The sequence below is a fragment of the Lemur catta genome, chromosome 6 (genome assembly GCF_020740605.2).
Source record: "Lemur catta isolate mLemCat1 chromosome 6, mLemCat1.pri, whole genome shotgun sequence".
Classification (NCBI taxonomy): Eukaryota; Metazoa; Chordata; class Mammalia; order Primates; family Lemuridae; genus Lemur; species Lemur catta.
Window position 1 is genome coordinate 5920171 of NC_059133.1, and position 138557 is coordinate 6058727.

The window sequence follows — 138557 nt, forward strand, 5'->3', positions numbered from 1 at the left end:
CACAGGTTGCTCAGGCTTTCACAGCAAAGTACCACAGACTGAGGCTTAAACAACAGACATTTACTTCCTCACAGTTCCGGCGGCTGAAAGTCTGCCCAGGTCGAGGCGTTGGCAGGGGTGGTTTCTTCTGAGTCCTCACTCCTTGGCTTATAGCTGCCACCTTCTCCCTGTGTCCTTGCATAGTCGTCCCTCTCTCCTGTTTCTGTGTCCTCATCGCCTCTTTTTATGAGGACGTCAGTCGTATTAGATCAGTCCCCACGCATGTGACTTTATTTACCTTCATTACCTCTTTAATCTCTAGTCGCCCAATCTCCAAATGTAGTCACATGCCGAGGTCCTGGGAGTTCGGACTTTTGGGAGTGATGCAATTCCCATAAGAGATGGTAAAACCAACAAACTCCCCAAAGGTCCTGTAGCCCAGAAAATTTAAACAGTACTTGGGGGGAAAACGAAATCGAAATCCAAATCACATGTCAGAGCCTACGGAATAAGAGATAAAGCAGCACTTTTGTTTTCTTTATTGAGGAGAAGGAAAGATAAATTTATTAACTTGCCAGCAAATGAGGAGGATGGAGACTCCTGTCTGAAAAATACCATCATCTTACTAAAAAGCAGAAATACAGACCTTTTAAAGGGTGCCGTGTAGCTTCAGGCAACTGCTGTTCAGTTGTAAAGCGGCGCTCTTTACACATTAAAGGACCAACCTTGTACATTCCAGCAAAAAGAAGAATAAAAATAAACCAAGGCAAAACAAACAACAAAACACCCATTCAAGTGCTTTGGTGCTCACCTGAGGTCCCAGATACTTGGGAGGCTTAGGTGGGAGGATTGCTTGGGCCCAGGAGTTGGAGGCCAGCCTGGACAATATAGCAAGACCCTATCTCTAAAAAAAAAAAAAAATCACAGCACAGAAATGTTAAGTCACATGCCTAAGATCACACAGCAGGTAAATAGCAGAACTAGGTGCTGGACCAATTTGTCTTAATATGTGCAAATATTGTCATTGCAGCACTGTTTGCAACGACCACACACATACCCAAAAAGGGAAAAAAAGATGTCCAAAAATAGAGGACCATTTAAATAAGCATGAAATAGCCATGCCATGAGATATCGTGCAGCGACACATAGGAGCCTTCCTGCCCAGCTCCATAGGAGAACTAAGATAATGAATTAGCTTCTCTTTTACATACCTTAAAAGGCATCAGCTATGTGGCATCATTGGGAAAATTGACAGCCCTGGTCTGAGGATGAGGAGGTGCCAACCGTAAGACTTGGCGGTTGATGGGTAGGTGGGGCTGGGGACAGGGCTGACGCGGACGTTTTGAGAGGTCAAGCAGGCAGTGGCAGCTCTGGGCTCCTGCAGCTCCTCTGTGGGCTGGGCTGGGGCTCAGCTTTGGAGGGAGGCCAGGGCAGGATGGGGCCCCGGCCACATGTGCAGGAGACCACCAGGCAACACACAAGGCAAGGGGACAGGGGACTCCAGCCCGGGAGGGATGAATAAAGAGGGGTCCTCCAGGGGGACCACTCAGAGGGGCAGGAGGCCAAGGGCACAGAGCTCATGATCAACTGTCAAATGCACTAGGAAGCCAGAGAGGCAGCCTGTAAACCACCACTGCCTTTGCCGATGGAGCTGTTGCTATCAGGAGCTCTCAGGCCTGTGGGGGACAGTCGCAGCTGCACGAATTCTGCTTGAGGTTCCATATGTTAAGCTCTTTTATCTCAAAAACAGAACTTTTTTTTTTTTTTTTTTTTGAGACAATCTCACTCTGTTGCCCAGGCTAGAGTCAGCCTAGCTCACAGCAACCTCAAACTCCTGGGCTCAGGCAATCCTCCTGCCTCAGGCTCCCGAGTAGCTGGGACTGCAGGCATGTGTCACCATGCCCGGCTAATTTTTTCTACATATTTTAAGTTGTCCAGCTAAATTCTTTCTATTTTTTTAGTAGAGACAGGGTCTCGCTCTTGCTCAGGCTGGTCTAGAACTCCTGAGCTCAAATGATCCTCCTGCCTCGGCCTCCCAGAGTGCTAGGATTACAGGCGTGAGCCACCGCGCCCGGCCTGGAGGGGATTTTTTTTGAGAAATCTGGCTGAAGGGAGAGAAAGTGGAGGTCACAGGGTGGAGGGAGGGGTTTTTACTTTGCTTTTTGTTTTCTTGTACTTTTTCTTGGGATGGGAAAGGCTCAAGATTGCTTATGGGTGGAGCGGAAAGTGCCAGTAGCAATAAGGGTGTATCAATCAGAATTTTTTGTTGCTTTTTGTTTTTGTTTTTTTTGGAGACAGAGTTTCACTCTGTCTGCCCTGGGTAGAGCGCAGTGGCATCATCACAGCTCACTGCAACCTCCAACTCCTGGGCTCCAGCGACCCTCCTGCCTCAGCCTCCCGAGTAGCTGGAACTGCGGGCACTCGTCACCATGCCTGGCTAATTTCTTTCTATTTTTGGTAGAGACGAGGTCTCACTCTTGCTCAGGCTGGTCTGGAACTCCTGAGCTTAAGGGATCCTCCCTCCTCAGCCTCCCAGAGTGCCAGGGTTGCAGGTGTGAGCCACCGCGCCCGGCCTATCCATCCTTTAATGTAGGTGAACCAGGCATAGCCAAGGGCTGTACATTCGACATTCACAACCAGGTTGGGCGAGGATGACACCACTGCACTCCGGCACTGCATGCTCTGTCTCTAAAAAGAAAGAAAGAAAACCTGCCCCAGGCACGCCTCCCCTTCCTCTCGAACCCTCAGTGAGCTCACACTTAGGAGAGGGAGCCCATGGGCGCTGGGAAGGAGGAAAGGGGGGAGGGGCTGGGCAGGAACAGGTGCTCTGGGTGACAGGAGAATTCAGGGCAGCATGGGCCAAGGCTGTGCTTCCTGTGGTAAACTGAGGCCAGAGCAGGGCAGGCAGGTGGGCTGCTGCATCCCCACCCTCTCCCTCCATGCCCCCCTCCTGAGCTCCCCAAGCAGCCAGGCCAGGTTAGCTTGGAAGGAATTTGGCCTCAGGGGTTGTGGTGAGGGGCATGGTCAGGCAAACCCAAATTCCAAGCTCTGCTCACCCTTGACATGCTCTGGGATGTTGGGCAGGTTCCCATCTTGGCCTCAGTTTTTTCTTCTGTAAAATGGGGATGATAAAAGTATGACCTAAGAGGGCTGTTGTAAGATTAAAACAAGCTCCGAGGAGGCATTTTCCCGGGACTAGCCAGGAAGAGCGAGCGGGTCTGGGCACAGCTCTAGAGGAAGCCATCCCTTCTCAGTCCTCTTTTAATCCTTCTGCTGAGGTCCAGGGGCAAGTCTTTGCTGAGGGCTACCCTGTCTTCAATACCCCTCTCCACCTTGTTAGCCTCTGTTTTAACAAGGAGAGGGCAGGAGGGGCTCAGCCCTTAGGCAATAGAACTCACTTGAGCTTTAGAACATTGTTTTAGTTTTATTTTTACTGTTGCCTTCCAATCTACATTGGAGATAGTGGTGTTCTTCTTAGGGTAGTAATATAAAGTTTCCTTCTAAAATACATGTATTGGAACCAGAAAGCCAGTACAAAGAAAAAGTATTAAGAATATTACATACAAGTGGTGAAAGGGTCAAAGTTCATTCATGCCATTTGCTGAGTGACTGGCTGTGATTTCACACTGTTCCAGGAAAGGGACACAACTGTGAACAAGGCAGCCAGGAAGCCCTGCTCTGGGGGCTCACAGTCTAGTGAAGGGGACTGCAATGCAAGAAATACAAGCAAGTGACACAGAAAGCATGTCACATGGTGACAAGTGTATGGGGGTGTGTGCTGGGGGAGAATGAGGAATGGGTGCGTCCGTTTGGAACAGGGAGGGCAGAGAAGCCTCACTAAGAAGCTGACATTCAAGCACAAACCTGCAGGAAGTGAGGGCGGGAGCCACACAGACATCGGGAGGGGTGAGGACCAACATGGAGGCCACGTGGCTGGGCAGAGTCAGGCTGGGGAGGCAGGTCTGGGCTTTTCGCTGATTCTGTGAGGAACCACTGGAGGGTCTGGGGCAGAGCAGGGAGGTGATGGACTTAGGTCCTAACATCACCCCTCCCGCTGCTGTCTGGAGAACCCACACGGGCGGGGTAGGGCACCAGTGAGAGGAGGTCACTGCACTCGGCCAAGGGACATGCTGGTGGCTTGGACAGGGCCATAGGGTAAGAATCGTCTGATTCAACATATTTTTAAGGTGGAGCTGATGGGATTTGCTGTTGGGGTGGATGCGGACAGAGAGAGGAATCAAGGTCTGGCTGGGGCACCAGGAGGGAAACAGTTTCCGTTAACGGAGGTGGGGAAGCCCCATGAGGTCAGCCTTGGGGGGGAAGGAGGGAGGGATGTGAAGCGAGGTCTGCAGCGGGTCACATTGGGATCATCAGCAGATAGATGGTGTTTTAGTTCATGTTTCTGTAATAAAAGACACCAAGGTGTCTGGTGAGGGGCCAATTTCTCCTCGATGGCACCTGCTAGCTGTGCCCTCACGTGGCAGAAGGAGGAAGGGGACTCTAAGGCATCTTTCGTAAGGGCTCTAATCCATCAGGAGGGCTTCACCCTCATGGCCTAGTCACCTCCCAATACCGTCACCTTGAAGGTTGGGATTTCAACGTATGAGTTTTTGGGGAACACAACCATTCAGAGTGTAGCAGAGGGTCTCCTAAGCAAGGGGACAGGCTGACAGCATCTGGGTAAAGAGCATGGAAAGGACAGAAGATCAAAGGCAGAGCCCAGGCCCTGCAGGAGAGGATGAAGAGGGAGGGAGACCGCAAAGGCACCAGGGGCGGCCAGGGAGGTCGCCGGAGAACCAGGCAAGCAGGTGTCCGGGAAGCCAAGGGAGGAAGGTGCTTCCCAGTGACATGATGAATACTGCTGGAGGGTCCGGAAACACAAAGGCTGAGACTTGGGCACTGGCCCTAGTACCATGGACACAAGGGGATGGAGACGGAGGATCAGTGAGGGGCAAGAGCCTGCCTGGAGGGGATTTCAGGGAGAGCTGGAGGAGACAGACTGGAGCCAGCCGGTGTGGACAGCTCTGAGGACTTCGGCCATACAGGGAAGGAGAAAAGTGAGGCAGTGGCAGCTGGAGGGGCACAGGGTCGTGAGAGGGATTTTCGTTTCCTTGCTTTAGTTGTAAGATGGGAAAAGTCACAGTGTTTGAGGGAATGATCCTGGGAGAGGGGAGACAGGGCGGAATTGCAGGCTGGGCAGATGTTGGCTTGAGGGATGAGGAGCTGTGGACAGTGGAGGGGGTGGTCCCAGGAGGAGGAGGGGCCGGGAGCCACGTCAGAAGGTGGGTGGGGGGCGCTGGTGGGAATATTCTACGGATTCCTTCATTCAAAGCGTATTTATTGGGCACCTACTACGTGCCAGGCAGAATGGAGTGTTTCCATATTCTCAGTGGCGTGGGCACCAGGTCGGCAGAGGCGTGAGAGGCTGGGCAAGGGGCAGGTGAAGACAAGGAAGAGGAGAGGGAGCGGGGAAAGGACCAGTGGCATTAGGGACACCTGGAAATTGTAAAGGTTCTGGATCTTTGAGTGCGGCCTTTTGGTCTTTTGACTGAGTCCAAATTTTACAGAACAAATCCTTCTAATAAAGGGATTTGTTCTGTGAGGTTTGGATTCGGTCGAGGGGCCGTGCTTGGGGATCTGGAGGGCCACGTGTGGCCTTGAGGCCGCAGGTTCCCCACCCCTGGTTCAAGCAAATAGCTGAAATTCAGTAAATTGCTGGGATGACGAGAACCAAGCACTTAGCTGGGTCCCAGCCTGCGGCGGTGGCATCCGGCAGACCCGGGTTCAAAGGGCGATAAAGTTCCTGCTCAACTGCAGGACATTCAGGGTACTTAACCGCTCTGCGCCTCAGTTTTCTCATCTGGGAAATGGGGAAATGGGATGATAAACTCCTAGTGTCAGCGTAGGGAGTCACCGGGAGCGCTCCAAACCTGTGGGCGCGTGGGCAGGTGACCGCCCGGGCCGCGGGGGGGACGCGCGGCGCCGCCGGGGACCCGGGCCCGTGGGGCCGGGCGTGGCGCGCGGGGCGGGGCGGGGCGGTGCTGACCCCGCCCCGGGCAGGAGGGCGGACGCCGCTCCGGCCCGCGGGCTCCCGGGCACTGCCCTGCGGCCGCCGCGGGAGCCGGAGGTACTGGGGGCCGCGCCGGGGCCGGGTGGGGAGGAGGCGCTCTGCGAGGGAAGGGGCGGGTGGGCTTGGCAGCCGCCCCAGCCCGGCCACCTGTTCCGGAGGCGACATTTGTGCGCGCACGAACCCCGCGCGGCGGTCCGGCCGCCGGCTGCGCCCCGAGGTTGAGCGCGGCGGCCGCCCGGAGCCCCGGCCCCGAGGGGAGCGCGCGCCCTGCCGGGGGCCCGAGTGCCGCTCCGCCCGCGCTGCGACCTTGGGCGAGCCGCGCCGCTCGGTCCCGGGGCCCGGAGTCGCCAGGGGGGGCCTGGGCGCCCGGGGAGGGGACGGGGCAGCGGCAGGAGGGGCGCTGCGCCTGTGGGGATGCTGAGGACCCGGACGTGCCGGGAAGGGGGAGGCGTCCAGGTGGGGGTGAGGGCCAGGAGGTGGGCAGAGCCGGCTGCAGCCCCGGGCCCAAGCGCTCCCTCTCGGATCCCGCCGCCCTTTTCTCCCGCCGGCGGAGGTTCGGGTCCGAGCGGGAGCTGTGCTGAGCTTGGGCAGGCTCCGGTGGGGAGATCTGGCCCAGAGTCCACTCGCTTCACTGCTAGGGCCAGTCCCCTTGCCTCAGTTTCCTCATCTGTCACCTGGAGGCAGACGTGCCCACCTCCTCCACAGACTCAGCCGAGCCCCTGGCTCTGAGAGAGTTAAAGAGCTGTGTGCCCTGCGTCCCACCCCTCTCTCGGGACACCCTTTCTGCCTCTGTCTTCCCCTCCCCCCAGCGCTCAGTGTTTCCCGCAGGCCCCTTGGGGTCACCGAGCGCCATTCAGCAAATGTGCCAGGAGCACCTGGGTGTATCCGGCAAGTTCTGGCCTTCTCTTCTCCAGCCGCCCACGGACTTCCCCTTTGTCACCTACGGGGGAGCCACCCTGCCCAGGCTCACAGAGCAGGGCCAGACTGGGCCCCGACTATCCCCCACCCCCCACCCCCCCGACAGCCCTTCCCAGCTTCAAACCTTCTCCAGGCCCCCAAAGCCGGCTACTCTGTTTGCACAGCTGAAATCCCTAAAGGGGGTCCCCAGATCCAAAATACAGCAGAAAAGCAAGGGAGTGGAAAGATGGCATCCTCTCCCTCCTTAGCTCTTCTCCCAAACTTTTTCTAATGCTTCTGGTGCCTGCTTGTCTGCTAGGACACCTCAGTGTTAGAGGACAAACTCCAAAATGGAGAGTCTTCTAAAAATGTGTTCTGTCTCCTTGTACCAATTGAAGCCCTACAGCTGCCTGAGTTAGTGGGTGGTTCCGGTGTGTGTGATGGGCCCCAGGGCAGGGTAGGGTGGGGAGGGCAGAATCTCTACGGGTGGCTTGTGTGGAACATTAGGAGGTTTGTGACCCACCACGTCAGCCCCAGCAACTCCCAAACGCCTGGGCGTGGGGTCCTGGGTCCAGGCCTCCAAAGACCCAGGGCAGCGGGGCATGCAGGTCCCCAAAGGTGATGGCAGGCAGATGGCTCCACCACCAACCCTGCCATGCAAGCTCTGGAGTGAGCACGTCCACCCTCCCCAGCTGCCTTCCAGTGTGCCCAGGTGTGCTCACACGCCTGCACTTTCACAGGCTCAGCCATCCTCCCCTCCGGATTGGAAGCCCCTGGAGGGAAGAAAGCTCCTCTGAATCCCAGTGCCTACCTGACACCTGTAGGCGCTTCCTAAATGTTGCTTGACTGAATTAAGTGAAAGAAGTAGGAAAAAGAATTCTATATTTGCATACTGGGAGATGACTATTATTAAAATTTGGCTTTTTTGCCAGGCTTTTTAGAAACATTTTTTATATATTTGAATATTTTGTCTATATCATTTTTTCCATTAGCATAATTCATGAATATTCTTCACCCCTCAAACATTTTTTATTTTTCTCCATGCTTACATCTTGTATATTTAGTTAATGGATCTCCTTTGACATTAAGGGCTTTTAAAAAGTATTTGGGTCTTTTAGATAATGTTACATTGAATTTATGCATGAATTTATACATTGCCAGATGTTTTCTAGAAAGGAATTAACCTGACAGTGTGTATGAACTTCTAGAATGGCTGTACCTAGGACCCAGCTAGCTCTCCGAGGGACTGTGCCATTGCATGCTTAGGCTGCCGGTGTGCATTTATTTCCTAGAAATGAAATTCCTAGCTCAAAGAGTAGGATCTAGGATCTTTGTATGTTGCTTATTGATTTGTTTGAGGTCATCAATGAGGTTTTTGCCCCTTGTTTGGTCTCTTTGTGGCAAAGATCTTTTCCCAGGCTATCAGTTGGCTTTTATTTTTGCTTCTGCCTCTGTGTGTGTGTGGCAAGTTTTTTATTTTTACTTTACTTTATCTGTGTATGTGCTTTCCGATGAGGGAGACGTGGCTGCATTTATGAGCTCATGGAAAGAGCCAGAAGGCAGCAAAGCTGAGGCTTGGAGGAGGGGCAGGTCAGGAGACTGAGGTCCCCAGGGGAGGAGGTGGGAGGGAGTTAGTGCTGCTCCAGAGGGACCTTCTGAGCTAGGGAGGACACTAGGCATTGGCTTTGACACTCTAGGGAGATGAGGAGTGAGTGGAGAGGAGGGCCGTGCCAGCCTGGTCCCCTCCTCCCTGGAGGTAACAGGTGTTAACACTCCCACTGACAGACTGGAGGGAAGGGCAGGGCCTCGTTCAGGGTCAGGCCTCCCATGAGCTGCAGGGCTGGGTTAGGAGTAGACTCTCCCCCTCCCCGAACCATCCACAGGCACTTGGTGAGCGGCTGCCTCTCCAGCCTCCATTTCTAGTAGCTATGGGGAAGCGGCTCCTTCGTGTGGTTCTTAGGGAGCAGGTGGCCCTTCCTCTCCTGTCTGCCGCCTCTGTCTTCCCTGTGGGGCAGGAGCTTCCAGCCGCGCAGAGTTGGCCGCAGAACTAGTGGAGCCCTCTTCCCGCCCAGGCCGGTGCCCGCACACCCTCCCACCACGGCCCCCGGGTCACACCTGTGTCTGAGCTGGCAAAGGAGGTTAGGACGCGAAATGGGGGGAGTGGTCTGTCTGCACATTCTCTGGAAAGGCTTGATTTGAAAGGGCACAAGTCATTGTCCTAGACTCAGGACGCAGCCACGCAGCCCAGAGAGGGCCTCCGGCCTCCAGTTGCCTGTGGCCTGCGTTCGCTTCTCCCCACGGGTCTCCACGGCAGCCCCTTGAGTGGGAGGTGGGCTTTCAGCTGAGCTCCCACCAGGTGCCCGACGCCATGTTACCTCATCTTGTTGGATCCTCTCAGCCATCCTGTGCTGGTTTCCCATTTTACAGATAAACAACTGAGACTCAGCATCAAGCGCCTCTTCTTGATTGAGATTGAGCCGCAGCCCCAGTGCAGTTCCAGGTGAACTGGCTGGGCCACAGCAGATCCCTTTCACCTGGCAAAGGGTGTCTGAACCCCAGCTCTGCCACTTCCCAGCTGTGCCTCGGTTTCCTCAGCTCTTAAACCGTAGTTAATGATGAGGCCCCACCGCCCAGGGATGTTGCGAGGATTAAACAAATGACTGAATGAAAAGCACTTTGACCAGTGGCTGTGTACGGTCAGGCCTGGGAAATACCCACCATTGTTGTCATTAAGCCACATGGCTTCAGCCTGACAGCTTTTAATAAATGTTACCTCAACAGGGGGCAGGACTTCGCACCTTGTCAGCAGTGCAAGCAGCACAAACAGAAACAACACTCACCGGATTAGGGGCTGGACTGGTGCCTCACGCCTGTAATTCTAGAGCTCTGGAGGCCGAGGTGGGAGAATCACTTGAGCCCAGGAGTTTGAGGCTGCAGTGAGCTATGATGCTGCTGCACTCTAGCCAGGGCCACAGAGCAAGACCCTGTCTCAGAAAAAACAAAAACAAAAACCACTCACCAGATTAGTAGAGAGGACAGTCATGAGCCCCACCCCACCCCGTGCCCACCGGGGCGAGAGTGTGGGGAGGAGGGTGGTGGGAGGGAACAGGTCAGGGCTGTGTATCTAAATCCTTAAATTACCTTTCCTTTGACCCAGGGGGTCACTTGTAGAAACCAGTCCTATAGACGTAATTAAGGACATGCTCTAAGACGTAAGCGATGTTCACCATGGTGGTGGTTATAAAAGCCAAACGATGGAAACCACATTTCCAGTGGTCAGGATGGGATATAGGGGAAATGAAGGCAGGACTGCCCTAAGAAGGGATACCGGGTGGCCCTGGAAATTGGGGTGTGGAGCTGTGACAGAATGTGAAGGGCCTGGCATGTATTTCCACACAGCTTTAGTGAGGTATGATTCACACGTCACTGCGTGCATGCAGTTCCTTGAGTTTTAGGAAATGTATACGGTTGTATCACCATTGAGTCATGGAGCACAATGGTTGTACCACCATTGAGTCATGGAGCACAAGGGCCCAGCATATTTTTAACTGAAAAACAAGACTCGGTATAGAACAGTATGTGTAATAGGATCTCCTTTTGTGCGTCTGCCTGTCTGTAAACGTTGCCCCATGAGAACAGAGGCTTCGGGAAAGGACAGGAAAGAACAATGAGTGAAAGTGCCAGCAGGAGCACTGTGCGTGCAGGTCACAGGAACACTGGCCATTCATGTGCCCCTGCCTAAAATCTTTAAATAAAGAGCAAAGTAGGAAGTGTCACTGCAGGGTGGTGACTAGTAAGCCCCGAAACACACCCCGCTCCACACATATGACCCTCCCATTAACGCTGGACCCACGGGATCCTGCCTCCGGCCCCAGGTTCCTGTACAGCCACTGTGAAAATAACACAGACGGTGCTCAAAGCCACAGACAGAACTGAAGTCACTCACAGTTCTTGCAACCAGAAACAGAACCCTGATAGCATTATGGTAAATTCTTGGCAAATGGCCACTCTTACGTATTATGGTTAGGAGCTTCCTGGGGAGGGAGTGGGGGACATTTTGGAGGACGGAAGAGCATGTTGTAGAAGCTTGGTGCTCCCCGAGCATGGTGGGTTGGGGCAACAGGGAACAGGTCAGTTTTCCTTTCCAGTTTTTATCATTTTCAAAGGCATCGAGAGTGGGAGGGTGGTTCTGCTTCACCTGCCACACGTCTGTGGCGTGCTCGCTGTGGCCAGGTCCTCCCTAATTTTGATGTCATTTGCGATCTGAGGTGGGGTGGGCGGCTCCCGCTCTTCTCCGCTCCCAGTATGCTCAAGGTCAAATTCGTCAGTCATTCCCAACGGCTCCCCCCACCTCCTGCCGGGGGCCGTCTGTGGATGAGGCTTACATTCCCACCTGTGCGGAAGGTGACCACAAGCTCTACCCTGTGCCAGCGTGCACAGCGCTGGGACCCAGCCCACAGCCACCCCGAAGGTGCCCTGCTCTGCTCACCTGAGCAGGGTAGACCCAGGAGGAAGCGGGTATCTGAGACTTGGAGGCAGACACACCTGGGTTCAGATCCCACCTCCAAAGTCACCTTTCCTCTCTGTGGCTCAGTTTTTTCATCCAAGAAATGGGGCCATCGTGGTGACCATGAAGGCTAACGGAGGTAACGAAGGAACAGTGCTTGGCTGGGTGGCTGGTGCAGATTGCATTCCGGGCAAGGGGACACTCTTCTTACTATGGTTGGGAGGTTCCTGGAGGGCTTGGTGGAGGGACATTTTGGGAAGAGGGGAGAGCATGTTGTAAAATTCTGCAACTCCCAGAGCCTAAGGGGCTTGAGCCAAGGGGAGGTGGTCAGCGTGGCTGGTCTAGAAGGTGTAATGGCGGGGAGAGGGATGGGGAAGTGCCCACGGGGCCTCAGCATGTGGGGGGGGGCTGCCACAGTTGTCTCCAGTGGTTTAGTGGTTGAGTCCCCCAAAGCAGACAGATCCTAAAGATCTCTAAGTCACACTGTCACACTCCCTGCTCAAAATCATTCCAATCAAAAAGGCAAGTCCTCAGGAGTTCGAGACCAGCCTGAGCAAGAGCGAGACCCCATCTCTACTGAAAATAGAAAGAAATTAGCTGGACAGCTAAAAATATATATAGAAAAAAAAATTAGCCGGGCATGGTGGCACATGCCTGTAGTCCCAGCTACTCGGGAGGCTGAGGCAGGAGGATCGCTTGAGCCCAGGAGTTTGAGGTTGCTGTGAGCAAGGCTGAGACCACGGCACTCTAGCCTGGGCAACAGAGTGAGACTCTGTCTCGGAAAAAAAAAAAGGCAAGTCCCACAGTGGCCCTCAAGGCCCCCCATGGCCTGAACTCCCCATATGTCTCCGGCCTCCTCTTTTGGTGCCGTCTGCATACCCTGCTGTTCTGTCAGTACTCAGGTGCACTCGCCCCGGGGCCTTTGCACCCCTGGTCTCCCTCCTTCCTGAGCCGCACCTCCCCAGGTGGCCCCACCGCTTTCCTGCTTCCTTCCAGTCTCGGCACAAACATCCGCTTTCCAGCGGGGCCCTCCCCAACCCATCATTACAAAGTAGCCCCTGCCCCCCAGCCCTCTCCCCTGCCCCCCAGCCCTCTCCCCTGCTGCATTTTTCTCCATAGCACATATTACTACCTGACGTATTTCTTTATTTACAAAAAATTTTTTTTAGATGCAGGGTCTTGGCCTGTTGCCCAGGCTGGAGTGCAGTGGCACCGTCATAGTTCACTGTAACCTCAAACTCCTGGCCTCAAGCAATCCTCCTGCCCCAGTCTCCACAGTAGCTGGGACTACAGGTATTGCCACCACACCCAGCCTGTGTATTTCTTTGCTTGTCAATTTTCTCCCTCTAGGATGTCAGCCCCATGAAGCCAGTGACAGTCTGTCTCTTCACCGCTGTGTGTACTCCCAGGCCTTGGAGCGGGGCCTGCCACCACCCAGGTGCCCAGGCATGTGGCGAGTGAGGATCCAGGTGCCAGGAGCTTGCCCCATTTCTTCCCAAGCTGGCTTCTTGCATCCAGTTGAGCAGGAACTCTCTTATGCACAAATTGTCCTCCCTCCTGACCTCATTGTCTGTGCCCTTGGCCTCGACACCAGGGGGCAGGGGACACTCGTAAGAGGTCAGTGATGTCTACTCCTGACGGAATGGACAGAACCAGTGCCAGGAGACCAGATTAGGAAGGTCTTTTGAGAAGGGTCCTAAGAGATTGTCTTTTCCAAGCTCTTTATTTTACAGATGAAGAAATTGAGGCTCAGAGTTGGGAGGGAGGTCATACTCCAAGGTCACAGAGCAAGTGTGTGGAAGGCAGACACCAGGTCCCTTGCTGAGACAATATCCAGTTAGCAAATATTATCGATATTGAGAATAAGAACACCCAGTACTAGTGAAGCTGGGAAGGCGGGGTAGGCACTCTCTTGCTGCCCGTTATATTTAACCTTTAGTACAATAAAAAGGGAGAAAGTGAAGTAACATGGGGACTTCCTTTCAAGTAGAATGAACTCAGAACTCTTCTAATTCAGGCTGAAATTTCTAGATGCCCTTTCTATGGGCATTTCATTTGCTAGGCATAATTTTATCTGATGAGGAGCTTTGCCTGCTACTTGCATGTCTGTGGTCTCTGGGTAGCAAGTGACGAAGACAGACAGCTCATCCACACCCAGCCACCTCGGCACTGCGGGGTATCCCGTGTGTGCCTGTGCACGTGCCTAGAGTGAATGTGTGGGAGCCTGGATTCATGGTGACTTATTGCTCCTTTAACTGAGCATAAAACCCAGGGAGGGGCTGCACACAGTGGTATGTGCCTGTAGTCTCAGGGCTTTGGGAGGCCGAGGCGAAGGATCACTTGAGCCCAGGAGTTGGAGGCTGCAGTGAGGCTGTGATCCTGCCACTGAACTTCAGCCTGGGCAACAGAGAAAGATCCTGTCTCTAAAAAAAAAAAAAACAGAGAAGGGATTTCAGGATTTCACCCTGCCCCTGAGAAGCCAGCACCAGCCAACCAGATCTTCAGTCCCGCCTCCAAAACAGCAGGAGTGACCCTGGGAGGGTGGGATGGCCTCAGGGAAGGAAGAAAGGAGCTCTTGGGACTGGTACATACTCAGGTACTTTACTGTGAAGAGTCAAAGGCATGTGACTTTATTATGTATCCTCAGATGGTGAGATATTAATTACATTTTCTAACAGTTATAATTTGCATCTGCAAATGGTTTGTAGTTTGCAAACAGCATTCTCCTGGATTAGTTACCATATTTGATCTTGGCTTTGTGGGCAGAACAGGGATCATTTACTCATTGCTTTAAAAAAAAATGTGCATTGAGCACCTACTATGTGCTGGGCCCTGGGGATGTAATCATGAGTAAAAGCAGCTTTGGACTCTGTCCTCCTTCCATGGTATCCCCGTGTCATTGTTTAATCAGCCTCCTTGAGAAAGACCTTGGGTTGTTTCTAATCTTTTGCAATTGCAAACAAACCTGTGACATTGTACAAATGTCACTTATCTGTAGGATAGATCCTCAGAGTGGGATTGCATGTTGAAAGGATAAATGCCTGTGTAATTTTGATAGATGTTAAATGGCACTGCAGTACTGAGCAGCACTGCTTGGCATTCCTGCTGGCAGCATAAGAGCATGCCCATTTCCCACAGCCTTGCAGAAATATGGTCAGTGTTTGGAATTTTGCCAATCTGATAGCTGACAGATGCTATCTTCGTGTTTCAATTTGGATTTCTCTCACTTATAAAAAGATCCAATCTTGGCTCACACCTGTAATCCTAGCACTCTGGGAGGCTGAGGCAGGAGGATTGCTTGAGCTCAGGAGTTCGAGACCAGCCTGAGCAAGAGCGAGACCCCATCTCTACTAAAAATAGAAAGAAATTAGCCAAACAACTAAAAATAGAAAAAATTAGTCGGGCATGGTGGCGTGTGCCTGTAGTCCCAGCTACCCAGGGAGGCTGAGGCAGTAGGATCGTTCAAGCCCAGGAGTTTGAGGTTGCTGTGAGCTAGGCTGATGCCACAGCACTCTAGCCCAGGCAAGAAAGTGAGACTCTGTCTCAAAAAAAAAAAAAAAAGATTCAATCTTGCTTGTTTAGGGGTCATATTCTGCATGTGTGTGAACTGTCCTTTGCTCATTTTCTTTGGGACGTTGGTCTTTTTCTCTGATTTCTGGGCACTCTTTATATATCAGGAAAATTAGCCGTTTGTGATATGAGGCACTCATAAGTTGTTGCAGGTTGTCACTTGTGTTTTGACTTTCTTGTTGGTATTTTGGGGGAGGATATGGGAAAGGTTTTGGGGGGGGGTTGTTGTTTTTGAGTAGTCACATTTATTTATCTTCTCTTTTATGGCTTCTGGATTATACATATAATTAGGAAAACCTTCCCTACAACAAAGTTACAAATGAATCCACGCATGTTGTGTTGTATACTTTTCTGGGTTTTATTATTTGCATTTGGAGTTTATCCTGGGGCGTGTCATTTCCCCCCATGGCTACCCCCTCATCGCCCAGCGTCTTACGTTAAAAGGCCCATTTACCCTCCTGATTTGAGATGCTACCTTCCTTCATTGTATGTGAAAGTACCATATTATCTCTGTGTTTCCTTTCCTTCGTTAGTCTGTTTGTTCGTATGCTGAGACTACGTTGTTTTAATTATGGACGCTTTATAGGATATTTAATAGCTAAAGGGCCAGCCAGTCCTTTCTTTGTTGTTCTGCCTATCAGTTCTTGCTTGTTTATTTTTCTATGTGGACTTTAGGATCAAATTGTCTAATTCCATAATCACATGCAATTTATGAATTGGCTTAGAGAAAATGGACATCTTCGTGAAGCTGAGTCTTCTAGCCAGAAGCAGCGTGTATCTTTTCCATTTGTTCAAGGTTACTTTGCGTTTTGTGGGGACTTTAAAATTTTGCTAACATGGATTTTGAAAAACTTTTGTTAAGTTTAACTCCAAGTATTGTGGCTGTCATTGTAAGTGGAGTCTTCTCTTTCCTTGTATCTTCTAACTGCCTGTTGTTTGTACGTGAGTGTGTGCGTGCATGTGCTTTTAATATTTGCAGTTTTTCAGTAGTTTCTCTTGACTTTTCCAGGTATACCATAACGTATGAAAATAGCAAAGCTTTAACTATTTCTATTCAATTTTTATACCTCCAGTTTCTTTTTTTTGTCAGGTAGCTTCGATGAGTACACCCAGTATAATAATAGTAGTGACGATGGTGACGTTTTTGTCTTTTCCCTGACCCATGTGTGAAACTGAGTACTCAAGCTCTCTCCTGAGTATGAAGTCAGCTCCTGGCTTTTGAGTTGATCTATGTAATTTTGTTAAATGTTTTTTTTTTTTTTTTTGAGACAGAGTGTCACTTTGTTGCCCTGGCTAGAGTGAGTGCCGTGGCGTCAGCCTAGCTCACAGCAACCTCAAACTCCTGGGCTTAAGCGATCCTACTGCCTCAGCCTCCCGAGTAGCTGGGACTACAGGCATGCGCCACCATGCCCAGCTAATTTTTTCTATATTTATTTTAGTTGGCCAGCTAATTTGTTTCTACTTTTAGTGGAGACGGGGTCTCGCTCTTGCTCAGGCTGGTCTGTAACTCCTGACCTCGAGCAATCCACCCGCCTCAGCCTCCCAGAGTGCTAGGATTACAGGCGTGAGCCACCGCGCCTGGCCTGTTAAGTGTTTTGTAATGTCATTAGGGCTAACCATACAATTTTTCTCCTTAGATCTATTAATGTAATGAATTATATTCATGATTTCCTAATATTGAATCATCCTTGCATTCCTGGAGTAAACCCCACTTGGTTTGGATATTTTAATATATTTCTGAATTCTCTTTGCTTTTTTTTTTTTTTTTGAGACCAAGTCTCACTCTGCTGCCCAGGCCAGAGTACCATGGCGTCAGCCTAGCTCATAGCAACCTCCAACTCCTAGACTCCAGTGATCCTCCTGCCTCAGCCTCCTGGGTAGCTGGGACTACAGGCATGCGCCACCACACCTGGCTAAAACAGTTTAAAACTTACCTGTTATTTAAGAGTTTGCTAGAGTCCCCTGTAAAAATGTCTCACCCTGGTGCTTCTGTTTCGTGACGGTGGCCGGCTTATAGTAGGCGGCAGTCGGCCTGTGTAAACTCTCTATCTCCTCTGGGATCAGTTTTGATTTATTATATTTGTCCAGAAATTATTTTATTCAGGTTTCAAATTTTATTGGCAAAGTACAATCTTATCATTTAAAAATGATGTTTCTGTGGTTATTTTCCCATTAGGCTTTTTTTTCTCAGTTTGTATGGGGAGCTTTCTCCCCATTCTCCTACCCTGTGTTCTTGATTAGGTTAGTTAGTGGTTTGTATATTTCATTGGCTTTTTTGATAAAGAGCCGGCTTTTTACTTTATTTCTTATTTCAACTGCTTATCTGTTTCCTAATTTATTTCTGCTTTAGTCTTTCTTAATACTTTCCATATTCTTCCTGTTTATTTTGTGGTTCTTTAACATTTTTAGACTGGTACTTTATTTGTACCCTTTCTGTTTTACTTGTTACATGTATTGGAGGCTACAAATACTCTTCTGATTGTTTTGCTGTAGCTGTATCCTATAGATGTAGATATATGGGGTTTTAATTATTTTTCTTTGCTATTAATAGAAATCCTGCAGATTCAGTTTGTATTTCCTTTTTGATCTAAGAGTTGCTGAAGAGAGATTTTTAACATTTGCTGATTTTTAAATTCATTTCTAGTCATATTGCCTTGTAATCATAATGTTTTTTTGTTTTTTTTTTTTCGAGACAGAGTTTCGCTCTGTTGCCAGGGCTAGAGTGCCGTGGCGTCAGCCTAGCTCACAGCAACCTCAAAGTCAGCCTAGCTCACAGCAACCTCAAACTCCTGGGCTCAAGGGATCCTCCTGCCTCAGCCTCCCGAGTAGCTGGGACTACAGGCGTGTGCCACCACACCTGCCTAATTTTTCTATTTTTAGTAGAGGTGGGGTCTCAAATGCCTGAGCTCAAGCAATTCTCCCACCTCGGCCTCCCAGAGTGCTAGGATTATAGGCGTGACCCACTGCACCCAGCCAAATTTTTTTTTTTTTTTTTTTACATATTTGGATGTTATTGAGATTTTCTTTGTAGACTGAATGTGGTCAGCTTTCATGACTGTTCCATCATCTCAGCTCTGTAAAAGAAAGTATATTACCTATTGTTAGGATAGAGAATTTGAAATATTGTAGTACCTTACTATTTTATTTCAGGTTTTCTGAATTCGTATTTCTGTTTTGTCTACTTAAATGATTCTTGGACTGTGAGAGGTGAATTAAAATCTCTTATTCATGTGTTTTGATCTATTTATCTTCGTATCCCTGTAATTTCTTCCTGGAAACTGCTGCGATGTTATTGGGAGCATTATGAATTACACCCTTAGCATTATAAATTGCCCTTGTTTGGCTCATGTAGTGTGTCAGTCATGAATTTTCAGTGTCTGGTATGAAGATTACGGCCCCAGCTTTGCTTTTGTGTGTATTTCCTTTAAACCTTTGCTTGTTCTTCTGCCCATTCTACATCACTTTGCTTGAGGTGTGTCTCTTGAATGCAGCTGAGTTGGGTTTCTAATCTCGGGACCTAATCTAAAAATCCTTTCATTTTAAAGATCAGTAAGTTAAACCTATTTACATTTATCGTATGGCAGATTTCTTTTCTCTCTTGTGTGCATGCATGTGTGGGGAGGCATGTTCTTTCACAGTGCCGCCTATTTTAGGAAGTGTATCAGAAGTGCAGTCCTTTGGGTATGTAGGGAGGCTTGTATTTTTGTTCGGGTGGTTACATTTGTATTTATACCTTCTTATAATGCTCCCAGTTCCTTCATTTTTTAGACAGTTTCTATTATGAACGACAGTAAATTTAATTTGTTTCTCTTCCTCCTTCCTCCTCTTTCTCTTCTCACTACCCCATTTTAGCTGAGGCCGTGTTGAATGACTCTGAGGCGTAGTGTTTCCATTCTCACGGCTCTGGGAGCTCTGGCAAGTGTCTGTGACAGTGACCATTGCCTACTCTTGCAATGACAGGACAACCCGGAGAAGGCCGGGAGCGGTGGCTCAAGCCTATAATCCCAGCACTCTGGGAGGCTGAGGTGGGAAGATTGCTTGAGGTCAGGAGTTCGAGACCAGCCTGAGCAAGAGCTGTCTCTACTAAAAATAGAAAAAATTAGCCGGGCATGGTGGCGCATGCCTGTAGTCCCAGCTACTCGGGAGGCTGAGGCAGGAGGATCACTTGAGCCCAGGAGTTTGAGGTTGCTGTGAGTCAGGCTGACGCCATGGCATTCTAGCCCGGGCAACAGAGTGACACTCTGTCTCAAAAAAAAAAAAAAAAAAAATAGTAAAGCACTCTTTTAAGAAATGCTACAGCACCCACACTCTTTTTCTTTTCTTTTCTTTTTTCAAGACAGAGTCTCACTCTGTGGCCCGGGCTAGAGTGTAGTAGCACCATCATAGCTCACAGCAACCTCAAACTCCTGGGCTCAAGCGATCCTCCTGCCTCAGCCTCCCAAACATCTGGGACTACAGGCACCCGCCACCACATCCAGCTAATTTTTTGTTTCTATTTTTAGTTGCCCAGCTAATTTTTTCTATTTTTAGTAGAGATGGAGTCTCACTCTTGCTCAGACTGGTCTGGAACTCCTGACCTCAAGCGATCCTCCCACATTGGCCTCTCAGTGCTAGGATTATAAGCGTGAACCACTGCACCTGGCCCCACACACTTGTTTTTTATTCCTTTCAGTTTTTTTCCATATTGAAATTACTTGAATTTTCCTGGAGTAGCAGTTAATAGGAGTTTTGGTGGAAATTGGGAGAGAGGCCAGGATAGTTCTAGATTTCTCTGCTGAAAAGTTCCCTCCTTTGTTGCTATGGTAATGGGTTGTGCCTTTAAACTGCGGCCCTTCTCTGTGTCCGCTCCTCTTTTGCCTCTCAGAGCCTAACCTGGTTCAAGAGACCACCTGCCTCCAGCCACGAGCCCTCCTTGTTCATTCCCGCCACAGCTTCTGCCTTGTACCCCCTTTCTTTTAGGAAGTGGTGCTTTCTGGGGTCTTCCACTGCTGAGCACCCCTGCACCCATTCTCCCCCACCTCACGCCCACATCTGCTGCCAACGACCTGCATGTAGTTGGAGGTTTGTGGGTTTTCTCTGCCCCAGTTTCCCTAAAGCTGTAGCTGTTTATTTGTTTTTTCTTCTCTTTGTTCCTCTGTATGATTCAGGAGAGGAGGGAAGATTCAGAACTATGCTGCTGCCTTATTCCTATTGGAAAAGAGGTCGTCACCTCCCTAATTTTTCTATTTGTCATATTCTCCCAAAGAGCAAGCACCTGCCTGCTTAAGAACACCTTAAAGGCTTTGGAGGAAGAACATTTTGTAACCTCTGCTCTGAAAACAGTCCTTCCTTTGATGATCACTTTTTTCTAATAACCGTCCCTCTTACTTCTAGGTACAAATAATATATTTATTTGTGCCCTGAAAGATTGTGGGGAAGTAAGGGGTGGGTTGGGACAGTGGACCCTCCAAGCAGGGTTTGGAAGCTCTGGGTATTGATTTTCCACACCATGGAGGGTCTGAGTTTCTAAGATCTGAACGCACCCCTCCGTCATTTTTATAGACAAGCAGTTAAGGCACAGGGAGGGACGGAGATGAGTTCCAGGTCACAATCGCCAATTCGTGGCAGGTCCAGAGCTATGAGCAGGGACCTGGATTTGAATTCTGTACTCTATGCTATTTCCTGGCACTGGGACCTCCTTCCCCAGATACCTCAAAGTTCTTTGAGGCTTGGTGTCTGCTCAGGTGAACTTACCAAGTGCAGCTGGGCAGCACATGCCCAAGGTTAGAACATTGGTTAGTCCTGCTCTCCCCATTGTGCGGAAAGGAATCTGAAGCCCAGAAAGGGAAAGTGACTTGCCTAAGGTCACACAACAAGGTGGGCTTCCCAGACTTGCTACTGAGCCTGGGCCAAGGACAGCTGCATGGTTCAGGTTCAGCACTTTCCGAGTCTGGTTCTGTGGGGTTTTTTGCCTCCTGATTAGTTGATGGCAGAGGTTTCAAAACACTTTCTCGTTACTTATTCAACACACAGTGCCTGAGCCCCTAGGCTGGGCTGGACTCTGCCCTCGAGGTGTTCACGGTCTGGAGGGGACACCACGCACACACACGGAGCAGGGCAGCACACTCGAGTCAGCACCGTCACATGGCGGAGCAGGGACGCTGTGGCCAACAGACCCACTGTGGACACACACTCCAGCCCAGTGCCACTGCAGCCCCTCGGAAGAGTCACTTAACTTTTCTGAAAGTTAAACAGGGGAGCAGGGGCTGGGACTGGCTGAGTAATAGCGTCAGCCCTCACTGAGGGGTCAGGCCGAACCCCAGACAGGGTGCTGACCCCAGCTGTTTGGGCCAGGACCTCCTGGCTCCACTAGGGGTGTCCTCACCACGAGAAAGAATGCAGCAGGCTCGCCTGCCTCCACTGTCTGCGTGAAGCCTCCTGACCCTGTGTCACCTACCGTGTCCCCAGCCCTGAGCCTCCCAGTCCCAGTGAGTCCAGGTTTCCTTCCTGGCATTAGGGGGTGAGGAGTTGGATCCTTGGGGTGGGGGCCCAAGTCCTTGACAGCAGCTGCCCATCCGGGTCCCTTTGGTCTTGCCAGCCTGACCCCTGGCCCCGTCTCTCTGTGTCTCCTTCCCTTGCAGCCTGCCCTGGTGTGATGTCGAGGGGTCAGGGACTAAGAGCAGCATCCCCGTGTCTGCTAGTGGGGAGGCGGAAGGAGAGAGACCCCAACCTGCAGGGGCAGGAGAGAGAGAGGTAGGCAGGGGCAGGGGCCCTGGGGGAAGTAAGTAGGAAGAAGACACCAGGAGAGGGTGAGATATTTATTGATGGATTGATTGAAGTCATCAGAAGTTTCAGTCGTTAACTTTCAGGCTCTCCTTTCTCTCAGCTTGGGGTATGCCTTCGGATTCGGAGAGGGGGCCCCCTCTGCTGCTGTCCCCGACATCTGGTCATCCATGTGCTGGTTAAGTCCTGCCTTTGCTGCTGATTCTCTGTGTGGTTTAGAGCCCCACTCCCCTCTCTGAGCCTCAGTTTCCCCGCTCTAGAGTGAGAGGTTAGACCAGGTTGTCTCCAGCTGGGGATGTTCTGTGACTCCTGAACAGACACAGCTCCTGGCTGTCCCCGAGTTATCCCTCATCAGCGGTGTTTGCGGGGCTCTTACTGACTGCGGCCGTGCAAGCCCCGCAGGGAGGATGAGGGAGACAGAGCAGCGCCTGCCCCTTAGGACTCGGAGACTGAAAAACAGACCACCGTTCCCAGAGGGACGAGGGCTGTGCTGGACACGCTGGTTCCATCTGACCCCCCCATGGAGCGCGGGAGCCCCCGCTCCCTAAGGAGGCAAGGTCGCGCCCCCTGCCCAGGAGCGGCCCGTGTCCAGTTACCCATGTGGGTCGGTGTTGGTAAAGGTCTCTGTGTCAGAGGAACAGAATCGGTAGATGAGAAGGTGAGAGATGTCCCAGCCCCACAGCCAGGCAGAGGGGGGCGAGCTCATCCGTCCCCCGCCTGTTGTTCTACTCAGGCCCCCACGTTGGGGGAGGACCCAGCTGCTTAACTGGATTCACCCTCCCATTCACGCCCAGGAATAATGTGTAGTCCCGGCGCCCCTGTGGCCCAGTCAGGCTGACACGTAAAATTAACCATCACAGCCCCACGTCCCGATTTGGAACAAGCGTCTCTGAAGGCCCCCCAGCTCCAGAGCTCCTGTGGGATGGGCTGAGGCCTTGGTTGCGGCTGCCTTGTAGCCCAGCCTCCCTCTGCCTGGCCCTGCATCCCTCGCCCCCACGGGGACCCAGCGTGGCTCTCCGTGTCTCACCAGGCTGCCGAAGGAAACTCCGGGTGATGTGACCAAGAGTGATGGGGAGGGGAGGCCACTATGCCAAGTGGCCAGGGAAGGCCCTTCTGAGGAGGGGACCCCTGAAGCCGAGACTGCAAGACATCTGTGCACAGGGCGTGAGACCCGGTTCTAATCCCAGCTGTTTCTGACCTTCTTTGTGACTTTGGCTTAGTCACTCCACTCCCCTGAACCTTGGTTTCCTCCTCTGTGACTTGAGAACCGAGCTCCCTTCTTCACAAGGTGCCCTGAGGCTCCAAGGCAGAAACATAGAAAGGGAAGGGAATTGTAGTGGGGTGAACGGTGGCCTCAAAAAATGATAACGTAGCCTGAGTAACATGGCGAAACCCCTATCGCCACAAAAAATGAAAAAATTAGCCGAGCGTGGTCGGGTGCGCCTGCAATCCCAGCTGATCGGGAGGCTGAGGCAGGAGGATTGCTTGAGCCCATGCGTCTGAGGTTGCTGTGAGCGAGGCTGACACCACTGCCCTCCAGCCTGGACAACAGAGTGAGACCCTGTCTCAAAAAAAAAAAAAAAAAGAGGAAGAACATAACGTCCCTGTCCTAACCCTGGAACCTATGACTGTGACCTCATTTGGCTAGAGTCTTTGTAGATGTTCGTGGGGTTTTTTGGTGGGTTTTTTGTTTTTGGTAGATGTTATTAAGTTAAGGATCTGAGATGAGCAAATCATCCCAGATTACCTGTAAATCCAATGACAAGCGTCCTCAGAAGAGACGGAAGAGAAGACCCGTGTAGAAGGCCACACAAAGATGGAGGCAGAGATTGGGGTGATGTGGCCACAGCCCAGCAGTGCCTGGAGCCACCAGGCGCTAGAAGAGGCATGGAACGATCTTCCTCTAGAGGCTGAGCGGCAGTGTGGACCTACCGACACCTTGATTGTGGGCTTCTGCCCTCCAGAACTGCGAGACAATAAACGTCTGTGTTGAGACACTGGGTTTGTGGTTATCTGTTTGGCAGCTGCAGGAAGCTAATGCGGGAGCTTGAGCAAGGTCTGGTCCCCTCTGCGTCTGCTCTGTTCTGGGAGGAAGCTGTTGAGGTTTGTGCATCCTGCCGGGAGGCCTCCAAGGTGCAGGCCCTGCCTGCAGAGGGGCGGGAGGCCTGGGGTCCTGCCCTGACTCCACCCTGGCACTTCTGTGAGACCTTGCCTGCGTCCCTTGGCCTCTTGGGCCCTCTGTGTGTCCCCATCAGAACATCTGAATCTGCAAGAGCCCAGCTCGGGCCTCTGGGAGCCGCTCAGTCAGCACCCAGCCTGGAGGTGGGCTCAGTGGGGACCCGGGCTGACCACTCCCATGACTCTGTTTTGTTGAGTCATGGTCGGCCAGTGCTGAACTCGGGAACCCAGAGAGAGCCAGAGGGGCCTCTCCCCAGTGTGGGGGCAGCTGGGGCTACAGGCCACGACCAGGTGACGGGCAGCAGGTTGGGAGCCTTTTCTAGGCACAAGGGCCTGGCCAGCAGGGGTCTGGTCCAGCCTTGGGCCCTCTGTCTCCACTGCCATGAACTTGTCTTCAGCCCTCACTTCCATTCTGGCAACGGGCTGGAGCAGCAGAGCGACCGCTAACTGGGAATGTCCCCCGCTACAGGGCGGGAAGGGGCGAGCTGCAGGCAGGAGAAAGCAGCAGAGACGTGCCAGGCTCAGCTGACAGCCCCGGACTTGGGCTGCAGCTGCGAGGCCCACCCAGGGGCCCAGGAGCATGCTTTGGGCCTGAGGTCACACGGGTATTGGGCTCTGGCCAGCTTGGCCCCAGACACAGTTTCTATTCCTGGTTCTTGGGCTCCAACACCAAATATGGCGCGGCCCGAGTCTGGCACCCCCACCTGTGGTCTGGCGTGGTTTGGGTGGCACATCCTGCCCCTCACTGGGCCCAGACCCCACCCCACCCCACCCCACGGCAGCTCACCCCAGCGCTACGGGCCCCTGAAGCAGCCAGGGGCTCGCCCCACAGCTGACCAGCCGTCCAACTGTCCACGCGTCAGTGTGGTCCACATTGGGTTAAAGATACTCAGGACCAAAATAGCCCCTGTCCCTGCAGGAGAAAGACAGGGCAGGGGACACAGACTCTTGGTTACATCACAGCTCTGTGCTGCGGACCCTGCTGCAGATCCCAGGCAGCCTCCAGCTGTGACCCCAGCTTCTCTCTGGCTCAGTGACCTGCTCGTTCATCGACTCCCCTCACGGGTCACTTCCTGACTCGCTCACTTGTGGACTCGTTCCTGCCTCGCGGATCATTCGCTGGCTCACTCGGTCACTACGTATCCACCACGTACCGAGAGCCGGGCGCTGTTCTGCGGTTCCAGATGCTGAACAAAACAAAACTCACAAAACATACCTATCCTTACGGGATTTTCCAAGCAGATAACCCAAACGATGGGTAAAATGTGCAGTAAGAATTGGTGCTGGGGAGAGGACCCTGGAGAGGGGCAAGAAGGGATGGAGGGGTTGAAAATCTGTGGGGACCGGGGAAGGCCCCAGTGGGAAGGTGATTTTGAGTGAAGACCTGAGGGAGGGACATGCCCAGGGGCAGCGTGAGGTCCGGGAAAGAGCCAGGAGGCAGGTGTGGCCGGGACAGAGGCAGCGGGGAGAGGTGTGGGACACAGGGTCAGGGTGTGCGGGACACTCCAGGCCTGGGACCTGGGCCTCCACCATCACTCAGTGTCTGAGCAGAGGAGTGATGTGGGTGACTTGTGTTTTTAAAGTGTCCCCCTGGCTGCGGAGCGGGCAGCCAGCGCGTGGGCTGGCCGTGGACGGTTGCTGTGTTCCCGCTGGGTGTGCTCCGCTGGGCACCGGAGAGACGGTGCAGACCCGCACGGGACACTTGCGCCCGCAGTGCTTGCGGAGGTCCAGAGCTGCCGCCGCCTCCATCTGACTCTCTCTCCTCTTACCCCTGGCACTAGACCAAGTGCCACTTCCCCCAGGAAGCCACCGGGGAGTCCTCGTGGATGGTATTGTCCTTGTCTGCTTCCAGATGGCCCCCACCAGCCTGAGCGTTCCTCCCCTGGCCGGTGCAGGGCCCACCGTTCCTGAGGGTTCCCTGAGGGGCCGAGTGAGTGAATGAGTCAGTGAACAAGTGAGCCCAGGCCCGGCCAGCCTGTGTGGCCAGAGGGACGAGGCCCCTGAGAGCCAGCGGCCCGCCTCACTCTTTCTTCTCGCCGTCTTTTGCAGATGGATCTGCCGGCGCTGCCAGCGGGGGGACGGGCCGTGTTCACGCTGGCGGAGAAGTCTGGCTGCTGAGCCAGCACGTGTCTCCAGGAGGCCTGCGGTCCCTGCCTGTCTCCAGGGGGTCCCATCCTGTCCGCGATGGGCGGCCCGGGCTGGTCGGTTGCTGTCTTCAGTGTTCCCTGCCCTTGCCCCAGGGAGGGGCCCGGCCCCATTGCTGGAGCCCCAGGCTCCTGGCACCGCCCTCGGGCTGTGGATGAGACTGCGAGGGGGTTGACCCCTGCTCCCCTTAGCCGCACCCAGGCCCTCAACCTTTCTGTCCAAGTTTCCAGGCCCCTAAAATAGAAATGATGCAGCTGCCCCTGGGAGAGCTGAGGGCGGAGTGGGTGTGACATGTAGAAGGCACTGAGTGAGTGGCGGCAGGATCACTATTAATAGCTCAGGTCAAGGTGCCCTGAGATCCTCCCGCCCACCAGGTGCATTGGCAGTGCCCTTGCTCCAGGCAGGGTGGCGCGGTGGTGAGAGCAGAGACCCGAGCCGGGTGGCCTGAGTTCTCACCCCTGCCTTGACACTTGCTGTGGGACTCTGCACGAGGCACGGAACTTCTCTGGGCCTGCGTTTGCTTGTTGGTAGGGCGGGGCATGGTGATCGCCACCCCACAGAGGGGGGGGGTTAACAAGTTCACGTGTGTGAAATTCTTAGAGAGTCACCTGGCACGTACAGGATGGACGGCCAGTGCTTACTGCACCTGTGAAACTGTAACCCCTGGTGGGTTCCAGTGTTCCTGTCCTGCAGGCGGGAAGGCTGAGGCGCAGAGAGCTTTGTGGCCTGCCCCAGGTCACACAGCCCCACACCCAGGAGCACGGCCCACGCCTCTCCTGTTCCCCCAGCCACTCGGGGGTGGGGGGCACCTGGGTGTGTTCCTGGTTACTGGCCAAGTGGACATCGCCGGGCGAGAGTGAGGGTCCGGGGGCAATAGTACTGGTCAGGTCATGCACTGCAGCATAACCTCCCTGTCCCTTTTCCACTCCAGACCTGTGTCTACACAGCCCAGAGCCCAGGCTGGGGCCGCCGGGGGGCCAAGCAACCCTGTCACCTCTGGGGAAAGGGCTTTGGGATGCAGCCACATCCCACATGCCTGGAGCGAGCATCCTGTTATGCATGGCTATCTGTGCCAGCCCTAGCGAGCCAGCGCCCAGGCCTGCCAGAGCCCTGGGCTTCAAGCTGGCAGTCATCAAGGCTGCTTAGCAGTCTGCCTTCGGATGAACCCAGGCCTGGTTCGTGGAGCTGAGGGGTGCATGAGCTGGGCCTCAAATCCCAGGCTGCCAGCCCCAACAGGTGGAGGGGCCGGGCCTCGCCAGGGAGAATGCCCTATGTACCACGTGGCAAAGCCTTCGCTTCTGACAGTCCTTTGGGAGCTCACAGGTGTGCTTCAGAGGGCAAGAGTGTCCCTGCTCAGACCTCAGTCCATGGCCATTGTGCCCCCGTTTTACAGGTGAGCAGCTGGCGGGCCGGGATTCAAGCCCAGGCCCATCTGGCCCTGGAGCCTGTGGGCTCCAGCTGATTTCAGGGGAAGCATTTTTCTTGTGGGTTGGGAATGCCACCAGCCTGCCTAAATGGTGATGCCCCTCTCTTGCAGACCAGCCAGTTCCCGCTGGAGGCTCCTGGTGAGATCTGGAAGACCATGTTCAAGGCCCCCGATCTCCTGCTGTGGCTGCTGCAGGGCGCCCCGAGGCAGCGGGTCTGCACCCTGTTCATCATCGGCTTCAAGTTCACGTTTTTTGTCTCCATCATGATCTACTGGCACATTGTGGGAGAGCCCAAGGACCAAGGGCAACTCTATAACCTGCCTGTAGACATCCCCTGCCCCGCCTTGGCACCCCCCACCCCACCCTCCAGCACGTCCGCTCCAGGCAACATCTTTTTCCTAGAGACTTCGGACCGGACCAACCCCAACTTTCTGTTCATGTGCTCAGTGGAGTCGGCCGCCAGGACTCACCCTGAGTCCCAGGTGACAGTCCTCATGAAGGGGCTGCCCGGCGGCAACGCCTCCCTGCCCCGGCACCTGGGCCTCTCACTTCTGGGCTGCTTCCCTAACGTCCAGATGCTCCCGCTGGACCTGGAGGAGCTGTTCTGGGACACACCGCTGGCGGCCTGGTACGCGGCCGCACGGGCGCGGTGGGAGCCCTACCTGCTGCCTGTGCTCTCGGACGCCTGCCGGATCGCACTCATGTGGAAGTTCGGGGGCATCTACCTGGACACTGACTTCATCGTCCTCAAGAGCCTGAGGAACCTGACCAACGTGCTGGGCACCCAGTCCCGCTATGTCCTCAACGGTGCCTTCCTGGCCTTCGAGCGCCGGCACGCATTCATGGCGCTGTGCATGCGGGACTTCGTGGCCCGCTACAACGGCTGGATCTGGGGCCACCAGGGCCCGCAGCTGCTCACACGCGTCTTCAAGAAGTGGTGCTCGGTCCGCAGCCTGAGTGAGAGCCGCTCCTGCCGCGGCGTCACCACCCTGCCCCCCGAGGCCTTCTACCCCATCCCCTGGCAGAACTGGAAGAAGTACTTTGAGGACATCAGCCCCGAGGAGCTGGCCCGGCTGCTCAACGCCACCTACGCCGTGCACGTGTGGAACAAGAAGAGCCAGGGCACGCGCTTCGAGGCCACGTCCAGGGTGCTGCTGGCCCAGCTCCACGCCCGCTACTGCCCCACGACCCACGAGGCCATGAAGATGTACCTGTGAGGGGCTCACCAGGCCCCCGCCCCATGCACTCCTGATGGAAAGGGGTGCTCGGCCTCCTTCCCTTTGGGGCGAGGTGGCAGGGCCTGGGACAGGGAGGTGTGAGCTGGGGCCGCTGGCCCGGCCAGGCTGTTGAGTTGCTGCTGGAGCACCACAGCAGGCCCTGGGGACAGCCCTTTCAAGCCGGGGAGGCTGTGGAACACCCGTGGGCCAGTGCCCTGTCTCGGGCCAGTGCCCACAAGTAGCTCCAGAGCCAGCTGGAGTGAGCTCGGTGAGTGTCCCAGGCCTTCTAGATGACAGGCAAGAGTGGACCCAGAGCACCTCCCCATGGTGCACCAGGTGAAGCCAGGCCCTGGGGCGGAGGTGCCACTGAGGGGAGCTTGGAGCAGCCCGTGCAAAGGAGACAGGAGGGAGGGGAGGAGGCAGCTGGTGGGAGGGCGGCACAAACCCAGCCCCAGGGCCCAGGGGTAGGCAGGTTTTCGGAGGGGGTGGGCAGGGGCAGAGGCGGCCAGAGCTGGCTGGGAGCTCTTTGCAGGGAGTCCCCTCCTGCCCCGCCCCCCGTCCTTTCTGCTTTCCAGAGATGCTGCAAGAGGGACACGGGTCGGCTGCCCACCCCCGTGGGCGTGGGGACATGGAGGCTCTTTTGGCTCAGGAGAAGCATTTTAAAGACCTCACCCATTATAAACATATGAGAATAATAAATATGATAAAAGTGACCCGCTGACAGCTAGTGCTTTGTGGTTGGTGCCTCACATTCATGCACACAGCCTTTGTCAGCTCTGCTCTGATGGGGAAGCAGCTGGGACGGGCTGGTGGGGACTTCGCCAAGGTCATGCAACCTGCCTGCAATGGAAGGGCTCAGGACCTGGTCGCAGCCCCACGTGTCCTGGGGACGGGACAGGACTGGCTGCCACTGTGGTGGGGGCGGGAGGAGCTGCTTTTCCCACCTCATTTTCCACGGCTCACAAACACCTAGGTTGGGTCACAGCAGCACTCTCACCCCCACCCCATAATAAGCCTGAATGTTTTAACCTAAATGGGGCCAAACGAGGACACCAAGGAGCCCACCGCCAGGGCAGGGGCAAGCTGCCGCCAGTCCTCGGAGGGGTCCCCGTGAGGGAGGCATGAGGTCCTGTGGGGTCCCTCCGGCCTCACCCGGGATGCCTGGCCAAGATCCCAGGAGAGGCCTCAGCCGGTTGGCATCGTAGAAGCTGCCACAGGCTGGAGAAGCCCTCCCCCCAGAGACACTGGGGCTCAGCAGGCTGCTCTTTGGCGCCCTCTGAATTCTGCCCGCAAAACCCTCTCGGGCAGCCTGGTGAGGAGGTGAGCTCCCTGGCTCTACGGGTATTCAAGAACAGTGATGTTTTTGTGAAAACAATGGATTGCAAGTCAATTATTTCTCCAACCACAACATCATTTCACCTCTTTAAAATTTTTTTTTAGAATGAGCAGGCTTTACTTTAATAATAAGTATAATATTAATATCTGTAACTATATTTACACAAGCGAGATGCCCTTTAGAGTCGAGCGTTGTTTAATTAGTCACACGCTGTGACATTGTAGAGTGAGTGCCTACTATGTGCCGGCTACAGAGATGAAACACACACTTGGCCCCCTTCACCCTAAGCTCTTCTCTGGCTCCCTGTTGCCTATGGAACAAAGTCTGGGCCCAGCATTCAAGGCCTTCCATGATCTGGCTCCACTTCCCTCTATAGCCTTGAACATCCACACTAAACTGCATACTCTCGGCTCCCCTCCCCATGCGCACAGCAGTGTGTTGTTAGTCCTTATGTTTTTGCCAAGCTGCCTGCACTGCCCTTCCCACCCGTCTTCAACACCTTCCCCCTGTTCCCTCCCACAGGGCCGATGCCCCCTCCAGGAAGCCTTCGCTGACTGCCCCTCCAGCCCCACGGCTCCCAGGCATCCATGATCGTTGGACTGTTGGCCTGTCCCCTCAAAGGTCAAGTCCCTCTCAGGTCATTCCTGGGGTTGGGCTCAGCCTCCCACAGGGGCATCCAGGTGGCTCTGTGGGGGGCTCAAGAATTTCCTTTTGGTCCATGCAGAGCTAAGGGCCCAGAAGGGACCAGCTCTAGTAAAGCAACATAAAAGATTAGTTTTCCAAAGAGCATTGAGGTACTGTGAGAGGTATATTCAGTTTCAATGTAGAATAAAACTCGTGTCTCTACAAAAATGCTCCACCGTTCACATCATCATGAAACATTTCATAAGGTCTGATTGTGCCGGTCTTAGAATTGAGAAGGACTCGTCCCAGGACTGACTTCCACTGGGGTGGAACCGCAGCTCTGCCCAGGTTGTGGCTGTGTGACCTTAGGCAAGTCCCCTGATCTCGCTGAGTCTCAGTTTCCTCATCTGTAAGATGCAGATGGCCTTGACCTCTCAGGGACGGGATGAATGAAATCGTGTGCATAAATGTCTGCAGCTTGGCTTGGGGCGGAGCAGGTAGGCAGGAAGTGCCAGGAGGACGCTGTTGACTTGATACCAATAGCCAGAGGAACCCCAGTTTTGTTCAGCTCTCAGGTAGCCTTGGGCTGTAGAGGAAGTGGGGCCCTCCCCAGGCCCTGGGGGTGAATCTCAATTGCTCTAAGCCAGTGCAGTCCGCTCCCTTTGCTAGTAATCAGAGTGGAAAGGGGCATGTTTGTCATTCTGGCCAATGAGAGTTAGGGGAATCAGCTGGCAAGGCGGGGTTCTGAGAGCATTTTCATAGACACAAGGGAGGAACGTTTCTTCTCTGCCTTTTGCATGAGGGTGTGATGCTTGGAACAATGGTAGCATCTTGAGGTCATGAGGGGACAAACCTGAGACCAAAAGTCAATGCTCTGGATCCTTGAAGACAGGAAAATGCTAACCAGCTGCTGAATTAACCAACCCTGCTGGCACCAGACTCCTTGCGGTGTGTGGCAGCTGCCGTTGACTGTCTCTAGTGTCCAGTCTTCTGTTGATCCTCTTAGAACATACTGAGTTCTAGCAGGACACACAGCCTCGAGCGGCCGTGTGACTAAGCCCAGGCCAGGGGGATGTGAGCAGAGTGATGTGTACAACTTCTGGCCTATCTCTGTACAGGCATTTGCCTTGGGCACACTCTTCCCTGCCTTCCCCTGGCTGGAACATTGCAGCAACTGCAGCACTTTTTAGAGCACACTTTGTGGATGGCAGGGTGGCCCCATTGGCCCTGGGGCACTTACCTTGGGACTGTGATGTGAGACAGAAACAATCTCCTGCCTATTTCAGCCACTCTATTCTGGGGTCCTTTTGTTACAACAGCCTACGGGGTTCCTTAACCAACATATCACGTGAGAGAGTGAGTCCCCTCATAGTTTCAGCCACTCTCAGTCGTTTCTGGCAGCCGGCAGCCTCCTCTCTGATCCTGTTTCTCTCCTGGAAGCTGGTGGGAGCTGGGCCTGGGTTCCAGCATCAGGTGATGGACTCCGGCTGTGGGGACCGTCTTCCCTCTGAGCTCACGTCTCTCCCACCACCTTGGCCTCCTCCGGCTGCTGTGATCCCCCCACCCCCGGGAAGTGGCTGCGCCTCCCCGCCCGCCCGCCCGCAGTAGCGCAGCCCACACCTGCGTGCGGGCCTGTGGTCGGTGCCGAGCCTGGGCCCGCCCAGACCCCAGCCTCACAGCGGAATTCCCAGCATGCCTCGCACTGGGGGGGGTCCAAGTTAGGACAAGCAGAGACATAGGAACAAGTGAACCACGAAACCAGACTTCCAGGAACAAAGCCCCAAATTGCCCCCCTACCCTCAGTCCCAGGCCCACTGACGGAGGACGTTACGATTTAATATTTGAACAAGAAGTTGGATGTTGATACACCAGCAAGGGGGAATTATTAACAGATCCCCTACCCACGAGTGGCTGGGAAGGCGACTCCCCCGCTTGCCTGTGCCTGGACAGCCTGCCTGCCTGGGGCCCCTGCCAGGCCACCCGCACCCGCTGCCCCCCAGCACATACACTGTATCCTCTGAGACAGACCCCATCTTTTCAGCGATTTGCCTCCCGGCTGGAGTCGTCCCACCTGAGTTCCAGGAGGTCATGCCACCCTATTGGACCTGCTCTCTCTGGGTAGCGAGGTGTCTGAGAGGACAAGAGCGTGATGATGGCCTGCTCTGCCCGGGGAGATTCCTGCTGGGTTGTGGGTGAAACCCACGCAACCGTCCTCTCCTGTGCTGCTGAGCAGGGGGCAGCCTCAGCCTGGCCCCAGCGTGACCTAAAGTCCCCAGATGTGATCCGCCCCAGGCTGAAATATTCAGAGGCTGCTCATTCCACTTGACTCCCGGAGGAAACACCAGGGGTTGATGATGGTGGAGCCTTAGTGAGAAATGACAAATTTGTATCCCCAAGATCCTACAAGATAACATTCAAAATATAAATGGTGATGTCCTGCAACAATGTGAATGTACTTAACACGCCTAAACTGTACACTTAAACATGGCTAAGAGGATACATTTTATGTTGTGTATATTTTACCACAATTAAATTAACAGAATAAAATAATAATGAGATGGGAAGCATGAGGTCAGGGGGCACCATGGCAAAGTCAGTGGCTGAACTTGAAACCCATCTGACATATATGTGTCAATGTTAACTGTGCTTCAAAGACAAATCACAAACCTAAAGTTCCTCAGATTTCAGGGAAATTGAAGAGCCTTCCTTCTTTGCCTTTAGCAAGCCACTATTTTACTAGCAGCATGAAACTTTCTCATGACAAAACCTTTCTTGAGCAAGAAAAACCCATGACTCCATGGATAATTGCCTACTCACTGGGGGGAAATGATGATGACAATGATGACATCTTAGTTTATCTGGGTTGCTGTAACAGAATACCTTAGGCTGGGAATTTATAAACAACCGAAATTTATAGTTTGCAGTCCTGGAGGCTGGGGTGCCCAAGGTCAAGGCCCCAGCAGATTCGGAGTCTGGTGAGGGGTACCTCATAGATGGTGACTCCTGGCTGTGTCCTCACATGGTGGAAGGGACAAACAAGCTCCCTTGGGCTTCTTTTATAAGGGCACTAATCCCTTCGTAAAGGTGGAGCCCTCATGACCTGATCACCTTCCCAAAGCCCCACCCCTTCATACTGTTACCGAAAACTCGGCACTTGTCCATGAGGCTGAATCAGAAGAATGAAGACAAGTAGTTTTGGGGAGGAGGAAGGAGAAGTCAAAGGAGGAAAAATGGTAGGCCTTCTTGTCTCAAAATTCCAAATTTCCTGAACATTCATAGAAATACAGAGCTTTTAAAGGATGGGTTCTCAGCTTCAGGCAATTGCTAGTCAGCTACAGCTAATAATTCTGATCATCCCATCTCTGCTGCAGACAATCTCCTGACCTCCGCCCAGGAACTCCCTTTACCAGGTCAGGCTGGGCCATCTCCTGCTGCACAAATAAACAAAAGACTTGCCCGGCCCTGCTCCCCCAGCCACTGGCCTGGGGCAGGGATGCAGGCTCTAGTCCTCAAAAAGGAGAGGAGGATGTTTTAAAGAGACAGAAAATACTTTTCCCTGGAGAGAAGCACCCCATCTGAAAGGGGCCCCAGCCTTAGGTGCCCCTTGAACCAGCTACCCAGCTTCCCTGTGCTCAGACCCCTGTCCTTGGCTGATGCTGTCCTGTCACCTCCTCCCCCATTTCTGCCCTGCCTGAGCCTCCTCATTCTGCTTCCTGTCCCAGGGAAGTCCCCGCCTGCCCGAAAAGCCAAATAAGCCTAAATATTTCTTCACCAGAAAATGCAACAGCCCAGCCATGCTGGGAAAACAAGTCTTTTTTTTTTTTTTTTTTTTTGAGACAGAGTGTCGCTTTGTTGCCCTGGCTAGAGTGAGTGCTGTGGCATCAGCCTAGCTCACAGCAACCTCAAACTCCTGGGCTTAAGCGATCCTACTGCCTCAGCCTCCCGAGTAGCTGGGACTACAGGCATGCGCCACCACGCCCGGCTAATTTTTTCTATATATATTTTTAGTTGGCCAGATAATTTCTTTCTATTTTTAGTAGAGACGGGGTCTTGCTCTTGCTCAGGCTGGTCTCGAACTCCTGACCTTGAGCGATCCACCCGCCTCGGCCTCCCAGAGTGCTAGGATTACAGGCGTGAGCCACCTCGCCCGGCCAGGAAAACAAGTCTTTAAAAAAAAATTCAGAATCAAAAAACCCCCATATGACTCTGTGATGTTTTGATAAAAGGGAAAACAATAGTATTTCATAAGCTGGATTTCTGACCATTGTAAAATAGTCATAAATGCTCCCAACTTTCCAGAGACTGAAAGGAAAATTCAAGAGCTTCTTACTTTCCATAAATGTAGTCTAACCTTAGTTCGATTACAGGAGGTCAGAACTGAGGTTGAGGGAAAACAGTTCACATGAAGAAAAGGAAAGAAAAGATCAGCCCCCAGTCCAGAGCCTAGAAGCTGACGAGGCCTCAGCCCAAACCAACCGTCTCATGCTGTAACAACAGGACCTCAGGACTGCGAGTGCTGTCGGTCTCCTGATCTAGCTACTACATCCCTGGACGAGCACACATCCTCCCATCTGAAAACAGCCTGCAAGTTAACATACAGTATCAGATGTGGAAACAAACACTTGCAATTCACAATGACCGAAAAAGGTAGAGTTGTGTTTCCCTCTGAGGCCACAGGTGGGCATCAGGGCTCAAAGGTTGATCTGCTTCCCAAAGTCATCCAAACACCCCAGGCTCCTGCAACCCTGCTCTGCCCCTTTAACACTCAGCTTTCATCTCATGGTCCAAAGCAGCTGCCCCAGTCCTGCCATTGCACCCACACTCAGCCAACATACCTTTCCCAGAGAACGCCCTCACTCCCATCACTTCTGCTCTTATCCAGTAAGCTAGACCTTTCTTCCCTCAGTTGCCAGGGGAGCTGGGAAAAACAGTCGCTAGATGGGGAGCAGGTGTCAAGCTAAAAAGTCTGCTGCTGTATATGACAGAAGAATGGGTACTGGGGAGAAGCTAACCATGTCTGCTCAGAGCTTTCCTGTGGGAAGGTGCCGGCCATGGCATGGCGTGGTTTCCCAGATGCAACGTGCAAAAACATGAAGAATGTTGCATTTTGTTTTATTTGGAACTAACTAGCATCTTGGGCACAATTCCACTTTGTTGTTAATGCCAAAACCACATCCCAACACAAAAATGTAACAGTTTTTGGATTTTGCTGCTGGTTTGGATGGTGGGCTCTGGGCCCTCTTTCTATGAGCCATGTGGCTGCAGGCAAGTTACCTACCGGCTTGTGCCTTGGTTTCCTCATCTGTACAATAGGAATAATAATTGTTCCTGCCTCATTTGATTGTTGTGAGAGTGCATGTGGTGGCAGTCAGCATAGTCCTGGACACGTAGGAGAGGCTCCATAAACACTGTCATTTCTGTTATTCCTCTGCCACCTGAGCCACCAGTCCCATCTCTGAGTCTCAGCTTCCTCATAGGTGCAATCAGGGGTCCGGTAGCAAATCTCCAAAGATGGCTCCTAACAATTCCTCTCCTCTGCACATACATGCCACTTCCTTCTATCAGGATGTGGAACTTGGCCAGGCGCGGTGGCTCAGGCCTGTAATCCTAGCACTCTGGGAGGCCAAGGTGGGAGGATTGTTTGAGCTCAGGAGTTCAAGACCAGCCTGAGCAAAATTGAGACCTCCATCTCTACTAAAAACAGAAAAAAGATTACCAGGGTAACTAAAAAAAAAAGAAAGAAAGAAAGAAAGAAAAAATTAGCTGGGTGTGGTATCATGTGCCTGTAGTTCCAGCTACTCCAGAGACTGAGGCAGGAGGGTCGCTGGAGCCCAGGAGTTTGAGATTGCTGTGAGCTAGGTTGATGCCACGGCACTCTACCCATTGAGAGTCTGTCTCCAAAAAAAGAAAGATGTGAAACTTACATCTAACCCCCCATGTCTGGCCTGGGCATGGGGCGGTGGCAGAGTGATGGTGTGCTACTTCTGATCTGATCTTTAAGAGAACAGGAAGTTCCCACTTTCTTTCTCAGAACTCAAAGGTCACACTGTGAAGAAGCCCACACAGCTGCATGCACAGAAAGGCCCATGAGGAAGGTAAAAGAGGCCCCCAGCCAGCCAGCTGTCCCTGCTGAGCTTCCCAACTCGGAAGGGGACTTTCCAGCCCAGCCAAGTTATCCCAGCTGATGTCGGATGGAGCTGAGAGATGATCTTGCCCAGCCCACAAAATTGCAATATTGGAATGATCTTTGTTTTAAGCCACTAAATTTGGGGGTGGTTTTTTATGCAGCTGTAGATGACCAGAAGACAGTTTGGCATGTGGAGGTAGAATGCTGCAGAAACAAAAAATCCATGGTTTGAGGACCGGACAGTAGGAAGGGCTTCAAAGAAACTGTGAGTGAAAGCTTAGAGAACAGTGAGGAAATTACTACTAGGTGCTGAAGAAAATAGGTCCCAGCTGGCCAGGCGAGGTGGCTCACGCCTGTAATCCCACACTCTGGAGGGCTGAGGCGGGAGGATCCCTTGAGCTCAGGAGTTCAAGACCAGCCTGAGCAAGAGCAAGACCCCGTCTCTACTAAAAATAGAAAAATTACCCAGGCATGGTGGCACATGCCTGTAGTCCCAGCTACTCGGGAGGCTGAGGCAGGAGGATCGCTTGAGCCCAGGACTTTGAGGTTGCAGTGAGCTAGGCTGACACCACAGCATGCTAGCCCAGGTGACAGTGTGAGACTCCATCTCAAACAAAACAAAGAAAATAGGACCCAGTTATGTAACCTGAGTTAGATAAACCAGAACACCTCTATCCACCTCACCAGTGAGGGAAGGATTCCTGCTATAGGGTTACAGCAACAGCTGAACACAAGACACCTGACTCTGGACAGAAGCGATCCACAACAGTCTATGAGCCACATATAGTTTAGGGGAGGAGGACACTGTATGCCACACACGGCCACACAGGGCTTGTGCTCGGGAACAGAGTGAATAAGAGGGGCTGTGGGAGGCAGGCTTTGTAGTACCAAGAGGCTGAGCTGCCCCCCGGGTCCACATGTGATTGGCTTGTTTGTAGAAGTCCATGGTTTGGCAGGAACTGAAACTCACTAAGGTAATCAGAAGCTACCAAGAAGGTACTTTCCAGGCAAGTTCGTTGTTTTGTTCTGGTACTGCCCCCGCAGCCACAGCAGTGCGCGCTAGAGAAGAGGGTCTATGACATGAAACAGGGGATGCCAAGGGCTCAGGAGCTGGGATCCCCTTCCAGGGTGTCTCAGAGCTTGTAGAAAATGAGCAGGTCAATTCAGGCCACCTCTGGTCTCTCTGAGGATAAAATTCATACTCTATCCATCACACCAGGGGGTTTCAAGCTTTCACCCAAAGCCCCGCCCTGTGAATACCCGGGAGACCCATAAAAGTCGCAGACCTCAGATAAGGATGAAAATACTTGCCATCATTTTCATGCTACTGTGTAAAAACCTGCAACATTCATCGCTTCAATGAGCAGGGTAAGGTGTGGATGCCTCCAGAGCCCTGTCTGTCCTGACCTGGGTAGTCAGAGCCGCTGGGCTGGACCCCCTCTGTGCAGGGCACTTTTGCCATGTTATTTATTCAATCACTATTTACTGAGGGCTACTCCACACCAGTCCCTGGCACAGGGAGGTAGCCCATGGGGCCATGCTGCCTGGGTCTGAATCAAGTTCAGCTGTGTGATGCTGAGTGCGTAGGTCACTGGCCTCAGTTTCGTCTTCTGTGGAACGGCAGTAATACAGACTTTCACCTTCCAGAGTGGTCAGGAGGGATAGATGAATTAAGGCGTGTGTACAGTGCCCGGCATGTAGCAAGCACTATCATTTCTTTATTACTATTATTTGATCAATGGATGGATGACAAAATTGTAAGGTAGATAGGAAAGGCCATGATTAAGCCCATTGTACAGATGAGAAAAATTGAGGCTTGGAGACATTAAAAAGGTTGCCAGGAACAGAATAGGTATAATGATTCCCATTTTACAGACAAATAAGCTCAGGGAGTTAAGTAACCAGCTCAAGGTCAATGTCAGTGTAAAAGCCAAGCCAAGATCCCTCTGGCCCAGGCCCCACCTCTGCTCTCAGTAACAGTCCCCTCTTTGGAATTCTGCACTAATGGGGCAGTATTTCACAGAAGGCACAGATGGCCCCAGTGACAGATGGCACCAGTGACAGGAAAGGCCCTGGTCACCATTGCCCAGGAGGACAGGTGGCCTGAGATAGCACAGGTCATGCAACAGCTTGTACTCCTCCAGCAGGATCCACCTGGGCCTCACCTGCTCAAGTCTCACCTGCTCGGGCTCTGCAGGAAGTCCCCTGGGAAATGCTGGCTCACCCCACAGTTTGTGCTTGGGAACACCATTCCTCCCACCCCCACTGGGCTGGATGCAAGGTGGGGTTGGACCTGCAGACCCCCAGCACCCCACCCTCACCTGGCAGCTCCCTGGCTGGAATAGAAGGGCCTGGCTCTGTGCCTGAAACGAGCGCTTCCTTTGGGGTTAAGGTAGTTAGCAGGCCAGGTGCGGCAGCTCACCCTGTAATCCTAGCACTCTGGGAGGCCCAGGTGGGAGGGTCCCTTGAGATCAGGAGTTTGAGACCAGCAAGAGCAAGATCCCATATCCACTAATAATAGAAAAAAGTAGCCGGGCCTGGTGGTGAGGGCCTGTAGACCCAGCCACTCGGGAGGCTGAGGGAGGAGGATCATTTGAACCCAGAAGTTTGAGGTTGCTGTGAGCTAGGCTGATGCCATGGCACTCTAGCCCTGGTGACAGAGCGACAGCGCGAGACTCTGTCTCAAAAAAAAAAAAAAAGTAGGTAGCTGCTGGAACTTTCTCAGGAATAGAAATGTCACCCTGAGGGGAAACTATTAATATAAAAGAAGTTAACAGGTAGAATACAGAAGGGAAGGGGCTGGGTGTGTTTCTTGATTTTCATAAAAGGAAGCAGTGTGTTTGGAAGGGAAGGAGGAGGAAGGGGAAGGAAGAAAGCTCCAGAGTGGGCCACCTTCCTTGTGCCCGGCCCTGTCCTCAGCACTGACCAGCACGCCCTCACTGAACCTGGGGATGCGCCCCCAAGGCACTTGGCGTCCCCTGCGGGGTGGGCACCAACTTGGCCTCCATTCAGGTGCGCTGTCCCCAGCATCAGGTTCCCTGGGGCGCTGGAGAGCCCGTGTGACCCTCCGATGCTGAAGGCACAGACTCAGGGGCCGCAGCTCAGCGAGGAGAGGGGACTCGGTGGTGAGCGCCCCAGGCTGCTGCCCCCGCCCAGGGCCCTCCGTGTCCCCAGCCCTGCCCGCCCGCGGGCCTCGGGTCTCCTTAGCCCTCGCCCGGACACCCTTCTGCACCCATCAACTCTTCCTCCCAGGCCTCCCGGGAGCCTCCGCTGCCTGTCCAGCCCACCCTGGGCGGGGTCCCCGCTCTCTCCTCGGGTTTCCGTGCAGCCCCGCGGCCCAGGTGCTGCACCGACCGCGGGGTCTGAGGCCTCTTCCCCACCAGGCGAGCAGCCGGGTGACCCCAACAGCTCCCGGAGCAGCGCGAGCCCCACGGACACACGCCCCTCCCAGAGAGGCCCGAGGTGGGCACGGGAAGGGGTAGACGGAGCCGAATTTGGGGCTGAGAGCTGGGGCGGGGGCGGGTTGGGGTGAGAGTACAGACTGGGTGGAGGGGCGGCAGGACCCAGGCCCTGGGAGCCTTTTCCTGGCTCGGGGGCGCCCCCTGGGGGCCGAAGCCTCCCTTCAAGAGCGCCCCCACTCCCGATCTCTGGGCGAGGGACGCCACCCTAGCCCGGGTCTCCCCTGCCCCGCCGTCCCCCATCTCTCCCCAGAGCCGTCGCGGTCGAGGGGTACCGGCTGGGGATCCGTGGCGACCGTGCGCCTCCCAGGGACAAAGGGAGGGGGAGGTCAGAGGGGTTGACACCCGGCCGACCCAAATCCTCTACAGACCACGGCTTTCCGTCCTGGACTTCTCTCCCCACGCTGGATGGACACATGCACACCGTGGGCGCACACACACGTGCAGCGTGCACACACCCGATGCACGGCCCACTACAGGCATGCAAACATGCGTGCACATGTGCACACAGACCCGCACCCGCAGGCTCACACACCTACACGCGCACGCATGTGCGCACACACGCAGACACACTGGCTTCTGCCCGCCTCACCTCACCTGGTTCACCCCCGGGCTGGTCGGTACCCCTGCCCCTCGCAGACTGGGGTGTGTCCCCCCAGGCCCTGGCTTAAGGCTTCTGGGCTGCTCAGGTCAGCAGCAGTAGGTCCTTGTTAGTATTCCCAGGGGAGAATGGGGTCGATAGTGGGCTTCTGTGGCCTTACCTTAACCCAGAGTGAGTGGCTCTGATGGTGGCATCTTAGGTCCAGTGACAGGCAGTGAGGCTCTCATGAGTCTCTCTCTCCCCAACCGTATTTATTGAGTAATTCACTTCCCCTCCTCCCCAATTTGAAATGCCATCTTTATATTTAGGTCAATTTCTGGACTCTCAAGTGATCCGTTTGATGCCATTCTGCATTGATTGACAGAACCAATTTTTTTTTTCATAAAGGAATAAAGTAAAACTTTCTGTAGGGTTTCTGCCCTTCTTCACTCCGCTGTTCTGTTTTCCTGGAAATGATTTTCATCAACACTTAGATCTCAGGCCCCAGAGGAAGGAGACAGTCTCACCTGATTGGTGAGTTGGGAGGAGGAATTGGGCACAGGGCCCGTCTCTCCCTCCTGCTACCAGAGAGCCCCTGTCACTCCTGCCTAATGACATTCACAGCTGTGGCAGGGTGGGGAAAGTCTGTCCATCTCTGGGATTTTTTTAATAGACTTAAATTTTTTAGAGCAATCTTAGATTTACAGAAAAATGAGTAGATACTACAGAGTTCCCACATACCCTGTGTTCCTCACTCATAATTTCCCCTGTTATTAACATTAGAGTGGTGCATTTGTTATAATTGCTGGAATAATATTGATATACCATTATTAACTCAAGGCCATAATTTACATTAGAGTGCACTGTTTGTGTTGTACAATGCGTGATGTCATGCATCCACCATTACATCACTCAGAATCATAGGGAATAGTTTCTCTGCTCGCTCTAAAATTCCACCATGCTCCACCCAGTCATCCCTCTCTCCCTCCCCTGGGACCTTTGGCAACCACTGATCTCTGTACTATCTCTATAGGTTTGCCTTTTCCAGAATGTCTTATGGTTGGAATCATGTAGTATATAGCCTTTTCACACTGGCCTTCTTTGACTAAGTGATATATATTTAAAGTTCTTCCATGTTTTTTTGTGGTTTGATAGCTCATTTCTTTTTAGCACCAAATAATAATCCATTGTCTGGGCTGGTAGGGGACTGTAGCGGTATTTACAGCTAATTGATCACAACCAGTTTCAGATTCCTTTGTTCCTTCTCCACTCCCACCGCTTCACTTGACTATCCTTTAAATAAAGGAAAAAGAAAAAATATTTATAAAATTTTTTAAAAAAGAAAAAGAAAAAATATATTCCATTGTCTGGATATACATCATTTCATTATCAGTTCACCTATTGAAGGACATCTTGGTTGCTTTCAGTTTGGGGCAACTACGAATAAAGATGCTATAAACATTAATATGCAGGTTTTTGTACAGACACAAGTTTCCCAATCAGTTGGGTAAATAACTAAGAGTGTGATTTCTAGGTCACATGGTATGACTATGCTTAGCTTTGTAAGAAACTGCGGAGCTGTCTTCCAAAGCAGCTGCACTGTTTTGCATTCCCCCAGCAGTGAGTGGCAGTTCCTGTTGCTCCGTGTCCTCACCATATTTTGTACTGTTAGTCTTTTGGATTTTAGCCATTTTCATAGATGTATGTGGTACTTGTTTTCATTTGCAATGCCCTACTGTATATGATGTTGGCCATCTTTTCATGTTTATTTGCCATCTGTATATCTTCTTTGGTGAGGTATCTCTTCAGATCTTTTTTTCATTGTTTATTGGGTTGTTGGTTTTCTTGCTGAGGTTTGTTTTGTTTGAGAAGGGGTCTTGCTGCTGCGTTGTCCAGGCTGGACTGGAACTCTTGGGCTCATGTGATCCTTGTGCCTCAACATCCCAGTAGCTCGTGTTCTTGTTGAGTTCTTCGTATATTTTGGATACAAGTCCTTTATCAGATACATGTTTTACAAATATTTTCTCCCAGTCTGTAGCTTGTCTTTTCATGCCCTTAATTGAGTTCTGTTTGAAGAAGGCCACTGCTGCCACCGCCTAAGCCTCACCCTGGAATCCAGCTTCCAGCAGTAACAGAAAGATATGCCCCTCTCACCTCCCTAAGACCTGGTCCTCTCAGCTGTTTTAAGCTTGGGCAGGGGGAAAGGGTCATCGTATTGAGCTCCTGAAACCCTAATATTTACTACCTCAAGTGTTGTTACGCAGACCAAATGATTTCGTTCTTATAAAGCCCTTGGAACATAGGCTGGAGCATATTAAGGGCTGAAGTCCTTAGATAACAATATTCATCATAATAACTCTAACATTACATCTGTTAATAGCTAATGAGTCAGTCCTTCCTCATTACTCTTCCTCTTCAGAATTTTCCTAGCTATTTTCACACATTTACTCATCTAGATGAATCATTTGATTAACTTTTAAAATATCCTGTTGAGATTTTATTAAATGCATAATTAATTTAGAGAAAAGTTGAACTTTTTGATATTGGGCTTCTCATACCAGAATAAAGCCTGGATTTTTTTTTTTTTACTCAGATCTTCCTTTATGCCCCTTTTCTTCATATAGAACTTACACAATCCTTGCTAAATTTATTTGTTGGCATTTTACTTTTTAAAAAATGCTATTATGAATGAGATCCTTTATTTATAGACACATTCTAATCAGTTATTATACATCTATTTCTCTATTGTCAAAAGATAAAATTAGGCTGGGCGTTAGGTGGCTCCCGCTTGTAATCCTAGCACTCTGGGAGGTGGAGGAGGGAGGATTACTTGAGCTCAGGAGTTGGAAACCAGCCTGAGCAAGAGCGAGATCTCATCTCTAAGATCGAGACCCCATGTCTACTAAAAATAGAAATTAGCCGGGCATGGTGGTGCACGTCTGTAGTCCCAGCTACTTGGGAGGCTGAGGCAGGAGGATTGCTTGAGCCCAGGATTTCGAGGTTGCTGTAAGCTAGGCTGACACGACAGTACTCTATCCCAGGCAACAGAGCAAGACTCTGTCTCAAAAAATAAATAAATAAATAAATAAAAAACAGACACTGCTGAAGAAAGCAGAAACAGAGGACAAAAAGCAGATTATTTTAAAGTTACTTTTCTTGTAAAGGTTAAGGCAGGGGGAGCTCCCAGCTAAAACTGGCTTGTCTGGGGATTTGACTCTTGTCTGTCACTCTCCTGATTTCCACAAATGTCAGATAAACAACTTAGTTTCCTCTTGTTGATGAGAAACTTTAGCATTAGTGACTCCTTTTTGGTTTAGCCTGTTGAGCCTAGGGCAGGAGCTCAGTCCAAACCAATGGCCTTCCATATATTTTATTTAACACCTTAAAGTGTAAAATTTATCCCTATTTTGATAAAGTCTTTTTTTCTTTTTTTTTTTGAGACCGAGTCTTACTCCATCACCCTGGGTAAGAGGCAGTGGTATCATCACAGCTCACTTCAACCTCTAACTCCAGGGCTCAAGCGATCCTCCTGCCTCAGCCTCCTGAGTAACTGGGACTACAGGCCCATGCCACTACACCCGGCTAATTTTTTCTATTTTTGGTGGAAACTGGGACTCACTCTGGCTCAGGCTGCCTCACACTCCTGAGTTCAAGTGATCCTCCGGCCTCGGCCTCCCAGAGTGCTAGGATTACAGGCCTGAGCCACCTCAACCTGTCTGATAAAATCTTTTGTAAACATTAGGAATGGTGGTTGCATTTTATCAAATATTTCCTTAGCAACTGTTGACATAATCATCTAGTGTTTCTCCTGAGAAAAGAAAAGTAGCTGAGAGCAGTCTGAGCTATGTGAGGTGTGCACAGTTTATCAGGCCCAGAGAGACTGGAGTAGGGGCCTCCTCCAGCCCCCACACCCACACCCAGGCGCAATTGTTTCAAGGCATTTTGTTCCTGTTACCTGCCTTGCCCCTTATCTTCATGTTCCCAGAATTTGTGATAAAAAGAACAATGTACAGTCAATTAATAGCTTATGTTATTTTATCGTAAATTCTTGCTAAACAGTTTAGGAACTGCCTTCGCCCAGCCAGTTAAATCTCTGAGCCTCTGTAACGATATGATCCCTGATACCTGTCACACACTGAAGGTTTTAGATGAGTTCTTTTGTTCGATCCTCACAATAACCCATTGAGGGTTGATGTGTTCCTGAGATATTGTGAAATATATATTGTATTTGATCTTTGTTCCTGTTTCCTGGCACACAGCTCCTAAAATCCTTGGAATTCTTAAGTGATAAGTGCCATTTGTATGCTAATGAGTTGACTAGGTGGGCTCCTAGGCAGCCTTGGATGGGGCTGGTTGCCAGGGGGACCAACCTTGTGATTGGCCATTTGGAACTTTGGGGTCTCCCCCGCACCCAGGAAAGGGCAGGGGCTGAGAGTTGAGTTGATCGCCAATGGCCAATGTCATCAGTCAGGCCTATATATGAAGCCTCCAGAAAAACACAAAAGGATGGGGCTTGGAGAATTAATAGAATGAAAGGTGGGGGTCTTAAGAACCCGGATTTATCGCAGGATGATCAGAAGTACAGGTCACAACTTAGGGCTTGCGTTTGGCATCTGAAGTAGGGGGCAGTCTTGTGGGAATGAACCCTCAACCTGTGGGATCCGGCGCTATCGCCAGGTGGTGGTATAGCCTTACCAGGTGCATGGCCCGCTGCTCAAGAGGAAGCCAATACGCTGAGACAGCAGGACTTGCAGCACAGAAAGAGTTTAGTATCACAGGCGCCATGCAAGGAGAGGGAGAAATTTCTCAAATCTGTCTCTCTGAAAATTTGGGAAAAAGGGTATTTAAAGATAGTTTGGCAGGCAAAGGCCTAGGCAGGTGGGGCTGCTAATTGGTTGGGTTGGGGAGAAACCACAGGGGTGTAGAAGTTGTCTTCTTTGCTGAGTTAGTTCCTGGGTGGGGGTCGCAAGACCAGTTGAGTCAGTTCCTCGGTGTGGGCCACTGGTCCGAGTGGGTCAGCCCTCCCACTGGAATGCGGGGCCCGGAAGGTGTCTCAGAAACCAGCCTTAGGTCTCACAGGGTGATGCTATCTATGGGGCAGTGAAGAAAGCTGAGACTCTTTATGACCATCAGCTGTGACTCCTGAGTGATCAGCAATTACAGGACAGCAAACTGGGGGACGCCGGCTAGTTATGTATATGTTTCCCTACCCCAGTGCCCGCCTTGTGCTCCTTTGTTAATTATATAAAGGGCAGTTTCTATAGTGTCAGAACTGAAACGAGAAGACATCCAGCTGGTGTCTGCTGGAGAATTGCTTGCTTGGTTGATGTGTGATATGAACTAAAATAAAATCTTAAGTCCCCCAGTCAATTAAATGGACCCTCTCTTGGCCAAGGGTGATAAGGATGACCCTCTTCAACCTAATACTGACCAATTACCTGGCTTCTGCAACCACACTCACCTGTTGCATCAGCCACCTGAGACTCCACCCCTCGGACCACCCCAACCTAATAAAAGTGGGAAAAACCCGGTAGAGGGAGCTCAGAATTTGGTGGTGAGACCCTTCTGGGCCCTCCTGCGAATAACCCTTGATTCTCTGACTCTCCGTGTGCTGCTCGGGTTGTCCTTGGGACCACCCACTGTGACAGGGAGTGAGGCAGAGGCAGCAGGACAGGCAGGGGTGGGGCCGGAGGGCTGGCAAGAGGGCTGTATTTGGACAGGTGTGTTCAAAGCTCCCTGTGGACACTTCTGCTTGTAGAAACTGTAGGGGCCAAGGCAAAACTTCCCCTTCACCCTCTGAAGTTTCCATGAAAAATCAACTCACAAAAGGCAGATTCATCGGAGAAAAGGCATACAAATTTATTTAAAGTGCACACGGGGAGAATCACGAAGTGATGGCCCACCCCCTAGGCAGAAGCTTGTAGACCATCCTGGCAAAACAGGTTATTAGGGGGGGATTCTGTTGAGGGACAACAAAGGATTACTGGGGAGAATGAATGGATCCAGAAACAGCAATTAACTTGTAAATAGTGCTCTTTGACCGAAAGGGTCTGTCCTAGTGTGTGGTTACATTCTTGGTCTTAGAGTGGAAGAAAAAACAATTGCTCTTCTTGGGGGGTCTGGGTCTTAGGCAGATAAAGTGCTGTGCTTGGGAGAGACTTGGGGGGAGGAGGTCAGAGAGAACTTGAGGCTTCTTCTTGTGCCATATTTTGGGGTATCAGTTTCTGAGCCCCAAGACCACACAGGAAATAGCTGACATGTCCACTAAATGAGTTACACAAGTGAGGCCCTAACAGTAAAATGGGATGGCAGGTGGCTAAAACAAACAAGGATGGCAGCACCAGTTGTTGCTTGTCTAGAGACGCCCCGAGTGTACTGGGAAGCGAAGGAGCGGAAGGGCTGAAGAAAGCAGAAGAAACAAAAAGCAGACTGCTCACGTCCAGGTTATTGTCCTTATAGCACGAAAACACAGGGGACTTTCGAATCACGCGGGCTCGGGTAACCTGGGCCCGGGTATGCTACCATTCATGGGGTGGAAAATGCACCCATGCTGAGGGAGCTGGAGAGGCTGCTTCCCCTTGTAAACTTTTCTGTTTCAAACCGTCTCTGTAGTACACAGAACTTTTCCCCTCCTGGGAACCACGCGAGTTCAAGTTGCAACCTGATGCTCTGTCAGCCCCCAATGTTCCAGTGTATGTCCCACGGCAAGGATGTTCTTCCCGGAGACAGGATCGGGAGCTAATGTTGACCCATTGATGGCCTGTGGATATTGGCCATCGTTTTGGATTGAGTTCCTGCCCCTGGCCCCAGCAGACCAGACCAACCTGAAGGGAGTCACTCATGCCAAGTGCCACATAATCACACTGCACTTTGAAACAGCAGGTTTTCCAAAATACAAAGATTCACAGCAACCAATCAGAAGAGGCCCAGTTTACCTGAGCTAGCTGATAAAATCACCTGTTTTAAGGATATAAGGAAAGTAACTTGGAAACAACTTTCCGAAGCCCTTTTCTGCCTGTAAAGCCCTCCAGCTGCTCGGCTGGTGGGAACACCTACTCAATTTTACAGAACAAGATTGTACCCCAACTCACGAATTGCCAGGTGCAGTGGTCTGTGCTTGTAGTTCCAGCTGTAACAGAGGAAATGGCCTGAAAAAAAATGGCAAAGAGATTGTCTGTCTCCTTAAAACTTCCCCCACTCTTTTTGGGAACTGCAGCTTGGCCTGCATCCCTGAGGCAGGTTGTCTTTTGTTACACCCCCAGGTGGCGCCAGCCCCCCACATGGGCGCTGGCTGAGTTCACAGGCTTTGTCTTTGGCTGAGGGGACGATTAGAATAGTTAACTACAGTTAATTGCCTGAAGCTGAGAACCCTCCATTTAAAAGCTCTGTATTTCTTCAGGTAATTTGGGATTTTGAGACAAGAAGGTCTACCACATTGCCTCCTTTGTCGACAAAGTAAACTCTCTGTGCTTCCTCCTGCAACCATGTGTCCTCGTTCTTCTGATTTGGCCTCATGGACAAGTGGCTGAGCTTTCGGTAACACAGCTACTAGGGAAGGTGAAAAGGGAGGATCTCTTGAGCCCAGGAGTTCAAGGCTGTAGTGTACTATGATTGCAGGTGTGAATAGCCATTGCACTCCAGCCTGGGCAACAGAGAAAGACTGCATCTTTTTCTAAAAGTGCCAATTAGATCTTTAAACGAAATTTGTTGAAATTTTGCTTTTTGACAATTTTGACCCATCTATGGCTGATGGGTAAAGTTCTGTTGGAACACAGCCAAGTTTATTTGTTTATATTTGGTTCATGGCTGTCTTGTTTTGTTTGGCAGGGAAGAACTGATGAGTTTCAAAAGAAACCATATGGCCCCCAAAATCTAAAATGTTTACTATCTGGCCAGCCGCTGTTGTAGAATATCCTTCAGCTTGAGTTTGGCCTTTCCTCATGATTAGATTCAGGTCATGCACCCTGTCAGAACTATCACAGAAGGACAGTGCATTCCTATTTCATCCTAGCTCATCCTAGCAGGTGGCATGATTTCGGTTTGTCCCACTGCTGGTGACAGCCACTCAGATCACTTGATTAAGGTGGCATCTGGCAGCCTTCTCCACTGTGAAGTTACTTTCTTCTCCCATTAATCAATGAGTATTTTGTGGGCAGTTACTTTGAGACCGAAAGAACTCAGGAATTTTTATCCCAAAATATGACTTCTTGATATAAAGAATATTTTTAATTAAAGGCCCTTCCAGATTAAAAAGCATTGGAAAGAGGGCTTTCCCTTTATCTGCATAAACCGACTGACTGAGAACAAAAGATCAAAGACAATGATGGACTTCCCCTTTTCTCCCTGTTATCTCAACATATTGCAGACCTGGCCCAAATTATTTAAAACATAACACCTGTCTCTGAGGTTAATTTACAAGTCAATCTATTTCCTCCATCCATTCATTCTCCCAAGTATCTATTCATCCTCCCTAGCAACTGTTTATTGTCCCTAAACAGAATAACCTATACTCCTCATTTCCCCCGCTCCCATCTAAAAGGCATGTATAAAAATATCTGAACTTCAGTGGGATATTGGGTCATCATTCTGTGATTCTCCCAATGTGAATGGTAAATAAACTTTCTCTTATTAATCTGCCTTAATTGTGAGTTGATCTTCCAGTGAAGTTTCAGGGAGGGGGAAAGGGGAAGTTTCCCCTCACCCCTGCAAGACTATATAAACATGTCATTCCTCATCAAAATTCCAGTGTATTAATTCATTTATACACATCACAAATGGCTTCCTCCCCATTTTATTCAATGGGTTATAATGTGTCACTATTATTTATTTAGATGCTCAGATGCCCCTTATTTAACCACCTCGAGTCCACTGAAGGTGAAGGGAAAGGGAGAAGAACACAACGCGCCGCCTCTGGACTGCTGGGACTTCCTGCTACTCCAATCTGTTACTCCTTCAAAAGAGAATCTTGGCCGGGCGCGGTGGCTCACGCCTGTAATCCTAGCCCTCTGGGAGGCCGAGGCGGGTGGATCGCTCGAGGTCAGGAGTTCGAGACCAGCCTGAGCGAGACCCCGTCTCTACTAAAAATGGAAAGAAACTATCTGGTCAACTAAAAATCTATATAGAAAAAATTAGCCGGGCATGGTGGCGCATGCCTGTAGTCCCACCTACTCGGGAGGCTAAGGCAGAAGGATTGCTTGAGCCCAGGAGTTTGAGGTTGCTGTGAGCTAGGCTGATGCCACCACACTCACTCTAGCCTGGGCAACAAAGTGAGACTCTGTCTCAAAAAAAAAAAAAAAAAAAAAAGAATCTTACGGCCTCTCTGAAAGTGTCTCGAGTGGAAGGGATATGGTTAATGTTCACCTCTGGGTCCCCAGACCTGTGTATCCAGTGCCTGGGTGTCCTCAGCCATCTCTGACTGCCCCAGGCCACACATTTTGCATAATTGTCTCATTTAATGCAGATTAATTTGTTATAATTAAATCCTCAGAGTCATCCTACGAGGAAGAAGGCAGGGGCTTCCTTGAGCACTTTGCACGCCATCTACTTACCCATTGTGCAGATGAGGAGGCTGAGGCTGAGGGAGGGGAAGTAACTTACTGGGTGCTGCTCAGTGGGTTGGAAAGGCAAGGATGTCAGTCAGAGCCAGGCCCCTGACCTTTGAATGCAGTGTTAATATTTTAACCTTCTGGATTTCCTGAGACCTCTGAGGTCACTTGTGGCTTTGCTATCCTGTCACCAGTTGGCCATGTAAGTGAAAACAAACAGCGGGGGCGATGGGGAGAGACCTTCGATTATCTGAGGGCCTTCTGGGATTGAATCCCATTTTACATATGACAAAAGTGAGAAGTCAGTGACCTGCCTGAGATTCCAGAGCAGGTAAGTGGTGGAGGCCAGATTCAGATGGGGTCACTTGACATTGCTCCAGGAGGTGACTTCATCCCCATCTGGGAAGTGAAGGGCAGCCGGTTTCCTTTCTGTTTGTAATGTTGTCAGTCATTCTCAAGTTATCCACCTGGCGGCGCTGGTGGACTGAGGCTGCTCCTGAAGCAAAGGGCTCAGGGCTGCCCCTGACTAATGAAGCGGTGGCAGGAGCTGAGCCGAGAGTCTCTGGCTCAGCCAGCCTTGATGTGTCCCCTCAGGGCCCCACAGCCCCCTCCTGCCTCCCAGAGCCAAGCTGACAGCCTTTCCCCCACCTGCCTTCCTCCATGTCCACCAGGGGCCTGCTCGGACCCCCTAACCCCAGCTCTAGCCCTGAGTATGGGAGGAGAGGGCCCCCCAGAGCAGGAGTGGGGCCAGGCCTGGGCTGAGCGAGTCCTGGGATCCAAGCTAGCTGGCCTCTCCTCTGGCCAGCCAGGCCCTCGGCCATGCCCCTCTCCCTCCTCCATCTCCAGAACTCCTCCCTGGCCTCCGTCTCCGCCCTGAACCCGGGCTGATGACCTCACGGAGCTGCTCGGAGGCTCACGGGGGGCCTCCACCACCCCTCATCTCTCTCTGTATCACCTGCTTCTGGGCCTGAGCCCGGTCTTAAGCTCCCTGAGGGCAGGCCTCCGAGCAGTGTGTGGTGTGAGTGAACAGCCCGAGGCTCCCGTGGTGGGTACAGGGGTGTGTCCAGGCAGGTCAGGGCCTCTGGGGGACAGGCCCTGGAGGGAGGGGATTGTGGTTGGGTCCTCTGCCCCTTGCATTCCCAGCATGAGTTGACACATGGGACTGGCTTTCTGCTAACCAGACTCCAAAACACTGACCAAGAACCCAGAGTGGCAAGGTCCTAATTTACACAGATGGACACAAGTGTGGGGTGACCCGCCCAGGTGAGCCGCTGAGGGCGGTGGGAGGCCTTAAGCTGCAAGGCAACAGCCTTTGTGCGAGGTGCTTCTGGGCTCACCGAGCCAGGCCTTTCCCACTCCCCAGGTGGGGGAGCATCTCTGTGGGGTGGTCAGCCGGTGCCACATGGACATGGCATTAACTAAGTGGACTCCCATGGAGAGAAGGTTACTGCCTTTCCAGTGTCTTCCCAGACTTCTGACTAGGAAGGAGAAAGCCTCAGTTTGCTGCTAGGACACCTGGCTGCCTCTGGCCAGCCGCAGAATTCTCATCTTAACTACATTGTTTCCATCATACACCTCACTTATCTTTATGGTCACTGCCTATTTTTGGCAGGTGATACTTGTTTACTGCTTGTGATGACTCCCCAACACAGCCCCGTGCAGCGCCCCGTCATGGGAGCTCTCAGCTGAGACCCAGAGATTTGTGTAAATCGTCACCTCCACATTACATGGGGAAAGAGGCGCCAGCCACGTGGTGTGCCCAAGGCCACACAGCTAGAGGGTGGAGGGGGCTGGGATTTGAACCCAGGTCCACCTGACATCAGAACCTGTGTTCTTTCCTTTGCCCCAACTCCTGACAACATTGAGGATCTGAATCCTGGAGGCTGCCTCCTTGGGGACTTGCCCTAGGGCTTTCTCCAGACTCATTTCTTTTTGCCATGTTTATTCCCATCATGTTCCTTGTTGGAGCCTCAGCCAGGACCTTGGGAAGGGCCCCACACTGCAAGTCCATCAGCCAGATGTCGAGGCCACTTATGCCTTCCTCTCAGCTCAGTCACAGCACCTGGGAAATGGGCGGTAGCCCTGCCCTGCCCCCTGCACGTGGCTGCAGTGTGGGTCCAAGGAGGTGCTAGACAAACCCATCAACTCCAGCTTCCCTGCTTTCCCTGGCGCTGGGCCTCTCCCACCTCTCCATCTCCCCTCACGGTACTGGGTGCACGGAGGCTGTTATGTCCTACACACCTGACTCTTGTAGATGTCAATTATTGAAGTCTGCTGAGTGATAGAGCTCCCAGTAGCAAAGCTGGAACACATTGGGCAAAAAATAAACAAGTACTGGATTATAACCCAAAGTAGGACAAAATTTTAAAAATATACTCATGAATCCACCTGATATAAACAAATGATTGAGAAAAGAAAGAAATGCAGGAGAAGAGACCAATCTCCCATGCATAAGAATTCCAAACAACTAACATAGATACTCCAGCCTCAAGAAGGTGAGCATAACTCCCTGCTTCTAGGTATGGGCCACGCGTAGTAGTGTCCTTCCACAGAGGACATCTCACTGGATCCTTTCCAGAACCCCATTAGGAGCCTACAGTATTATTCTCACTTTACAGATGAGGAAACTAAGCCTCCGAGAGGCCAAGCTCTAGGTCAGTTGCTCCGAGTCACACAGCTGGTAAACAGGGAACTTTTCAGCTCCCCTGCGGCAGTCTCATTCTGATCTCTGTCTGGCCAGTTGCCCATTGTATGCCCTAGGATCCAGCGGGGTATGCAGTAAGATTGTGCAATGAGTGAAAGGAGGAGTGAGCAGAGAGGAGAGAAGGGGAGAGAGAGCAAGACTGAGTTAGAGATGGAGTGCTACCTGGTGCGACTGCTGTGAGGCTGTGTGGCTCTGGGCAGGCTTCTTGACCTCTCTGAGTCAGTCTCACTTTCCTCATCTATGAGATTGGGATAGGCTTTCCTACCTCATAGGGTTGATGTGAGAATAAAATGAAGTCACTAGTGTGTACTGGATATGAATTCCATTCCACAGACACAGTTGTCCGAGAAATGTTTTCTGGTTTTCTAAAAGGCAATTTCAGTCTCGATGCCCCCACTGTGCCAGGCTGGCAGGAGACATGACTACTCGCTGAGGAGTGTCAAGGTGAGGGACTGGGTGGGGCCTGGTTCTTGGTCCTTGGTGCTCACAGGTCGCTCAGGGATGCACACCTGCACAAATTGGCATAGGGGGGCTCAAACTGAATAGCTCCCTGTCTCTAACCCCCTGGGTTCTAATAGCCCATATTTACCTGGAAGGCCTACAGTGTGGCCCATTGAAGAAGCAGGTGCAACTAAAACCATCTTGCCTTGTTGCCTAAGAAGGCGAGGTGACTCAGGCCTGTAATCTAACACTTTGGAGGCCAAGGCAGGAGAATTGCTTGAGGCCAGGAGTTCAAACCGAGTCTGAGCAACACAGTGAGACACACCCTGCCTCTACTACTACTAATAAAAAATTAACCAGGCTGGTAGCACAGGCATGTAGTTCCAGCTGCTCACTTAGGAGGCTAAGGAGGGAGGATTGGTGGAGTCCAGGAGTTCGAGGTTACAGTGACCTATGATGTACCACTGCACCCCAGCCTGGGTGACACAGCAAGACCCTGTTTCAAAAAACAAAAACCAGAACACCCCCCTCCCCAGAGGTGGAGGCGTGGAGCTTGAAACACAGTTTGGCCACTCGTCAAGCCCCAGGTTCCCAGTGTGGGTGGAAGGGAGCATTCCCCCAACTGGGGCACCTTTCTCTAATTGCACAAAGGCATCCTACCAGCCAGTACAAGTACTGGAGCGCCCTTCAGCTCCAGGATCTACAGACCTCCCTTAGCCCCTCGCCACTTGCCCCAACCCCAACCCCGGGTCCGTCTCTCTGGACACTCCCCGCTTCCCTGCATCCCCACGGAGCTCCGCCCATGCCGGGGAATCCTCTCCCAGCCCACTCCAGGCAGGCTGCTGGGCTTTCTGCCCTGCCACACCCTTCCTCTGGGGCAGCGAGCACAGGGGAAGGGAAGGGGAAATACAGGGGAAAACGGAGAGAAAGCAGAGGCCAGATTAATATCTCGATCCTATCTCTCTACGGGGCAAAGCGCCTGCACCTGCCAGAGGCACAGGGCGGCTCATCTTGGGTGGATCCCTTCCTCCTTCGTTTGCATAAAATCACACAGGTTTTTAGGTTCTCTGAGCACTTTCCCATCCTCTCCATTGCCAAGCCCACAAAGCGAGTCAGGTACGCGGCCTTTCCCAGCTCGGGGACCCTGCGGCGGCCCGCCCCGGGCGGAGGCCAGCTCACTTCCACGCCCTCTGCGTAGGCCAAGGTTCGCCAGAACCAGCCCTGTGCTTCCGACAGGAAATACCCAACCCCTTGACTCCGCCTCCCTCGCCACCGCGACTGGCTAAGGGGCGTGCACCTGACCCAAACTGAGCCAATTGGAGAGCGCTAACCCTGTGGCAGTACTGATTGGGCCACGGATGGGCATGTGACATAACAGACCAATCAGGGTCCTTCTCGAGGGTTTCTCTACCTGAGACCGGCTCACCTGTCCCTGAGTCGCAGCATCAGTGTGTGAAGAGGCCCATTCGCGAGGGACAGGTGAGGCTCACTGGCAGAGAAAGGTGGGGGGCGTAGACGCCTTGGCTCTGGTCATCCCCAGCCTTTCCCAAGGCCCACCCTTCGATTTGATGAGGCTGCCCGAGGGTCTTTCGAGTAAGTTCCCCCCTCCTTAGCTAGTTTGAATCACGTTTCTGCCCCGGGCGGTAGAGCGAGCATCACGTTGGGAACAGGGACTCCCCTGGCGTGGTGGCGCGCGCCTGTAATCTCAGCTACTGGGGCGGCCGAGGAGGGAGGATCGCTTGAGGCAAGGAGTGGAGACCTCGTCTCTTAAAAAAACAAACAAATAAAAAACATGGACTCCGGAGTCAGCCAGCCTGGCTTCAGGTCCACACCAGCACTCCAACTCACTAGCTGTGTACCTGGGGGAAGTTACTGAGCAGCTTGCTGCCTCAGTTTCCCCAGCTGTAACCTACATTGGGTTACTGGGGATTAAATGAGCTAATAACCGTACTTGGTACACAGAAAGCCTTCCATAAACACCATCCCCTCAAACAGGAGCACGCTGGGTCCTACACCTGGGACCCTTGACTCCTCTCTACATATTGGCATCTCAACTTTGGCCTTATTTGAAAATAAGATTTTGCAGATATAATTAAAGATTTCAAGATGAAATCATCCTGAATTTAGGGTGAGCCCTAAATCCAGTGACTGGTGCCATTGGAAGATACCAATGAGGAGAAGACACATACAAAGAAGAAGGTCATGTGAAAACCAGGGTGTGAGGGCAGAGATTGGGGTTATGCTGCCACACAGAATGCGAAGGGTTGCTGGCAACCACCAGAAGCTATGGGAGAGGCTCGGGAAGTTTTCTCCCTTGGAGCCTCCAAAGAGAATCAGCCTTGATTTGGGGCTTCAGGCCTCCTGAACTGTGAGATAATAAATTTCCGTTTATTGAAGCCAGCCAGTTTGTGGTCATTTGTTAAGGCAGCTCCAGGACACTGACACAAGCTCACACAGGGTGCCTGTTGGGAGTTTGGCTGTATGACCAGGAAACTTTAAAACTTTACTCTCTCTGGGAAGCCAAGGCAAGAGGATTGCTTGAGCTCAGCAGTTTGAGACCAGCCTGAGCAAAAGCTAGACCCTGTCTCTACTTAAAATATTTTAAAAATTAGCCAGACATTCTGGTGTGTGCCTGTAGTCCCTACTCCCTACTCAGGAGCCTGAGGGAAGAGGATCCCTTGAGCCCAGGAGTTTGAGTTGCTGTCGGCTAGGCTGATGCCACAGTGCTCTACTCAGGGCAACAGAGTGAGACTCTGTCTCAAAAATAAATAAATACATAAATAAAACTTTGCTCTCTCTTTGCCCAAGCAATTCCATTTCTAAGCATTTATTTTTAGTAAATAATTGGAACACTGCAAAGTTGTCCATGCAAGAGCGTTCCCCACAGTTGTTCAAAATGGTGAAAAATTAGTAAAGAACTAAATAATCATTGATGCAGCTCGGTCAAATACGCACCTGCATGTGATGGGACATCAGGCAGCTGTTAAACCCCATTGTGTGGACTTCAAAAGAGCTTATGTAAACACGTGAACAAATATATCTTAAAACAGTATGTCTGCACAAACATAGTAACCATAAAAATGATAAATTGGACTTCATTGAAATTAAGAACTTCTATTCATCAATATACAACATAAAGAGGCTAGTTTCTAATGCTAGTTCTCCCACTAACTGGCTGTGAGACCTTGGGTGAACTATTTCAATCCTCTGTGCCTCAGTTTCTCATCTGTGAAATGGGGAGAACCTCATACGGTTTGTTCCAGTTAACTGTTATTATATAACAAGCCACTCTAAAATTCAGTGGTATATAACAACAACAATCATTTCATGGGGTTACACATCTGAAATTTGGGCAGGGCTTGATATGGGGTGGGTGGCTTATCTGTGCTCAAAGGGTGTCAGTGGGGTTGCTCCACTGGTGGCATAAGGCTCTGTTTCCAAGCTGGCATACTCACGTGGCTGGCAAGTTGGGGCCGGCTGTTGCCTGGGAGCTCAGCTGAGCTGAGGATTGGTGGCCTCAGTTCCTCTCTCCTCTAGGGCCTCTCTCTAGGCTGCTCAGACTTCAAAACGGCATGGCGGCTGGGTTTCAAGAGGAAGCATCCCAAGAGTCAGGAAGTACAAGCCACAGATTTCTTGTAGCTGGGCCCAAAAAAATGGCAGAGCATCACTTCTATCTCATTCTATTGATCAAGCAGTCATATAGCTCCAATGAAAGGGGAGGAGACATAGACCCCCATCTCTCACTGGGTGGGGTGTCAAAGAATTTACAATGTTTTAAAACTGCCACAGGGTTGCTGTGAGGATTAAATCATGTACACAGTCTCAAGGGATCATCCTACAGATCAGTTCTTAATACAACGACAGAAGGGAGCTTTGTAGGGAGAAGCCCGGCAGACATGGTTTAGCGTGTGTAGATGCTAGCTCAAAGCTAGCGTTAAAGTAAGAGAACAAACTGACATTGTTGCTGCCAATTAAAGACACCAGGATCCTCCTGCCTCAGGGCCTTTGCGCTTGCTGCCCTCTCTGCCTGGAGTGCTCCTCCCCCAGCTATCCACAGGGCTGCTCCCCTACTGCCTCCAGATCTCTGCCTCGGTGTCACCTGCAGAGGAAGCCACTCCACTACCACCTGCATGCCTGTGACCAGCTCTGCCTTTCCTTTTCTCCTCGACATTACATGTTTTTTTAAAAATTCTTTCTTTTTTATTCTGTTCTCCACTAGAATGTTAGTTTTTCAAAGGCATTTTTATCTGTGTTGCTCACTGCTGTATCCCTAGCACCTAGAACGGTGCCTGGCACATAGTAGGTGCTCAGTCAAGATAGGTAGAATGAATGAATAAACCTGGCAGTGGTAGCTCAAATGCTACCTCCTTTGTGAGGTCTCCCTTGATTTAACCCACAAGGGCAGGGCCTGGGCCTGGGGTTTTCCTCCCCACTGTTTTCAGCTTAGCGTTTGTGCATATCTCTGGAGACAGCCTTGTTCATCTCTGGTTTCCCAATCCAGCCCATGGCACACTGTAGACCCTCAGGGAATGAACAGTACCTCTTAGTCTAATTTCCACCTGTTCACAGAGCGAGCTTTGACAAGTGTGTTTGCATCTGGCATCTCCGTGAGTCTTCACCACAGCCTTCTGAGATGGGTGTGATCATCCCCAGGTGACAGAGGTGGTTCAGAGAGGAACAGTGGCTGGCCCAAAGTCAGACAGCTGGTTGGGTCAGAGCTGAGCCTAGAGCCCCAGTCTCCCACTTCCCAGGAAGGAAGTGCTCGAGAATGACAGGTCCTATGGGGGAGCCAGGGAGGATCTTGGAGATCAAGTCCACAGGGGTTGCAAATCCAGGGCCTGCAGGGCCCACAACCGGGAGCTGGTGCAGCAACAGTCTTGGTGAGTCACAAGAAGCCATTGATTCAAATGAAGCCAAAATCCAAATGGGGAACAGCCAGAACGGGTTCCTCTGTAGGTGGATGCTGTCTTTGGGCCGGCAGTTTGCAACCTTTGCTCTGCACTGTATCTACATCCTAGACTGATCCTCCACTTTATGGCCCAGAGAGAGGAACGATTCACGCAAGGTCACACAGCTAGAGCCATGGGGATCTGGCCTGGGGAAGACAGGATTAGGTGGGTAGTGACTTCCCCAGCCCCAAGTCAATTCCTGGCGTCCACCATAAGGCAGCCCAGGCAAACACCAAAGAGGAAAACCAGATGTAGACGAGTGGGGAGGGCTGAGTTTCAGAAGCAAACAGACCCAAGGTTCGGCCTCCAGCCCCAGCTCTCACCAGCTGTGTGACCTTGGCAAGTTACTCCCCTCTCTGAGCCCCGGCCTTGCCCCGTAAGATGGGAACAGGATGCCCTGGGGAAGGGATGACCTGCCGTCCAGCTTGGCTGGTCAGTGTGAGTTCCTCCACCCCGGGAGGCCTGGCCAGATTCCACTTGCTCAGGTTATGGAACCAACAGGTGGCACTTGCTTTGAACACTTCCTACATGAAGTCCTGCCACAGTTACCACATAGTGCCAGCTCCGTTCGTTGGGAGATTGCATAAGAATGGACTATGTGGCTTCAGGAGAGGCCTCAGGACAGCCCTGGTGACACTGGAGCCAACCTCACCATCCTAGCGCCCCCTCCCTACTGAGCTCCCTCCCAGCTGAGCCAGTGCCTGGATCCTCCCTGACTGCTCACTCTCTGACATTAAGGAGCTTTCCCAGTCCTGTCTTCATTTAAAAAATAAATAAATAAACTCACCCTTCAACTTGCAAAAGCCCTAGGGGATTAATACATTAATACATTAGCTCCACAGAGGCCCAGCTGGGGATGGAGGGGGGCTGGTGATCTGGCTGGTTCTGGCCTCCCCCTCCAAGGCTACGGAGACCCTGCCCTCCCCACCCAGGGCCTTGGAATCCAGCCAGCTGCTTCTGCAACAGGAATGAGGGGATGGGCAGTTTGGGCAGAAACACCTCCCCTCCGGGAGGTCACTGTTCAGCCCACCACCCTGGCCAGCCCCTGCATCTCTCTGTGGGTTGCCCCCTCCTTCCCTGTCCCGGCCACGCTCTCCTCCTTGGGCCCACCCAGCCCCTTCAGAATTCCAGACCTGCCCCACTGCCTCCCAGATGTTCCCTGTCCCTTCCCATGCCAGGCCCACGGCTGGCACCCCACCCAGGCAAGCAGCTCCTCCCCAGCGGTAGCCTCGAGCCCATTGGCCCTGCCTGCTGAATGTTCCTTTCATGCCCTGACCACGGGGCCTGAGCCTCCCAGCATGTCGCCAGCCACCACAGCGGCCCCCACATTGGTCCCAGAGGGAATCAAAATATTTCTCCCCAGAATATGGAGGATTGTTAAATTAAAGACACTGAAAGTGCAGGTACACTCTGCCTCAGCCTGTATTTGCCTGATGGCAGGACATAAATCCTTCCTCACCGGGGACCGCACTTGCTTATTGGCCCAGAGAAGGCACTGCAGGCACCAGAGGAACTCGAAACAGACTTGACTACTTCTCATGTTTTCCCACCTTTTAGAAGCCTGGAGCTGCTCTCTCCTTTGTCTTGTCACTATATAGGATTTATGGCTCTTTGTTAAAATAGTATATAAGCAAGGCCCCTAAACCACTGTGTTTCGAGAGAAGTACTTTTAAACTAAGACCTCTGCTGAATGATGGGTATGGCACATGCTAATACACTTCTGCTTTTTGTTGTTGTTGTTGTTAATCTGTCTTTTGTTTTCAGGGGAGAGTCTCAACTAAGAACCTAAAAAGGGACAGAAAAGAAATTATGTTTTCTCTCTAATTTGTTGTGGGGCAGGCAGGAGGGAGGAGTGTGTGCAAAAATAAAAAAAATTAAAAAAAGAGAGAAATTATGTTTCTCCCTTACAGTTTCTTTTCGTTTCTTTTCTTTTTAAAGAGATGAGGTCTCGCTCTGTTGCCCAGGCTGGAGCGCAGCGGTGTGATGATCTAGCTCACTGCAGCCTTGAACTCCTGGGCTCAACCCATCCTCCTGGCTCAGCCTCCCGAGTAGCTGGGACTACAGATACATATCACCATGCCTGGCTAATTTTTAACATTTTTTTGTAGAGATGATGTCTTGCTATGTTGCCCAGGCGCGTCTCAAATTCCTGGCCACAAGCAATCCTCCTGTCTTGGCCTCCCAAAGTGCTGGGATTATAGGCATGAGCCACCATGCCCAGCCTAGCATAAGTGTTTTAATTTACCACATCTCAGTGAAAAAATTATACATTGTTCGCCTGAAATTCAAATTTAATTGGATGTCCTATATTTTATCTGGCAACTCAAGTCACAGTCCAAACAACCTAGACATTGTGAAGTTCTTTTTTTTTTTTTTTGAAACAGAATCTCTCTCTTTTGCCCTGGGTAGAGTGCAGTGGCGTCATCACAGCTCACTGCAGCCTCAAACTCCTGGGCTCAAGTGGTCCTCCTGCCTCAGCGCCCCCAGTAGCTGGGACTACGGGCCTGCACCAAGATTCCCAGTTACTTTTTCTATTTTTAGTAAAGACGAGGTCTCACTCTTGCTCAGGCTGGTCTCAAATTCCTGAGCCAAAGCAATCCTCCTGCTGTGGCCTTCCAGCGTGCTAGGATTATAGGCGTGAGCCACTGTGCCTAGCCCCATTGTGAAGTTTTAATAGAACTTTTTTAGTATAAGTATGTTCCAAGAAATATTTGGGACATACTTATACCGAAACATGATTCTTTATCTGAAATTCAAATCTGACTGTGCGCCTGTTTTTATCTGCTAAATCTGGCAACCTCGTTCCTATACCCCTAACAGGGACCTGGGAGACCCTTAGGCGTAGGACAGCTTCAACCCAGCCTGGAACTGTCCTTGCATCTGCCTGAAAGCCTCCTTCCCAAACTCCCCTCCAGTCCGCGGAAGGCTAGAGCCCAGTCTCCTGGGGGAGCCGTTCCACTGCTGGCCCAGTTATCTGCTCTCTGGGTCTCAGCCTGCTCCTTTAGGAAATGGCACTGATGATTTCTTGCCCCAGCCTCTCCCAGGAATCAAACTCTGAGCTGGGTCAGGGCTTCTCAGCCAACACGACTGAAGGAAAAGCGTTTGTAGGGAGTTTCTGCTCTTTGGCTCATGGCAGGACTTTGGGAAATTAGGACAAGAGGTTCTTGTTCTCCCCCAAAGCAGTTTGTACACCTGTTAAACCACTTCAATGATAATTGATTCAGGCCAGGATCACCCACAGATGCTGAAACCATTCTATGGAGTTTGTTGGAAATCAGAACATTCACACGGTTACCTTACAATCGTGCTACCCACCACCAACAGTGGGACAAGCTGACATCACGCACTTCCCGACCACATCTGTCTCCAGATTAAAGGAGACTAAAGAGACTCGCCAAATAAATGCAATACTTGACTTGGGATCAGTGCCTGGACCAGCAAAGAATAGCCAGAAAGGACATTATGGGGTAACTGGGACAATTGGAATACGGACTGGAGGTCAGATAATAGTACTGTATCCATGTTAAATTTCCCGAATTGGCTAATTGCACAATGTAGGAGACATGTAGGCAAGTGTTTAGGGGCAAAGGGCCAAACATCTACAGCTAACTCTCATTTGGTTAAGCAAAGCAAATAGAGAGACAGGGAGGGAGGGAGTGTGGGAGGGAGAGAGGTGAAGTGATGACAGTTGGTGAATCCAGTTGTCTGGTGTACTATTCTTGCAACTTCTCTGTACATTAAATGTTTTTCCAAACGAAATGTCTGGGGCAGCACATACTGCAGAATAAACTACCAAAAGCAGAAGGGGCTTTAAAGACCTTGCAGCCTTCACCAGAAAACGGGTTAAAACAAACAAAAAGAACTTGCAGCCTGCCTGCCCTCTCTCAGACAAGCAGACAAGGACTTTGAGAAGGAAAGGCCTTGGCCTGTGGTCACACAGTGGGACACAGCAGAGCTGGCCAGACCCTGCCTTGCTAGATGTAAACACAAGGCCCCAGGCCTGAGCCCCAAGAAAAGTAGGGGAGCACCTAGTCCATGTCCTCCCTGTTTCCTCTCCCTGCTCTCCAAGGCTGTCCCACAGTCAGCACCTTGTGGACTTGAGCAGCCCCCATGGTGTTCAGGGGAGAAATCTACCCCTCCTTTCCAAAGAAACTGGGCCACAACTTCCCACCACCTGTTCTGCCCACCACCCCCGGGGAGACATCCCTACCTCTGGAGGTGCAGGCAGGATGGAGAGGGGGAGCAGAACTGAGAGAAAAAGGGACAGGAATTTTGACAGTGTCCCCTGGGGCCTCACTTGGCCACTACAAGTGGATCCAAACCCCAGGAAGGGAATTTGTTGGGAGTTGAGGCCTAGATCAATAACTGGGCAAAATAAACACCTTTGGGCCAGTACCTTGCCAGGGCTGGGGGCAGTCAGAGGACAGGATTGTTGGCCCTGGGGACCAAGCCAGCTGGAGGAGGTGGACAGTGAGTGATCTCCAGGCTTCACAGCCCAGGAGTCAATAGCAACTGTCCTGGCCACACAAGTACTCCAACCAGACAAATTCTGGCCCCAGTTGTAGCTTCACCTTCAGCCTTTATCCACTTCTGCATCTGGTCTGCCTGGAGGCCACACGCCAGTGGGAGGCCAGGCCTGGCATGGGGTCACTTTCTAGGGGAGCTTCCAGATGGAACCAGGAGTGAAATCTCCTTTTGTGCTTTACACATTGAAATTGTGTCAGTGGGTTGAGATATAAATGCAAACAGGATTTATTACAAGAGCAATATGCTTCAATAATATGTGTTGATTGTGAATGATGTTAATTTTATGTACAGAAACAATTATGAAGAGGTTCAAACAGATTGTCAACCTAAAAGAAACCCAGAGAGATAGGCTCTCGAGAACAAACGATTCTATTAGGGAACAGCAGGAAGACTGCAATCTGGGGTACACAAGCTATGGCAGTATATGGCTTGACACAGGCATGTCCAGGGGGTTGGAGGGAAGGGGAATCTTTTAAAAAAAGACAAAGAGAAGAAGTTCGCTTGTTTCAAAACTAAAGGTTACAAAGACCAAAGGTTACAGGAGTTTGTTGCAGGAGTTGGTGTGAGTTTATCAGCTACGGCTAGGCAAGTGTCCTGGTGTAGGTAGCTTATCTGACTCGATTCCAGTGCTCTAGTGCAGGGATGTCTCATGATAAATTCTGCTCACAAGCATGTTTGTGCGAGGGCTTCTTTGTCAAGGCCTCCCTGACTCCATCTTGCTACTGGCAACTTTCACAAGATAAATAAGGAATGCCACAGAAGGTTACTAAGATCTTAAGAAAGATAGTCACAGCATGATAACTTCAGGAGGAAAGCTATTTCCTCCTTCAGTCTACAAATGTATATAATAATTACATAACCACAAAAGGCAGAAATATAGATAGATTCTATCCCAATTCTGATTTTGTAGGATTGTTTGCTGGACTAGCATTTACAGCCTTAACATCAACTGTATTTACACTTTGTTTAGTTTAAGCTATTAGATGATGAGTCTTTCGAGGAAAAGTCAGGTGTGGGAATTCTTTACAGCTTGTGGAGGGATGATTTTTTTTTTTCCAATTTGAAAGCAGTCACTGTTTATTAACTGACCAGATTGCAAAAATAATCATGGTAGAGACTTAGTTCTTTTTTCTACTAAGCCTGTTGATGTAGTCTTCCCTGTGGCCACCGTCTCCTCCTTCTACACAATGGGTTGTCTTTTTCTTCATTCCACCCCGTGGACATGACAACTTGAAGGGCCACAGGAAGTTATTTGCTTCTTTGAGGTGTTTCCCAACAGTATAGATCTCAAGAATCAGATCCTCCATGCAGATGGTGCCGTATTTACCCAGAGATCCAGCAGTCAAAGTGTTATCTGTCAACACAGTTCGCTTCCTACTGATCTTGCCATAACCATGCTTGTCAATTAGTTCATTTACTGACTTCAGGTTTGGGGCCCCTCCCCCTGCCCCCCGCAATATATGGTTCTACAGTCTGCAAGCGAATTGAAGCCTTGTTGAGCTTAACAAAGGCTGCACTGAAGATCTGGTGAAGGCGAAGAAGCTGCAGCACCTTTCGGACCTTTGGGCTCACACCGATGACAGCTCTGATCCTGATGACAAACGCCAACTTGGGTTGCTCTGCAGGAGCATAGAGGTTGCCAGCTTTTCTTGCCATCCTAGCCGTTCAAACCTCAGTTCCGTACATCTGCCTGTATTCCTGGTGACAGTGCTTACCTTTTCCATAGATAAGCTTCCACCTCACCTTTCAAAGCAGCTTTTGGGCAAACTTCTTTCTCAGGCGTTTGATCTTCAGCTCTGCGAAATCCCTTCACTTTTTCTAAAGGGTTTCTGGCACAGCAGGAACCTTCTTTTTCTTCTCTTGGACACCCTCCATGGTTCCAGCCGGAAAAGAGCTGTGAGGGATGATTAAAAGGAGAAAGCCAACTTCATCACCTCCAAATTTCACAAGATGAAACCCAACATCACATGTACACAAGCCATGATAATCATCATTCATTCAGGTGTAATATAGGAAAGGAAGAACATCCTAAGGTACAGGGGGAAATAGGAGGCTCTGGGTGACTCTCTGCAGCACTGGCCCCCATGGAAGGTGTCTATGGACAAGGGTGCGTGTGTGGTGGGAGGCCTAGAAAGCACCCTAGCAAGGGGGAAGTTACTGGTCCCACATGCTAAAGTCAACGTTTGCGATTTGATGACTTCCTTTGTAATTTTTTTTTTTTTTTTTGAGACGGGCTCACTCTCATGCCCAGGCATGATCATAGCTCACTGTAACCTTGAATTCCTGGGCTCAAGTGATCCTCCTGGCTCAGCCTCCCAAATAGCTAGGACTATAGGGGCGGCACCATGCCCAGCTGGTCTTGAACTCCTGGCTTCAAGCAATCCTCCTGCCTGGGCTTCCCAAAGTGTTGGGATTATAGGTGTGAGCCACCACACCCAGCCTCCTTTGTAATATTAAAATTGTAATCATTAAAATTGAAATAATACTTACCTGATCCTTTGTCAGGTTTATCCATGTATTCAATGGTGGTAGGTCCCTCTTTCCACGCTGCTCCCAGAGTTCTCTTTTTAAAACCAGCAGGTCATTCATTGAAGGTGACTTTGAGAAAAAAATTTAAAAAATAAAACGAGTAGGTCACTCCCTCTCCTGCCTAGATCCTACAGGGCTGCAGCACCGCCCCCCATCTCAGTGCCTTCCACCAGGGTCCCACACTGCCTCTCTCTGACCTCAGGACACCACTGTGCGCCCCGCCCCGCCCCTGCATCTGTTCACCTCCTCTGTCTCCTGGCTCTCCAGATTCCCTCTACGGGCAAGGTGTTTCTCCTCTTCTCTGCCTGGCCAGGGTCACACTGCAGGCCACAGGCCAACTCCTCAAAGTACCAGGAGCTCACATCTGGATGTAAGACCCTTCCAGGAGGGCAAGGCTGGAAAGTGACCCTAGGGCCCAACACGGGGCTACATAGAGGAGGTGCCCACTGTCTGTTGACTCATTCAACAAGTATTTATTGAGCACCTATTATGTGCCAGGCCCTGTGCTAGGCTTCAGGCAAGCAGGGGACTTGAAACCAGCAAGGGTCCTGCCCTCGGAAAGGGGTCGGGGGGGGGGCAGACCCCACCCCCCGTCCCCAGAGAACGCACAGGGTGGCTTCAGATAAGAGCCACAAGGACCCTCCACATGTGGGGTAGTGGGGTGGAGAGAGAGGGTCAGGGCAGGCACCCCAACAACAAAGAGCTGGCCCTGAGCCCGCTGGGGATAGTGTTGCCGAGGGACCCGCAGGCCTGGAGGTGGGACCGCGCTGGGCAGCGGCAGGAACAGGCCTGGCGGGGGTCGCTCCTGCAGGCCTCGGGGAAGGTTCTGGATTTTATTTTCGATCCCAACAAGGGGCGCGCCATATTGTTCCCTTTACGGTGGCGAACGAGGCCCAGAAACGGCCAGCGCCCCGCCCGATGCCGCCGGCGGCCGGAGCTCAGCGCTGCCGGCAGGGCCGGCTCTCGGCGCCGCGCGAGGGGAGCCCGACCCCTCCCCGGCCGCGCGGGCGGGGCGGCCCGGTCTCGGTCCCCGCCCCGGCCGCCCCCGCTGCCGCCCCGCCCCGCCCCCAAGGGTGACGCGCGCCGGGGCGGGCCGGGGCGGGCCCGACTGTCTCGGCGGCGGCGGCGGCGGCGGCGGAGCGAGCACAGCGCGGCGCCACCATGGGGGCCCAGCTGAGCACGGTAGGCGGGGAGGGGCCGCGGGCCGTCGCAGGGGAGCGGCGGCGCCCGGAGCTCGGCCTCGCGCGGCGCCCACGGCGACCGTGCCGCGAGGGGGCGGGGCCGGCCTGCGGGGACGGGCGCGGGACCCCCGCCGCCCCGGCTGCGCCCACCGCCCCGGCCCTGGCCCGGCCCGGGCGTGCGCCGTGGGGACCGTGACTCACGCCTGGCCGTCTGTGGGGGACCCCAACCCTCCCTCCCGAGGGGAGCGGCCGGCACCCGGGGGCGGACGGCGCGGCCCAGGCCGCCGCTGCCCTCAGGCTCCCCCCTGGCCGCCCGGCCGCTGAGTGGAAGCGGTGGCTGTGCGTGTGACTGTGGGTGTGAGTGTATGTGTGCGGGTAGCTGTGGGTGTGAGTGTATGTGTGCGGGTGCGTGTGGCTGTGGGTGTGAAGTGTGAGCACCTGTGAGAGCGAGTGCATGTGAGTGTAAGGGTGTATGCGTGTGAACAAATGTGAACGTGTGTGATGTCACTAGACCAAAGGCTTTTGCACATTTTTATCTTTTTACTTTTTTAAAAAATTTATATTTCAACAGATGTGGGGATACACATGGATTTTGGTTACATGGGTGAACTGCATGGCGGTGACGTCTGGGTTTTTAGTGTACCGGACACCCGAACAGTGTACATTGCACCCGGGCGGTGGTTCTTCCTCCCTCACTGCCCTCCCACCCTGCACATCTTTTAGCTGCAACAAAAAGAAAACCGATGACCCCTGGGCGCCCTCCCAAGTGGTGGGCCGAGATCAGGTCTCCCTGGAACCCCCCTGCTGTGCTGTGGGTGGCATACATTAGGGGGGTCAGTGTGTCAGCCCCATTTCCCTGCTGGGGAGATGCCATCCAGACTTGGCCACCTGAGGGCGCCTGCTCTGGTGGGGCTCCAAAGTCCACCCCCGCGTAGTTGCTTATGGGTTGGCCCAGGGGCCTCCTCTCTCTGATTTCTGAAAAGTGACGTGACCATGTGGACCTGTGGAGGCTGCAGCTGCAGAAGGCACTTCTCGCCCCTGTGACTCGCGGCGCCTGGGCTTGCTGGGCGGGAAGTCTGGCTCTGGAGGGTTCGGCCAGCAACTCTCCACCCCCACCCCCCCAGTCACCTGCCTCCTCCCCTGGCGCTGGAGGCCCCTCCTTGGGGAAGCAGGCAAAAGGCCTCTTGGCCTGGGCATTTGCTGGGGAAAGTGTGGCCCAGCCTGAACTCTGAGGGCATCATCAGCCTCCGTGTAACACCCTGCCGTTTTCCCCAGAAAGCACCCTCTTCTATTATTGTTGAAATGTCCCATGGGCTCTGAGGCCTGCTGGCCCCCGCCCTGGCCCCCTTCCCTGCTATCTGCAGTGTGTTCTTACCTTCCAGCGGGCAGGCAGCAGTGGCCGTGGATTGAGTGCTGCACCCCAGCACCTCGTTGGTCCATGCGGTTCTGTTGAACAGACAAGCAGTCTCCTGTGAGTGGAAGGACCCTGTCTGGGAGTCAAGTAACCTCCACCAGCCCCCTAGCCTCATCTGCCTGAGGGGTGGGTGCACATTGCCCCATGTGGGCCCTGCCGAGATCCCCTCTTGGCCCAGAATGCCTCCAGCACACCCTGAACAAGGCTTCCCGGCACAGGGGCTCCCTGAGGTCTGCAGGTGGCCGGCTGGGGGCCTGGTGCACCAGCCCTCTTATCTGAGATGTGCAGGCCCCATGGGAGGCCTCCTCCCACACTTAGGGGGACCCAGCCCAGGGTTGGCACTGAGTCTGCCAGCACTTGGGGAGAACGCTGAGAGCTTGGCCTGCCATCCCAGACAGTGGCTCCCTGCCTTCCAGCCCAGCTTCGTGTGTGACGCCACAGGTAGAGTCTACTGGGCTTTCCCGCTGCCCTGGCAGCGCCATGCCTAGTTGGTAGCCCAGATCTGCCCCTCCTCCTGGGCTCCCTTCCCCCACAGTTCCCAGCCAGGATGGGAGCCCCCCGCTGTAGAACTTCCTCCACTCCCTCCCACTTCCTCCCACTTGAACTGGACTGGGAGGGAGGTGGACTCTCAGACCCAGGCAGAACAGCTGGTGGGCTGGCGGTGGGCAGGTAAGCAAACCAGCTGACTGGCTTGTCCAAGCCCCAGGACAGGGAGTTGGCACGTGGGGAGGACTGCATCTGTCAGGTTGGGGATCCTGGCAGGCCTCTGCTCACCCGAGACCTCACCTGGGCAGGGTGGCTGTCAGGATCCCCGTGGAGAATTCCAGGGCAAGCAGCTGGGCAGAGTGTTCTGTGGGTGGGGAGCAGAGTTATGCGGCCCCTTAGTTATGGTGGTGAGCTGGGGGCAACCTGGAGATGTCCTGGGACTCTGGTCCCACGTCCTTGTTCCCCTCCATGCTATCAGAGGCAGGTGGTGGGTTCCCTGGTGGGGCAGAGCATGGCCCATGGGGCATTAGGTGAGGGCCTGGGAGGTAGCTGACCCCTAGACCCCCAGGTGGGTGGGGCGAGGTAGTGTGAGTGTGAGTGTGAGTGTGTGTGTGTGTGTGTGTGTGTGTGTGCGTGTGTGTGCAGCACAGCCCAGGAGGAGCTCGGGCAGGGCCTTGGCCTTAGCCATCTGCCTCCTGTTTACTCAGCCCACTGCTGTTGGGGGTAGGGGTGGTGCCGTGAACCAGGATGGGGGCAGAGCCTGTGGCAACCCATGTCGGTGGTCTGCGGGAACAGAGTGCAGCCCCCGCCCCCCTGAGTCTGGCAGGGCCTGTGACTTTCTGGAGAAGAAACTTGTCCCTGCGCTGCTCCTGACCGTGGCATACCATCTGCTCTGCCAGTGTCCGTCTCCCGCACTGGCTTGAGCTCCTCAGGGTGGGGCCTCTTGGCCTGTGTCCCCCAAATTGAGCACGAGTCCTGATACGTGAGTGTCCTGCGGGGTTTGTGGACTGAATGACTGGCAGACGGTGATGGTCTGCCACAGCTGCCTCTCCAGAGAAAAAGTCCATCTCTGCCCTTTCTGTGGCCAGAAGGTGTCCCAGGCTCACATCGTCACCTGGGCCTTGGTTTCCGCACCTGAAATGGGGGAGTGACAGCACCCACCCCATCCCAGGCTTGAGGATGAAATGAGGTGGTGTGAGCCAGGCGGCTCTCTGTTGCTCTGTGTGGCCCCGTTGTTGGGCAGACACTGGAAGGAAGGCCGTGGCATTTGTCAGCCGCCGACAGGGAGCCCATTCCTCCTGCAGCCTGCGGTCACCCCAAGCTGCCTCCGAGGCCCGAGCTCCTGGAGGACAGCAGGCTTTTCAGACAAACAGGATGGGCTGTGCCCCGCCTTCACCCGGGAGGAGTCTGGGCTCTTGCCTTGGTTCTGGAAACTTCCAGAGAAAATAAAAAGAGAGACTGGGAGGACGGGAGCTTGTTGCTGTCCCTTCACTAATTTGTTCCACAAATATTTGCTGAGTGTCTTCTGCGCTGGGTGCCGGGGGTGCAGGGATGGTGAGACCCACACATAGGTGCTGGGCTCGCTCCAGGTTACCTGTGCATGCCGAGGGAGCCGCGCCCGAGGTTGGCGAAGGTCCGTGGGACGGCCGAGGCCAGCGTTCAGGGACTCACTGTCAGAGCCACTGGCATGCAAGTGTCTTTTTCTCGTTTGTGGGCTTAGGGCAAGTGAGGGACAGGGGATGAGCAACAGAAAATCAGAAACCAAAGCCTGGACTCCATCCAGGGCCTCTCTGAGCCTCACTGTCCCCTCACTTGTCCCACGGTGCTGTGCAGCTGTTCCAAGCTCCCACCCCTGCATGAGGGCCCGTGAGGAAACGCAGGGGCGGTGGAGCCAGCTGCAGGCCTGGGGTCTTAAATTTGGTTTTGCTATGCTGAGAAAACAAAACCCCTGGGAGCACCAAACACAACTCCAAGTGGCTCTTGATGTCATTTAAGTTCATTTCCAGGGCTCCCAACAATGGTGGTTTCCTGGGAATGTAACTTCACCCAGCTTTTTCCCTAAACTATATTCCCCATGGATATGGTTTCTTTGAGTGACGTGGGAGAGGGCCATAGCAGAGGAATCATCAAAATAGTCCCCACCCCCAGGGGGTTTACAGAAAGGGCCGGGGCTGTGAAAAGTCCACCAAGGGTCTGGTTAGGGAAGATTTGACATTTGAGCTGGGCTCTGAAGGATGAATAGGAGCTTGCTGGTTGGAAAAGGGCATTTGGAATGGAAAGGAGAGTATATGAAAAGGCCTGAAGCAAGATGGGCTTGACACTGAGGGAGCTGAGAGCCAGGAGGTGTGTCCAGAGTTGGTGCCTTAAAGGTAGGTCGTGGGGAGCCATGATGGGTATTTGAGAAGGAGGTGGGCTGCCCATTGGTTTAGGTACCAGGGCTGGAGGCAGGTGCTCAGGCCTCACTGTGGGAGGCAGGATATCAGATTTGGGCTTTGGGTCCTGTGAGTACAATACAGAGAGGGTGCTTTGTCCTGGGAGTTGGCACAGGAAGAGCAGGTCTTGGGGCTGGAGAGGGCTTTGTCAAATCCTCGTTCCACCCCGATTGGTTGTGTAACCTTGACAAGTCAATCTCTGAAACAGTTAAGAGTATCATGTGGTATCACTAGTGCTACTAGTGGCTTTGGTGTGACTTGGGGCAAGTTACCTACCCTCTCTGGCCCTCACTGCACCTAGGGCCTAGGGCTGAAGTGGGGAACGTCCTGGGGAACTCACGGCACATACTTGGGACAGTGCCAGCTCAGGGTCATCGTTGTTGTCTTGCTCTAAGCATGGCCTTTCACAGCCTCTGCTTTCCTCCCCTCGGTGGGACCTGGGGAGAAGTGACTCTCCTGAGGTCCTGAGGTGGGACTCAAACCCTGGTCTCTGTGACTACAGAGTCCATGGCTGCGAACCAGGGTCTTAAATGAGCCCCAGGATGGGTGAGACACCTGCATGGTGCCTGGGCTGTGGTAGGTGCTGGTTAAATGGGTGCTGGCCAGAGTCCCCTATGGGGTGGCCCTGGGCATGGGTTTGGGGCCAGGCGCCTGCAGCCCTTCCTTTTAGACCCATCAGTTATGTACCCCGGGCTCCATGGAGCAAGGCCTCAGCTGTACCCAGCATGGAGGCCCTGCCCGGGAGAGATGCATTTTGTTCTGAGCCCAGCCAATGGCCTGTAACTGTAGCCAGGCAGCTCGAAGCTGCCCGGCCGGTTTTGGGGGCAGGGGCCAGGCCTGGTGTGAACTCTTAGTGCCTCTGCCTTTCCTTTCTTTACTTGAGTATCCACTTCTCAGTTGGTAGCCACCCCATGAAGGTGGCAGGAAAAGCTCTTGTGTGTGAGCCCAAACTTCCTGGGTTACAGACCCCAGCGTGACCTGGGCCCCCATCTCATATCACAGCTCCCCCAGGAGGCGGGCCAGGCAGTGGCCCTCACCTTCCTTCTAGAGACAGGACATCAGCCAGAGCACCTTCCCTGAGTTGTGGAGAGTGGGGAGTCCCGGCAGGGCATCCAGCAAGGGGAGGGGCATTGGGGCAAGGCCTTCAATGGTGGGGAGCATCTCACCTAGCCCCCAGTAGAGCAGGAGCCACTTCCAGATCTGTGTTCTGCAGAATATGCTGCCTCAAGAGATCCACGGCAGATCCCACAAAGGAAGCAGAGAAGCCATGCAAGCAAGGAACTTGGTTCTGAGCTTCCTGGCAACTGAGGTGAAAAGGAGAACTTGTAGGTTAAGAGAACACACATGGTGGCCGGGCATGGTGGCTCACGCCTGTAATCCTAGCACTCTGGGAGGCCGAGGTGGGAGGATCGCTTGAGCTCAGGAGTTCAAGACCAGCCTGAGCAAGAGCGAGACCCCGTCTCTACTAAAATAGATTTGCCAAGGGACAAACATAGCTAGAAAGGGTGGGAGGCCAGGTTGTCTTTCTTTGCAAGGTGTCCTCTCCAGGGAAGCCTAAGCCATGAGCTATCTGGCCATGGGATTTAGGTTTTCTGTTTTTAAAAACTCCAAAACACCTTTCAGGGTCTTGTGAGGCTGAGGTGTGGGGGGCAGGGTGCAGGCAAGGAACAGCCTCTGAGGCCATGTGGGCGGGTCAGCCCAGGCCTGACGTCTGAGGGCCTGATTTGGAAGGTAGGTGGACTCGGGTTCGAATGGTAGCTCAAACTGCCAGCTGTGTGACAGGGTGAGTCACTTCACCTCTCTGAGCTGGTTTCTCACGTGTAAAGTGGCGGTGCTGACAGTACCTACCTCACAGGGTTTTTGGGAAGGTGATGGGGGTGTGGAGCTCAGCGTGGGGCGTCCAGGAGGCTTGTGGCCTTGGTGATCTGAGCAGTAGAATCTCAGAGCTTTGGGGGACCTTGCAGGTCACCTGGTCCAGTCTAGTGTACTGAGGGGGAAGCACTTGCCCAGGGCCACATGGCCAGTGAGGGCCAGAGCTTCCCAATGCCCAGCTTAGTATCTTAGTTTCTTCCCCTCACACCTGAAGGCATAACCCCAGGACTCAGAGAGACCTGTGGACACCAGTTGTGGGAGTGACTCAGTGTACTCACGCTTCACTGGCTTGTTCGGTGGGCTCTGGGAGGGTGAGGAGGAGAGAGCCTCAACCCCATGGCCCTGAAGGACTGGGTTCAAAGATGCCATAGAGCCATTGGTCAGTGTAGGCCTCTCAGAAAGGTAGATTCTGAGTTGGGCTTACTATTCATTTGTCTGTTTGTCTAAATAGAGCTAGAACTTGACTTATAGGATGAGGAAAATTGACTATAGGGAGGAAGAGAAGGAGGGAGCACAGATGCACAGTACTGAAGATAAATTTTATTCTGAGCTTCCTGGCAGCTAACGTGAAAAGGTATACATGCTCAGATAGGTAGCTTTTTTTGTTCCTGTTCCTCACAGGAAATGGAGCTTTTCAAAGAAGTTTTTCTCATGGTACTGAGCATAGAAGACTGAGTAAGGCAGTGACAGGTGTCATGAGTCCAGCTTTTGTAGCTTTTCCTAGTGCGCCAAAATGAACAATGAGGTTTTCCAGATGAGCATGGTAGGGAGAGTCATTCCCACCAGAGGGGGTGCCTGGGAGTGTGAATGAACTGGCAAGTCTGGGGGAAAGGCAGGTGGCAGGCGCCCCATCCCACCCCTGCACTGACTTTGGGGGTCTGTCCCTGCCTTTCAGTTGGGCCATGTGGTGCTCTCCCCAGTCTGGTTCCTCTACAGCCTGCTCATGAAGTTGTTCCAGCGCTCCTCGCCGGCCATCACCCTCGAGAGCCCGGACATCAAGTACCCGCTGCGGCTCATTGACAAGGAGGTGAGAGCCGGCCACGCCTCCCCCTGACCAGCACCGCAGCGTTTCTCGCACCTGCTCTGCGCTCTGGCCTGGGTCCCTGTGAAGTAGGTCCCGGGATCTGCCTACTTTACAGATGGAGAAAGTGAGGTGATGTCCTTTGCTAAGGCCACCAGGAAGTAGTGGAGAGACTTAAATCCAGGACTTTGACCACAGAACCCGTTCTCTGAGCCACACTGACTGTCCCTTGGAAGGTCAGAGTGGGAGGGACCCCTCAGGACTTTTGGGCCCAAGCCCCCGTTTAGCAGATGGAGGAACAGAGGATGAGAGAGGCTGAGCCCAGTTCCCTCCTCCCTGCCCCTCCAGGGTCATTACTCCCATCACTCACTTGCCAGGCCTGGCTGTCCCCTGAGTGGTCTCAGCCATGCGGTCCCCAGCTGCTCAGCCAAGAGGCTCACTCTGCTGACCTGTGTGACACTTTTGTTTTTCAAACCTCTGATTATGCCTTAAAACCGTCCTCTCCTTCCTTTGCCTCGCCGCCCAGTGAGGCTGCTTCCCTCGGGCACTCACCCTCTTCACAGCCCCCCTTACTCTGTTTCTGGCCACCCCCAGCTGCTGCAGGAGGGACGTGGCAGGGAAAACTGAGTCACAGAGCAGAGAAAGTCATCTGCCCGAGGCGCTGGGCCCTGGTGTCACAGTGGGCTTGTGCCGTGTGTCTGACCAGTGCTCCGTGTGCGTCTCGAGTCTCTGTGGCACGGAGTTTGCAGCTTCCTGTGACCGATGGGCGTGTGTCTAACCGTCCCAGGAGTTCACAGAGAAGTCAAAAACCAGAGAGAAGCAAAAAAAAAAACAAAAACAAAAAGTAAGGCTGGTGACTCGACGCCTATAATCCCAGCACTCTGGCAGGCTGAGGTGGGAGGATCGCTTGAGCTCAGGAGTTCGAGACCAGCCTGAGCAACAGAGAGACCCCGTCCCTACTAAAAATAGAAAGAAATTAGCTGGGCAATTAAAATAGAAAAAATTAGCCAGGTGTGGTGGTGCACACCTGTAGTCCCAGCTACTCGGGAGGCTGAGGCAGGAGGATTACTTGAGCCCAGGAGTTTGAGGTTGCTGTGAGCTAGGCTGACGCCACGGCACTCTAGCCTGGGCAACAAAGTAAGAGTCTGTCTCAAAATAAATAAATAAATAAATAAATAAATAAACAAAATAAAAAGAAAAAGTAAATCACCACCACACTTATCCTTACAATGTGTTTCATGCATATGTGGGCACAAATACATTTTTTTTCCTACCCAAATGAAATTATAATGTTTTGTGGGGGTTTTTTGGTTGTTTTTTATTTTTTTGAAATTGTAATTTTTTTTTTTTATTTTTTTGAGACAGAGTCTCACTCTGTTGCCCAGGCTGGAGTGCCGTGGCGTCAGCCTAGCTCACAGCAACCTCAAACTCCTGGGCTCAAGTAATCCTCCTGCCTCAGCCTCCCAAGTAGCTGGGACTACAGGCATGTGCCACCACACCTGGCTAATTTTTCTATTTTTAGTAGAGACAGGGTCTCACTCTTGCTCAGGCTGGTCTCGAACTCCTGACTTCGAGCAATCCTCCCACCTCAGCCTCCCAGAGTGCTAGGATTACAGGCGTGAGCCCCAGCGCCTGGCCTGAAATTATGTTTTGAAACCTATTTTTTAACATTCTTTTTCTTCGTTATTGTTGCTTCTTATTTATTTATTTTTATTTAGAGACAGAGTCTCACTCTGTTGTCCAGTCTGGAATGCAGTGGTGCAGTCATAGCTCACAGCAACCTCAAACTCCTGAGCTTGAGTGATCCTCCTGCCTCAGCCTCCCCTATTGCTGGGACCACAGGCATGCACCACCATGCTCAGCCTGTAGTTTGCTGATTCCAGAAGTAATGTGTGATGTATATGTGCTCACTATAAAAATGCTTTTGGTGAAGTGTGAGCATTCCTCTCGCCCTCCCCCCATTGGCACACTCCAGGACCCTGTGCAGAGGGCCCAGGTCACGAGTCAGCGTGTACCTGCCAGACCCCTTTCTGGCATGTCATTCATACACAGTGGTGTACAGTGGTGCAGGTGTGTGCATACTTAGTTTATTTTTTTTGATAATCTGAATTTTTTTATCCAGCCATACAACATAGATACCTTTTCACATTTAACCCAGAGCTGCTTCATTTTCTTTTCTTTCTTTTTCTTTTTTCTTTTTTTTGATGACTATGTAGTATTTCATCCTAGGGATGTTATACAAAGGACCCTTCGGTTTCTGACTGAGCATATGGCAAAGGTCCTAGAGTCACATCTCCTTCCCACCCCGTGTAGCTTGGCAGTGGCTTTGCGGGTCAGCGGGTGGGCCCACTTTTGTGCCGTGCTCTGCCAGGCTACCCCGCTACAGGTTGTCCTGCATAGTAATCTTCCAAAAATTGTCTGGCATGTGGGTGTCTAACCTCCCAGGAGGCCTTGGGGCTCCATTTACCCCGAGTGCAAAGGCTTCTGGGAAGGCAGCGTGAGGCCTGGGCTGCTGGGCGGAGTGGCTGGGCCCGTCGTTCCCGAGATTGGCCTCTGCTCACAGACTTGGTGATGAGGTGGCTGCTCCATGCAGGGACACTTATGAGGGTCGAGGAGTTCTTTCTCGGACTGAGCTGAGTTGTGCTTCTGCAATGAGTTCTTCCTGCCACCCCCCGGCCACTGCTTGAGCAAATAGCAGAGGTGGAGTCCTCCTTCCCCCTCCTGGAATTTATGGGCCATCTGGCATACTCCCTTTAGGTGCATTCCCACACTTTATTATGTGTCCTCGGGCGGGTCACTGCCGCTCCTAGGCCAGCAAGAGCAGAGGCACACCCCGCATGTGCTGGACCTCACACAGGCGTGCGGGTGTGTGCAGCCACACGTGGCAACAGCATCACTTCTCGAGAGGGCACTCAGGGACCCTGGGGGAGGGTGGGGGTCCTTGAGGGCGGTGGCCTCTCTTCCCTGGGTGCCGTTCAGCAACTTCAGGCCTCTTTGCAGATCATCAGCCATGATACCCGGCGCTTCCGCTTCGCCCTGCCGACCCCCCAGCACATCCTGGGCCTCCCTGTCGGTGAGTCCTGCCCCGCCCAGCCTAAGCTGAGCCCGGCAGGTGGCTGGGGCACTAGGTCAGAGAGGTGGGAACTTTGGCTTCCACTAGGGAGGGCAGGGAAGCCTTCAAGGAGGAGGTGACAGACACCCTGGGCCTTTGAGTGTGAGTCTGTCAGGATGAGAGTGGGCAGGGCCTCCGGGCCCCTGGCAGTGGCACCACAGCGGCAGTGGTATGGAGGCAGGAAGCTGGGATGTGATGGGAGTCCCTGTGAGGGCGGCAGGCGGCAGTGGAGCCAGGCCAGGCCACTGAATGCCAGGTGGGGCACAGGACAGTGGATTGACAAGACCCTGGGGTCGCCAGCAGGGATGATCCCTGGCCCAGAGTGACCCTTTCCTGTCCTGCAGGCCAACACATCTACCTCTCAGCTCGAATCGATGGAAACCTGGTCATTCGGCCCTACACGCCTGTCTCCAGTGATGACGACAAGGGCTTCGTGGACCTGGTCATCAAGGTGAAGTCTCCAGACCATGATGACAAAGGGTGGGTGAGGGTGGCTGTGGCAGCAGCTCAGGCCTCCCAGGGACCTTCGTGTCCCCACAGCCTCATCTCCAAAGGCCTAGTGCTCCCTTGGGCCTGGTGTCTGAGTAAACAACAAATCATGGTTTGCCCACAAAAGCCAAGTGAAGGGGTCTTGGCAGAGGTCGGGCTGGGGACCTTCAAACAAGGACAAGTATCTGCAGGAGAGGAGCCAGGAAGGCCGAGGAGAGGCTCACACGTGCAGGCAGCGACGCCAAGCCCCTTCCCTGCTGTGACCCTGGACAAGCCTGGGGAGCTGGGGTTGTCTGGGGGCTGGAGGTGGACGTGCGCTGTATGGATGTAGTGTCAGGAGCAGCAGACCAGAGAGACGAAGCACTGGCAGGGATCTTAAACATCCTGAGTAGAAAGAGTGAGAGACGAATGTGCCACCCCATGGGACATTTTTGTGAAAATGAGAGTTACAAGCTTTCCCGTGGCAACCCATGCTCCCTGATAGCACGTCCCTCCGGTGAGAGCCGGCCCAGGCCCGCAGGTGCGTGGTGTCAGAGACCCACCAGTCGAGGCCCTGACCTCCCGCTTAGGGTGGGAGGGGAGATGGGTCTGTCTGTCCTGGCTCTGGCTGGGGTCCTTCCATGCTGGGGTGCCCAGGCCTGGCCTTGGGAGCCTGTCTTTGGCCGGAGGGTGAGCACTGAACAGCTGGTCACACAGGAAGCCAGTGGACAGGGGGCAACTAGACAAGCGCTCACAACGGGCACCAAAGCCAGGCAGGGGTGGGCTGGCAAGAGCGGCTTCCTGAGCAGGTGGCAGTGAGGTGAGGCTGGGGGCCGAGTAGGTGTTGACCAGGGGAAGAGGGAAGAAAAGGACCTTCCATGTGCAAAGGCCCTGAGGTCAGAGGGGACTGCAGGACTAGCTCGGCCACTGGGCAGGCATGAGAGGTGGGAGAGGTCAGTGGGGCCAGGCAGGGGCTTTGTCCAGAAGCAAAGAGAAGGTGGCGAGGGCTTGGGTATCTGTCATGTTGATATGACTCCGGCCAGATGTGGGGAAGATGCTGAGGGGATTCAAGTTGAGGGCAGAGAGTTCACAGGCAGCCGGGCCAGAGGGCAAAGTCCTGGCCTGGCACCCAGGGCCTGGGACAGTGTGCTCTGTCTGCCTCTCCCTGGCCGTCTGTGCTCCTCTGCCTCCTCGCCCCGGCAGTCCCTGTGCTGTAGCCACAGCAAACTTTCCTCCCTCCCCTGAGGCCCTTTGCACACCCTGCCCTCCCCTGGCCGTCTTGCCCGCTGCTCTGCCCAACACACAACCTCTTGGCTTCGAGGCCCAGCTCGAGCACCCCCGCGAAGCCTTCCCAGCCTGGGCAGGGTGAGCTGCCCCTCCTGTGTCTCCCCATTTCTCTGTACCTGGTTGGGTCGTCACACTTCCCTTTCCAAGGCAGTAATCCCAGAGGGTGCAGGCCAGGAAGTTGCTCCAAGAGCCAGGTTTTTATGACAGCACAAAATGGGAAGAACCAGCGTCCACCCAGAGGGGCGAGCGAGGCTGAGCCGCTCCCCAGGGCTGCGCTGACAAACGTTAGCGTCTCAAGACGGAGGGCCGCAGAGACAGTTCTTAGCCGAAGTGTTAACGCGCCGAGTCGTTTGGCCTTGTACACCAGGCTGACGCTTTGCTTCCCAAGGGGGTTTTAGGTGGAGGATGGGACATGGGACAGGTAAGTTTTGATGGGTGGGTGGATGGGGTGCCACAAGAGAGGCCACAGGGGGGCCTGGGAAGAACCGGGAAGAGGAGCTTACTTCCCACCATGGGCAAGAGCTCGCCCGGCGACGTGGGGCCAGGGACTGAGGGCTGCGGGTGTGTCTTGTAGGTTTACTTCAAGGACACCCATCCCAAGTTTCCCGCTGGAGGGAAGATGTCTCAGTACCTGGAAAGCATGCAGATTGGAGACACCATTGAGTTCCGGGGCCCGAACGGGCTGCTGATCTACCAGGGCAAAGGTGATTTGGGTCAGAATCTCCTGGCTGCCAAGCAGGCGCTGACCCTTCTGTATCTGGACGGGTGACTGTCGCTGGGCAAGCTGTCTCCTCCCCGGGGACTCAGCCTCCCTGGCTGTGTAGGGGACAAGTTGGCCAGTGCAGGTCTTGCAGACTGGCTGTTCCTGGGGGCCAAATCTGACAGCAAATCCGTGATAGGACAGAGCTGGAATGATCTGGTGCACTGGCCTCTCCACTGCCCCCCACGCCCTCTGCAGTGAGGACTCCTTGCTGCGTTCTCTCTGGCATTTGGGTGGGGTCCTGGGTCCCCACCTGCCCATGCTCTCCCTCACCTGATGACTGGGGTTACACGGTGTCTGCCCCACCTCAGACTCTCAGAGTGGGGACGGGTCCTGCCGCCTGTCAGCCCCCAGCGTGGCATGTTTGAGAGGTGGGTCTCACCCCTTCCCCTTTCCCCCAGGGAAGTTTGCCATCCGTCCCGACAAGAAATCCGACCCCGTCATCAAGACAGTGAAATCTGTTGGCATGATTGCAGGAGGGACAGGTATGTGGGACCCAGAGCCCCTCAGAGTTGCCAGGCGGCAGAGTTGCGGGTCGGGGTTAGGGCGTTGTCCTGGCACCCCTCCCCCGCTTGAGTGCCTGGCACTCACTCAGCACGGGGCCCGGCTGTTTTGCAGGCATCACCCCAATGCTGCAGGTGATCCGCGCCATCATGAAAAACCCAGACGACCACACTGTGTGCCACCTGCTCTTTGCCAACCAGGTCAGTAGACAGTCCCCACGATATGCAAACTCAGCTTCCTGAGAGGGGACTTAGAGCCCAGCCAGGCATTCAGGGGGTCCACACAGCTCTGTTGAGGTTCTGGGGGTGACTGGGATGTGGGGGTGCCCAGAACGTTCTGTGCCCTTGCAGCCTTTGCAGCAGCAGGTGGGGGTGGGGTTTGCAGTCCAGAGTCTGAGTGTCTGACTCAGGGGGCTGCTTTTCGGGGGAGACTTGCTGAGCACCCCCACTCCTGGCTGCTTCCTCCAAACCTCAGAGCTCCCTTCACCACGAGCAGAGTTTGGAACCCACCAGTGGGCAGGGAAGAACACTAGCTGGGGCTTGGGCCAGCCTGGGGACAGGGGCCTGTTTTATAAATGAGCAGATGACTGCACGAGGCCCCTGAGCTGAAGGGTGTTGGGGCAGCGTTTGAACCTTCTCCTCTCTGGCTCCTGGTTCATACCCTCGTCCCCAGGCCTACTGCCTGCCTGCCTGCCCTGGCCTGCTGTGTGGCCTCGGCCAGGTCAGCCTAGGAGGGCAACGGAGACTCAGATGAGCAGTAGGACGGGTCTTGTTCTTGGACACGAGGACCTGATGGTCTCAAGATGTCAGCTCTTTCCAAAATAATCCGTAGAATCCCAGTGGGCTTTTTCCCCCTTTTAATGCAAAACAATCTGGAAGACAGAGTATACACACATAACCCAGAAAGTTCTGAGAAAAAATAACAAGGAAGAACTTAATACACTAGCTGTTAAAACACACTAAGAAGTGTCACTGATGAAAACACTGTGGTTCTAGAGCCACATATGGACCTGGACTTACTGCATTTCAGGGTAACACAACAGAAAATATAGAATTTCACTGGAATGTGCTAGAACTTGTGGCTATTTGCATTTAAATTAAGATTAATGGAATAAAAAATTCACTTTCCTAGTCTCACTGGCCACATGTCAGGGGCTCCACAGCCACGAGTAGCTGCTGGTTACCACACTGGGCAGCACAGATACAGAACTCCCATCACTGCAGAAAGTTCGCTGAACAGTGCTAGCCTGGAAACAGACCCACGTAGGTGTGCGATGTCGTGTACGGTACAGGGGCGTCTCGAACCTGAGAAGAGAGATGAATCAGGAGCGTTGGGTCAGTTGCTGTTTGGAAAAGACTCAGTAGATCCCCTCCTGTGCCTCATAATAAAATAAGTTTAACAGCCAGGCGAGGTGGCTTAAGCCCATAGTCCCAGGTACATGACAGGCTGAGGCAGGAGGATTCCTTATGCCCAGAGTTCAAGGTCAGCCTGGGCAACATAGCAAGACCCCATCTCTCTCTTTAAAAAAAAGTACTAGGTGAGCTTTTTTATAAGGAGTATTGTTGAATAAATGAACAGGTGAATGAATGAGAGTGGTCAGTCCAAGCAGGACACCAAAAGAGAACCCATAAAGGAAAAGACTGATGAATTCAACTGCTTAAAAATTAAAAGCTTCTCGGGAAGGGGAAAAAAACCCCCACAAAGCACTGTAGATAAGGTAGAAAAACAAATAACTAGGAAACGATGTTCAATGCATCATGAATAAAAAATTAATATCCTTAACATAAAAAGTTTTTACCAACTAATAAGATATGACTAGACGAGGGACATTTTTATTTTTTATTGATAATAAAAAGTGGAAATTAAAACATGAAGCTGGGTGCAGCAGTGCCTGTAGTCCCAGCTACTTGGGAGGCTGAGGCAGGAGGGTCGCTTGAGCCCAGGAGCTGGATTCTAGCCTGGGCAACACAGCCAGACCTCATCTCTTAAAAAAAAAAAATGAAAATTGGTCCGGGCGCGGTGGCTCACGCCTGTAATCCTAGCACTCTGGGAGGCCGAGGCCAGTGGATCGCTCGAGGTCAGGAGTTCGCGACCAGCCTAAGCAAGAGTGAGACCCCGTCTCTACTAAAAATAGAAAGAAATTATCTGGCCAACTAAAAATATATAAAGAAAAAATTAGCCGGGCATGGTGGCACATGTCTGTAGTCCCAGCTACTTGGGAGGCTGAGGCAGTAGGATCGCTTAAGCCCAGGAGTTTGAGGTTGCTGTGAGCTAGGCTGACGCCACGGCACTCACTCTAGCCCGGGCAACAAAGTGAGACTCTGTCTCAAAAAAAAAAAAAAAAAAAAATGAAAATTAAACATGAGATTTCCTTGCCATCACTGCAATTGGCAAAAGTTAAACAAATATTACCCAGTGCTGGCAAAAGTGTAGGAAGATGGATCGTGTGGGTGTGCTGCTGAGCTGTGAATTGGTGGAACTTTCTGGCGCATAAATTGGCACGTGGGTTGAATGTCTTATGGATGCAGAAGTTGCCACCCTGGAACCTACTTGCTCAAATTCAGCGTAAGGCACGGGCAGGGCAGGGCAGTGAGAACGCCCAAAGAGGTGTGGTTTAGAAAGCCGATGTTTGAACGATGCAGAGGTCCTTCAGCTGGGAGCAGGCAGTCCCTTCATGGGACTGGGCAGGGTCCACTGACACACGGACAGTCTGAATAGAAGAAAGTTCTAAAAAATACATGCTGACATCCTAACAGTCACCATCCCTGAGGGTTTCAGATGCTTTTTTTCTCCTACCATATTTTCTACATTTTTTTACCTGGGGCTCATCTAGCCCAAGGCCTGTCCCCATCCTTACCCTGTTAGGGCTGGAGGAGGAGCCCTTAGCCCCCCGCCCTTGGAAATGGGAAAACCTGGTCTCCTGGGGACACAGAGGCAGGGGGGACACTGAGGAGCCGGAGCTGTGGAGCCACAGGACGTGGATGGTTTCATGGTTTCAGTCTGTCCTGCCCTCACCCTTTGTGATTAGTCCCTGCTGCTCCCCCGGTCACATGGTGGGGGTGCTATCCCCTAGCAGAGAAGTCGCATCCCTGGGTGGGGCCGCCCTTCCTGGGGGTTAGTGGGTCACCCTTCTGGTTGGCAGTTCTCTTTGGCCCCAGTTTCTGAGTCCCATGGGGTCAGTGATGCTGCACTCTAGCCTGAGTGGTCCGTCTGTCCCTGAGTGACCTGCAGACACACTGGGCCGCGGCCTGTGGTCAGAAATGGGGCCAAGTCAGTGGGGGGGCCGGGGAGAGATCCCTGCACGCACTGGGGGTCCGGGAAGGGTTCCTGGGGGGGGTGAGGCTGCTGAGTTTGGAAGGGCCGGTGGAGCTGGCCGGGGCAGATGGGGGCAGGGTGGGGGCTGCAGGCCAGGCAAAGGGTGGCAGGGCAGGTGTGGGCAGGGCCTCGGGGGGCAGGTAGAAGCAGAAAGACTTGCCTGAGGGCTGAAGGTGGCAAACCCTCCTCTGAACTGAGCCTTGCATTATTTTAGGTACTATAACCACTCCCTAGGGATAATCTCCCTGAACTTTTTGTGTGTTTCCTTCCTGTTTCCTGTAGTTGAGCTCTGCTATCTTTAGTTTTGTTTTCCATTTTTTCCACTTTCCATATGTTGTGCACATTTCCCCACAACACTAAAGTAGTCTCCAAAGAATACTTTCACCGGCAGCTTGGTGGGCTCCTTAGGCGGGGTCAGGGAAGCAGTGCCCGGGGTGAGTTTTGCCGGACACTTTCTCGGAAGCTCTGCCAAGCGTGTGGCCTGGGGCGGGCACGGTGGTCAGCCACCTGGTGTCTCCGTTGGGTGTCTCCAAGGGCGGTCCCTGCCACCTGTCCCTCCTGACTGCTTGGCCCCGTTCCCCCGCAGACCGAGAAGGACATCCTGCTGCGGCCCGAGCTGGAGGAGCTGAGGAATGAACACTCTGCTCGCTTCAAGCTCTGGTACACGGTGGACAGAGCCCCTGAAGGTGACAGTGGGGCCCTGGGCAGGTGGGGTGGGAGGTGCTGACCCAGGGCTGCACTGTGCGAGCCTCCTTGGGTACGACTGTGGCCCTGCCAGAGGGAGGTGGTGTGACCCCCTCTCACAAGTGAAGCCCACACAGCCAGAAAACACCAGAGCTGGGCCTGGAACTTGGGTCCTGTCCCCCAGAGCGGGAGGGACTCAGGCCCTCTGCACTGTCCCCTGCTGGACAAGAAGGCCCGGCGTTCTCTCCTGGGCAGGGCTCACTCTGCGGCAGGTCTCCAGGGGCAGCGCGGGCTGGGGGGCTGTGGCCTCCACTTGACAGCTTGTGCTCCATGAGGCACTGAACACCCATTTTCTCTCGATCGTCAGCCCTGGGAAGTGGGCTAGGCCGACGGATGGTGACCCTCTTTCTGCCTGTCCAGGCGGTTGAGCTGCTGGCCTTGGTCACAGTGAGGTGCGGGAGAGCCAGGACCACACAGGAGGCAGTGAATACGGGCTGCCCGCAAGTTGGAAATGAGATTGCCCTCTGGGAATTAAACTGTCCTTCCTTTTCCTGCTTTAGGTAGAGATGTGGCTACAAGAAATATCTTAACTCTCTCTTTGCTGTAAGAAAAGCAGCAGCTCAGGCTTCCTCGTGGACGGTTGCCATGATGCTTGGCCTCAGGGTCGGGAGACTCTAGGGAGTGGTGGGGACTGCAGGACATTGGAGGTCATCTGCCTTGTCCAGAGGGGGCAGCCCCCCCAGCTGTGGGCGGTCCTGCTGTGCAGGGACCCAGCGCTGTGTGGCCAGGCCTCTCTGCTTTTCTAGAGAAGTTGGGGCCTGTGTCTTCATGAGCAGATGCGCCCTGCGGCTGGTGCCCACCTGTTGAGCTGGGTCACCTGGGCCCATCCCTGAGGGAGGAGCTGCCCAATTTGGGTTCTAGCCCTGCCAGGCTGAGAGCCAGGCCTGGGGCCGGATGGATCTTTGAACTTGACAGCTGTGTCCTGAGGCCCCTGGCTTGACCGGCCGCCCTGGCCCAGCCCATCTGAGCATGGCAGGTCCTCTCCTGTTCAGACCCTCCACCCTGTGAGTACATGAAGCCAGCCTGGCCCCAGGCTCCTGCAGTCTAGTAGGGGAGGCAGAGGACAGATGGGAACCAGGTTTAGTATTAATAGTAAATTATAGAGCAGAGTAGCCGCTGGTTAGTGTCAAGGGGAGACAAGGTAGAGCCAGGCAGAGTCGGGAGTGGGACGCACTGGCCCTGGGAGTTAAGCTGCTGTTTTTCTTCTAGTAAAGAAAGGAACATTTTCCTTGTACCCATATCTCCATCAAAAGGGAGGAAATGAAAGATGGGTTAGCCCCTCCCTTCTGGTTGCAGTTTCTAATAGTGTGGCCACGATAGGCTCGTGGGCAAGGTGGCACTTGGCCACCATGAGAACGCCCTTGCAGGGGCAGACGCCCCTTTCCCTGGTGCCAGCTTTATCCTGCAGGAGAGGGGCCGATGCTGCCCCCTGGTGGTAGCGTGTGGCAGCACCGAGCCCCGCCTAGGGAGAGCTGCTTGGCAACAGTAACTGGTTCCTGGGCAAGGAGAGGAAGCGTGGGGTGGTCTCCCAGTGTTTTTCACTGGCGTTTATTACCACCCTGACCCTCATTCAAGACTAGTTGAAGGCCGGGCGCAGTGGCTCACGCCTGTAATCCTAGCACTCTGGGAGGCCGAGGCGGGAGGATCGCTTGAGATCAGGAGTTCAAGACCAGCCTGAGTAAGAGCGAGACCCCATCTCTACTAAAAATAGAAAGAAATGATCTGGATGGCTAAAAATATATAGAAAAAGATTAGCTGGGCATGGTGGCGCATGCCTGTAGTCCCAGCTACTCGGGAGGCTGAGGCAGGAGGATTGCTCGAGCCCAGGAGTTTGAGGTTGCTGTGAACTAGGCTGACGCCACGGCACTCTAGCCGGGGCAACAGAATGAGACTCTATCTCAAAAAAAAAAAAGACTAGTTGAAGTACTGCAGTAACATTAGGTATAAGCTGAAATTCTAGATGTTGAGGAAGATGGGAATGGGCCAGTCCCCTGTCTTGTGGAGCTGAGTGAAGGAACAGGGGAGAGCAGCGAGAACACACAAGTGCGCAGACTTCCATTTTCCCCGCAAAGCCTCCTTCAGTGCGTGTATGAAGAAACATACACTGTATACTACCTAAATAAAAGTCCTTAGAAAATGGAGATTTGTCTTAGATACCTGCACATTTCATACCCTAACAAATACAGTCTATTCCCTTGCAGTTTTTTACAAAGTATTTTCAGATCCATTGCCAAGCTATAAAAATGTTTTCTGTGCCCCGCCTGTTCCAGAAGGGATTTTAAGAGGTTTACAGAGACTCATATGGTGAGTCATAGTGGCACAAATGGAAAGTGGGAGTGAAATAAAAACAAGGGCAGGGCCATGAAATGAACAGAATCAGGAATAGGGTTTGTACAAAAGTGGACTGTGATGCACACTTGCCATGGATGGGCTATGTCTATCATTCTCGGCTTCCCAGCAGCCGAGGTGAAAGGGGAAATATATTTAGCTCATGATGTCCATGAGATAAAGAAGACTGCATTGCTCTGCACAGTAGAGACTTCCTGGTCCCAAGACAAGCTGAGACTGTTTTGGCCTCTCCCCCACATAGAGTGGACACAATGTGATACACTGTGTGTTGTCCATCTGGGCAGGGTGGCTCAGGTCAGCCAGTGCCCTCCTCACCACGGGCTTCTGCAGCAGCCTTTCTGTTGGCAGCGAGGGCTGTGGGGGGGCTCTTCTGGTTGGGAAGAACAGAGACGAGCCATGTAACGTTGGGTGTTCAGGACTGGAGGGACTTGAGGGTGCAGGAGACCGTTCCCCAGCCTCAGCCAGGCCTGGTGGAGCACCGGGCCTCTCCGGTAGGAGCCTCCAAGGCAGGCGTCAGTGTCCCAGCATCCTCTGTCTCCTGCCACTTTCCACGTGTCTGCACGGCCTGCTGCCAGCGTCCTGCCCTCTGCCCACCCCACCCCCTGCTGTTTCTGACTGTCCTTGCTGCCCTTCCAGCCAAGCAAGAAGGTCTTCCTGAGTGATGATGCCACCCACTGGGCGGAGCTAGGGGCCGGCCTGGGGTCAGGTGCCCACAGTGGGATCAGGAGGTGGCTGGGGAGGAAGCACGTGGCACACGGCGGGCATTGGCTGGTCTATCTGTCCCTCCTGCTGAGCTGCTTGGCATGGGGTCATTTGAGAGGACCATGGCTGCATGACCAGTATGTGTCCTTACATCCCCAGGTGGTATTTGTCCCACTGGACGTTGAAGAACCATGTGGGATGGTGAGCTTAAGACTAGGGTTCCCCCTGCTCCTCATCCGAGAGCAGTCACATTAAGCAACATGTCTGCAAGAAGGCAGGGACACCCCTCACCTGGGCCTCATGACCCTACAGACATGGAAACTGAGGCACAGAGGGATGCTGGCTGCCCCAGTGGGTTGGAAGCCAGAGCTGGAGCCAGGGTGGGTGGGTGGGCGCCCATTTTCCTGTCATCCCCCTGCCAGCCCGAGTTCACGTTCCTGTTACCCACTGTGCTCCCTGGGCTGAGGGTTGATGTTGGACCGGAGCTGTTCCCAGCCTTGGGTGCTGGGGTTGTCACACTGGCATTGTCAGCTACTTGAAGGAATGAAAAGAAGCCTCCGATCACAGGAGCTTGGAGACACAGTGTGGGTATGCATGCGTGCACCAGGGAGGCAGGCGTGACCTTGCAGCAACAGCTGCGCCGAGAGGGTCTTGGGTCTGGAGCTCCAGCCTGTGTCATGGCCTCGCTGTTTCGGGCACAGGGATTGCTTCTTTGGGACACGTTCCTTCAGTTCATTATTGAGCAACTACTGTGCACCGAGGCACTGGGAACACAGATGTGGGCAAGACCTGCTGCTCATGGGGTGACGTCCTGGCCAGGAGAGGAGTCAGGCAATGGGCCCGCGGTGGGAGAACGGTTCATGAATGTCACCCTAACCAGCCGGTGGCTGGCCCTGGCTTGGAGATGTCTAGGAACCTGGAGTTTACATTTCAGCTTTGTCCCTGCCTCGTGTGACCTTTAACGTCTCGACTCTGGGTCCTCTGGGCATCAATTTCCACATCTGTAAAATGGGATCCATATCTCCTGCCTTGTCTGCCCACAGGGTGGATCTGAGGGCCACAAGAGGCCAAATGGAAGCAAAAGGCTTTGCAAACTGTAAAGTGTGGGGAGGGGAACCACAAAGGGTTTATGTCCCCGTTTCAGCCTGCAGAGCTTGAAGCCACAGGCATGGTCAGGGTTGAGGTGGGGGGCACAGAGCGAGGGTTTGTGGGGATCAACCTCTTCATACTTCAATGTTTGTTGAAAAAGCAAGCAGGGACTCAGGGCTTAGCAGGCCGGCAGGGAGGGGGACCTGGGCAGCTGGGCCCTCGGTTGGTTGGTTGGTCAGTTGCAGGCCACACTTGGGCTCACGTGGTCTCTCGCCCCACAGCCTGGGACTACAGCCAGGGCTTCGTGAATGAGGAGATGATCCGGGACCACCTTCCGCCTCCGGAGGAGGAGCCGCTCGTGCTGATGTGCGGGCCCCCGCCCATGATCCAGTTCGCCTGCCTGCCCAACCTGGAGCGCGTGGGCCACCCCAAGGAGCGCTGCTTCACCTTCTGAGGGCCGGGCGCTCGCTGCACACACGCCCACCTGCCCACACGCACCTCGCCCTGTCCACGCTCGCCCCATTGCCACCCCACTCTGCCCCATCTCACACTGGGGCCCGGCTTCAGCCTGGCCTGCCCGCGCCCTGGTGACCGCCCCGCTGAGCTGGTCCCGAGGGGCCCCTTTGGGAGCAGGGTTCTGTTTCAGGTGGGCCACAGCTGAACCTCCAGGATAGGTTCCTGTCCAGCACTTACCGGTTCTTACCAGAGACGCCCAGCCCCGTCCCTGTCCCCAACCCAGCACCCACACTGCAGAGAGGAGGGCTGCCAGCACCACGCTGCTCTCACCCCTGGGGCGGTGGGCCACAGTCTGGATGTCAGCATGGCGTGCGCACAGTCCAGAGCTGCAGGTGTCAGGGCCTGCGCCCGCCACCGTCCTCGCCAGCCACCCCTCACTGCCTGCCTTGGGCCACAGCCAGGCCTTAGCACCTGACACTACATAAGATGGGTGACACCAAAAAGTCCTCTTGGGGTGGGTTGCTTGGGGCGAAAGGCTTCCCCCCACCCCAGGGCCCAGGCAGGCCCTGGCCAGCTGGGAGCCTGGCTCTCCCCATGGCCAGAGTGGGAAGAGAATGCTGGCCAAGCCCTGGTGCCAGCACGTGGGCCCTCCTGAAACCTCAGTGTCCCCCCAACACATCCCACGTTAAGCAGCGCTGGGAGTTGGGCGCCGCAGCAACCGTGTTTACTTACTGCTCTGTCCTAAGCCTGCCCCTCCTCCGGCCCCTGTCCCCAGCACGGGGGAGATTTTGAGCAGTGCCTCTTGTCCGAGAGACATACCGTGGCCTCCACGTTGCCTTTAGACAACAGCTGTGTTAGCTCTTGCGTATCGGCTTTTTCAGAGTCATTTATGAGCAGGAAAAAAAATTGAAGTAAAACTTTGCTAATACTAAGCCTTCTGCAGCTCCTGGAGGCTCTGTGACTGGCGTGGCGGGGGCGGGGATGGGACATTTGTTTCTAGTGTATGTTTGTGTTTGTTGTAGAAAATTTGGAAAGTGCAAAAAGTATCCACAGGAAAAAATACCCGAGGTCCAGAGGCAGGCGCTTCTCACTTTAACTGAAACCACACGAGCCACCGTGTGGCTGCCGCATCCTCTCAGCGTCAAATGCTAGCTTTTCCCTGTCACCAGACGCTCACCACAAACCCAAGTGGATCATGATTTATTGTTCAGTGAACAGTTAGGCTGTTTCCAGTTTGTGAATTTTGTAAATAACAGTGGCCATTCACCCTGCTCTATGTAACTTCTTTTAGGACAGGTTCCCGGAAGCAGAACCCAGCCCGGGGGCAGGGCCTCTGGGAGTTCAGCTTTCACCCCGGCTCCTCTCTCCCCTGGCCTTATTCAGGTCATCTCAGCGGGGCGCAGGTGCGCCCAGGCCTGTCTTTGGACAACTGTCTGCCTCAGCATTACTCTGTCCCCTTGCTCCTCTGGGCAGCCCTGAGAAATCGGGAGGGAAAATCAGCTCCATTTTTCCGCTGGACAGATTGAGGCTCTGGCAGTGAATGGTTTTCAGGCTGGAGATGGGGCCTGGTGTGAGGCAAGTGTCACTGTCCCAGGTGCTGGGGACTCAGCTGGGGATGCCTCAGGCACGGCCCATCTCTCACTGCTCTGTGGTGCTGCGCTTCCAGTGGGAAAGGCGCTAGACAAGTCACAGGGTGTCATTTGTCAGATGGTAAATCAAAGACAGGTGATGAGACAACGGCATGAGGACTATTCCTAAAATTGAGCAGCAGGAGAGCCCTCTCTGAAGAGATGGCATCTATTCTGGGACGTGAAGAGATAGAGCTGGCACTGCTGGGATAGTTCAAGGTGGTGAGGACAGCAAGTGCAAGGGCCCTGTGGTTGGAACAAGTTCGTGGAATAAACTTCTGGAAATAGCTCAAAGGAGACAGGTGGCTGCAGGGGATGGTGGAGATGAGGCTGGGGAGGGAAGCAGGGCTAGACTGGTGCTCCAGAGGGAGTGACCAGCAAGTGCAAAGGCCCTGGAGCAGAGACTTGCTGGATGGTCCAAGGAACATAGTGAAGGCCAGTGTGCTGGAGTGGAGTAGGGAAGAAGAGAGAATGGGGTGCTCGCTTCAGCAGCACATACACTAAAACCAGAAAGATACGCAGAAGATTAACATGGCCCCTGCACAAGGATGACATGGAAATTTGTGAAGCATTCCATATGAAAATATTTTTTAAAAAACACGATGGGGCAAGTTCAAGGGAAGCAATGCCTGATGCAAGCAAAGGGAGGTCTGGGGGAGCCCCCCTGTCCCATCACCTTCCATCTCTCTCCAGCCCACCACCTGGCCCTCACTACATACTGGGGCGAGAAGAGGCCTCGGCCTGGGAATCAGGCCCAATGGCCCTTCACACTGCACCAGTCACTTGATACATATTAGGTCTCACCCTCATTCCTGCCCTTGTCTGAGGAGGAGAAAATAGGCCCGTCCAAGCCCAGAAGAGGCTGATTCCTGGGGAGAAGTGGGTGAAGTGCGCTTGGCTCCTAAGCTCTCTCTCTTTTTTCTTTTTTTTCCCCTTTTCTCCTCCCCCCTCCTAAGCTCTCTCTTGCTCCGTTTCCCTATTCATAACCCAGGTAATGAACTGGGTCAGTGGTTCTCCATCCTCTCAGGCCCGACACTTTTTATTTTTATTTATTTATTTATTTATTTATTTATTTATTTTAAAGGAGGGCGGGGGGAAGGGGGGGAAGGGGGCGACACCTTTTAAAAATCACAATTGTATTAGTAACAGGTCCTTTACTCTCCTGAAGAGAGTTAACAGATAGTATTACTTACCTACCTACATGTACAATATTATTCTCACTCTGTCACCTGGGCTAGAGTGCAGTGGCATCAGCCTAGCTAACAGCAACCTCAGTGCAGTGGCATCATCATAGCTTGCTGCAACCTCAAACTCCAGGGCTGAAGCGATCCTCCTGCCTCAGCCTCCCGAGTAGCTGGGACTACAGGTGCACACCACGACACCCAGCTAATTTTTCTATTTTAGTAGAGACAGGGTCTCGCTCTTGCTCAGGCTGGTCTCGAACTCCTGAGCTCAAGCAATCCTCCTGCCTCAGCCTCCCAGAGTGCTAGGATTACAGGTGTGAGCCACCGTGCCTGGCCTCTCAAGAGATCTTGAGAAAATGAGCCCTAGGTGGCCAGATTACAGTTCGGTTTTATATATTCATAGAGACAGGAATTAATTACAGTTAAACCATAAATCCATACATGGAAGGTATACGTTGATTTCCCTGAAAAGGTGGGACATCTTGAAGCAGGAGCTTACAGGTCATAGGTGGGTTTTAGAGATTCTTTAGTTGGCAACTAGTTGAAAGAGTTAAGCTTTGTCTAAAGACCTGGAGTTAGTAGAAAAGAATGTTTGACTTTTTAAGATAGGGAGCCAGGCATGGCTGCTCACACCTGTAATCCCAGCACTTTGGGAGGCTGAGGGAGGATCACTCGAAACCAGGAGTTCGAGACAAGCCTCAGCAACATAGCCTGATGCCTCGTCTTTACAAAAAAAAAATACAAAAATTAGCCAGGTGTGGTGGCACGTGCCTGCAGTTCCAGCTACTTGGATCTGATCTCTTGAGCCCAAGAGTTTGAGGCTGCAATGAACTATGATGATGCCACTGTACTCCAGCCTGAGCAACAGAGTGAGACTCTGCAAAAAAAAGTGGTGGCGGGCGGGTGTGTGGGGGATTCTGCTAGGATGCTTAAGATATTAAGATAAAGGGGTCTTCTATCTTTCATGCGATGCTATCCCAGAATCAGGTTGGAAAGTAAACCACATTACATTGGGTTAATAAAATCCATTTAGCGAGATTTTATCCTTTGTAGGCATGACTCAGCAGACCTCTCCGAAAGGAAATTGAGCAAAAGGAAAAAGGTCAGACTCCAACGGTCTAGTTTTACAGGTTGTGAAAGGAGGCCTAGAGAGGGAAGGGCCAGGACCCAGTCACCCCTCCTCTGCTTGGTGCGGATCGCAGCTCCCAGTTTCAGCCCAGAGCTTCTGAGGCCAGATTTTTAATTGCAGTGATGATCTGTCAAGAGCACATGACACCTGTCCTAAGGGCATTGAATGTATCTTTTACGGAGCAGACTCCACAACTATGTGCAAACACCTACCTCATGTCTGCCTTAATGCGGGAGGCTGGGGTTGTATTAGTGACAGCCAATCTATGCATGGAACACATAAATGAATTTGTCCATTTAACTCTCCCAACGACCTATTTTACAGACCAGAAGACAGACACAGGGACGGGGAATCCCTTCATCGTGAACTGGCTAAAGTGGGGCAACTTTAGGATAACCAACCACACAAGAAAAACCGTGGGGCCGCCGAGGGCGCGGTGGCTCACGCCTGTAATCCTAGCACTCTGGGAGGCCGAGGCGGGCGGATTGTTTGAGCTCAGGAGTTCGAGACCAGCCCAGCGTGAGCAAGAGCGAGACCCCGTCTCTACTAAAAATAGGAAGAAATTACATGGACAGCTAAAATATATATATAGAAAAAATTAGCCGGGCATGGTGGCGCATGCCTATAGTCCTACTCGGGAGGCTGAGGCACGAGGATCGCTTGAGCCCAGGAGTCTGAGGTTGCTGTGAGCTAGGCTGACGCCACGACACTCTAGCCCGGGGAACAGAGATTGTCTCAAAAAAAAAAAAAAAAGAAAGAATGAAAGAAAAACCGTGGTTCTGCGAGTCACAACAGTTAAACATTGTGCGCGATTTTGTGTGGTCTGTCTCCCACCCTATTGCCTCGATTCTAATCCCAGAATTTAGTAAAGTAGTAAATCAGGACCAGCACGACAACGACAGGTCTCCCTATAGCACTATGTCTCCACTGTAACTCCTGACCAGTCTGCTTTTTAAGCTAAAAAGGGACGGGCAGATCGCGACTCCCAGGCATCCCGCAAAGTAGGCGGGTCACCTTTGGGGCGACCTTTACCCGCTCAAAAATTCGTCTCACATTAGCAGTGAGGATTCGGGCGTCACCCCGAATCGTTATTTTCCTTACTCATAAGTTTAAGGCATAAACAAATGGTATGCTCACTTCCATGGTAATGAATCTTGACTTCATTAACCATACGGTGAGTAACATAAATGACTGTCGAGATGACAAACCAGACCCTTTGAAGTTTCTTTTACTCAGTTGTTAATTTATTTAGTCGCTTTTCTTTTTACTTTTTTGTTAGGGGAGAATAAATGATCAATAGTGCTCTGACCCACCGTATGCAGATAAGAAGACGGCATCGCGAAGGCTCACGGGGAGCGCCCCCGCCTCTTCCGGTCCCTGCTTGGTTTTTGAGTTGTCGCGAGAGTTGGTCGGCAAAACGCCGGAAGCTCATAGCCGTTCCGTGGAGGCTGAAGGGGCGGGCTCGTGGGTTGGGGGCGTCTGAGCTGCTTTCCGCTGGCTCGGCGGCGCAAGATGGCGGACATTTCCCTGGACGAGCTCATCAGGAAGCGCGGGGCGGCGGCGAAAGGACGGTGAGCGGCCTTTTATTCTTTCGGGGTTCAGGGTCTGCGGCCTAGCAGGGCTTGGGAAAGAGGAGGGAGCGGCCCGGGAGCAACGCGGAGGGGCGTCTGCGCCCGCCCCTTGCCGCCGCCGCGCTCTTCATTGGCCGGGCCGCAAGCTTCGCGGGCCTGGTTGCCCGCCCGCCCACTGGCTGGAGGCGCTGTCCCTCCAGCGGGCCGAGGGAGCTCGGTAGGGCTGTGGCGGGGGACTGGGTGCCCGGCTTGTTGGGGGAAGGGGCTGCCCCCTGCCACCCTGTGGGCCGGGAGTCTCATTGGCGCAGCCTCCTCGCCTGTCTAGGTTGGCATTTGGGCGCCGCTAGATCTCTGCGCTGCCCCATCTCCACCCGTCTTAAGAGTTAAGACAACTGGAGTTTAGCGGGGAAGTGACTTGACCAGACACTGTTAGAGCTGAGATTCAAACCCAAACTCTGCGCGCGTTCACCTCTTCACGCCACCTCTGTTAACATCCGCCTCCTTTTGTGAGGGGTTTTAAGTTTTCTAAGCGCTTTCATGTACATAACGCCTCGTTTGTACTCCTGTCTGCTAGCTACTAATGTTATCCCTGTTTTACAGATGGGAACTCGAGGCTGGGAGAGGTAAAGTGACTTGCCCGAGGCCACGGAGAATGAGCAGCGGGTTGAGTGCCCTTTAATTTCTGGCTGAGTTGGCCTCGGGCATGGGCGAAAAACCGGGGAGACAGGCTGGACGTTGGCCATTTCCTGAGGGGTGTAGCTCCCCAGCTCCCCGAGAAGACAGTTTTGGAGCTGTGGAGGTGATTTGCAATTATGTGTCTGAACTTATCAACCCTTAAATATTATTAGTCCTGTCATCGGGAAAAAGCCAAACTCTGTAAAATAATTTTAAAGAGATTTATTCTGAGCCAAATTTGAGGACCATGACCCGGAGCCACGTCCAAGAGGCCTTGAGCAAGTGGACTCCCTGTGGCTGGGTTACAGTTTGGTTTTATACATTTTAGGGAGACAGGGGTTACAGGTAAAGTCATAAATCAATACGTGGGACTCATACATTGGTTTGGCCCGAAAAGGTGGGCCATCTTGAAGCGGGGGCTTACAGGTTATATATAGGTGGGTTTAAAGATTCTTTGGCTTGTAATTGGTTAAAGACATGAAGCTTTGTCTAAAGGCTTGGAATGTTTTAACATAGTCGCTATTTATCAGAGACAAGCCATGGGACATAGATTTGTTGTGTAAATTGAGGGCCTGTAGGTTTGTCTTGCATACTCTTAGGCTTGTTAATGGATTACGAAGAATGTCCCCAAGAAGGGAGGGGGCATGATGAGGCAAGTCTGACCTCCCTCCTCCTGGCAGGCAATTTAGTTTTAGGATATTCCTTTGGCCAGGAGGGGGTCCATTCCGTCAGCCGGTGTGGGGGTGAGCCTTAAAATTTTATTTTAGTTCACAATCCTTTCTAGCCTTTGTGAGCTGAGTTCAACTGTATGAAATGAGAGCTTGCCCAGCAGTTTTCCAATGCACCTTAAACACATTTTTAAATGTCTTTGTAGGGGCTGGGCGTGGTGGCTCACGCCTGTTGCTAAGAGGCCAAGGTGGGAGGATCCTTTGAGCTGAGGAGTTTGAGGTTGCTGTGAGCTAGGCTGACACCATAGCACTCTAGCCCCAGGCAATAGAGTGAGACTCTGTCTCAAAACAAAAAAAAAAATGTCTTTGTAGGCAGCCAGAACGTACAGGTGTTAGGTATTTTTTTCTAAGACATTCACTTAGAAGATGTTTATTAATACTCCCTCACCTTCATCCCCACCCTTGATACATATCCACCACAGCTGTCACCTCATAATTCACAGCCAGCACTAATGGTTCTGGTTTATAACAGGCATGCAGTTAGTATTTGTTTCCTCAACTGTTATCTGTGAATAGTTCTCTCCTAGGTCTTCCCTCCAGTGACTGGTGTGGAATTGGTCCTGGGTCCTTTGGCCACTTCTGTCTAGGTTTCATAGGTTCCTTTAGTAGTTGCTGAGTGAGCCACTTCCCAGGTCATGCTCTCTGAGCTCACAGCCCTCAGTTCCTGACTGCAGGCAGTCTGTACCAGCTGTGTGGTCTGTACATTTAGTGTTCGGCAGTGGGTGGGCGTGGAAGTGTGGGAGGAGGCAATATGTGTGGATCCAGGGGAAGAGCAGGGACTGTGCAGCCAGGTGGACCTGATCTCTGGCAGGCCACTGTTGGGTGCTCTGCCTCCCTGGCCAGGGGACTTATGAGCTGTGTGAGAATGCATGTTTAAAGTTTGTATCATGGAGTAAGTGTTTAGCAAATGATGCTAATTGTCGAGGACCTTTCCTTGAGTAGAAGTATGAAACACTCCAGGGACATAATAGGGAATCATGGGGCTCTAGAGTCTCTTTGTTGGCTGTGCATGGGAAATAAAAATAGTTTCCACAAGATTTAGCCCAAACATAGTGTGCGCTCCAGTTTCTTCTACGCTAGTCTCTCTGCCAGTACTCTTTGCCCCAATCCAATCCTCATGTAATAGCAAAGCAATATTCTCATACTGAAAATGGATATTGCTTTTTCACTGAAAAAGACTTCAATGAAACATTCTGTGTTTCAGTGTTTCAGCATTTGCCAAGTTTAAAGTCCTTCTCCCACTTTCCATGTGATCTTATGCAAGTTATTTAACCATTCCATGTTTCTCTTTCCTTTCTACAAAACATGGGTAGTATCTACTTCATTAGGTTATTGTCAGGATTGAGTTGATTAATAAACCTAAAGTGCTTTGAAAAGTGGCTGGCAGGTGCTAAATGTTCAGTAGATGTTAGTTTTCTTCATTGTCATCATTGAATTTGTGAAGGGTTTGAACAAATGTCATTTACTACAGTAAATATATTCTGTTTTACATGCTTCCTAGAAGTAGTTTCCGTACTGGGAACTCTGGTTTTAATGTTGCGTGGATGTTCCAGGAAGAACCTGTGGCTATCTCAGAAGGCTTCTTTCCTCTTAGTGGAAATAGCAAAAGATGGAGCATGTGGAACATAGATAACCTTTTTCCCCACCAGTCTTGGTCACTTTGTTTCCTGTGATCCTTGAGGGACTTGTGGAATGTGCTTGTTGTCCAAAGCAGCCATTCTGTTTTGTGTTCTTTACACCTTGTAAGTCAAGAAAAGGTCATTATCATTATTAATACCTGGGCATCCAATGAATCATCGAAAGATTCCTTGATTAATGGGCAATTGTAGAATGAGGAGGGTGTGGTTTTGAGTGATACTTCTTCCAGGCTATGGTGAGCTGCTGTCCTTCCCCACACACAGGACTTCTCTAGTGACTTTAGTTGTGGAGGATCCGTGGATGAGTCTCCAGGACAGCAGTGGGCCCCAGTTTCAGCAGGCCTGCCCCCCATGTTGATTTCCTCCTTGAGGTGTGAGAGCACCACTGATTAAGTTAACCTTGGTGTCCTCTCTTGGTTTGATGATTTAGCTCTCATGTGATAGCTGTCTACTGCCTCCAAGTAGTTGAAGGGGCAGCCTTGAGTGTGCTGGAGTTGAACAGCTCTGGGCCAGGTGGCCTGTCTGGTGAGTCCTTGGGGCCAGGGGTGGGAGGAGGTGGATAGTGAACTTTTCAGATCAGCCCAGGGCTCTGGTCCTGGTACTGATTGCTTGTTTCGTTGTTGAAATAAGGTAAAGGAAATGTAGACCTAAACCCAAAAAGGAAACGAGTTGTTACATAACTTGGATGGGAAGAATTATGTTTTAAAATGAAACATCTGCACAAGACTCTTTGGTAAGGGGATAGTGTCTTAGTGTCATCTTTTTCTTTGTGTCTCTAGAGCACGTAATTTAGAGTTGATCTTCAGTAATAGTTTGAATTAAACTGTTTACTTCCAATAAAAACTAACCTCAACACGCACATACTCTAACTCAGAAACCCCCATGGATTAAAATCCACTTTATAATGATCCAGGGCTCCCCTCTATGGGCCTGAATCCTTTGGACTGGACATCTTTCCAGAGCTGGCTACAGCCCTACCTCCACAGACAGAATCAGGAGGATGAGGCATTCCTATTCCCAGCAGAGCCCCCCTCTTCATCACAGGTATGCCTGGTTGCAGTCGATGGTGTGGGGAAAGAGTTCAGGGCTAGTGGGGCATTTGCCCTCTCACCCACCTGTAGCACTCTTTCTGGAACCTCATGGAATACCTGGTGAGGGCTTGAAAGCAGTTGCAGAGTGCAGTTTCGTCGGTGTGAGGGCCACAGCGCAGTTAAGAGACTTGCTCAAAAAACTTTTTTCCCCCCTCCCAAACATATACTGAGGACAGAAGTACAGGATGTGTTTGGGGAACATCAATAGGCCCTACAGTGGGGAGTGAGGCTGGAGGCAGAAGTTGGGGCCAGACTGGAGGCTCCCCTTGGGGGCTGGGCTTTGTTAGGGAACCCTCAGCAGTTCTTGGAACAGGAGGGTAACATAATTGAGTCTGTTTCAGAGACCTACCTCTAGCAGGAGTGTTTGTTTGAAAAATTCCAGATGACTAATGCCTGCCTTGAACCAGTACTGCTGCCTGCTGGGATGAATAGCAGTCTTTTCATGCAGGAAGGGAGCTGTGATTATAAAAAGCCTGAACACTGAAGCCTCCTAAAGCTGTTCATGAAAGGAGTTGAAAGAACTGGTGTAACGAAGGAACTGGATGCGTCAAATTGAAGGGAAATAGCTTACATGCTCCCGCCGTGAGTAGCTCCTGCATCCACAACTGCCATTACCTCCCTCCCTCAAATGTACCTTTTATGCTGTTCAAATAGATTAAAAAGCCAGTTCAAGGCATCTTGGTAGTTTTTTTTGCCAGACAAACATGGTATGTGGGTCCTCGAGTGAGCACACTGCCAACCAGCCTTGCTGGGTGTGCTCGCCCTCTGGTCACTAGAGAGTGCACTCTTTGTCCCTTGGCATGACTGCAGTCCTACGATTTTTAATTTTTAAGGATTTAATAATATATTGAAACTAAAATACCAGACACTAACAATAGGGGAGATTATTTATTTTTGTTTTCCTTAACTTCAAATTCTGGTCTTTACTTTTGACCCTTGCTTAATTTATTGGTGCTGTAACTGGATATAGTAAGGTTCAAATCCATTCTTAACCAGCTCTGGGATAGTTAATCTCCTTGATTCTTTTTACAAAATGTGGACAGTAATCTAATTCACATGGTAGTTATGAGGTTTAAAAGGAGATCTGTGTCAAAATTTGTCAACCTGTGGGTAATGAGTGCTCAGAAATTTTCATGGATCCCATTGCCTCTTACATGGTGACAGCAGACGTCGCTTATCAACCAGAGACTCTGGTGGAGGCTGGAAATTTCCTCTGAATTCATTCTCAGTATAAAATTTCAAACAGCTTATCAGAGAAGGCAAACTATTGGGAAACTATGAATAAGTCTAGGTTGCAGAAGCCTAACCCCTGTATACCCCTTCATTTTATGGTTTTTTCCTGCAGAATTGGAGGCAGAAAACTAGAATCTGCACCTTTTTGCATTCTCTGTTCAGTGATGTGAAATTTGTTTTCAGGAATCTCATCGTTCCTTTAGTTATTTGAAACAACTGATTAGTTGTCCTTTTTTCCCATTTTTTTTTTATTTGGCAGTGATGTTTTATTGCTTGAATGATTGGTGAAATTGGGAAACTTCTTGAAAGCAAGATTGATGCTGTGGGGGTCTAAATTTTCCTAATCTTATGGTATTGTAGAGTCATGGAGTATCACATGTTAAGATGGTCCCACCTCCTTTTATTATAAAGATAAGGAGCCCTTTGGTAATAAGAAGTGCCCTGGTGATAGGAGGAGATGGAATTTAGAAAAGACAGAAGGCAGGAAATCTTTGGGAAAGGATTGGGTTTGGATTGGGATGTATTTAACTCTGTGGCGGATGACATGTTCCACTTTTGTTGTTTATGCAGCTCAGCTCCATTTGTAATGTTCTGTCTCAGTTGGACACCAGCTCTTTCTTCCAGGAAGCGTTTCCTGAAGCTCCTGTAGGTGGCTCAGGATGTGAGCTCTCCTCTGAGCTGGTGAGACCCTTGTGGGTCCCACTGTGAAGGTGGGACCAGGATGACCCTGTGTCCTGGCTGGATGGCTGCCCCATTTTCAGCTGGGAGGGGCGATGGGAGGCCAGGATCCTAGCAGAGCACGGAGTTAGTGGGTGAGGGCTGGCTTTTCTAGGCCATGATTTCCCCTGTCTTACCTCTCCTGGGGCTTGGAGTTGGAACGCGGGAGCTTAAAGCCTGTTAAAATGTGGGCTCTGGGCTGGGCATGGTGGGTGGCTCATGCCTGTAATCCTAGCACTCTGGGAGGCTGAGGCGGGCAGATCGTTTGAGCTCAGGAGTTCAAGACCAGCCTGAGCAAGAGCGAGACCCTGTCTCTACTAAAAAAAAAAAAAAAAAAAAAAACAAAGAAATTAGCCAGACAACTAAAAGTATATATAGAAAAAATTAGCCAGGCATTGTGGCGCATGCCTGTAGTCCCAGCTACTCGGGAGGCTGAGGCAGGAGGATCGCTTGAGCCCAGGAATTTGAGGTTGCTGTGAGCTAGGCTGATGCCACGACACTCTAGCCGGGGCAACAGAATGAGACTCTGTATCAAAAAAAAAAAAAAAAATTGTGGGCTCTGGAGTCAGGTGGACCCAGGGGTCCAGTCCCAGCCATGCCACTAGCTCTGTGATTTGGTTACTCTTCTGCAAATGGAGGTGATGGAGGTTACCTCCAGGCAATGTGAGCCTGAAAGTAGAGTGTGAGGTAAGAGCCCTGTAGGCTCCCTGCCATTCAGCAGGAGCTCAGCACTCAGGAGCTCTTTGGGTCCGTGTCATTCCCCTGATGGAGGGTTCACATGGTTGAGGAGGTTCAGGGTGTGCCCCCAGAAGCTCTTAGTCCTGTGGGAGATGTAGGCTTGTAAACAAATCATTGTGATGCAGCATCGGAAGTGCCTTAATGGAAGCTTTGTGAGTGCTTTGCCTGCTGTGAGGAGGGAGCCTCCAGCTGAGGACCATGGGAAGCAGCTCTGGGGTGTGTGTGTGTGTTGGGGGTGTTGGTGCAGGAATGCTTCTGCTGAGGGGGAGGGTGGAGGGGGAATGGGGGAGGCTCGGGCCACCTCAGGTGCCTGGCGGAGGTGCAGGAGCAAAGAAGCTGTGGACTGTGGAGGGCTTTCTACCTTCGGTCCCCCTAGACTGCCCTTTGACAACTACTCTGCCCAGGCCACCTCTAAGCATTCCCATGGCCCTTTGGGTGTCCACTTGCTTGTGGTGTCCTCACAGACTTTGTACCTTCTTCTGTCCTAGCCCCTAGACTGCCCTTTGACAACTACTCTGCCCAGGCCACCTCTAAGCATTCCCATGGCCCTTTGGGTGTCCACTTGCTTGTGGTGTCCTCACAGACTTTGTACCTTCTTCTGTCCTAGAGTAAGGGGCGGGGTGATAATTTGGTTATCTATATGCCACCCCTCAATTTGGAGCAGCTGAATGAAGGCCTGTATTTCACATACTTGTTTTGGTACCTTGATTGCCTGGCCTAAAGCCTGTGGCTCTGGAGGGTACACAATTAGTAGTTCCTGATTTCATCTGGGTGGTAAACATTGGTCAGAATCCTTTTCCCCATTTTATAGGTAGGGTTTCTGTAGCAGCTTCTGGTCTGAATTGGTCTGTTTCTTTGATGGGCATCATCAACAGGAGTGAGAGAATTGAAAGCATTTTTTTAAAAGCTGCCTGGGGGCCCAGTTGCCGGTAGGGCTTTGTTATATAGGTCGTGTTGTTCTCTTCATTCCCACCAAGGTCCCCTTATTGTAGCCATATGCCTGGGGTCACCACGAAATATAGCCTCACTGTTGCCCATGGCTTTGCAGGCTGTGGACCACGAAGCCTAGGGTAGCCCAGGAGAGGGTGGTGCCGTCAGCTCCACACAGCCGTTCCTTCTGCTGGGCTCCCTGCGCAGCCATGCCTTTCGCTCTGCTTCCTCTAGCGCCTCCATCTCCCAGTCTTCCCGTGAGAAAATAGGGCAGGGACAGACAAACACGCCTTAAACCTAATCTTACTGGTTCTATAAATGACCCTTCTGCCCTCTCTGCCACCCAGTTCTTCTGTGAACCCACCAAAAAAATATATTTACATCTTGAACTAATTTGCCATTTTCCAAAGAGGAAAAGGGTGCTATGCATTACTGCCTGTGTTAGTCCACGTACGCTGCTGTAGCAAAATACCATAAACTCTGTAGCTTATAAAGAGCAAATTTCTTCTTTCCTTCCTTCCTTCTCTCTTTCTTTCCTTCTTTTTTTGGTAGAGACGGGATTTTGCTGTGTTGTTCAGGCTGATCTCAAGCAATCCTCCCACCTTGGCCTCCCAAAGTGTTGAGATTACAGGCATGAGCCACCGTGCCCAGCCTAGGCCATCTTTTTGTTATGTCCTCAAGTGGTGGAAGGGGATCAGGGAGCTTTCTGGGGCCTCTTTTATATGGGTGCTAATCCCATTTATGAAGGATCTGACCTCATGGCCTAATCATCTCCCAGAGGCCCCCCTTCTAATGTCACATTTGGGGATTGGGTTTCAACATAGGAATTTTGGAGGGACACAAACGTTCTGTGTTACTGCCTTAGGTCTGGCTCTGGCCTATTGGAGGCAGCAGGTGTTTTTCATTATTCAAAGAATAACAAAGATCTAGGTTTGCTTTTATTGGTACCAGGTAGACTCACTTTGGGGTGTACTTCTGCTATTAGTAGCAGAGGGCTGGTGAGCAATCTCCAGCCACTTGAGGATGAGGCAGTGGGAGGGTCCCAGTGACCTGCTTTGTATGAGGGCTGCCTCCTGGGAGCACCGGGCAGTGTAGTGGGAAATAGTACAGGAGCTTGTTTATTCAGCAGCGTTTTACTTTCTAACACCAGGTGAGAGCTTCTCAGCACAGCTCTTCTCCAGAATCGCCTGTGGAGTGTTAAATACAGGTGCCCAGGCCTTCCCACAGATTTGGGATTTAGTGTCTGAGGTGGGATCTGGACAGCTGTATAATTAAGAAGCTCCAGGCCAGGTGGTGGCTCACGCCTGTAATCCTAGCATTCCAGGAGGTGGAGGTGGGAGGATTGCTTGAGGCCAGGAGTTTGAGACCAGCCTGAGCAAGAGCAAGACCCGATCTCTACTAAAAAAATAGAAAGAAAAAAAAATAGCCGGGCAACTAAAAATAGAAAAATTAGCTGGGTGTGGTGGCATGTGCCTGTAGTATTCGGCATGTGCCTGTAGTACTCGGGATGCTGAGGCAGGAGGATCATCGCTTGAGCCCAGGAGTTTGAGGTTGCTGTGAGCTAGGCTGACGCCATGGCACTCTAGCCTGGGTAACAGAGTGAGACTCTGTCTCAAAAAAAGAGCTCCTGTTGCTCAACTGGGGCTTGACACCACTTAGCAGGTACTGGGCCCTGAAAGGGGGTGAAGCTTACTCCATTCCCCAGCCCAGGGTGGGGAAAGAATAAGAAGCAGATATAATAATAGGCACAAAGGAGGGTTGCCCTGGAAGAATCAGGGAGGGTTTCCCAAAGAGGAAACATTGACATAGAAGTCCCCCGGCAGGGCACCTGCTGCAGGGTAGTTATTTATGGGAGCTGGAGTGGAGAGGCCTGGGGGGCGGGCAGGTGGGAGGAGGCAGGAGAAGCCTGCAGACCCCAGGAAAGATCCCCAGCATTGCTCTTAGGAAGGTCTTCTGTTCACCTTTGCGCCACTGAAGGCCAATAGAGGAACCACAGAAAGAGAATAGGGCCTGTTTAATGCAGTTTAATTCACTTCCAATTGTATCAGTTGCTGTATTTGACATTTTTGTTATTGCAGAGCAACTTTATTTTTCTTTTCTACCAATTCTTACATCTTCAGTGTGTTTGTCCTTTAGCTCTAAGCCAGACCTCCATGTTTGCTCTCCTGGTTCTAGCCCAGTAGATGGCGTCTGCTTGCATTAGGGGCACCTGTTAGTCACTGAGCCTGTTCCAGGCTGTTTCTCCCACTGTAAATGGACACAGTAAGTGCTTCTTAGGGTGCTGAGGGAGCTGAGGATGGAGCTGGAAGAGACTTAAACTAAAATTACTCTTCAGATGGGCAGGATTATGGTCTTTGTAGGGTATGTTTATTCTATTTGACTGACATCGTTCAGAGGTTATTATCCATGTTGGAGTCTCAAAACTCTCAGGAGAGCAAAACAGTCTTAACTGGTGATTAAAAATCACCAGGCCCACCTTCTTAATTTTACTTATGTTATGAAGTTAAAAGTTATGAAACCAGGAAAGAAGTTTTTACTGTATGTAGGCTTAGTTGTTTACTCAGGCAGTGGCTGGGAGCTTCTTTCTGGCTTCTCCAGGACTCCCTCTGTTGCTGGTATTACCAGGGCTCTGCTTCCATGGCTGCTGTTGATGTCCAGATCCACTTAATATTGCAATTCGTGTTTGCAGGCTCAATGCCAGACCAGGAGTTGGAGGTGTCCGATCTCGAGTTGGGATCCAACAGGGCCTTCTCAGCCAGCCAACACGCACAGCCACCTTCCAGCAGAGATTTGATGCGCGGCAGAAAATTGGCCTCTCGGATGCCCGGCTCAAACTAGGAGTCAAGGATGCCCGGGAGAAGCTTTTGCAGAAAGATGCTCGGTTTCGGATCAAAGGAAAAGTGCAGGATGCCAGAGAGATGTTGAACTCCCGCAAGCAGCAGACCGCTGTGCCCCAGAAGCCCCGCCAGGTAGCTGATGCCCGAGAAAAGATCAGCTTGAAGAGGAGTTCTCCTGCTGCCTTCATGAGCCCACCCATTGGGACAGTGACCCCTGCTCTGAAGCTCACCAAAACCATCCAGGTAGGTTGTGGCTTTTGTCATAAATTCCCAGGAAGCTAGTAACAAAGGTAGATTTAGGCAGGGGGGCAGGACTGTTTGGACAAAACTACGATTCTTCCGAGTGTTGGTGTAGCACTTTGTTGCTGACGAAGGCTTTTTTAAGTATGTTATAGTCAAGTAATCATAAAAGGATGGCAAGGTTTATTTCACTTTTATTTTAAAAAGGGAGCGGTCTCTAAATAAGTGACTTTCCCAAATGAGACAGTGGTGGAAAGAAGAGAGGGGAAAGGGCAAAACATTGATTGAGCACGTGCTGTGTGGCAGGCACATCATGTATATGATCTTATATCCTCACTCTATCCCTGGGATTGTTACCTCAGTTTTATAAAAGAAGAATCTGAGTCTGAGAGGTGTGAAATACTGTGTCCAGCATTATACAGCCAGGCAGTGGAAAGACCAGGGTAGGAGCCCAGTCTGGTCTGGCTCCTAGTCCGTTGCCCTGGCTGCCCTCCGCAGCTGCCACCCCAGAGGGAAAGGAAGCTGTCATTTAACCTCCACTGCAGCGTGGGTAATGAGAACAGCAGCAGCAGTGGTGAACAGGTATTGAGCCAGGTTCATTAAACCATCTGCGTGCATTGCAACGTGGTCTGTGGGGTGATTTTTCTTCCTGTCACTTTTGCTGTTGGGGATCAGGCACTCTATAGTGCCGTTTACCAAAGACCAAAACTGTGTGCCCACCATATGTATCAGGTTCTGTGACCCCTCCTCAGAGAACGTGTGTAGACCCTGTGGGGTGAATTATGACCACTGAGTGTTTCTAGGTTCCACAGCAGAAGGCCATGGTACCACTTCATGCCCATCCTGCTGGAATGAGGATCAATGTTGTCAATAACCACCAGGCCAAACAGGTAGAGTGAGTGTGTGTGCGCGTGAGTGTGTGTACATACATGAAGGTGTATGCATGCACATGTTTTAATGAGGCCTGCTTCAGTGGTTTGACTGAGGCCTGGCCCTAGGTTTCCCGTTTAAAGTATTGAAGGAGAGGTTACATTTGACTTTTTGTAATTTACAAGTTTTAAGAAGATACTTAATGGGGTAGGGGAGGCATGAGAGGCAAATTAAATTATTAATTTTTTATTATAGAATTTTTTATTCATTATAAAAGTGCTTAATACAGAAAATTTGTAAAATGCCCCTCAAGCTCCTACTCTCCAAACCCAACCACTTTTGAAATTTCGCCGTAGTTCCTTAAGTGTCATTATTTTTTACTTAACGGGTAGTTGTAATTGTGGTTATATTCTTACCCAATTTTATGTCATTATTCTTTCACTTTGCAACTCAAGCATTTTTCTGTGATGTTTTACATTTACTGTAAATATTTTTAGTAACTGCATAATCCATTGAGTTGACATTGCAGTTTATCTAAACCATTTTCCTGTCATTTTCATGTTAGAGATTCTTCTGCTATGGACATCTTTGCAGATAAAGCTCTTTCTAGGGTTTGAATTTACTTTTGTAGGCCAGATTATTCAGGATGGACTTTCAAAGCTAAAGGATATAAACAAACATTTTAGGGACTTTTGATAGGTTTTACCCACTTATAAAAAGAGGCACTTCTGATGTAACTGGAAGTTGCAGCACTTTCACTGGGCCCTTGTGAGCGGGGAGTTAGCCTGTCAGGACTTGAGCCCAGCCTGAGGCCAGTCTCCCAGGCACCTTCATTCTTTTGCCCACTTCTTCCTTGGTCCCTCGCTCACTCCAGCTGTCATCTCCCTGCTGAGTTTGTTCCAGATATCTATTGAGGGCCTTCATGCCACATTAACTAATATTTCTTTATTCTTAGAATTTATATGATCTGGATGAAGATGATGATGCTGTAGCTCCTATTCCTACAAAGCAGATGAAGTTTGCAGCCTCAGGCAGCTTTCTCCATCAGGTAGTATGGCATTTTATGTTTTCCTTACACTCACTGTATGTGTCTGATCAGGTGGATGGGAGAGGTTGTGGAGAATAGGGCCTTTCAATGCAGAAATATTTCTTTATTTGGACCATCAGATTTTTAGAGCTGGAACTAGTGCAACCCTTTGGTTTTACAAGTGCTGAGACTAGGACGCCCTGTAATTTGCTCACCATCCCATAAGCGAGTGCAGTGCAGAGCTTTAGCCCAGTTGGTGTGTTTGAGACACTTCAGGGAAAATTCGAGTAATCCCACAGGAGGGAATCTCATTTTCTTTCCTTTGTGGCAGGACATTCTGCATGCTTGCTGACCCTCTGGTCAGTAGCTCTGGCCCTGCTCTTGGATTCTGGATTCCCTTGATTGGTGTTAGCAAGAATAAACCTCACCTGGCCTAGAAAACAGTATCTAGCAGTGTCAGGGAGATCTGTGCTGCTTGTCTCAATGGATACAGCCAAGTGACGGTCCTGTGGGCTACCCAGCCAAGTCCACGTGGTGGGGACCTCCTCTGTTTTGCCTTCAGAGGCCCAAGGACTCATTTTTGGTCACTACCTTGAGTGCATGGTCACTACCCTGGTTGGTTACTCATTTACTCATCCCACCCTGTGCAATAGGTACTAATATCACCCTAGCTTTACGGGTGAGGCAGCATCACAGAGAGGTTAAATAATCCTGCTCAACACCACCCAGTGGTTGTTTTTTGTTTTTTTTTTTGTTTTTTTTTTTTTTTTTTGAGACAGAGTCTCACTTTCTTGCCCGGGCTAGAGTGAGTGCCGTGGCATCAGCCTAGCTCACAGCAACCTCAAACTCCTGGGCTTAAGGGATCCTACTGCCTCAGCCTCCCGAGTAGCTGGGACTACAGGCATGAGCCACCATGCCCGGCTAATTTTTTTTTTTTGTATATATATTTTTAGTTGGCCAGATAATTTCTTTCTATTTTTAGTAGAGACGGGGTCTCACTCTTGCTCAGGCTGGTCTCGAACTCCTGACCTCGAGCGATCCACCCGCCTCGGCCTCCCAGAGCTAGGATTACAGGCGTGAGCCACCGCGCCCGGCCTACCCAGTGGTTGTTGTAGTGAATTTAGGAGTTGAGCCTAAGCAGTGTGGCTGGCTCTTGGGGCCACATGTGTAACCCATGTGCTGTCCTGACTCTGGAGACTCAGAAGGCGCTTCAGGAGTGTGGAATCCAGCATGGGGGGATGCTTCACCCAGACTTGGAGAAGCTGGTGAGCTTGCTGCACCATGCTCTGATCCTCCTCTCTGGCCACTGCATTACTCCCTCCTGCCTGGGTCAGTGCCTATAGATACTGCCTTCAATTGGCAAGACTTCTGCTTTGTGCATCCTTTTCCTCAGACATGTTAATACAATGGAGTTTATATTTCCAAGGGAGCACATCCTGGGAGGTAGGGTGGTGGCTGTTTTTGATGATCTGCACGTGCTATCTCTGCCAGCAGGTCCCTGGATAGTCTGGGAGCCAGTGAGGCCAGGTTTGTGCATGGTGACTCTGCATGGCCAGAAGAGGGACCAAAAAGCTGGGAGTTCTGGGGCCTTCTTAAAAGTGGGTTTCTATGCTCAGCCATCCTGGAGCTAGTGATCAGCCCATTGTGATAGAAGCATATCTAGGAATTAACTTGACCTCAAAACCTGTGGCTTTCTGACCAGCCCCAAGTTGTTGGGTTTTTAGGAAGTTGAGTGGTGTGGGTGAGCCTGTGGCTCCTGGGTGAGTTTTCAGGTCAGGGCTGTATGGAAGCTTCCTGCCACGAGCTTCCAGCAGTGGAAAGTGGCTTCTGTGAGCACATACTTGGGCTGTTTTTCTCCCCTACCAGCCCTTCCCTGTGGGATGTCCCTGGCAGCTGGCAACCTTTTTGGCTCCAGATTTCTAATGGAATTAGAGAGCTAGGGGGCATTGAGGGTTCGTGCTCTCAGCTAGTTGTCAGCCCCTTGGGGCTGCTTCAGAAGAGTCCAGGTCTCTGGCTTCTCAGATTACTTTCTGTCTTTGTCCAGGCTGGGCTGAGCAGTTCCAAGCTCTCCATGTCCAAGGCCCTCCCTCTCACCAAAGTGGTTCAGAATGATGCATATACAGCTCCTACTCTCCCCTCCTCTGTTCGAACAAAAGCCTTGACCAACATGTCCCGGACACTGGTGAACAAGGAGGAAACACCCAAAGAGCTGCCACCTGCTGAGGTGAGGTGAAGGTGACCACACCACTTAAGAGTCAGCCTGTGCTGGGTGGGTAATGTGCTGTATGTACCCCATTGAGTCCTCACAACATCCTGTGAGGTTGACATTGCCATCCCCGTTTTACAAATGAGCAAACCAAGACGTAGGGACGCCTGCCGTCAAAGAGCTTGCAGGCTCATGGAGACAGCAGAGCTGCAGAGAGATTGCTGTGTCTAGTGATAGGTAGTGGTTCTCCCTGGAGAGAGCTGTTCGGAGCTCTGAGGAAGGAGCACCTCATTCCACTTCGAAGCCTGGGAAGCTTTAAATCTTGAGAAAGTGCCATTTGAGCTGAGTGAGTCTGGGAGCATGAGTACCATTCCAAACAGAGGCTCAGGGCCTGAAGGGCCTGTGTGTTTGGGAAGTGGGGGAGAATCCATGTCTTTAGCATACAATAAGGGGGGCATGATGCGTGTTTAGGTCCAAGGGGCCCAGTTGTGATGACTCTCCATGGAGCTGTCCTCTGGGTCTTCATGATTGTGTGCCTGGGGTAAGTTCTGTCATGTGAGTGCATGCCCATTGGCTTCTGGTAACGCTCTTGTCTGTGTGGCAGCCTGTCCTCAGCCCTTTGGAAGGCACCAAGATGACTGTGAATAATCTACACCCTCGAGTCACTGAGGAAGACATCGTTGTGAGTACTGTGACCGGCCAGAAATTTAAAACTCAAACCGCTTCTGTGGCAAAGGTCCCTGAGACTCCCTCCCCCCCCCCACCTCTGCAGTTGATGACTTGCCAGGGCTCAGCATGTCGTCATACAGGGCCCAGATTTATCAGAGCTAAAGGCTACACATAGCTCATGAGGCAAAGTCTGAGGAAACCAGGCACAAGCTTCCCGAGTCCTCTCTAGTAGTCACACAGGATGCACTTTATTCCCCCAGCAACAAGTTGTGACAACACATGTGAAACCAGGGGAGCTCATTAAACACTCAGTTCCCTGGGCTTTTATTGGGGACTGGTCACTTAGGCATTCTCACCTGGCATCCACCAGAATTCCACACTCCCAGAAGGAAAGCAAGGGTTCAGCATAAGCCATATTGTTTGCACAGTTTAGGTGCAGTGAGCCCCTCTTTAATAGTGGGGTGGTGGGAGCCCTACCAAAGCACAAGTTCCTAGACACCAGCCAAAGGCCACCCTTGGAAGCAGGCCTTTCAAAGGCTAGCGTTCGGGCCATCTGTGTTTACTGTCTTCTGAACAGCTTCCAAACCCGGGCCTGAATCTCAGGGTCAGGGGACATTTGTGCCGTATGGTTCCTAAATGGGATCCTTTAGTCCCACTATGTGATATCCTGTAGTTCATAATTTCTCATGAGTCTTTGGAACTTCCTGCTTCCTTTGGGGTTTTTACATGATAATTCCAAAGTGAAAGGAGTGAGATAGATTGGTGGTGTCTGCCTTCCTAATCCATCCTGTCCTACCTGTGGCAATCATGGGCAAAATCTAAGCCAGGTGCCTGGTGACTAGGGCAGAGATGCAGCTAGGACTTCCTTTTCGACCTCATTTTCACTCTGGCACCTAAAAGAGCCATTTGTTTAGAAATCCACACACCCTTTGAACTGTCGGATCAGAAAATGAATGCACCTAGAGAATCCAGCCTCTCCTTGCAGCTGAGTCCTGGATTCTATAACAGCCCATACTGACCATCACATTTAAATCTTAATTGTGAAACACACAGGTGCTGTGTGGTTGGTGTTAAAATTAAGCAGGCTGGCCGGGCGCGGTGGCTCATGCTTGTAATCTTAGCACTCTGGTAGGCTGAGGCAGGAGGATCACTCGAGGTCAGGAGTTCGAGACCAGCATGAGCAAGAATGAGACCCCGTCTCTACTAAAAATAGAAAGAAATGATTTGGACAGCTAAAAATGTATATATAAAAAAAAAAATTAGCCGGGCATGGTGGCACATGCCTGTAGTCCCAGCTACTCGGGAGGCTGAGGCGGTAGGATTGGTTAAGCCCAGGAGTTTGATGTTGCTGTGAGCCAGGCTGACGCCATGGCACTCTAGCCTGGGCTACAGAGCGAGACTCTGTCTCAAAAAAAAAAATTAAGCAGGCCCACCAGTGTGTTCCTTCTTTTCTAGCAGGCTCAGTGCTGTGAACAGCACACGTGAAAATGGAAATTGCAGTCTACTTTATGTAATACTTGACAAGTTATAACGAAGTAAAACTTTTTTTCTGATTATAAAAGTAATAACATCTGCCATTTACTGAACACTTACGTGTGCCGGACACTTTATGTGGAATATTTGAAAATGTATAATAGTGGAAACTAAACACCCGTTATGATCACCACTCACAGAAAATTGCCGATAATAATCCTTACTTCTATTCTACCCAAATAGGTAATGTCCAGAGGACAACAGTAATTGGGATTATATCTAGTACTTAGGTCAGCCTTTCATATTGCAGATTCCACAACCAACTATGGTTTGAAAAATATTCGAATAAGAAAAAATGCCAGGTGTGGTCACTTATGCCTGTAATCCCAGCATTTTGGGAGGCCAGGGCAGGAGGATCACTTGAGACCAAGAGTTTGAGACCAACCTGGGCAACATACTGAGACCTCAACTCTACCAAAAATAAATAATTTAAAAAGGTAAAGAAAAGATGCCCACTAACAAACAACCATAAAAAGTATTCTTTTAAAGAAAAAGTATTTAAGTACAAAATAACAATTCCACAACAAATAATACAAATTTAAAAGCCAATACAGTATAATAACTATTTAAATAGCATTTACATTGTATTAGAGATGATTTAAAGTATACAGGAGGGACCAGGCATGGTAGTTCATGCCTGTAATCCCAGCACTTTGGAAAGCTAAGGAAGGAGGATCACTTGAGACCAGCCTGGGCAACATAATGTGAGACCCTGTCTCTATAAAAATTTTAAAAAATTTAGTTGGGCATGTACCTGTAATCCTAGCTACTCAGGAGGCTGAGGTGGGAGGGTAGCTTTAGCCCAGCAGTTCAAGGCTACAATGAGCTACGATCGTGCTGCTGTACTCCAGCCTCGGCAGCAGAGCACGGCCCTGTCTCTCCCCCTCCCCCCATCCAAAAAAGAGTATGGGAAGGTGTGTGTAGGTTATATGTAAACACTATGCCATTTTATATTAGAGACTTGAGCATCCATGGATTTTGGTACCTGTGGGGGGCTCCTAGAACTAGACCACTGTGGGTACAAAGGGATGACTGGAGTTCCGTATCTTGGTTTTGATATTTAACATTTTCCCCTTTATCATTAGAAACCATTTCAAGGACCTTTTCATAAGCCTTCTCTTTGGCTTCCCTACAACCTTGTGAAAGGCAATTGTAGGTGAGGAAATGGCTTGAGTGCCAGTTGACCTCTGTTGTCTGCCTCCGTATTACACTCCCTCTCTGGCCTCAGTCTCCTTGTCTGAAAAATGAGGAGGGGATTGGAGTTGATATTAATGTGTAAGAGCACTGCCTTAAAAATTCTCTCACTTGAACTTTCCAAAAACCTTGGGGAAAAAGTCGTTTTTATGTTCAGAAGAGGAAAAAAGCCTGGGAGAAGTTAAGTAACTTGCTGGAGATCACACAGCTGACAGGAAGCAGAGCCTCAGGGATCACATGCGGGTTTGTCTGACTTAAAGTGACCAACTGTCCGGTATTGCTAAGGACTCTCCTGACCTTAGCACTCCAAAGTCCCATGTCCTAGGAAACCCCTCTCTCCAGCCAAACCGGGACTATTGGGCACAACTCCAGAATTTGTATTTCTACAGATTCCCAGGTGACATATTAGCACCTGTCTTTGACGAACCTGCACATTCATTCTCATGACAGAGCTCTCTTGAGAAAAATTCCATAACTGTTACCGTATTGAGGTGGGTACTGAGGACTTTGGTGGTGACTTGCTGGGAGGACACAGATATGCCAAGGCTTGTAAGCCCAGACCCGTGTCTCACTGCCAGCACAGCTTGTCCCTCATCTAGTTCCGTGTTGAGGCCTGTGAATGTCTCAAGAACACCACCTAAAACAGCTCCCTCCCCTGAAATCTTGGGCACAGGGCATATTTAGCACAGTACAGCCACCCCAGAACCCTTGGAGTGTGTGTGAGTGGTAAGCAGCCAGAAATTCCTCCCCAATCCCAACCCCTCTTGTTCTTTGCAGGAGCTTTTCTGTGTATGTGGAGCCCTCAAGCGAGCTCGGCTGGTCCATCCTGGGGTAGCAGAGGTGGTCTTTGTGAAAAAGGATGATGCCATCACTGCATATAAGAAGTACAATAACCGGTGTCTGGATGGTAAGTTAGGGAGAAAGCAGCTCCCTTACCTCCTGCTCCTCTCTCCACTTGCTGTCAGGCAGCAAACCTTCCTCTGAGATGGGTGGCAGGACATCCCCTCTGGGGCCTTCTGTGCACCAGGTATAGGCAGTGACATGCAGTCTCTGAGTGGTGCTGAACTATGGGTTCCACAGGGCCCTGGATTTTAACCTAGTCCTCGAACATGAGTCCAGCAAGAAGGAAAACATCATTTCTCCGTAGATGGTTCTCTTAAGGGGTCTTGCCATGGAAGCCAAAGAGCCACAGCCTTCTCTTCCCCTTCAGCTGTTGGTCTGTGTGGGACAAAGGTTCTTCCAAGGCCTGGAGCCTTGTCTGAATGTTGGCACCTAGGTGAACTCTGCTTCTAGTAGTAAACTACTGACTTTATTGAATTCAAATTCGTATTATGCATCTTAGGACAGCGTGTAGAGAGTAACTCTGCTGCCGTGCTCCTTCTTTCCATTGATTTGTTCTTTCCGTATGTATTGAATAATATGTAACTGTGGACCAAGGCCCTCTGTTAGAAGTGGGGAAGCAGAGAGTAGTAAAAATAATATGACAAAATACTAATAAAAGACCTAGACCCTTGTCTAAATGTTGGTACCTGGGTGAGCTCACCTGGAAAAGTCCATGGTTTGAATTTCCCTAATGGCTAATAATGTTTAGCACCTTTTCGTGTGCTTTTTGGCCGTTTGTGTGTCTTCTTTGGAGAAACGTCTATTCAGAATCTTTGTCCACTTTTTAATTGGGTTTTGGTTTTTTGGGGGGAGGGGGTTGTTTGCTTTTAAGAAATAGGGTCTTGCTCTGTTGCCCAGGCTGGAGTATAGTGGTATGATCATAGCTCCCTGCAACCTCAACCTCCAACTCCTGGGCTCAAGTAATCCTCCCGCCCCAGCCTCCCAAGTAGCTGGGACTACAGGTGCTTGCCATCACACCCAGCTAATTTTTTTATTTTTTGTTCAAGTCAGACTGGACTTGAATTCCTGGGCTCAAGCGATCCTCCTGCCTCAGCATGAAAATACTGGGATTATAGAGCCACTATGCCAGACCTAATTGTGTTCTTTTTTATTATTGAGTTGTAAAAGTTCTTTATATAATCTTGATATAAGTCTCTTACTAGATAAATGATTTGCCAATATTTTCTCTCATTCTGTAGGGTTTTTTTCTTTCACTTTTTTAAATACAGTTGTGTGCTATATTTTCAGTCAACAACAGTGATCCCATAAGATTATAATACCATATTTTTACTGTACCTTTTCTGTGTTTAGATACACAAATACAGTTGCCAATAGTATTCAGTAAAATAACATGCCATACAGATTTGTAACCTAGAAGCAGTAGCATTTAGCCTAGGTGTATAGTAGTCTATACCATCTGGGTTTGTGTAAGTACAGTCTATGACACTCATACAATGATGGAATCACCTAACAAAGCATTTCTCATAATGTATCCCTATTGTTACAGGACACATGACTGTATGTGTATTTATAGCTATATATTTTCCTCTAAGCATTGCTTTAACTACATTCCATAAGTTTGGTATATCGTGTCTTCGTTTTCATTCATCTTAATTAAAGTGTTTTCTGTTTCCCTTGTGATTTTTTTCTTTGACCTACTGATTATTTAAGATTGTTTTGTTTAATTTCCCTATAATCATGAATTTTATTTGTGTATTTGAAGCTCTATTGCTCATTACAGATATGTTTATGTTAATAATTATTTTCATCCTAATGAATTGACCCTTCAATCGGTTTTCAATGTCCCTCTTTATCTCTAGTAACGTTTTTTGTTTTAAAGTCCATTTTTGGCCAGGCACGATGACTCACACCTGTAATCCTAGCATTCTAGGAGGCCAAGGCGAGAGAATTGCTTGAGTTGGAGATCACCCTAAGCAAGAGCGAGACCCCTTCTCTACTAAAAATAGAAAAAAATTAGCCGGATGTGGTGGCACACGCCTGTAGTCCCAGCTACCGGGGAGGCTGAGGCAGGAGGATTGCTTGAGCCCAGGAGGTTGAGGTTGCTGTGAGCTAGGCTGACATCATGGCACTCTAGCCCTAGCAACAGAGCAAGACTCTCTCCAAAAAAATAAATAAAATCTGTTTTGTTTTATGTTAGTATAGCTACTGCGGCTTTCTTAGGATTGCTGTTTGGGTGATAAATCTTTTTCTACCCTTTTGCTTTCAGTCTTTTTATATCTTTATAAAGTGTGTCTCCTATAGATAGTGTATAATTGGACTTTGTTTTGTTTTTTATTCCGGCCTGATAGTCTGTTTCTTGATTGGATTATTTAATCTATTCACATTTATGTTATTGATAATTGGGTTTAACTTAACTCCAGTAAGACATAGAAACATTACTCCTATATGGCTCTATTCCTTCCTGGTTTTTGTACTGTTACTGTTTACATATCACAGCTTATATACAGTGGGAGTGCAGTCTTCCTAGCAGTTAATCCTTCGTGGACAAAGTGGAAGTCTGTAGATACACTTTTTTTTTTTTTTTTTGAGACAGAGTCTCGCTCTGTTGCCCAGGCTGGAGTGCCGGTGTCAGCCTAGCTCACAGCAACCTCCAACTCCTGGGCTCAAGCGATCCTCCTGCCTCAGCCTCCCGAGTAGCTGGGACTACAGGCATGCGCCACCATGCCCGGCTAGTTTTTTCTATATATTTTTAGCTGTCCAGCTAATTTTTTTCTATTTTTAGTAGAGATGGGGTCTCATTCTTGCTCAGGCTGGTCTCGAACTCCTGACCTCGAGTGATCCTCTCGCCTTGGTCTCCCAGATTGCTAGGATTACAGGCGTGAGCCACCGTGCCCAGCGTGTAGATACACTTTTGAATCCTCTTTTCATTTAATTTAGCTGGGTGCAGTGGTGCTCACCTGCAGTCCCAGCTGTTTGGGAGGCTGAAGTGGAAGGATCGCTTGAGCTCAGGAGTTTGAGGCAAGCCTGGGTAGTAAGACCCCATCTCTTAAAAAAAATCCAAAATGTGCGTACTTTTAACTTAATTTGATAGCATAAACATTTTCCCTTTACTGCTTCACAAGTTTGGATGGCTTCACACTGAGTACAATTTCTCTCTCACTTCACTCTCATCTCCTCCTGTATGAAGCAAAGTTTGTTACCACTTTGTTTCCTAGTGCTCTTATTGCTCTTTGAGGCAATTGTTTCCTCACACCCTAGGCTTTTCTTAGTGTCTAGACTTGGCTGAAACATGGCAGCCCTGTCTCCAGCTGTGGAGCCAGAGCTGTCTGTGTTGGGTGCTTTGACCCTTGGTGGTAGAGGAGCTGAGGTCTAATGGCAGAGCCTTTTCTTCCCTTGGTTTTTCAGGGCAGCCGATGAAGTGCAACCTTCACATGAATGGGAACGTTATCACCTCAGACCAGCCCATCCTGCTGTAAGTTCCGAGGGCAGGTGCTAGGGGTGGGATGGGCCGGAGCCTCTGCTTGTTTACCATGCACGGGCCTGTCTGTATTCGCAGGGGCAAATGCCTGCGTCACGGCTCTCCGTCTGCCATTCCAGTTCCTCTGTTCTCATGGCAACTGGGCATGCGGGTGCTTGAATTTAACCAAATTGCTTTGCTTTGTCACTTTCCCAGGGCTGACCCCACAGTGGCTAGCAGTATGATCTCGTTCTCAGACTTACACTTTAGAAACACCTGAGAGCAAAGTGGAGCACAGGTTGCTCTTGTGCCCTTTGTGCAGGTGTGAGTACCATCAAGTGAGCAAAGAACTCCACCTCCTGTGACTAACTGATGGGGACAGTGCCAAGTGTGCCACCTGTTGTTTTGCTCCCCAGTAGGGCTTTTTTGGTTTTTGTTGTTTTTAGACAGTCTCACTATGTTTCCTAGGCTGGTCTTGAACACCTGGGCTCAAGCATTCCTCCTGCCTCAGCTTCCCAAGTAGCTGGGTCTAGAGGTGTGTGCCACTGCACCCGGCTCCCTGCACCTCATTTTGCTAACGGACACCTGGGCATACATGCCTGGCCTGGGACTGAGGACTGTTTTGGAGCCTGAGATGCATAAAATGTGGAGACTGGCAAGACATCCTTGTCTAGATAAAGAGAGAGATATCCAGGGGGAGGAGGCTGGACTTGCCGGGGTGGGTGGGGTAGTGTGGGTCAAGCCTGGAATAGCTTTAAGATTGAGAAAGACTAGAATTTGAACCCTGGGTGATGACTTAGGTGATTTGGATGAGTGTCTTTTTTTTTTTTTTTTTTTTTTGAGACAGAGTCTCACTCTGTTGCCCAGGCTAGAGTGCCGTGGCGTCAGCCTAGCTCACAGCAACCTCTGACTCCTGGGTTCAAGCGATCCTCCTGCCTCAGCCTCCCGAGTAGCTGGGACTACAGGCATGCACCACCATGCTCGGCTAGTTGTTTCTATATATTTTTAGTTGTCCAGCTAATTTCTTTCTATTTTTAGTAGAGACGGGGTCTCGCTCTTGCTCAGGCTGGTCTCAAACTCCTGAGCTCAAACGATCCACCCGCCTCGGCCTCCCAGAGTGCTAGGATTACAGGCGTGAACCACTGCGCCCGGCCATGGATGAGTGTCTTAAACTATGTTCCGAGAATAAGTGGTATTCTCAAAATGTTTCTTAGGGTTTTGTGCCCTAATGAGTTTGGGAACTTGGGCTTCTCAAGTTATGTGATACGCTAATGTGTGTTACCACCCAGGAGGGACATGCAGTGTTCCTAAACTTAAAACCACAGAACACTGCAGGTTGCATGTCATCAGTTAATAAGAAAAATGATAAGTTTGTTACGAGATGAAATGAGATTAGGGGTGCAGAGAGCGTCATGCTCAGTGCCTAGCTCCTGACAGACGTGCAGTAAGGGTGGGTCCTTTCCCCATCTAGAGAAACAGACAAGGACTTTGACTCTTTTCTGCTCTCCACAGGCGGCTGAGTGACAGCCCCTCAGTGAAAAAGGAGAGTGAGCTGCCTCGCAGGGTGAATGCTGCCTCCTCAGCCAATCCTCCTGCTGAAGTGGACCCTGACACCATCCTGAAGGCACTCTTCAAGTCCTCCGGGGCCTCTGTGACCACACAGCCCACAGAATTCAAAATCAAACTTTGAGCAGGAGAGTGAGGCAGCCAGAATGGGGGCAGAGGAGGGTGGCTCTGTTTCCCAAGGCAAAGCTTGTGACCAATGGGCCATCGGACTAGAGACCCCCTGAGTGTGGGAAGGGTTGCCAGGGTAGAGAGCTTCCTCGCTGGATGGGACCTGCCCTGTGCCCTTGTGTACGTTACCAATTCCGTAGTGTGTTTTCTCCTATCCGCCTCATCAGCACGGTAGGGTTGTGTTTCTCAGAGTGTGCCTCCCCTGGCCTCAGCCCTAAGCTGATTGCTTATCTGGAAATGGTACACTAACTTCTCTGGGTGGCTGTCTTGTGGCCCCATGGGATGTGGGGCAGGGGCTGTTTGAACGACACTGCTTTTTCCAGGGACTGAGGGGTTGCCTTTCCTTTCTGGTTTTTAAGCTTTTCAAACAAAGAAGAGAATGGAAACCTCTGCTTTCCTAATGGGAGCCGGGTCTGCTTAAGAGCTGTGCCACTCACCCTCCTGGCCATGAGTGGAGGTGGCAACCGGGGATCAGGTCACAGGCCTCTTTTCCTCTTACCACTGGCTCCAGGCCTGGCTAGGTGCAAGGGCAGGATGAGGCTCTGCTCTGGTAGGGAGAGTGCACCCTCAACTCTTGGTTTGGAGAGCCTGCGCTGCCTCACCCAACCCAGAGCAAATTCTTAAGAGTCCACATTTCTTTTTTCCTTGAGTTGTGCTGAATGCCCCACCCCAGTTCTCTTGGCCTTCTGGGTGTCACTGCTGGGAGGGGCTTGCACTGTTAACTTTCCCAGCTCTCGCCTAGCATGGCGCTCATCACGCGCTGGTTTTGGTGCAAATGCCAGCTCCCTTCCAGTCTGGCCGCACAGAGGCTCTGCCTCCCATTCTGTAACACTGGGTTTAGGGGATTATGTGAGTGGGAGGTGCTGTTGTGCTCCTGGCTCTTCTTTCTGGCCTCTGTAGTCTACAGGTTAATAGTCAGGGATGGCAGGAGGCATATATCCAGCTGCCACCAAGGGGCACTGTCCCCACTGTTGTGAGTGACCCATCCGTCCATGCAGAGGGGTATTTTCCTGCCTTGGCAGTGGGGGGAGGTGGTGGAATGGGGGAGGGTGTACACTAGGGGACTGTTGCCCCAGCGTGGGGTAAAACTATAGAACCCAGGGGCAGTCCCTGAATACCAGGGCAGCATTGGGCTCCAGATGTCATGTGTCATTTAGCAGTCCCCTGCTGGTTTGTTGGGACTGTAAAGGGAATCCAGGCTGGTGCAGAGCTGGAGCACGTTGGGGAGCAGGATTCTGGGAGCTCTACAAAGTCAGCAGCAAGTGCTGTGGAAGGCACAAGCCTAGAGAGTACAGGGAACCTGAGACTTTAAGAGCCTCTCAAGACCTGCTTGAGGCTGGCCCGCTGAAGTAGAGAGAGCTCAGGAACTCCTGTTTCCACAGTTACGTCTGCCCGGTGGGAAGGACCCAGAGTTTGAGCCCAGCTTTAGTCCTCAGGCTCTGAGGCTGCCCGGGCCGAGGAGGTCCAAGGAGGGCCTGATGGTGCTCCACTCTCTGGCTCTTTAAAGAAAGCCACAGTTTTCCTCTTACCTGCTTCCAGTGGGTACAGACTTCCTTCTCTTCAGCAGCTGGAAGACATTCCTCCCACGCTTTACTCTTCCTGGCCCAAGAGAGTGCCCCAGATGCAGTAGGACCTGATTTCTCAGGTACTGGGAACAGTCTGGTCATTGCCTGGAGGCGGCTTAGAGAAGGGCTGCTAAACACCCTCCCCTCCCCTCCACTCCCCTCCTACTCCCAGGCCAGGCTGCTCTGGTTCTCATAGGGTTTCTCTGGGCCCAGCTGCAGCTGCCTGGCCATCTGGTGCTCAGTTTCTGGGTGACCATATGGTACATTGAGGGGGGAGGGGGCCTGTTTGTGGCCCTGCTCAAAAGCTGTCATCTTGGGAAACAGAAGAGAAGGCAATGGGCCCGCCCCATGTCCTTCTCCACCTCCTGCTCCCCTACACTACCTGTCTGTCTCGTTCAGAAGGAGGGAGGGAAGAGGCATTAAGAGGGATGGAGGGTGACTATCTATTACTTATCCATTTCTGAATAAACATTTGTTATTCCTACCTTTGAGCTATCATTTCTTAAAAGATTGTGTTATGTGGCCTTAGTGGGACTTGGCACCAACAAATGGGAATTTGCCTACTTGTTTTGCTTTGTGACCTTGGGCATTTACTCACAGGACTTGCTGGACCTGTCTCTGTAGCTGAGAGACTGGTCACTACTGTTGGTGGAAGCACCTGACACAGGGACGCAACACCTCCTGGGCCTGAAGTGCCTCGCTGGGTATTAAGAAGATGCCACAGAGTTAGGCAGCTGTTCACACGGAACAAGGCAGCCAGACTATGGGCTTTTGCTTTGGTTTGAAGAAGTTACACACATGGGTGTAATTTACCTCCTAAATGAACTATGCACTAGAAAAAATGAGATTAGTTATTGTTGGTTTTATTATGGTTCCACCAAGCACAACCGTGGACATTTTGTGTAAAACAAACAAAACTGAGAGGTGGGAAGAAGGCAGTGTGCCTGGGTACCTCACATATCCCAAACTAGGTGTGGGAGAAGCTGGAGCGAGGCCAGAGCGGCAGCCAGGGAGCGTGGGCCCAGCGGGCTCTGTGGCGAGGCTAGTGGGCCAGGGTGTTTTGGGGCCATAGCAGCAATAATGCTGCTTGACTGCTGTAATCAAAGGAAGATCGAAAACGAGCAGGAAGCCAATGCCAGCTGCTAGTGGGAAATCCCAGCCCCTCACCCAGCTTCCAGGCCTAAGCCTGTCCTCAGACCCAGGGGTCACTGTACCAGACGGAGGCTGGGGCCCCTTGAGAAGAATCGTGTGAGGCCACAGCAGATATTTGCAGTAGCCATACCCCAGTCCTCCACAACAGCCATTTCCAAGAAGTAAGTGCACTGGGAAAAGAGTACTAGATAGTTCAAGGGCTAATGGGCACATGGTGTGAGGGGACCTTTGGAGGCCAAATAAATGGAGTAGTTGAGCTTCTTCCCTGCTCTGTTGACACTACCCTGCTCGGTGATGGTGCCGTCTCTCAGAGCCCTCACTAACACCTATACGTTGCCATCTCCAGGTGTATTTCCCCAGGCCAAGTATCTCTGATGTTCACTCTCATATCTGCCCACCTGGCATCTCCCCTGGGATGTTGACAAGGCATCTCAGCGTGCCCTCAGCGAGCTCCTGAGCCAGCCTCTCCTGCAGTCTCACCTTGTCAGTAAACGGAGACACCATCCTCTCAGTTGTTCAGACAGCAGAGCTAGCGCCATCCTGGACCTCTCTCTCCTTCACGTTGTACATCCAGTGTGTTGGCAAATCCTATTGGAATTCTTCAAAACGTACTCAGAAACCCTCACCTCGCACCACCTCTGCTGACAGTTCCCTGGTGATCAAGCCATCCTTTTTCCTCTGAATTACTGCAGTTATATCCTAAACCACCTCCTTGCTGCTGCCCTTGCCTTCTCACAGTCTAACTGCAATACAGCAGCCAAAGTGATACTGTTTACACATACATCACTCCTGTCTGCTCAATATCCCACAGCGGCCCCCATCACTCAGAGGAACAGTTGAGGTGCTTCCAGTGGTCTACCAGACCCATAGGATTGGCCAAGCCCCCGATCCCCTCACTGATTCTCCCTCTGGCTCACTGGGCTCCAGCCACACTGGCCTCCGTGGTATTTCTCTACCCCACAAGGCAGGTTCCAACCTCAGGGACTTTGCACTTGCCATTCCCTCTGCCCAGAATACTCCTCCCCACCCTCTAAACACCTCACATCCTTCAAATATTTGTTCAAATGTCACTTCAATGGGGCCTTGACTTTATTTAAAATTGTGACATCTCCTTTAATTAATTTAATTTAAAATTGCCTCGTCCTCCATTTTTCTCTTCGGCACTTTCCAGTAACACATGCATTACATTATGCTTCCTTATGTGTTTATCGTTTCCTCCCCTCATTGGAAGGTGAACTCCAGGAAGGCTGGGTGTTGCCTCACCTCGTCTAGCCTCTAGCGCTTAGGACAGCCAGTGCCTGCAGCATGCGCTGCCGTTGGTGGAAGGAACGAATGAATGAACGGGTGGAGGGATGGAAAGTTGAGTTCGTACTCGTGAACGGCCTGGGCCAAGGCTGACATTCACTTCCACATTCGAGCGCTGATTTTATTCTGAGCAAATGAAGGTTGGGCCCTGGGGTGTCGGGGGCCTGGGAGGCAGGCCTGAAATCGGGAGGGCGGGGCCTCCACGGGGCGCCGGTGTCACGGAAGCGAACTCTCCCACAGATGAACTACAACTCCCAGCGGCCACCGCGCTTCCGGTCGGCAAGATGGTGGCGCGGAGGAGGAAGCGTGCGGCAAGGGACCCTGAGGAGGGATTCCCAAGCCCCCCGGGCTACTCAGGTGAGGGGCTCCGGGACGCGGGGCTGGGGAACTGCCAGGCACCGCCGGAAGGTGAATGGGGGGTGGGCGGTGGGCGGGGGCCCTCAGGAGCAGCCGCACAGTTGGGTGTGAGCCCCGGCGGTCGCAGACCCCGGGCGGGGCAGGTCGTGAGGCCGCGGGGACCGAAGGACCCACGCAGCGCACTTCTCTCGTCTGTCCACACTGTCCCGGGGCGAGTCGTCTCCGTCCACACCCCCTCGCCCAAGTGAGTCCATCCCCTTCTCATCATATATTTGCAGTCCCTAGTTCAGCCCCCATAAGCTCTCACCAGTGCTGTATGTGCCCTCTTACTTGGTTCCCCTCCTTATTCTTGCTCCTGCATTCAGTTCTCCACCAGTTGCCGGAATGTTTTTTCTGAAGTCAGGTTTAAATCAGATCATGCCTAACACGCTTGCCGATAACCCCCTCCCCCGCCCAGTGGCTTTAGAAGGTAGCACCTAAAACGTAACCAGACTTCTTACCTACATGGCCCACGTGTTGTGGCTCGTGCTGACCTATGGCTGTTTCCACCTTCAGGGTTTTTGAACTTGCTACGCCCGCCCTCTTCCTCAAGCAGCTCTGTGCTGGACTGTTGCACTGTGTCATTTGGTCTGAGCTTTAATGTAGCTTCCTCAAAGAGGCCTTCTCTGATAATGTATTGAAAGAAGGCCTCCGCCTGCCACCTGTCACCCTGTACGTTTCTTTCACATTTGATACAAGCTTGTTGTATGTTTGCTTGTTCATTGCTTTCTCCCTTTATTACAACGTGAGCTTCCTGAGTGCAGGGCCTGCAGCTGTTTCCCCATTATACTCTGAGGAAGGTGGTGAGAAAAATAGAAAAAAAGAAACAGTTCCTAGCCTTATGAGGATTAAAATTTCTGGGCATGCCAATAATTAACCAGAGAATCCCTCCAGTGTAGACTTACACACTGTTAGAGAAGCTACGAAGGCACAGCCAGGTGTGTCTAATCTGGCACAAAGGGATGGAGGCGATGTAAGGCTCTCCAGAGCTAAAACCTGAAGCTTGTGGGGAGGGAAGAGGTTGATGTGGCAGGTAGAAAGGACAGCAGTGAAGCCATGACTCATTGGAGGAAGGAAGGATAGGGGAGGAGGATGCAAGAAGAGGCGACAATGGCAGCCTGGATGGGTCACATGGGGCTTCTGGCCATGGTTAGGATTTTGGTGTTTACCCCAAGAGCAGCGGGTTTGAGCTTCGCTCTCATTGTGCTCCCCTTCTGTGATAATTGCCTGTATACATACTCTCCCCACCAGCCTGGGAGCTCCTCCTGGGCAGATTCTCTATTTGTTCACTCTCATAGCCTGCACAGGCTTTGCCAAGGGGGAGGGCTCAGCAAAGGATAGATTCATGGACAGATGGACTGAGGGATGGGACTACAAAGGCAGTTGTGTGAATGCCTAGCTGGCCACAGCCCTGGCTGGCCGGAATCTGACTACTCAGGCCGTCCCTCCCCACCCCCTTTTCCCTTCCAGCCATTCCAGTCAAGTTCTCTGAAAAACAGCAGGCTTCTCATTACCTCTATGTGAGAGCACACAGTGTCCGAGAAGGCACCAAGTCCACCTGGCCTCAGAAGCGCACCCTTTTTGTCCTCAATGTGCCCCCATACTGCACAGAGGTGAGCTGCGTCTGGGAAGGGAACTGTGGGCTCGGGATGGGGGACTCCCATGGCATCCCCCCCAGTCTTTGGTGGTGAGATGGAAGCAGCTGAGGGGACCCCTAGAGGAGAGTGTCAAGAGGGCTGCCTCTGTCTCTTGTGACAGGAAACTGGCACATGTTTTTAAAGATGTTTAGAAATATATAATTCTGAGGAGCCCAAAGGTTTTTCATTAATATATATCTCCCAAAATTGTTTTAATTACCAGTTTTTTCTTGATTATAAAAGTGATACATGTCCATAATTTAAAAATAGGAAAAGTATAAGAAAATCAAAATTGCCTCTAATTCAACCATCTAGACACATCTGTTAATTTTTCTCGCAGAAAATATATTATTATGTAAGTTTACAGAGAGAAACTAAGGGATTGCTGGATTTTAGATGAGTTTATTTTCAAAAATGAAATCACAATTTCTAAAAAATTCTTCTAAAGTTAGAAAGAAGTGTTCAGAAGAGAGGATGTCTTTTTTTTTTTTTTTTTTTTTTTACCATGAGCCAGTTCCTATAAGAGGGTGTCATTTTTTAACCTTTATTGAAGTGTAGCATATGTGCAGAGAAGGGCCTGGCTCATGGGTATACAACTCTGAACACACTTGTATAATCAGCAGCCAGATGGAGAAACATCAGCACTCCCCAGAAATCCCCTCTTGTCCCTCACGCACCAAGGACAGCCACTGTCCTGATCTTCGTGGTGTAGATTTGACTGTCTACTTCTGATTCAGGGAGTGGAACTTAGTCGTCATATAAAATCAGAACAGCACCAAAAATGTCCCCACCTGTCTTGTATGTCAGGTGGGAATGTCAACCTCCATGTTGTCTATGAGGTAACAGGTCAGAGGACATGGGGCCCAGGCTTTCCAGGTTGGGCAGACGTGAGCTCCGAGTCCTTCAAGGGCTCTCATCCTCTGGCAGCACCACCCAGGGCAGAGGAAAGGCCCTGTGACATTGACTCTGCTTCCCTTGTACCGTGGTAGGAAAGCCTGTCACGCCTGCTGTCCCCCTGCGGCCATGTCCAGTCTGTGGAGTTACAGGAGAAGCCAGACCTTGCTGAGAGCCCAAAGGAGCCAAAGTCAAAGTTTTTTCACCCCAAGCCTGTTCCAGTAAGCCTCCAAGTACCGGATCCCGCTAGAATGTGGGCGTGGGGTGGGGCTAGGGTGATGTCCCCAGTGTGTGAGGAGGAGTTGGCAGTTTTGGGACTTTGAGAGCATTCTGTACAGTCCTGGGCTAGTCCTTGCTGTGTGGTTTGGGAGGCTGTCAGGGTGACAAGCCTCTGATTCATTCCTGGATTTATCACATCCTTTAACTTCCTGCCTGGCTTTTTGCGTTGTCCTGTGTTAAAGCTTGGGGCCATCTCTGCTGGCTGCACTCAAGGGCCTCCCCTAGCTCCTCACCTGATTCCCTGCTGAGGTAAAGTCTTCCATGGGCTGGGTGGCCTCATCTCCAGGAGCACTGTTCTTTCCACATTTCCCTGTGGCCTCGAGCCCACACCTCTTCCTGGCACAGTGACATCTGTCTGTCCACCCCAGGTCTGGCTTCCATGAACCTGACCTGGCCCAGGGTGGGCCCCACTTTTCACTGTGTCCATCCCACAACTGGAGGAAAGGCCTTCTATGTGTCTCCTCTTCCTGGGGGAGGAGCTAGGAACAGGTGTCACTTCTAGCAGAAGTTGATAACTAGGAGTATGGCTGCCCCTCACCTGGATTATGGGATGACCTCTGGTTAGCCCATTACTGTCCCCTGGTCCAGCAACCGGTTAGGCTGAGGGCAGGTGTGGAGGTCCCCACACTGTGACATCTCTCTCTTCCCAGGGGTTCCAGGTAGCCTATGTGGTATTCCAGAAGCCAGGTGGAGTGTCAGCTGCCTTGACCCTGAAGGGCCCTTTGCTGGTCTCTACAGAGAGTCATCCTGTGAAGAGTGGCGTTCATAGTGAGTAACACCACTGGTGTCAGGCACCTATGTTTTGGGCCCTGGGTTCGTGGGAAGCTCTATAGGGACAGCGTCTGTGAATGTCACGAGCTGCACCCACCGTCCCTGAGAGCAGTGTGGGAGGCCTGAGCAAGTGGGCCGCTGGGCTGTGTCTGGGACACATCAGAGAGATGTTAGCCTGAGCCTTTGGCACTGAGTGGCACCGACACGCAGGGTGGTAGAGGTGAGGGCCAGCTTGTTACCGCTAGAGTCTTCCTTACCACCTGCACCCTGGGCCTCGAGTCTCCAGTCCCTGTGGCTCTGAGTAAGAAGATCCCGACTGGCTTGGGGTGGGCCCTGGGTGGAGCCCAAGTGTCAGGCCTGAGGAACCGAGTTGCCCTGGCCCCTTTCTCCCTCAGAGTGGATCAGTGACTATGCAGACTCGGTGCCTGACCCCGAGGCCTTGAGGACTGAAGTGGACACGTTCATGGAGGCATATGACCAGAAGATAGCTGAGGTAGGGTCTCCACAGGGACGGCCCAGCTTATCTGTGTGGCCTGGGGAAGGTGGTACCACAGGTGTCCTGGTGTGGCTCCCAAGGGGGAGGGGTGGTGGCAGCCTGTCCTTGGTCACCCTGTAGAGTCCAGGCTCCCTTTTTCCCTGCTAATCCTGGGCCACCTGGCTGGGTGACATCTAGGCTCTAAATGGTCTGTAGGGGGTGGAGGAGGCAATGTCGCACTTCTGCCACCCCCCCCATGCTTGGTCCCAACACTGTGCTATAGGGTGGGGGGTAGAGCAGGGAGGCAGCCTGCACCTTTGGATGCCCAGGGTGGTTCTGACTGCAGGGCTGGGTGTGGAGGGGCTGCTGTGGAGGCTCTGGGGTGGGCCCAGGAGTACACTCTCTGGCCAAGGAGCCTGCCCATCAGCAGGGTCGTGCTCCTGGCAGGAGGAGGCTAAAGCCAAGGAGGAGGAAGGAGTCCCTGACGAGGAGGGCTGGGTGAAGGTGACCCGCCGGGGCCGGCGACCTGTGCTGCCCCGGACGGAGGCAGCCAGCCTGCGGGTGCTGGAGAGGGAGAGACGGAAGCGTGCCCGCAAGGAACTGCTCAACTTCTATGCCTGGCAGCACCGAGAGTCCAAGATGGAGTGTAAGAGAGCACCCAGCTCCTGTCCTCAAGCCCCACTGCCCGTGGTGCCCAGCCATGGAGAGGCCTGTGGCCAGTGCTCCAGAGGGCGGGTGCTGGGCCTGGGATGGGGGTCGGGGGGAGAGTGTCCTTAGGCACAGGCCTCCCGACGGGCTCAGGTCTGAGGCCCAGGCTGGCAGCACCCCCATGTGCTGGTCCTCTTGTCCCACAGGGGCTGTTGCATTGCCCAATGGGTGGGGGCCCTGGGTTATTAGCACCTGGAGAGGCCCCTGGGATGTAGGGCCTGGAGGTGGGTCCTCTTCTGGGCCCCCTGAGCAATTAGTGCTGGAACTTGTCAGCCTCCAGTGTGCAAGGTGTCCAGTCGCAGAGGGTGGGTCTCAGGAGCCCACTGTGGGTACAGAGAAGGCACTGCCAAGTGTGTGGGGGGGGTGTGAATGTGGGGGGTGTGAGTGAGAATGTGTGTGTCAGGTGGCCCTGCATGGCCACTCCCATGGCCAAGCACCTGATCACCTGTGCCCTCTTGGTGGTGCTGTTGCTGCTGAGCTCACTGCCCTGCCACCTGGTGTCCCTGCTTGCCGGGGGGCTCAGGAGAGGGTGCTGGCCCTGGCCTGGGCGTGAGCTGGGCTCTGCAGCAGGCCCTGACCACCTGCCCGGTTGCTGCCTCATGGCCCCTCCCCGCTCTGCCCATCCCCCCTCCAGCACCTGCGCCCTTGCTCTTGTCCTCTGTAGACCCTCAGCTTCACCCACCGGGCCTCCGTCAGCCTTCCACCCACCTGCTGGCCTGGGCCACTTGGTGCCCAGAGTCACCTTCTGAACTCGACGGCACAGGGGGTGGAGTCCCTTTACCAATTCCTAAGGCCCCTCCAGTCAGCACCGTCAGGACTGGGGGGGCAGTGCCCTCTTTCTTCGCCCTGGGTGGGGTGGGGCAGGGGCCTTTGCCTTCTCTGTGCTGCTGCTCTTCTCGCTGGTGCCCGTCCTATCTCTGGACTCCAGCGTGCCAGCCAGCCTTGCCTCTGACTCGGCCCGCAGTTGAGTGCTGCCTGATCCAGACCATGTTCCCAGAGCAGAGAGGGGAGGGGGATGGGGGAGGCAGTGCTGAGCCCCCTCCTGGGAACTGGGGGGAGGGGCGGGTGGCACGAGCAGGCGCCTTCTAGTGGGGGCAGCCGGCACAGCTCCCAGCTGCAGTGCATGCCTGACCCTGCCCTGTCTTGCGCCCCCAGATCTAGCACAGCTGCGCAAGAAGTTTGAGGAGGACAAGCAGAGGATTGAACTAATGCGCGCTCAACGCAAGTTCCGACCCTACTGAGCCGCACTGGCCGCTGGCCCCCCACGGAGAGTGTCGTGGCCCGGCAGAGCTGTGGGGCCAGTGAGGGCATGGGCCCCGGCAGGGCCGGCGCACACCCGGGGAGGCTGTGCTCTGGGAACGGGCGCCAGCCCTGTCTCAGAGTCTGCATGGGCTGGGAGTGAAGGACAGTGTCACCCCTCTCAGTCCTTGTGCTTTGGCACTCTGGGTCTAGCGCTGGCCAGGCCTGCCCAGCAGGAGGACTTGGCCCTCGGAAACCGGCTCCTTCTGTGTCCTGCCTCCAGACGCTCTGATCTGCTCTGTGCACCCCTTCCCCTCAATGGAACAGCCCCCGCTGGCAGTGAAACCGCCTCAAAGCATGGAGAATACAAGTTTTATTTTCCATCCAGTTGGGCAGCAGGGAAAGGCCCAGGTGGGCACTGCCAGCTCACTGGGGATTCGTAAGCACAAAAGAAATGACCCCGACTCCAGACGCTGTCTGCCTCTTAAAGTCACAGATGTTAAAGTTGGAATCTTGCACCCGTCCTCTTACCTGCCAGCCCATGCTGGCCTATCCCCACCATGCCTGGCCTTGCAGGGGGACTTGGGAGCTTGAGTCTGGTGAGCTCTGGGTCTCTGCAGCCCCCCAGGAGCTACAGCTGGGCTGCGGTCTTTTTTTTTTTTTTTTTTTTTTTTTCTTTTTTTTGAGACAGAGTCTCACTGTGTTGCCCGGGCTAGAGTGAGTGCCATGGCGTCAGCCTAGCTCACAGCAACCTCAAACTCCTGGGCTTAAGCGATCCTACTGCCTCAGCCTCCCGAGTAGCTGGGACTACAGGCACGTGCCACCATGCCCGGCTAATTTTTTCTATATATATTTTTAGTTGGCCAGATAATTTCTTTCTATTTTTAGTAGAGACGAGGTCTCACTCTTGCTCAGGCTATTCTCGAACTCCTGACCTCGAGCGATCTACCCGCCTCGGCCTCCCAGAGTGCTGGGATTACAGGCGTGAGCCACCGCGCCCGGCCTGGGCTGTGGTCTTATGCTTGCTCTGCAAAAAGGAGCTGATGATGCCAGCCAGCTGCTGGGGCTCCTCCATGTGGATATAGTGACTGCCGGGGACCTCCACATACTGCAACTGCTGGGGAAGGGAGGGGGCACGTGGTGAGGTGAGGACAGGAGGTGGCACTGCCCACCCGTGGCCAGCTGAGCCTGGGGAGCTCCACAGGGCTCTGCTGGCAGGTCAGGAGTGCCCCGCGTGAGATTTCCCTACACTAAGCTCCTTGGGCCTCAGTTCACAGTACTCTGGGGACTTGGAGACCACTCCAAGGGTCTGGGCCAGCTGAGTCAGGTGACACAGCTGGGACAGGGAGGGACCTGAAGGCAGGTTACTGCTGGTCCTGACAATCAGATGAGCTCTGCTTGAAAAAGGCTACGGTGATAGAGCCTGAGCAGTTTCCAGACTTGCTTCCGCCCCGGGAGAAAATGCCATGACAGGGAAGCCCGTGTCTTGGCTCTGACCTGTGGCCGATCTGCCACAGAAGGGCTTCCCTTTGTGGCAACGCAAGGATGTCTGCCGAGGCCCCGGGGTCAGGTGTTCGTGGATGACGCTGCCAGGAACTGGGGGAGGGGTCACAGTCACAGCACAAGCCCCCCCATAATCCTGCAGCCTGCCACACCCAGTGGGTGCAGGTCCTGGGAACAGCAGGAGGTGGGGGGGCGGTTGGGGGTGGGAAGCAGCAAGGTGATCTCTGGGCTTGGGACCTTCTAAAACATGGGACTGCCCCTGGCAGTTGGGTCACTGAGTTGTGCACAGTCCAGGGGGCCACATGAGGGCAATAAAATAAAGATTCTGCCAGTAGAGGTCTCTGTTTCCTGCAGGCTGACTACTTGGGATCCCTGTTCTCCAGGGACCACAGCGGAGAGCAAAGCCTGACAGCTCCCGGGGGTCACTAGTGGAACCTGGGACCAGACCAGGGGTCCCAGTGCAAGAGAAGAGATGGGTGAAGTGGGCCCAGAGTGGGTGACAATGGCCTGACACCACCTGGGCACCAGCCACCTGAGCCCCATGCACCTTACCTCTTTTAGGACAGATTTCAGCATGTCGATCATGAAGAGCAGGGCCTCTGTCTTGGCGTCGTTCTCTCTTCTCAGGTCAGAAAATCCTTCAGTTGGTCTGGAAAGCAAGAAGAAATTGGGGTTCATCTTAGGACTGCCTCCTAGCGGTGCCCTTTTTCCACCCTCAGTTCCAGGCCTCAGAAACCAAGCCAGGGCCACCCCGGACTTTCCTACAGCTGGGTCCCTTTGGGCTTAGATTTAATTTGAGATTCAGTCACTTACCACCAGCTCACACTCACAACTGGCCACAGGCGAAGTGCTTAAGATGTACCCTGCTGGGACTTGGGGACTTACAGGACTTGTCCACAGTCACAGCCACTGAATGGCAGAGCTGGGATCTGAACAGGCTCTTGAATCCTGCTTTGCTTTTTCGTTTTTTAAGCAGCTCTACTGAGATACAATTTACCGTACAATCCTCCCCTTGAAAGCGAAAGTGTGCAATTTATGGCTTTTAGTATATTCAGGGTTGTGCAACCATCACCTCAATCATAGGACATTTTCGTCACCCCTAAAGAAACCTTGAACCTCTAGCTTTCACACACCTGCCTGCTTGTAGCCTCGCACAGCCACTTTGTCTCTGGATTGCCCCATCTGGAATTCGATGTGAATGGACTTGCAGTATGTAGACCTTTGTGTCTGGCATAGTGTTTCAAAGTTCCCCCATGTTGTAGCACATCAGGACTTCTTTCTGTGGCTTCAAAATCGCCCATGTGTGGATTGTCCACATTTTGCCCATCTGTTTGCCCACTGGTGGACATCTGGGCTGTCCCACCTTTTGGCTATTACAGAATGCTGCTATAAGGGTCCGTGTACAAGCTGTCGACTGCACCATCTTGCAATCCCACCACAGTGTATGAAGGTTCTGGTTTCTCCAGGTGGTCACCATTACTTGTTATCTGATTTGCTCTCCCCTTGTTTACCTTCCTCCTTCCGTAGACCCTCTGCCAGGGGGCTTCCCAAGAAAGATCCCAAGCCACAGCAGTGTGGTGGCTCTGTGGAGAACTGGGAGCCTCCCGCCAGGGCTCCCTCCTGGAGATTCCTGGTGCACACGGTCTCTCTCAGGGTGACCAAAGGGTGCTGGCTCCAGACTTACTTGAGAAGCAGGACGTGGGCCTGCAGCTTCTGGATGGCGTGCACAAACAGCTCCTTGCTGATGAAATCAAAGGAGTTCTCCAGCTGCAGAGATGAAACCATGGTGACTTCCCATTAACCCCAACCCTGGGAACGCCTCCAGGACTTCTACTTGGTTTCCAGTTCCTTGACTAAGCCAAGACAACCTTGCTGCTATTGTGAACGCATATTTCATTGTCCTGCACTTTCCTTCTGGAGCATGTACACCCTTGCCCTATGGTATACAAGCCCCGGGTCTTGGGGACAGCGGCTCTGAGATCTACCTGTCTTGCTGCCACCCAAGATCACACTTCTGTCCCTAAGTTCCCCAATATATCACCTTTTACTGACAAACTGGATTCGTCTGCCTCATTCTTTGGCTTCTCAGCTCCTTCTGCTTTGGGGGGTCGCTTTGCACATGTGGCCCTTTCACGAAACACACTTGTACAACAGTGTTCACAGCAGCATCATTCACCATAGCCAGAGGCGGAAACAACCCAGGTGTCCGTCAACGGACAACGGATAAAGAAAATGTGGTTTATCCATACAATGTGATACTGCTCAGCCTAAACTCTAATCCATGCTACAACATGAATGGACCTGGAAAACATCACTAAAAGAAGCCAGACGCAGAAGAACAAATACTGTGATTCCACTTTTATAAGGCCCCTACAATAGGCAAATTCAGAGACAGAAAGAATGGAGGCTGCCTGGGGGTGTGGGGAAGAAGGAGCTGTGTTTCAATGGCTAAAATGACAATGATCGTGTCATGTTTGTATTGTTATGCATGTATGCATTATGTATGTTATGTTATCTATATAATTTAAAACAGAGGCCAACAGGCAACCATGAAAGGACCCAGAAACAGCAGCACTCACCGAAGCGACCCTCCGGTCTCTGTTCAGCATCACACCTGAAGGTGGAAGCACAAAGATAGTGGCCTCAGTGCCCTCTGTCAGGGTGAGGGGATGCACCTTGACTTCCCTGGGGACCCCCGGGCCCTTCCAGCCAGGCCCGTTTCTCCCACTTGGCCACCTGGCCTGGTGAGAACCACCTGCACGTCCTCAGCCATCCTCAGCCAGCCCTGGACTCCCCACCCTGGGGCCCAGCAGACGCAGAGTTGGGCACAGCCACCTGGCCTCACGCCAGTCAGCCCATACAGGCACCTCACTGGCCACCCCAAAGGGGCAGCACAGAATGAGGCCGGGAACAACCAGGCTAACTGGCATCGGAAAGCTCTGTCTCTGAGGAACTTAAAATGTTCATCCAGATCTTTAATCGTCAGGAAGTAGCAAGTAACTAAGAACCGTGTCATCACTTGTTGAAGGGAAAATGAATGAAAAAAGAAACATCAGCAGAGCCCCAAGGCCTGGGCGGTCACCAGCTTCAGCTTCAGGTGACACTCGGTTCTTTGCCACAGTTCTGACGGTGGACAACTACCTGGCCTCGGCTCGGAAGGCTGAACCCCCAGCAACTCCTCTCCTGGGCAACGTCCCCTCAACAACCGGCCGCACAGGGGGGCCTGGGAGGCGCACAGAGAAACCCTGCGGCTCGGGGCTCGCAGCAAACGCTGGCAGTTGCCGAATTGAGGGACAGGGAGAAGTGAGCTGTGAGGGCACCCCTCCAGCAGGGGACCCGGGGGCACTAGAGCTGCAGGCGTCAACGTGAGTAAAAAAGCAGGGCTGCTCCCTCTCTCCCTCCAAGTCTTTCTCCAGCATCACAGCGGGGCGGATTTTTCCCCCTTCCTCCTCCGACTTCTTCCCCCTTCCACCTTCACTTGTCTACTGCCTCTCTCCTCCGTTTCCTGAAGACAAAGTCTAGACTCTCTTTTTCACAGCTGTGTCCCCAGGACCACAAACTGTGCCTGCCACTTAGTAGGTGCTCAAGTGCTTACTGAATGAATACCCAGATATTTACCTCTGGGTGGGTTCCAGGACACCACAGACGGGCACCCTGTTCACCGTTTCATGTGACCTTGGGCTTAATCGGATTCCCCGGCCTAATCGGGAGCGTGTCTCATTCCAGATTAGCCCACTTCTGTGCTGGGGCCCCTCTGGGCCAGCCATCTACTCGGGGCACACCAAGGAAGCCTGGGCCCAAGGCCTTCAACCTCCCCTCTCCACAAGGTGGGTTTGCAGGGAGGTAAGACAAGGTTCAAAGATCCAGCAGGTCACAAACTGGCCGCCCAAGGCCAGAACAGCCCATAGGGATATTGCATGAGACCCTCACAGTGTGTTATCAATTTCTGGATTGGTTCCCGATACCTAAAAATATATAGGTTTCCTAAAGCAACTGGAAATCCTGGCCACACTGGACCTGAATTCCCACATGACATCCCGAAGCCCCTACCCCTCTGTACTGCCTCCCTCCCAGCAGCAGGATTAACTCCACAACTGGCCCAGCCCGCACAGGCCTGTGGGCTTTTGACCCCTGCCTTGTTTGGCACTTTATAAACCGGAGTCACTTTCACAACCTCGCTTGATCCCACCAGCTCAGGAGCACCAAGATCCTGAGACCTGAGCAACCAGGGAGTCTAGAAGGGGAGGCTCAGCTAGCAGAGCTGGGAGTCAGAGCCAGGTCTTTCGGCCCAGTTTAACGCACGTGCCCCCCCACCCCACCATCTCCCTCCAGCTTCTGCCCCGCCTCCACGGAGCTGCTTCCCGGATCACCTCTCAGAGCAGCTCCCACGGTCCTTCCAGAACACTCTTTGCATTTGCTTTGTTATGCTGCGGAATGTCCACCCACGGAGTTGTCTGTTTACCTGTTCATCACCTGTGTCTCCTCCTAGGATGTGGGTCCCCACCCAGCCTCCTCTTTGCTCAACTCTTAGGTGGCACTTCCACTTGGGAATGGTAGCCCTGGAGGTGCCCTGGCCCCAGTAAGAGGGACCTGCTCACTGGCAGCCCCCACAGCCTCGCAGACCCTCAGAAGCGGTTTTCTGAATGAATGTATTAGAAAACAAAGTGCAGAAAACACTCATGCCAGAGGCTGCCCTGAAGCCAAGGTACCACCTATGCCACCTGTGCATGGTAAAAAGCCCCTTCAAAGTCACTCAGCCCCTTGGGACGTCCTTGCAGCCTCCCTCCAGCACTGGCAGCCACCCAACAGGTCCAGCAGAGCATGGCCACAACATTCACCATTTAGTCCCAAGACAGAAGACCAAACTCCCTACAGAGTGTGGCTTTCCTGGACGTGTCCTGGCCATCTGGCCTTGCTGGGTCTCTGGGCCACACCCAGCCTCGGCGTCTCCCACTTGGAATGGGCTGGGGGGACGCGAGGAGGACTCAAGGAGAGGCTGTGCGAGAAGCACCCTGCGTCCTGCCTGGTCCAGCGCCAGTGCTCGATATCCTTCCTCAGTAAGAACAGGGATGACATGCAATGGCCTTGGACAGAGAGACACTTACCTGAGCCCACCTTCGTGGTTCCTCTCTGCAGGATGAGCTCCGCACAATCCTCATTCATGGGCCTGTTCTTCATGAACCTGCAGGAGACAGAAGGACAGTGAGGGCCTTGGGGCCCGTGGGGGTCAGATGAAAAAGAGGAGGGCAGTGAAAGGGAGGTCACCCCCAAAGGATGCATGTCTGTCCCCCGCACCTGGATGACATGTTCACAACAGGGGTGCATGTGTATGTTTCTACTCTAGACAGCAAACATTTATGGAGCCCTGCCCTACTGGGTACGCTGTCAGATGCAGGACACACAGACATAACCAGGACAGCCACGGTGGGGTTGTGGGGCTCACAGGCACCAGGAAACTGGGGAGTCAGTAGGCTCTTAATGGAGGTACAGTCACCTCCAGGGCACGGAGGGGCAGCTCAGCTGGAGGAGTTGGGGCGGGCTTCTGGAGGGAGTGCCAGCCAGCGGGGCTCCAGGGAGGAGAGGGGAAGTTGGCGAGGTGCAGGGGAGAATGCCAGGTAGAGGGCGCTGCAGGATGAAGTCCCATGGGGAGAGGCAGTGTGGAAGGGGAGCGTGTGCTCGTGCATGTGTGCGCGTGCATATATGTGCACGCTTTCAGGGAGAGGAAGGGGTGTGAGGTGTGGAGAGGGGCGCTGGAAGCGAAGGGCATGGCTGTTGAGAGAGGCGGAGGGAAAGGCAGATGAAGTCCCTGCTGGGGTGGCTAAAGACTGGCTAGGGAGCCTGTGCTTGGCGTGACCACAGGCAGGGACAGGCTTGGCAGGCACGTAGGAGAAAGCAGCTTCTCGGTGTCTCCCAGGGCTTCCTCCCCTGGCTCCTGCGGCCCCTGGCCCTCCCTCCCTCCCCACCCCTTTGCTGAGCACCCACCCCTGTATCATCTCCTTCAGGCTGACCACGCTCGGGGGCTTCTGCAAGGCCTCCACCTGCAGCACGTGCTCTATGGCTCTCCTCTTGTAGGTCACCAGGTTCTCCATTTCCTAAGGGTTTGCCATGGGCTGGCTGGGCAGGCTGGGGCTGCAGACAAGGGCCCCAGCCTGCCCCACTCCGCCCTCTGCTCTCAGCAAAGGGTGGCACAGGATCAGCCCTGCGACTCTGAGCAAGGCCTCTGGGCATAGCTAGCCCAGCTCGGCCTGCAGCCAGGGACAACAGTAGGGACCAGGCTGGATGTTGGAGAGGAAAGGAGATTTCTGTCAGCTGCCAAGTGTCTTGCCAAGGTATGCCATTAGGTCAGGCACCGTCAGGGGTTGGCGATTTCATCTGGTTCAACTAATATCATCATTGCTGATGGCAGAGCAGCAGGATGGCAGCAGGGAGTGCAGCTCTGGGGCTTCCAGCCCCCAACGGTGTGGCTCACTCTGTGGGAACAGCCTGGCCCTGTCTGCAAGTCCACGGCCTGGGGTGCAGCGGGCAGTCAGCTCCCATCCACCCCCACCCCTGAGAATGGAAGACAGAGAGGACCAAATGCTCCCCAGACTGGCCCAGGAGGAAGCCCTGGGGGTCCAGTGCTTGCCGGCTCAGTGGTGAAACACAGAAAGGAGGGAGAGTGTCGGCCACCTGCAGTCTGAGCTGGATCCCTACGATGACCCGGTGAGCTAGCTGAGCTATCTGCTCGTGCAACGCACATTTATTGAGCACTTACTACATGCCAGGATTGGAGTGTGGTGATAAAAAGACAGATAGGGTTCTAGTCCTTTTGGAATTGGTGGTCATCTTATGGACAAGAAAACTGAAACTGATGAGAGAGCTGTGTCATAGCTGAGAGGCTTAATGACAAGATGTCAGAGCTGGCAGGAGACCTCCCAGGTCATCACATCCAACCTCTCACGTTACAGGTAAAGAAACTGAGGCCCAGAGAAGCAAAGTGACTTTCCCAGGGTCACAGAGCAGGTAAATAACGAAGAGAGGACTCAGATGCACAGACAGTACTGGTTGTTATTGGTAGTGGTGGCCAGAGAGGTCAGTAATTCTCCCATCAGTCCACACTCTGGGCTGCTGTGTGCGATTGTGCACTGTGTACCTAGCACAGAGACATCTGACCAGGTGTGACTGCAGTGGGCTTGCCAGGCTGTGTGCCCCTAGAGGTTCCTCCACCCACTGCTCACTGCCCCCCGCCACTGCCTGCCACTACACAATCCACCTGGCACTCTGCAGATCCCGGGCCACACAGTTTCCAAGGGACCCTGAACCCCTTCTCTTGACCCCTTCTAGGGGTATAAAGCAGCAGAACACTGTCCTCTGCGGGGTCCCCAGGACCCCCCATCTACCCTCTACCACCTCCTCCTGCCTCCCCAGTGTCCCCTGAAGGAGATGCCAGCATGCACGAGAGCCCCCTTCTCACGTTGGAGTCCACGATAAATGGCACCGAGTCCAGCAGGATAAGTTTATCCACCATCTCAGGGAATATACAGGAAAACTACAATGTGACACCAAAAGGGAGAATGAGCAGGGCAGGAAGACAGAAAGGCACACACACTTTGTTCAGGAGACCCTGGCGTTTCCTGAAACATCTTTCGGGCTGGGGGCAGAGTGCTGACCAAGAGGCCAACAGGAAAATCTTCTACTCCTTCAGTGTGCCTCCCCTGCCCCCAGGTCTGCAGCCCGAACCGAGCTCCAGGCCCTGGCGATGGCTGCACTCCAGGGTGCTCTGTGACGGGGTGGGGGCATCTCCACTGTCCGCACCACCTCCCCCGCCGGTGAACTGCTGCGATGTGAGGAGGCGCCGCTTGTCCCAGGTAACTCCCCTCCTCCTCTGCTCTCCCTACTCCAGCTACAGGAGCCCCCAGGTGGCCAGGCAAGGCCATCTACTCACCATTCCAGCCACAGTGCCACCTGGGGGACAAAGAAGCAGTTGATGACATACCCTCACTCCCTCCCCAGCTATAA

At 52.2% G+C, this 138557-nt stretch overlaps 5 protein-coding genes, 2 non-coding genes and 1 pseudogene across 12 annotated transcripts in view; 5 read left to right on the top strand and 3 right to left on the bottom strand.

Annotated features, from left to right (window-relative positions):
• Positions 1–23307: 23307 nt before the first annotated feature.
• On the top strand, positions 23308–29465 carry A4GALT (alpha 1,4-galactosyltransferase (P blood group)). The gene is made up of 2 exons (XM_045554743.1): positions 23308–27501; positions 27646–29465. Exons 1-2 carry the CDS (start codon positions 27373–27375, stop codon positions 28750–28752), a joined length of 1236 nt encoding a protein of 411 aa, XP_045410699.1. The 5' UTR covers positions 23308–27372; the 3' UTR covers positions 28753–29465.
• Positions 29466–63290: 33825 nt separating this feature from the next.
• LOC123640273 lies at positions 63291–68170 on the bottom strand (annotated as a pseudogene).
• On the top strand, positions 66650–89696 carry LOC123640272 (NADH-cytochrome b5 reductase 3). The gene is made up of 9 exons (XM_045554744.1): positions 66650–66754; positions 73853–73984; positions 76979–77051; positions 77435–77541; positions 79420–79549; positions 80007–80090; positions 80224–80309; positions 84011–84110; positions 88590–89696. Exons 1-9 carry the CDS (start codon positions 66734–66736, stop codon positions 88760–88762), a joined length of 906 nt encoding a protein of 301 aa, XP_045410700.1. The 5' UTR covers positions 66650–66733; the 3' UTR covers positions 88763–89696.
• Positions 89697–90868: 1172 nt separating this feature from the next.
• Positions 90869–90975, top strand: LOC123640870. Its single transcript, XR_006736110.1, has one exon. It is a non-coding gene; the product is annotated as a U6 spliceosomal RNA (small nuclear RNA).
• A 2466-nt stretch (positions 90976–93441) lies between these two features.
• POLDIP3 (DNA polymerase delta interacting protein 3) lies at positions 93442–120684 on the top strand. Of its 6 annotated transcripts, XM_045554749.1 has the most exons (11): positions 97892–98049; positions 98230–98360; positions 98790–98989; positions 104715–105105; positions 105906–105992; positions 106928–107020; positions 109044–109223; positions 109810–109887; positions 113379–113508; positions 116850–116916; positions 118414–120684. In XM_045554749.1, the coding sequence occupies exons 3-11, from the start codon at positions 98979–98981 to the stop codon at positions 118589–118591; spliced, it is 1215 nt and encodes a 404-aa protein (XP_045410705.1). In that variant the 5' UTR covers positions 97892–98049; positions 98230–98360; positions 98790–98978; the 3' UTR covers positions 118592–120684. The 6 variants fall into 6 exon arrangements, with proteins under 6 accessions (XP_045410704.1, XP_045410703.1, XP_045410702.1 ...); XM_045554748.1 differs by lacking the exons at positions 97892–98049; positions 98230–98360 and adding an exon at positions 93442–94276; XM_045554747.1 differs by lacking the exons at positions 97892–98049; positions 98230–98360; positions 98790–98989 and adding exons at positions 93442–93879; positions 93985–94276.
• On the bottom strand, positions 93674–93823 carry LOC123640797. The gene has a single exon (XR_006736052.1). It is a non-coding gene; the product is annotated as a U12 minor spliceosomal RNA (small nuclear RNA).
• Positions 120685–122911: 2227 nt separating the features above from the next.
• RRP7A (ribosomal RNA processing 7 homolog A) lies at positions 122912–129564 on the top strand. Its single transcript, XM_045554752.1, has 7 exons — positions 122912–123014; positions 124524–124666; positions 125680–125805; positions 126514–126631; positions 127030–127127; positions 127557–127755; positions 128973–129564. The coding sequence occupies exons 1-7, from the start codon at positions 122942–122944 to the stop codon at positions 129056–129058; spliced, it is 843 nt and encodes a 280-aa protein (XP_045410708.1). The 5' UTR covers positions 122912–122941; the 3' UTR covers positions 129059–129564.
• A 432-nt stretch (positions 129565–129996) lies between these two features.
• The window catches only part of SERHL2 (serine hydrolase like 2), a 10601-nt gene continuing 2040 nt past the window's right edge, over positions 129997–138557 (bottom strand). The window contains exons 5-12 of the mRNA XM_045554753.1: positions 138484–138503; positions 138013–138087; positions 136542–136651; positions 135665–135741; positions 133139–133173; positions 132244–132326; positions 131112–131208; positions 129997–130173 (exon numbers count right to left, since the gene is read on the bottom strand). Of these exons, the coding sequence (XP_045410709.1) occupies positions 130033–130173; positions 131112–131208; positions 132244–132326; positions 133139–133173; positions 135665–135741; positions 136542–136651; positions 138013–138087; positions 138484–138503 (638 nt within the window). The 3' untranslated portion in view covers positions 129997–130032. The remainder of the gene's footprint in view (positions 130174–131111; positions 131209–132243; positions 132327–133138; positions 133174–135664; positions 135742–136541; positions 136652–138012; positions 138088–138483; positions 138504–138557) is intronic.

Coding starts and splice junctions, on each gene's coding strand:
- A4GALT (XM_045554743.1), top strand. CDS start 27,373: ATGCCCTATGTACCACGTGGCAAAGCCTTCGCTTCTGACAGTCCTTTG. Junction 27,502..27,645: donor ATTGTGCCCCCGTTTTACAG/GTGAGCAGCTGG, acceptor CCTCTCTTGCAG/ACCAGCCAGTTCCCGCTGGA.
- LOC123640272 (XM_045554744.1), top strand. CDS start 66,734: ATGGGGGCCCAGCTGAGCACG. Junction 73,985..76,978: donor TGCGGCTCATTGACAAGGAG/GTGAGAGCCGGC, acceptor GCCTCTTTGCAG/ATCATCAGCCATGATACCCG. Junction 77,052..77,434: donor CATCCTGGGCCTCCCTGTCG/GTGAGTCCTGCC, acceptor CCTGTCCTGCAG/GCCAACACATCTACCTCTCA.
- POLDIP3 (XM_045554746.1), top strand. CDS start 94,218: ATGGCGGACATTTCCCTGGACGAGCTCATCAGGAAGCGCGGGGCGGCG. Junction 105,993..106,927: donor ATAACCACCAGGCCAAACAG/GTAGAGTGAGTG, acceptor CTTTATTCTTAG/AATTTATATGATCTGGATGA. Junction 109,224..109,809: donor AAGAGCTGCCACCTGCTGAG/GTGAGGTGAAGG, acceptor TCTGTGTGGCAG/CCTGTCCTCAGCCCTTTGGA.
- RRP7A (XM_045554752.1), top strand. CDS start 122,942: ATGGTGGCGCGGAGGAGGAAGCGTGCGGCAAGGGACCCTGAGGAGGGA. Junction 123,015..124,523: donor AAGCCCCCCGGGCTACTCAG/GTGAGGGGCTCC, acceptor TTTCCCTTCCAG/CCATTCCAGTCAAGTTCTCT. Junction 126,632..127,029: donor TGTGAAGAGTGGCGTTCATA/GTGAGTAACACC, acceptor TTTCTCCCTCAG/AGTGGATCAGTGACTATGCA.